Below are 144179 nucleotides of genomic sequence, written 5' to 3'. Positions count from 1 at the left end.
CTCAGTATTTAAGAATCTCTTATGGTTTCAATTGTGAACTTTTTATCCTCCTTGGCACAGAGACTATCCGCTGAGTAGGAGAACAACACATAATTCCCATTCATTGGGCTCTCCAAAACTTTCCCCTTCTCCATAAAATTTTTTCAGTTACATACATGACTCCCTAACTCCTCCTCTCAGCCCATTCCCAGGCTTGGGAATCACTATCTGATATCAGTTCTTATTTTCCCCTTGTAGGTTTCTGTTTTTTATTGTTTCAAAGAGGTAACAATTCATTTCCATTTATCACTTTCTTCGCTAGTGATCCTATTTATGCTTAGAATATGCTCTGCTTTATTCCAAGGAACTCAAGAATTCCCTCTTCCATGTTTCTTTCTTTTCCAACATGCCAACAGACAAAATTCAGACTGTATAATAGTTATTTATTAAGTATATATATACAGATTTATTTAATGAACTTCCATAATTTCTTCTGTATCATATCTTTGAATGTGACCGTCCCTTGATTCACCATCATAAAATGTTAGTGATTTGACAAATTCACAGTCCATAGTTGGTATGGCAGCTCTCTTGAGCAGCTCTCTTACAAATGTTGACTCAGGAAGTTCCACTCTCTCAGATTCTTTGCTTACAGTGATGGGACAATGGAGAGAATGTATGAAAGATAGTAAAGGATCTTTAAGAAGCCAGGTCTGGGAAGTGACACAAATGGCTTCTGTCCATGTTCTATTTATCACCTCATATTGGTGCAATCTAGCAGATCTAACTTCAGGAGACACTATGAAGGGTAGCATTTCCATGTGCCCAAAAGAAGGAAATAAGGTTAATGAGCATCCAGCCAGTCCGCCTTTCTGGCCATTCATTATCCTTTCATTCATCTTCCCATGCATGGAACACATTCACCTCCATCACTAACCCAAAACTTTTTTTTTTTTAATTTTTTTTTCAACGTTTATTTATTTTTGGGACAGAGAGAGACAGAGCATGAACGGGGGAGGGGCAGAGAGAGAGGGAGACACAGAATCGGAAACAGGCTCCAGGCTCCGAGCCATCAGCCCAGAGCCTGACGCGGGGCTCGAACTCACGGACCACGAGATCGTGACCTGGCTGAAGTCGGACGCTTAACCGACTACGCCACCCAGGCGCCCCAACCCAAAACTTTTAATCACTAACTGCATCAACTTGAAATCCAGGCTCTCAGGTTGCCATGTAGTCCTTCCCGTCTGATCAAGATGTGATGTCCCAGGCTCTGGAGACCTATTGAGCTAAAAAGACTAGGAAGTGACCCTCACCTAAACACATATCTAATTACAGTGGTGGAGTAGGGATAAGATAACCACAATCAATACTTCCATTTAGGAGACTAAGAAACACAGCAGTTGCTGGTTTGAACCAATTTTGAAATCCCACTGGGCAGACACTGCCCTGGGGAGAGGGAAAATCTTGATTAGGCTCAATTATGTTTTCTGGGGAGAACTCCACTATCCAATGTTCTCAACCTCTGGAAGCCTCCTCCTTATCCATTACTTTCCTTGACTACATTGGGCTTGGGTATTGAGCAGCAAACCCTGTTTAGGGAATGTACAGATTTAAAAGCCTGCCTACTGCTGCAAATTTGGGGATCTGCAAGTTGTTTTAAATCCTAATATCAGAAATGTTTTTTATTGTACTTTTTTAGTTTCATTGGCAAATAATTTCTTCAAAAATTTAATACTTTTGGGGGCTTCTGGATAGCTCAGTTGGTTAATTAAGCATCTGACTTCAGCTCAGGTCATGATCTCATGGTTGGTGAGTTCAAGCCCCACATCAGGCTCTGTGCTGACAGCACATTCTGTGTCCCCCTCTCTCTCTGCCCCTCCCTGGCTTGAGCTCTGTCTACCTGTCTCAAAAATAAATAAATCTTGAAAAAAATTTTAATACTTTTCAATCTCTTTCCAATCAATTCCATGTGCCGGTAGCCACACCAATAGTTTTTTCTAGACATGATTTTGCAGTCTGACTTGTGTTGTTGCTTCACCCTATGATTTCCTTTTTACTTAATGGCAGGCACCTTGAGTCTATCTTGAGCAAATTAAGGACATACTCATAATCTGATCTTTTCCATGAGTCCCTTTATCCAACCATCAAGTTGTACTTAACTTTTTTCATTCACAACTTTTAGTAAGGCTAGCTCTGATTAGGGTTTAGACATTAGGACTTTCAAGCTTTTAAGGCCCTGAATTTCTATTCTCTCTTTCTCTTTCTTTCTTATCATTTCTACTTATCAGTTAGCCAATTTTCTCCTGGGATCATCTCTTTTTTTAACTATACTTTGCCAAATGAGCCAATAGTCTCCCAAAACACTGCCAACATCTGGTTTTCCAAATTCTTCCTGTAGAGTTTCCAAGCCCAATTGGCACATGGTCTGTCTTGTAAGGAGAAGCAGGTAACAAATGTACTGAAAATTTTGCTACCATATAACGTAGCTACCCAGTAACTATTTCTTCACTATCCAGAGCCAATAGCTGAATCAGTGTCACATATTTTAGGGTTCTGTTATGGCAGTACCTCACTTCTGTTACCAATTACTGTGTTAAAAGGAGTTAACTAGGGGTGTCTCGGTGGCTCAGTTGGCTAAGCATCTGACTTCAGCTCAGGTCATGATCTCACAGTTCACAAGTTCGAGCCCCACATCAGGCTCTGTGCTGACAGTTCAAAGCTTGGAGCCTGCTTCAGATTCTGTGCCTCCCTCGCTCTCTGCCCCTCCCCCATGCGAGTGCGCGCTTTCTCTCTCTCTCTCTCCTTCCCCTGCTCATGCTCTCTCTCTCTCTCCTCTCTCTCTCTCTCGGTTGCTCAAAAATAAATAAATCATTAAGAAAAAAAATTTTTAAAAAAGAGTTAACTTGCCTCTTTGACAATAAACCTTCAAATAAGAGGAGCAGAACACAGCAAAAATTGGTCTCCAGTTCATAATGTGCCCCAGGTAGCTCTTTCAGGTAACTCTACTCCAAATAATGACTTAGTTTTGGATTCCTTTCTTGGTTAGGGTCTTCAATCATACTTTAAGCCACTTGAACAGAAAGAGAATGTGAGGTAATAAAAAATACGTATATTGGACTCCACCCCCAATTCCTGGCAAAGAGCTCCTAAAACCCTTATAATTTCCTAAGTGATAAGAACACTAGGTGCATCTCTTGTTCTAATATTTATCTTTGACCCTATCCCTGACACAAGACTCCTAAAACTCTTGTAAAGTGATAAGAACACTGGGAGCGTTTTTTGTTCCAGTGAGGCAACCCTGGGTGGGCTCGTAGGTGGCTTCTGGATGGTGGTCATGACCAAGCCATGATTAGAAGCTTAGAATTTTCACTGCACACCACCCCCCCCACACACACACCCTCTGCCTTCTTTAGAGAGAGGAGAGGGGCTGGAAATGGAGTTAATAATTGATCATGCTTATGTGAGAAAGCCTCCATAAAATCTTTATAGTGTGGGGTTCAGAAAGTTTCCAGGCTGGCAAAAACCACATGGGGTTAGTGATACACCCCAACTCCATGGGGATAGAAGCTCCTGTGCTCAGATATTCTCACACCTCACTCTGTGCATCTCTTCATCTGACTATTTATACACTTTATCACATCCTTTAATAAACTAGTAAACATAAGGAAGGGTTTCTCTGAGTTTTGTGAATGGTACTAGCAAATTAATCAAACCCAAGGAGAGAGGTATTGGGACCTCTGATCTATGGCTGGTTGGTCAGAATCACAAGCGATAACCCTGGGCTTGCAACCTGTATCTGAAGGTAGAGGGGGGAGCAGTCTTGGGCTGAGGACTTTGCCTGTGAGATCTGATGCTATCTCCACATACATAGAGTCAGAACTGACAAATTGTAAGACACTCATCTGGTGTCACAGAGACTTTGCCTGATATTGGGAAAACCTCCACATACTTAATGACCAGAAGTGTCAGAAGTAAATTGTTCTGTATGAATAATAAAGGAGACTCATAAAAGGGAAGCATATAATAGGGAAGAAATGGGTTTTTCATTACATAGGGGGAAAAAAAAACCTAAGGTTTTCCCTTTAGAGAGTACATACAAGATTCAGGAGACAGTTTCGTGGCCAACACTGGAAGGGGCAAGCATCACCTTCACTCATTGTGCATAAATCGGTCACTTGGCCCCAATTAATGACAAGAGAAGCTGTGAAATGTAAGCTTCCTGTGTGCTTAGTAAAATGAAAAAGTATTGCTTAGCATGTAGCCACACTATGATAAAAAGAAAAAGCCCTGGACTTAGAGCAGTTATATTTGAATCCTGGCTCTTAGTTCTTTCTAAATGTTTGATCTTAGCCAAGTTAATTAATGTCTCTTAATCTTTGTTTCCCAATATGTAAACACTATTCAGGAAACATATCTTTAGGGGTGCCTAGGTGGTTCAGTCAGTTAAATGTCTGACTTCAGCTCAGGTCATGATCTTGAAGTTTGTGGGTTTGAGCCCTGCATTGGGCTCTGTGCTGACTGCTTGGAGCCTGGAGCCTGCTTTGGATTTTCCCTCTCTCTGTCTCTCTCTCTCTCTGTCTCTCTCTCTCTGCCCCTCCCCCATTCACACTCTGTCTCTCTCAGTCTCTCAAAAATAAATAAACGTTAAAAAAATTAAAAAAAGAAAGCCTGTCTTTATAAGGTCATAAGGATATGTAATTTGATTCTATATTTTATTGGTCAGGGTTATTAATACCAGTAACAGAAACTGACTCAAATTTGGCAAAAAGTAATTTATTGAAAGGATTTTATATAGCTAAGAGAATTGCCAGGAAAACTAGAGCACCACAATCTGAAAGGGGGAAAGTACAAAGGATACTAGGCACAAGTAAGACCAGGGACCTATGGGCCATGAGGATCCTATTCCCACCGGGGGTGAACATTGGATGCCACCACCCACACAGCCACCCACCTCTTGGCACTGGATGCCATATGCCACACTGGCTCTACTTCTACCAATGCCATAGAACAGGATGCTGCTGCCAATGTCACAGTAGATTCTTCACCACTCCTGCCCTTTTGTGTCACTAGTTCCTGATGCAAAGTTGAGAGGATACAGCTAATTAGCTGAGCCCACAACATGCTCCTGTGCCATAGCTGAAAAGGAAGGTGGGATATAGAGCACGTGACTTTAGGGCTTCTGTCAAAGATGCATGTGGTGAATAATTCCCCAAGTATAAAAAGGGGATTTGCACTTGGGGCAAAGAGAACAACAAAAGATAAATATTTACTTAAGACACTTATTGAGCTATATCTGACAATTTCTGTGTTCAAGGGATAAAAGCCAATGAAATAGTTCCTGCCTCTAAAAAGCTGTATACGGAAGTATTTTATGAATTTGAAAGCTCTCAGAAACTGAAGATCCTGATGTTATTGTAATAATTTTAATATCAAGATTATACTAATAGATTCTGAAGATATTTTTAAAGATTTATGTTGACGTATCCATCTAATTTCAACATTACTTTATTCAAACATATAAGAGCCTCCAAAATTTGACTTCATATGTACAATACTATTTTTAACTAACAGATTTTTTTTCTTAAATGTGGAACCCTTCACGAATTTGAATGTCATCCTTGCACAGGGGCCATGCTAATCTTCTCTGTATCATTTCAATTATAGTATATGTGCTGCTGAAGCGAACACTAATAGATTTTGATGAAGGTTAACCAATAGCAACTCCAAAGTTACAAAAATACACTATGTGAATGAGTTCTATGACTTATTTCTCTTTAGCCAGTGAAACTGCAATTCCTAATGTTATGCCCAGAATTCGTGATCCCCAAAGACCACCAGGGAGCTGAGTCTGATGCAAAAGCAAAGAGCCTTTATTCGAGCTAGCTCGAGCTCAATCCCCTACCTGCACGACACAGCGGTGAGATGCCGGAGAGAGCCAGCGAGTTTCAAAAGCACAAAGGTTTTATAGGGGTCTAGGGGCAGTTGGTGAGGTAATGGCTGTGGCCTCAGCCGATTGGCTGGGGAAGGATCGTGGCCTCAGCCAATTGGCTGGGGAAGGGTGGTGGCCTCAGCCAATTGGCTGGGGAAGGGTCGTGGCCTCAGCCGATTGGCTGGGGAAGGGTCGTGGCCTCAGCCGATTGGCTGAGGAAGGGTTGGAGTCCCATTACGCAGGTCGCCGGGCATGTTTTGATCGGGAAGTTTGAATGGGTGAGCAGGAGGTTACTCAAGGGGAGGAGGTGTGGTCTGAGGTTTCTGTGATTTTCCTGGAAAGGGACCATGTCAGGGACATAGTCACTCAAGGTGGAGGACACAGAACAAGATGGAGTCAGCCGGCGTAGTTCCGCTCTTTCACTAATGTAGCAAAAGAATTGCCTATATTTATATGGAGTCATATAAGTCATATGACTTACATGAGTCATATAAGTTATAAGTCGAACAACTTAAGGGAGAAAAGGTGAACGAAATAGAAAATAATGTTGCTTGTTTTCTATTGTAAATAGAAACTTTGGAATTTCAGATGTTTCATTAAAGAACATAGTAGTTTTCCTACATTATGATATAAAAGAACTGTGGATCTCTGAAGAGTATTTCTTCCTACAGAGAGCAAAGGAAATGTTCCTCTCCCAGAGCAAAATTAGTAATTAACATTCAGTGAGTAGAAGAAGGAGCTTCTGAAAGTACTACCGGTTATTCTCAGTTACCTTGCCTATTATGGCAACGAACTAGGGAGTTTGTGACTTAGCCTGCCCCAGAAAGATGGATCAAAATGGGAGGTAGAACCAAGTCTCACAAATCCTACTTCTTTGGGAAACAAATCATAAGGAACAGCTAACAACAATCAGCAACCAGAAGGCAAATGCTGAGAAAAATAAGCAGGAGCTTCTAGTTCCAGCATGATCAGATCTGAAAGGGTTAGCTTGTTCATCTGTCTTTGGGTCAAAATAATCATTTTTGCAATCGCAAAATCATTTTGAAATGCAATATGTATAAAAATTCACATGAAATAACCAGAAAAAAATACACATAATTACAACGAAACTAGGAAAGCAGCAGTAGCAGCAGCATTTACAGAGTGACTGCAAATCAATTCACAATACTAATCAGTTTCATTAGGTAATCTTTCTGAATCTATTCCTTCTCAATCCACCTGGTCAAAGAAATAACTAACCTAACCTTGTTCACTAGTTAGAAGGTGAAATAAACAGTTGACAGCTAAATTGTAATGATCATGAAGTGATATAATAAGCTTTTTCTTTCTCAAATGGTAATGTCTATATTTCCTCACCCTCCAAAACAAGCACATTCTTTTCTTTAAACTTTTGAAGCACTTTAATCTGCAGCCGAAGACATTCTGCAGATTCCCTCAGATGCAATTTGGCATTTTTCTCCATGACAAACATTCACTATCCCATCAATTAAGGAGCAATCAGTGATATTAAAACACATTGAATATAGTTATACATTCTACATGGAAGCACAATATCCTCTTGATTTTTACATCCAACAGTTAAGAAAATGTTATTTCAGCTATTTCCTCTAATAGGCTGTGCTGTATATTCAATTGCCTTCTTTCTTTTATGATTGTTCAAAGGAAACAAGACAGTAAGAATACAGAGCACAGGGTAAGCGCAAGACAAATAATTTTGAGAGGCACTGAGCTCCAAAGAGAATCCTCATCCAAGGTCATTAATGATGATTAAAGAAAAATAAAATGATAGCTTCAACTTAAATAATTCTTAATGACAACACATTAAAGTCTGTTAATGCAGTTTAAGCCTCACTTATACCAATTAACAAGATAATTGCAAAGGAAATTCCTATTTTTTCCTATGGAAAAAAAATCACCATATTTGTCATGGTAAAAGGTAAGGACTTTGATGAATATAGAACATCATTTTCTTTTTTCCACATTTATGTTTACTAATATAGACGCATCAGTTAGGGTTTTATAGCTTGTCCCATTATTATCACTTGCCAAACGAAAACCAGAATTAAAATGTAGCTACTGTGATATTTATTACCTTCCTCTAACCCTAGAAAGGATTTAAGAGCAGGGAATCATCAGAAGCTTAAGGATTAAATACGCTCATTTTCAACACTGATTTCCATATTCTCTCTCAAATGACCCTAGTCCTCATACCTCAGGTTCTACTATCAAGTTATTTTAGACTATCAAGTTCACAAAATGGAATTAATCACCCTCTCCATTTCACTGCACATTATCAGTATCTGTGCAATGCCTTTCTCTTCTTACTTGGCTACTTTTATTTTATTATTTTTTCCATTCATCTGTCATCTTCATCTCTCTCCCACCCTTGCATATTTAATATGTGCTTACTAGTCTGTCATTTCTGCTTATTTAGATACACGCATATCCTTAAAAATAAATGTAGTATTGTTTTCTAGGTGTGTGCATTTGATCTCCTTGACAGATATTCTCTTATAAATCTCATAGTTTCCTTTTTCCCACTTGTCATGATATTTAAATATCCACCTAGCTACATATTAATATAGAATACTAATTCTTAGTGCTGCATGTAACTTAATTATATGTCTATCTCTCACTTTACTTCCCATTTACTCCCTGATAGACATTAGGCTCCCTCCATTCTTATTACCACAAACACTGCTATAAAAAGTATTCTTAGTGACAGTTGCAAAAGACCTAGCATATAACTACTACATCATAGAGAGTATGTAAGTATGGTTAATTTACCAAGTACTTCCAGGTTGCTCTCTGGAATGATTGCACCAGATAACTCTCCCTTAAGCTGTGTGGGAGGTTTCTTATTTCCCAACATCCTCACCATGACTTAATATTATTAGACTTTCTAATTACTATTCTAATTTGCATTTTTTGATTAGTAGTATGGGCAAATAACTCTTCAGGTGCTCATTAGCCCTCTGGGTTTCTCTATTTATTGATGTGTTTTCTCTTTTGACAGTAGAATGCAAACTTTATCGGTGCTATTATTGACTTCATCTTCTTTCCTGTTTGGTTTTATTAGAAACTTATCTAATTAATCTTTTCAAAGAAAAACTAGCTCTGGAGTTTTACAGCAATGCCTGGCACATGGATGTTCAATACATATTGAATGAATGATGAATAAGTGAACACATGACAAATGAATGTCTTTTGCTGCAGCAAACAGCTGCAGAACTCAATGGCCCAAGAACAAATGTTTATTCCTCTCATGGGTGTGCAGACTGGTCTGCTGTACATTGTGGCTCTGCTGAGATCTACTGGGCTCGGCTCCAGCCTGCAGTTTGGTTGAGGTCGGTGATGAGGAGAAACTCTCCTTTAGATTTTAAAAATATGTTGCTTAATAGGTTCCACGTTTTAAATTGCCTTTCTTTAAAGTATAAGAAATAGTACAGAACATTTACAACCCAGGAAGCCTAACAAAAAACCTTGCAGGCTTCCTTGTCAAGAAAATATCTTGAATAAGATCATAATTGATTTTTTTTATTATAACTTAATATTCCCTACTTACATATTCTGACTTCCAATGTAAAGAAGACTCTCCAGGGATGCCTGGGTGGTTCAGCCGGTTAAGCATCCAACTTCGGCTCAGGTTGTGATCTCATGGTGTGTGAGTTTGAGCCTCAGTGCTGACAGCTCAGAGCCTGGAGCTTGCTTCAGATTCTGTGTCTCCTCCCTTGCTGCCCCTCCCCCCACTCTCTCTCTCTTTCTCTTTCTCTCCCTCTCCCTCAAAAATAAATAAACATTAAAAAAATTTTTTTAAGTAAAGAAGACTCTCCAATATGCCAAATTGTTTTACTACAGACTGTCTTAATCTCTAGGAATATAACATCTACCCAAGGTTTGTTATAAAAAGAGAAAACAAGTAAAGCATGTTTCAGGCATTTGTATGCAAGTCATCAAATGTGAAGGCATATCCCTATTCTGCCAGTATGCACGACCATACCAGTTGGTAACATTTTGACACAACTCCATTGGTAAATTGGCTCTACCCTGAGTCCCTCCCCACTGCCTCTCCACTGCCCCAGCCTGACCCAAATATACTCATAATCCCCAGGTGAAAAAGCACAGCCCCCTCCCAGGACGTGCTGCAGCACTCGACTGGTGTCTGCACTGATTGGTCAGTGCACTGTGCTATACTGTCTAAATATTATTTTATTTTTCAAATGTTTATTTATTTATTTTGAGAGAGAGAAAGAGAGAGAGTGGGGGGAGGGGCAAATAGAGAGGGAGAGCTGGAGAAGACTAAGCAGCATAGAGCCCAACATTGGGCTTGATCTCAAAACCCTGGGATCATGACCTGAGCCAAAATCAAGAGTCCAATGCTCAGGGTACCTGGGTGGCTCAGTCAGTAAAGCATCCAACTTCAGCTCAGGTCACGATCTCGCAGTTTGTGAGTTGGAGCCCCACATATGCTGTCAGCACAGAGCCTGCTTTGGATCCTCTGTCTCCTCTCTCTGCCCCCCCCCCCTCAAAAATAAACATTAAAAACAAAAAAAAGTCTAACTCTTCACCAACTGAGCCACCCAGGTGCCCCTACTTATTATATATTTTAAATATCACCTCCGATTGGTAGGATATAGTGCATATTCACATGTACAACTTGAATTGTAAATAAATTCATGGTAGGTGTTTTTGGCCTTTGTTCCTCCGATAAATACACACATATACATATGACAAGTATGACACGTATGCTTACTCTCTGGAATCTCTGGGGTAAAGAAAACAGTCCAGTCTTGCTTTTCCCTAAAGTCGTTGGTATTAAAGATGCCTCTGGCAGTTTCTCTTCCAAACACAATGCAAAGCTTTGCTTCTTTCTTCCTTTCCACTCCTAGTTACCATCTGAATTCATTCCTTTTCTTGATCAAACACTTCCTCCTACAGTGTTTTCAAATAGTATCTTTGTGTGTCAGCCTTCTGAGGTCTTGTGTATCTTACAATAACTTATTCAGCCTTACATATAATTAATTGGATAAAAAGTTCTAGCTTCCAAGTTCTCTTATGTCAACACTTTCTCTGTGCTCTTTCTATCTACAAACTGATATTATTCTTTTTTCTTAATGTTTATTCATTATTTATTTATTTATTTTTTTGAGAGACTGAGAGAGCACAAGTGAGGGAGGGGCAGAGAGAGAGAGAGAGAGGGAGACACAGAATCCAAAGCAGGCTCCAGGCTCTGATCTCTCAGCACAAAGCCGGATGAGGGCTCCAACTCAGGAACCATGAGATCATGGCCGGAGTCGGAGTCGGACGCTTAACCTACTCAGCTCAAGTGCCCCTATTATTTTTTAATCTCTCAAAATTCTGTCACTATGTCTTTTTTAAGTATTATTATTTAGTTTATTTATGTATTTTGAGACAGACAGAGACAGTGTAAATGGGGGGAGGGACAGAGAGAGGGTGAGAGAGGCAATCCCAAGCAGGCTTCGTGCTGCCATCACAGAGCCCCATGCAAGGCTCAGACTCACAAACTGTGAGATCATGACCTGAGTTGAAACCAAGGGGGACACTTAACTGACTGAGCCAAACAGGCACCCCTGTCACTGTCTTAACTTCTCTTAGTTTTTCAGTACAATCTTGTAACTTCCTTTGTAATTTCCTTCTGGAAATTTTCATTGACCTGATCTCACTGCTTACTAATTTGTTTCAAGAACATTCAGTCTGATAAACAGTATCCACAAAACAGTAGCAAGGTATATCTGATAGTGCCTTTACTGTATTATTTCATCTAGCAGATTTTTCATATTCAATATCTTCAATTGGTCCTTCATAATTGATTTTCCTGATTCATGTTTCTAATGTTTTCCTTTAGTTCTCTATTATTTATTATGCTTTTTAAAAATTCTTATTTGGTCTGATCCATTCATTTGGTTTCCTCTTTTAAAGATTTATCCATTTGCTTACTTTCTTTTCATAGTACTTTCATTCCTTCTACTTTGTTATTTTTTTCCTGTGTCCCTTAGGATCTGGAGTAATATCTAAATGATTTAATAACCAGATAGCATGGACACTAATCCTAATAGAATATTGAACTTATTGGAAGAGATAGATGCCCACCGTAACTACCTGATATAGTCTCAATGCTGAATGTTAGCCCAATGTGGGACTATCAGCTACCTTTGCTAGTTATACATACCATCATATGCTGATTAATATCTCCAGATTGCAAAGTTCTTGGTTAAGTACCAAAACTCTCTGCCCAATGACCTAATTCTGATGTTGATTTGTCCTAAGTTGGTTGGTAGCATATTTTTGAAATCTTCTCCCTGCAATAATTAAAATTCTATTCACATTTTATTATGAACAAGATTTTTTAAGATCATAAAACACTTAAGATGTTAAAACACTTTCAAGAAAAGCCTGCAGTTATGAATATTCTGTTTATTATCCGGCAAGGGTATTCTTTTTATTTCCAAATTAGATGACCTGACCCAATGTCAAAATTGTAATCATGGATTATTTCACATAGTGTGTTTGTTTGTTTGTTTGTTTGTTTGTTTGTTTGTTTGTTTTGTTGAGAGAGAGAGAAAGGGGGGGAGAGGGGGAGAGGGGGAGAAGGGCAGAGGGAGAGAGAGAATCTTAAACCCCATGCAGAGCTCAACCCCATGACCCTGGGGTCATAACCTGAGCTGAAATCAAGAGTCAGAAGCTCAGTGGACTGAGCCACCCAGGAGTCTCTAGAGTTTTTATTTATGTCAAAATTTAACAAAACAGTGGTGAGCTTTATTTGACACTACAACACTTACCGTTCTCTTTTAAAATATTTGGCTCTAACACTCAAGTGTCAGACTATTGCTTCTTAGGAACTTGCTTTCAATTAGCCTATCTTGCCACTAGATGGAGAGTGATGACCTGTGTACAGTCTTGTGTAAATAGCCAGCCTTAAAGATAGCTATTTAGGGGTAATGCATATGTATGGAGTCTTGTTTCAATCTAGCAAAAAATTAAAATTCTAGTTTCAAGGGTGGATTTAAAACAAGTTCTTTCCCCTCTAAATCACTACATATGAATAAAACAAGGCTTCTTTTTAATTCCTCCTCTAAATCACCCTATATTTATGTGGGAAGAAAAGGGAGAATTGTTAGCCCCAGGCATAGTACGTAATCAATCAATTGATGGATCGATCAATCAATCTCTTAATATTTCAGTCTGGATGCTGTACATGCTGCCTGCTAGGAGAAAAAGATGTGTGAACTGTTGTCCTGACAGGCCAAGGGGTCCCCAGAATTGATCCAGCCACATTAATCAGGAAAGGATAGTGACTCCATCAGCCAATTCTAGCAGATGGAATGACAGCTGTCTGTTTGGACCTTTCAGACCTTCCTGAATCAAAGAGCTCTTCCTTACAGAACTTCTCTCCTTTCAGAACTCTTACTGTTAGTGGCAAGACATTCAGAGCCTGGACTCATGCACAAGTAAACCACAGACATCATCAAATTATACTGATAGATATTCAGACACTTACCATTCAAGTCTAGCATTTCCACCCAAATTGAGGTGACTGCATCATAATCAAGTTACATACTCTTACTTTTAAGTTAAAGCCTATAGGCTCAATGAAGTTTAATTTTAGAGACAGTAAAAGAAGAAACTTTCCTTAATACTTACTTGAAAGACTGACAAAGGATTGTCTACCTACCAATAACAGGGCTAAAGTAAGAGGTCACTAGATCTTAAAGTTACAATAAACATCCAAAATTTGTTTGGATGAGCAAAACAAATGTTACATTTCTCATTACTTCAGATAATGAATAAATGCATTGTTGAGAAATACTAGGGCAACGAGTGACTGTAAATCACTTATGGTGAGAATTAAAATGTTCAAACTCACTAGCAAAGGAAATTCTTAGTTAAGCTTTGTTTTTTGTTTAACTCTATCCCCAATGTGGGACTTGCACATTCGACCCTGAGATTAAGAGTCACATGCTCCATTGAATGAACCAGCCAGGCACTTCTGAAATTCTTAGTTTTTAATTGATGTGTCATTTTTCTTTTTAAAAGTACAAACTCATTAATCATGATTGACAAAGTTGGCTGTAAAGAATATAAACTGATATAAGTTTCCAAGAGGGCAATTTTGCAATAATTATGAAAAACTTCAACAGAATTCATACTGTTTGACGTAGAAATTTCACTTCTAGGAATTTATTTTAATTATCATAAAATGATAAATATGTATCAATATTTAAATTGTATACAAAATTGAAAATATGTATCAATCTAAAACCAAAATTCAAAGAATGGTTGAATAATTTATGATTCAGTGCTCTACTTCATATGAACCTACTTCTAATCTTTCTGTGTCTTTGAGGTTGGAAGGTAAAAACTACACTTCCCAGATGCCTTCACTGTTATGGCTGTGGATGGGTTTGTGTTCCACCAGTCAGGGACACTGGATCCACAGACACAGGACTCACAGCAGGGGCTGTTTTTGATGCTGCAAACACAACAGGAGCCTGCATTATTCTGACTGTCTCTGCCTCTTAGTTTGATGACTTCCCGGTGTCAGTGCTGCCTCGGGAATCAGGAATTAGCGGGCAAGTGGAAGTTCTTATAAGAAGTTCACTTAGTTCCTGCCATTCCAAAGAGTTTAAGCCATCGCACACCCAGTAATAAATTTCTGCTTAACTTAGGTAGAACAGTCTGCAAGTGAACCATATCCAAGAACTCATTATACGGTGCAATTATGACACATCAATTTAAAAATCTCATTGTTGTGAGATTGTTGAGCACGATGGTCAAGAAAGAAATCTTTGGACATTTTGCAGTGCAATTTAGTAAATTTATTTAAGTAGCGCAGGGCAGGACTTGTGGGTAGTGATGAAGTTTTGGGGTGGTGGGGGGTCCGGAGCCAAAGGCCAAGAAAGAATTCTTGAAGACATCTTTGGTGCAAAAAGGCGATTTTATTAAAGCACAGGGACAGGATCCTTGGGCAGAAAAAGGTGCACTGCAAGTGTTGGGGGGTAACCGTTTTAGGGAGTTGGGGAGATAAAGTCTAGAGGGAGTTTCCAAAGAGATTTTCACATGCTAAAGACTTATCAGAGGCCTACCTACTTTCAAGCAAGGGTTGTTTTTCCCTCTAGCAAAGCATTAACATTAAGACAGTAGGGAGTTCCTGGACTTCAGACCACAGATGGGACTGCCTTTTTCTTGTAAACTGGTGGACACTCCTATAGTTTAACCTTTGTTTATTTGTCCTTTCCTTTGGGGTAGCTGGGAGTGTCCAAGGAATATCATACATGTCCCACCTGGGCGGGGGTGCCGTTAGCCCAGACTTTGCCCTCTGCTTGCCTCACACTCCCTCATCAGGTAGAAAGAGCTGCACTTTTGCTGTATGTAGCTAGTGCTTATATGCTTAGTGTTCAAGGGGGAGGGGATATGCAGGGAGTATTAGATCTTAAATGTCTTCTTCAAATTTCTACTCATAAAACTACTTTCGGAAGATTTCTCTGGTGCTTATCATTCAGTTCCATATTAACTATCAATGAGATTACGTAAACAGTCATGAGACCCTTTAAGACTGTAGCAACCAGTACATATTTGATCCTTATCGGATCTATGCAAGCTATAGGTCAGCCTTCTGGGCTAAAGGTGAACATTTTTCTGCTTCTATCCCTCATCAACATTGTCAAAATTAAGATTTAATGAGGTAGGAGTAAATGCCTAGCTTTTTTTTAACGGGCTCAATTTATTTTCCACTGATTTATCTATCATTACTTTCGCCAAAAACTGTTTTCTTAAAGGGCCTCTATGTCTTTAAGAGCAAACATTTAAATTTGTGTATTAAGTTCAACCTGGTTTGAGGGAAAATTACAAATGATTTTCTAACTCAGGGCACTAAAAAGATTTCCCTTCTACTGTTCACCTTAAGCCACTATTGCTATTCTAACCAATTTCCCTCCAAAGCATTTGTTTTTAGGAGTAATGCGGGTAATCATCTGAGGGAGCCTGTCCTTCAATCTTAAAACAGATTTGCTCAAACCCACATAAACAGTGCAAGACCCGCATATCTCCTGCTTCCAATTGTTCAGTGAATTCTTGGGAAGAAATGGAAGGTGGGAGGGTGGCTTTGTTTTGTTTTGTTTGTTTTTTTTTCATTTTTGTTAATCCTGAACAGTGAATCAAGTGGTCTTCTGCTTGTTATTTCCATTCCTTATAGGAGGATAAGGGAACAGTACAGAAATGCCTTTCCCTCTAATATAAATTACACTTGCCTGTATCAAATGAATTAAACAAGAAGGCCATTAGACTGAGGTGGTTCTAAATGCCCTGTGGGCCCAGGTAAGCAAACCTAACCCTAAACTGGTACATGCCTCAAGGTTACTAGGTCAAAAGCTAAGGACAACCAATCACAAACAGCTCATTAGGCTTTAAGCTACAGACAATCAATGATTTCCTTACATTGCTTCCACTTTTTCCCTATAAAATCTCTCCCCAGGTCCTATGGATGGAGCACCCTACCTACTTTTGGCTTGACACTACCCAAATTGAATTGATTTTTGCTCAAATAAACCGAAAATGTTTACTCAAATGTATCCATTCTACAAGATAATTCAGTCATCCTATTTTTGTTTGAAAACTTTGTAAACCTGGGACCACACCAGTATGTTCTGAATATATTTGTAGACACCTTTGGGATAAAGACTATGCAATGTAGGGGCGCCTGTGTGGCTCAGTCAGTTGAGCGTCTGACTTCTGCCCAGGTCATGATCCCGTGCTTCCTGGGTTCGAGCCAAGCATCAGGCTCTGTGCTGACAGCTCGTATCCTAGAACCTGCATCGGATTCTGGGTCTCCCTCTCTCTCTCTGTCCCTCCCCCACTCGCACACTGTCTCTCTCTCTCTCTCAAAAATAAATCAACCTTAAAAAAAAAAGACTATGCGATGTAGATCAAAGCTAAGGTCAGTCATTCAGAGGATGGACTACAAGGACTGCAAGGCAGTTTCTAAAAAATGTCACTTATTTTTTTTCTTCAACCTCTAGAAACGACTAGAGGTAAGAGCTAATCCTGTAAGCCACTTTGTGGCCCTACCGGATCTTTCCAGGCTGCCATGACTAGGAGGCAGTTTGGTATGCAGGCTAACATGAGATTAAGACTGGTTAGTTCTGGATTCAAGTTTGAGTTCTACATACTTTTGTTTGGCCAAATAAGTTAACCTGTTTCAGTTTCTTCATCTTTAAAAATGAGATTATATGAATATCTTCCTCACATGGTTATTACAAGGATTCGGTGAAAAAAATGCATGCAATTACATTTTAGCATTTAAGAGTATAAGGTCCAGGGCACCAGGATGGCTCAGTCTGTTGAGCATCCGACTCTTGGTTTGGGGTCAGGTCATGATCCCAGGGTTGTGGCATTGCGCTCCATGTCAGGGTCCACACTGAGCAAAGAGGCTACTTAAGATTCTCTTTCTCCCTCTGTCCCTCTCCCCTATTCATGCTCTCTCTCCCTCTCTTAAAAAAAGAAAAAAAAAAAAAAGGAATAAGGTCCTAAGTGTATGTAAGTGGTGAAGAATTTGGCCCAAATTGAATTTATATTGCTTACAATCCTGATTCTTCTTTTATAATCATTATCTCTGTTAATGACATCTTTTAGATGCTTGTCAAGAACAGATATTATTTCCTTCTCTGAGCTACATATAATTTTGGTTCTTTTAAAATAAGCAACAAGAGGGATGCCTGGGTGGCTCAGTCCTTAAAGCCTCTAACTTCGGCTCAGATCATGATCTCACAGTTCATGAATTCCAGCCCCGTGTCCAGCTCTGTGCTGACAGCACGGAGCCTGAAACCCACTTCAGGTACTGTGTCTCCCTCTCTGCCCCTCCACTGCTTATGCTCTGTCTCTCTCTCAAAAATAAATAAACATTAAAAAAAAATTAAAATAAACTAAAGCAACAAGAAGAAAATTTCAGAGCAGCAATAATGGTAGGGCATGTTACACAGGGATTTAATAAGTAAATACAAGGGAAGTTTAAAATAAAATGACTAGTATTAACAAAATAAATCTCCACCTTATTTCTAGATAATAGAAGCAGTGTGAACTCTTTTCTCTTTCCACCCAAGTAAATATCTAGTCAGGCCCAAGAAGCCTGACCACTTATTGTGGGCAAAACTTTATGTCCTACTCCTCTTCCCTCTAAAAAAACAAAGCCATGGTAAAACTCCCACCAATAATAACGGCAAGAACAACAACACCAATAATAAGAACAATAATGTCTGGTTTTTGAGCACTTGCTACAGTGTTGCCGGATACCACACATGCTCTACTTGTGACACTTGCACAGTAACTCTCTGAGCTAAGTGTTCTGATTCCCACATACCGTGGAAACAGGTTCATTTGGTCAATAGCTCCTAAATGGCAGAGTCTAGATTACAATAGAGAGCCTGATTCCAGAGTCTTAAAGAGGTCAAAATTTGCAGAGTTGGGTTGCCCACAAACCAAATTACTAGATACACGGAAGCCAATAGACTTATTTTAAAATGTAAATCCGAACAATGCTGTTCTTTTGAATCACTTGAGATGCTAGCTAAAATGGCAGATTATCAGGCCTATGTCAAGCCCCTGAACATGATCTCTAAGATTAAGACTAAGAAGCTGCATTTTCAATAAAGTTTCCTTATGGATCTTATGCACAGTACAAGATTTGACTTTGGAAACTCCACATCAAGAGGATCAAGTTCAAACTTTGTATTTTGGCACAAAAGCCAATGTCTTGAGCAGTGCCTGCCACAAAATGAACGTTCAATAAATACTTGTGAAAAAAATAAAAACAAAACAAGGAGGCAGAGAGAGGAGGAAGTGGAGAAGGTAGGACTGGCTGCTTAAACTTTAGATAAAATTAAGGCTTAAGACAGAAATAAGGAGAATAGACTAGATACCCTATAGAAATTCTGCCTGCCGGTATTAATTCTAACCTTCATTCTGTCTTCCACCTTGTTTTTCTTTCTCCAAAAGGTAACATAGCCCTGGAAATACAAATGCAATGATTAACTAAGTATCGATTTGACTATTTACCTTTTGTTTTATTTCACTTATTTTATTTCTTTTGGGAGAATGCAAGTGGGGGAGGGGCAGAGAGAGGGGGACCGAGGATCCTAAACTGGCAGGCTGACAGCAGCCCAATGTGGGGCTTGAACTCAGGCACCATGAGATCAAGACCTGAGCTGAAACCTGGCGCTCAGCCAACTAGCCACCCAGGCACCCCTAACTACTTAGGTTTTTAATGCTTTTTTTTCTTTCCTTCTCTTTATTATACCTTTCTCTGCTTACATTGGCATAAGAACGCTTGTTCTGGTCAAATCCCTTTATATGGAAGCATTAATTTACAGCTTGTGTTGAGGTCCTTCATAGGCATACGCAGCCACACATGCACAAAAGTAGTGGCTGCACGTTCCAGTTAGCCCGCAAAATTTTTTAAATGTTCCTGAAAATGTGGCCTGAATGCTACTTCAGAAAGCCTGGCACAATTGAAATCCAAACTTACCCAAGTAAGAAGTCTCCTAATGATATTTTTAAGAGCAGTTTTAGATTCACAGTAAAATAGAGAGAAAGGTACAGAGATTTCCCATGTACCCCCTGCCTCCACACATGGGTAGCCTCCCTCATCAACATCCCCCACCAGAGTGGCACATTTGTTACAAGTGATGAATCTACGTTGACACATTGTTATCACTCAGAGTCCATTGTTTACATCAGGGTTCACTTTTCACTACATTCTACAGGTTTGGACAAATGTATTTATCATTATAGTGTCATGTGGAGTAGTTTCACTGCCTTAGAAATCCTCTGTGCTTCACCTATTCATCCTTCTCCCCCCTCTACCCCCCCCCCCCACCGCAACCACTGATTTTTTTACTGTCTTAATAGTTTTGCTTTTTACAGGTGTCATATATTTGGAATCATATAGTTTGTAGCCTCTTCAGATTGGATTCTTTCAGTCAGCAATATGCATTCAAGTTTCCTCCATGTTTTTTCATGGTTTAATAGCTCATGTCTTTGTAGTGTCAACTGATATTCCATTGTTTGGATGTACCACAGTTTATTTATCCATTCAACTACTGAATGACATCTTGATTGCTTCCAAATTTTGGCAATTATGAATAAAGCTGCTATAAACCTCTATGTGCAGGTTTTTGTCTGGACATAAGTTCTCAGCTCCTTTGGGTAAATACCAAGGAGCATGATTGCTGGATCATACAGTAAAAGTATGTTTTTAGTTTTGTAGGAAATCGCCAAACTACCTTTCAAAGTGGCTATACAACCTTGCGTTGTTACCAGTGTTAAAAAGATAAACTGAGGCATATTAAAAAATGTAAGAGTTTTTTGAGCAAAAATGAATTCAAAGAGGGCAGTGCCAAATCAGAAAGTGACTAAGAGACCTCCACTGATAGAAGCTAGGGGAAAGACACGTAGAGAAAGCGTGGAAGCAAAGAAAGGAAGTTGTTTGATTGGCTATAGCTTAAAGACTAGTTGGTTGTTTGTGATTGGTTGTCCTAAGGTTTTGATTTGAAAGGCTTGAAGCGTTTACAGGCTTAGGTTTTGATTTGCTTATGAAAACCTCCATGGTGATCGCGGTGCCTCAGTTTAATAGCCTCCCTGTTTGATTAATTTAACAGAAGACGAGGTTCTCTATCCACGTCCAAGGGTAAAATGCAGCCAGGCCTCAGGAAGAACTCCAATTGAAAACTAGATTACTATAGGTCTAACAAGATGTGTGTTTTCCCATTTCTGCTTTTCTCTTTGCATTTGTTCTTTTTTTGTTGTTGTTCATTTATTTTGAGAGAGAGAGAGAGAGATGTTGACTAATATTCTATAATTGTATAATATAAATGTGTATATATAGAGATGGAGAGTAATATTCCATTATATATCTATATCTATATCTATATCATCTATATCTATATCTACCTATATCTGATATACCACCTCTTTATCCATTGACATTTGGGCTCTTTCTCTAGTTTGGCTATTGTTGATAATGCTGCTATAAAATTCAGGGTGCATGCATCCCTTCAGATCAGTATTTTTGTATCCTGTGGGTAAATGAGGGTAACTACCTAATAGAACAGTTGCTGGGTTGTAGGATAGTTCCACTTTTAACTTTTTGAGGAACCTCCATACTGCTTGCCAGAGCGGCTGCACCAGTTTACATTCCCAGGAATAGAGTAAGAGGGTTCCCCTTTCTCAGCATCCTCACCAACATCTGTTGTTTCCTGTGTTGTCAATGTTAGCCATTCCGACAGGTGTGAGGTGATATCTCATTGTGGTTTTGATTTGCATTTCCCTGATGTTGAGTCATGTCGAGCATCTTTTCACGTGTCTTGGTCATTTGGATTTCTTCTTTGGAAAATGTCTATTCATGTCTTTGCCCATTTTTTAACTGGATTATTTGTTTTTTGGATGTTGAGTTTCCTAAGTTTTTAAGATATATTTTGGATACTAACCCTTTATTAGATATGTCATTTGTAAATATCTTCTCCCATCTGGAAGATTGCCTTTTAGTTTTGCTCATTGTTTCCTTCACTGTGCAGAAGATTTTTATCTTGACGAAGTCCCAATAGTTCATTTTTGCCTTTGTTTCCCTTGCCTCCAGAAATGTATCTAGTAAGAAGTTGCTATAACCAATGTCAATGAGGTTACTGCCTGTGTTCTCCTGTGGGATTTTGATGGTTTCCTGTCTTACATTTAGGTCTTTCACCCATTTTAACTTTATTTTTGTGTATGGTGTAAGAAAGTGGTCCAGTTTCATTCTGTTGCATGTTGCTGTCCAGTTTTCCCAGCACAAGTTGCTGAAGAGATTTTCTTTTTTCCATTGGATATTCTTCTCTGCTTTGTTGAAGATTAGTTGACCATATAACTGTGGGTCCATTTCTGGGTTTTCTCTTCTGTTCTATTGATCGATGTATCTGCTTTTGTGCCAGTACTATACTATCTTGATAACTACAGCTTTGTAGTATAACTCAAAGTCCAGAATTGTGTTGTGTCCAGCTTTGCTTGGCTTTTTCAAAATTGCTTTGGCTATTCAGTGTCTTTTGCGGTTCCATATAAATTTTAATATTGTTTGTTCTAGTTCTGTGAAAAATGCTGGGATTGCATTAAATGTGTAGATTGCTTTGGGTAGTATAGACATTTTAAGAATATCTGATTTTCCAATCCATGAGCATGGGAAGTTTTTCTATTTCTTTGTGTCATCTTTCATAGGTTTCTATAAGTTTCTATGTCTTTCATAAGTTTTCTATAGTTTTCAGAGTACAGACCTTTTACCTCTTTGGTTAGGTTTATTCCTGGGTATCTTACAGTTTCGGTGCAATTGTAAATGGGATCAATTCCTTGATTTCTTTTTCTGCTGCTTCACTATTGGTGTATAGAAATGCACCTGATTTCTGTACATTGATTTTGTATCCTGCAACTTTACTGAATTTGTGTATCAGTTCTAGCAATTTTTTGGTGGAGTCTTTTGGGTTTTCTACATAGAGTATCATGTAATCTGCACATAGTAAAAGTTTGATCTCTTCCTTGCCGATTTAGATACCTTTTATTTCTTTTTGATGTCTGATTGTTGAGGCTAGGACTTCAAGTACTATGTTAAATAACAGCAGTGAAAGTGAACAACTCTGTCTTGTTCCTGACCATAGAGAAGAAACTCAGTTTTCCTCCATTGAGGATGATGTTAGCTGTGGGTCTTTCGTAAATGGCCTTTATGATGTTGAGTTATGTTCCTTCTATCCCTACTTTGTTGAGGGTTTTAATCAAGAATGGATGCTCTTCTTTGTCTTTGCTTTTTCTGCATCTATTGAGAGGATCATACGACTCTTATCCTTTCTTTTATTGATGTAGTGTATCATGTTGATTGACTTGTGAATATAGAAACACCCTTGTAAGTCAGGAATAAATCCCACATGATTGTGGTGACTAATTCTTTTAATGTACTGTTGGATTTGACTTGCTAGTATTTTGTCAAGAATTTTTGCATCCATGTTCATCAGGGATATTGGCCGGTAATTCTCTTTTTTAGTATGGTCCTAGTCTGGTTTTGGAATGAACGTAATGCTGCCCTTGTAGAATAAGTCTGGAAGTTTTCCTTCCGTTTCTATTTTTTGGAACAGTTTGAAGAAGAATAGGTATTAATTCTTATTTAAATGTTTGGTAGAATTCCCTTGGGAAGCCATCTGGCCTGGACTTTTGTTTGTTGGGAGATTTTTGATTACTGATTCAATTTTTTTGCTGGTTATTAGTCTATTCAAGTTTTCTATTTCTTCCTGTTTCAATTTTGTTAGTTGATACATCTCTAGGAATTCATCCATTTCTTCCAGATTGCCCAGTTTGTTGGCATATAATTTTTCATAGTATTCTCTAATAATTGTTTGTATTTCTGTGGTGTTAGTTGTGATCCCTCCTCTTTCATTTGTGATTTTACTTATTCGTGTCCTTTCACTTTTCTTTTGGATAAGTCTAGCTAGGGGTGTATCAGTTTTATTAATTTTTTCAAAGAACCAGATCCTGGTTTCATTGATCTGTTCTACTGGATTTTTGTTTGTTTGCTTCTATATCATTTATTTCATTTGTTTCTGCTCTAATCTTTATTATTTCTCTTCTGCTGGCATTAAGCTTCATTTGTTGCTCTTTTTCTAGCACGTTTAGGTGTAAGGTTAGGTTGCATGTTTGAGATTTTTCTTCCTTCTTGAGGTCGACCTATATTGCTATATACTTCCCTCTTATGATTGCTTTTGCTGTATCACAAAGGTTTTGGGACATAATGTTGTGGTCTTATCTGCTATTCAGTCCACATTATGGTCAAGAAATGTTTTGCTTTAAACATTCATGTTTTAGCTTCAGTCACACAGAGAAAATGATTCCCACTCTTATTCCTGAATTCCAAATCCTGAGAGAAGTGACTTTGGACTTGTTCCTATTCCTACTTCATTTTCCTTAGCTGTGGCCAAGAGGTAACTATAACATACAAAAATGGGTACCGAGAGCTGTTTATCTGAGGGGCAGTTAAGGGCAGTAGGGTGCTGGAGCTGTCTTATAATTGTTAGATTTTTAGAATTCTCAGAAATTCTGCAAGCTTGTTGTTTAGCACAGGGATTATTAAAAGTTAGATTATATAAAGGGATAGTTAAGTATATTATATTAAAAACAAAAGTAACAAATTCCAAAACTCACTATTTCCTAATTTTTCAATTAAAATTTAGTATTACCTATGTTCTTGAGGTTATTTATGTTTACAACCATTGCTTCTGCAGAGTGGAAATAATATATAATGGTATTACTGCATACTTCTCAACTATGTATTCAATGATGTGATGTCTCATTGGTAGCTTGAAATAGGTGATAGTGGAAGTATTTATGCCATAGAAGTTGGCAAACACTAGAAAGAAGGTTTCTGTTCTGGAGAGCCAGTTGTTAAATATTTGCCAGCTCACCCCTGGTTAAAGGAGTCAAGATCCCCCCTTACCTTACTGTCTACTACTTCTACTGTACTAGAAGATAAATTCCTTCAAACTGGTATGACAGAATTGATTCCAGTACAATAGTTTCTTCTATGAATTGTGATATTCATAGCATGATTAGAATTTTATTGTTTATGAAGCTTCAAAGACACCCACATACAAATATATTACTTATGGTAGAATTCGTTCTTCAAATGATTGACTTCCACCATTTTTCTAATCTTATTATCAGTGGCAATAAGGATAGAGGTGAAGTGCACAGATCCTAGAATCAAAAGAGGCAGGTTCAGACTCTAGTTCTGCAATTTATTAGCTATGAACTTGTATCTAGTAATCTGTCAAATGAGGGTTAAATGCAAATGCACATAAAGCATTTTTTATAGTGCTTTTATCATTACTCAGTAAATATTGAATAGCTACCTTGGGACATTATTGTCCAAGTATCAGTTGCCTTCATCTGTAGTTTCCCTAACTCTCTCAACACATATACATATGTATAAAACTCTCACCCATGTACAGCCTATAGCCTTGATATAATGGGCCTGTCCTCAATTTAGATTTTCAAGTTAGAATCTCAAATATATACTGAAAAAAATAAGTATTTTTGATTTCATTTTCATGTTTATATTCAATAAATATTGGTTGAATAGCTCCTTGTTTAATACAATGGGAGGGTAAAGCTATAGATAGTATAAGGACCAGATATTTCTAATTTTTCAAAAGATTTTAAAAATTGTTTATCATTTGTTTTCATAAACACTTTATAAAGAATTGTACCATTTTGTTACTCAAATTGTATGCATTCCAATTGGGTTCAAAAAATAGGATGGCGGTTTTAAAGGTGAGTTACTGTTTACCAAGAGATGGCTATGAGTTTGGACACAAGGAAAACCCAAGTGTCATGGGACAACAGAACAGGCAGTGGTCACATGAGACAAACTGGGTGATATCTCAAAAAAAAAATACATAAATAGTTTTCCTTTCTACAAATACACATACTTATAGAACACTGAGTAAGATTGAAGTCAATAAAAGAAAGGTAGAAAGAAGATGTCATGGTTAGGAGGCATGTTGGAATCCTTACAAGGAGCAATGAGGTGCCCAACACACAGCCTTTTAGGCAAATGCCACAAACACAAAAAATAAACAACTGGAACATAATTTGGATATAAGAAATAGCTCTGATTGCTTCATAAGTGTCACTGACTTAATCAGTAGCAAATCAGTTACTGACTTAATCTCTAGCAAATATCTCTCAGAGGTGGAAATTTCTCATTTCCTTCTCCTAGAATCAATCCATCATTATGGTGAGTTAGTGTTGTTTCATTTTTTTTTTTTTTTAACTTTGACTACTCTTTATGCCACTAACAGCACTTTTGTCTTCCATTCTTGACCCTGGAGATTTTTTTATTCATGGTCTTTGGCTTATCTATCACTTTTTCTGTGCTTCTGCATACTTTACTGTTTGTTGTTGTTGTTTTTTTTTTTTTGAGAGATAATTGATATATAACACATATTCATTTTAGGTGTACAATCTAATGATTTGATATATGTATATACTGTGAAATTATAACCACAATAAATTTAGTTAATGTCTATCACCACACATAGCTACACACTTTTTTTATTGTGATGAGAACTTTTAAGCTTTACTCTCTTGGCAATTTTTAAATATGCAATACAGTATTATTACATATAGTCACCATGATGTACATTACATCCTTAAGACTTTTTTGTCTTCCAACTGGACTGGAAGTTTGTACGTTTTGACCACCTGTCCTTATTTTTCCTACCCTCTCATTCCTTACATCTGGTAACCATGAATCTGTGCTCTGTATTTATAAGTTCAGCTTTTTTTTTAGATTCCACATATAAATGATATCATACAGTATTTGTCTTTCTTTGCCTGACTTATTTTATTTTATTTATTTTTTATTTTTTTCAATGTATATTTATTATTGAGAGACAGAGACAGAGTACGAGTTGGGGAGGGGCAGAGAAAGAGGGAGACACAGAATCTGAAGTAGGTTCCAGGCTCTGAGCTGTCAGCACAGAGCCTGACATGGTGCTCAAACTCACGAACTGTGAGATCATAACCTGAGCCGAAGTTGGACACTTAACTGAGCCACCCAGTGGCCCGTATTTTATTTATTTTAATAGCATAGTGTCTCAAAGGTCCATCCATGTTGTTGTAAATAGTAGGATTTTCTTCTTTTCTTATATAGCTGAATAATATTCTATTGTGTACACACACACACTTATATCCCATATTTTATTTATCCATTCATTAATCCATGGACCCTTTGATTGCTTCTCCATCTTGGGTTTAGTAAATAATGCTGCAGTGAACATGGAGGTGCAGATATCTTTTCAAGATAATGTTTTCATTTCCTTCAGTTAAATACCGAGAGGCAGAATTGCTGGATCGTATGGTAGTATTATTTTTAATTTTTTGAGGAAACTCCATACTGTTTTCCATGGTAGCTGCACCAATTTACATTCCCACCAACAATGCATAAATGTTCCCTTTTCTCTATATCCACCCAACATTTGTTATTTCTTGTCTTTTTGATAATAACTATTCTATTATGAGGTGTGAGGTGAAACCTCATTGTGATTTTGATTGGCATTTCCCTAATGATCAGTGATGTTGAGCACTTTTCCATGTACCTGTTGGCTATTTCTTTTGGAGAAATGCTTTTTTCAGTTCCACTGCCCATTTTCAGTTGGGCTGGTTTTTTTTTCTTTTTTCTTCCTTTCTTCTTCTGCTCCTGCTTCTGCTTCTCCTTCTATTGAATTGTATGCATTTTTTAAAATATATCTTTAATGTTAACTCCTTATGAGATATATGATTTTCCCATTTCATAGGTTACCTTTTCATTTTGTTGATAATTCCCTTTACTGTACAGAAGCTTTTTTAGTTTGGTGTAGTCCCACTCACTTATTTTTGTTTTTGTTGCTAAATCCAAAAAGTTATTGCCAAGACCAATGTCAAGGAGCTTACCCCTATGTTTTCTTCTAGGAGTTTTATGGTTCAGGTCTTACATTCAAGCCTTTAATCCATTCTGAGTTGGTGTTTGTGTATGGTATAAGATAGGTGCCCAATTTCATTCTTTGGCAAGTGGACATCTAGTTTTCCTAGCAGCATATGTTAAAGAGACTACCCATTCCCTGCTTTTTTGTTTATCTGTTTTTTTAAAAGTAACAAATGTTTATTTAGAAATGGATAAGTAATACAAAGTCTCCTTCCTTATTGCTTCTTCCTCTCCTTTTGAGCAAAAGAGACACAGATGGGGAATGTAGGAGAGTGGTAGGTGGAGAGGGACATAAAGATTGGCTCCCCACATTCTCTTCCCTATTTCCCATGATGACATCCTGTTGGGCAGAGGAGAAAAAACAGTCTCCAGCCCCAGGTGTATCTTATGGCTATCCAGAGGACAATGTCCACACGGCCAGGCAGCTGCAGCTGGGCTCAGTGAAACTCTGTAACGACGAAAGAAGCTGGCAAGGGAATAGGATGGAGCAGGGGAGGCTACATATTTACCATACCTCCTTGAAACAGAGTCCAAGCAGTGATCCAGCTGTCCCCATTACCTGAGTGACCAAGCACCACCTGTGGGTGCTGTCTCTGGCTAAGAGGGGGAAAGTGTAGGAGGAATGTCTTTCAGCTAAAGAGACCTAAATTTGTACCCATTCAAAGGGAAGGAAGGGGGGAATAAGCAGCATTTTAAAAAAAGAACTGAAAAGTAGAACACCATCAGGACAGTCCTTGAATTTCCCAGACCTGGGCAACCTCAGAGCTGGAGAACTGAGCTGGGCTCAAACCCTGGGTCTTTTCTGCTTCACAGATTTAATTCTGTGGAACCATGGGTTTCTAGGTTTTTCTTTTTCTCTGGGCTAGTCCAAGTGTGTCATGAGAGGGTCTTAGTACCTTAAGTCCCTTTTACTTTTAGTCTTGTGCCTTTCACAGCACTTGCTACTGGTTTTGTAGAACTCCCGAGTTCCAGCTCCCCAACTCGCTCCAGCTCTGTCAGCCTGGATTCCTATTATAGCCCCCCAAAACAAGCAAAATACTGAGAATGAATGACACTGAAGCAGAGACACTGGTATTCAGGGGCTGTCCCTGGGTTCTATGGGCCCTATGTCCAAGTACACACGTTGGAGCATTTGCGCTTCAACATAGGAGTTTTGGGGAACACAATTCAGTCCATAGCACGACCCTACACTAGAATGAGCAAATTGAGGATGGGGTTACCAGAACTCAGATAGGATAGTATTGACTGCTAGGAATTGGGGCCGTGGATACAGGGACAGAGCTGACCTCTGGTAACCCTACATGAGGGGAGTCATGAAAATCAACAGTTCATTTCTTACTTTCCTCCTATTTTCAGATCTCATGCTTGTGCCTTCCATTGTTTGAAATCAACCAAAACCAAGGAAGGGAACCAACTGGGCAGTCCATATGGATCAGCTTTCGAAGGTACAAAGTAGGGTGGAGAGTGTGAAAAATGGGTTAGGACAGCCAGAGATATACAGCACATCCCTGTACCAAGATGCTATGAAGAAAAGAGAAGGAAAAAAGGGAAAAAAGCAAAAACCCTAAAGACAAAACATTACTTAAAAGAAACTTACCTTCTCAGTAAAATAAAGAAAACAGTAATGCCTCTGGGGTTAGATGAATTGAGGTAAAATATAGCCAGCATTCAGAACTGACCAGCACAGAGTCAGCACTCAATAATGTGAGCTACCAATATTATTGAGAAGTAAGCAGAACAGTTTTGGAAGCCCAGATTTCCTTAAACATCCAAGGAGTAGATAATTATTTTTTTAAAGCTGTGCAAAACTTTGTGTTTTTTTTAATACTTATATTTTGAAAATCTGTTTCCTATTGTGAGAATTAAATCAATATAATTTCTGTTAAAGGAGGCAAGGCTGCCTTCTGTGGGATGCAGAAAAACTAAAAGAAACTTGATGTTGACATATGGATGCAGGAAAAAGTGTTCAGGTACCTGGTTTCAAATCAGAAGATTAATACATTTCAAAATGTAAAATGCCCTCAATATTTAAATAGTATTCTTATTTTTATCGAGTGTTTTCTATTTAAAAATATAATTTTGCTCTTATTAAAAATGTTTATTGAATCTGATTCACAAGCTGGTTGTGAAGTTTAAATGACATAATACATGTGAAAGGTGAGTTCTAAGTAAATGCTAGTCAAGCGTTATTTTAAGACTCTAATATGCTGGATTGTGCCGGCGAGAACTTAGTGCTACACCAAGAACTCTGCTGCATACATTCAATAGCTCAGCAGCATTTACTGTGGTATAGTTAAGGTGATCCTTTTTCATTCTTTGGCAGTTCCAGAAGAGCCTTCAAGCAATTCTTTACCAGAAAAGACCTAGTCTTACTAGGAACCAGATATGAATTCAGTCAAATTCTAGAAGGGGGTGCAGAACACATATTTAAATATATTTAATGATTCCCATCAAGCTATCTTTGAATTTTTATACTACTACTTTGGATGGGTTCAGGACATTCCCTCTCTAAAGCTTTGCTTCTGATTCTCTTTTCTAGCTTTCTGCTCTCCTCCTGAGGATTTTCAAGTCCTTTGTCCTTTCCTTTTTCTGGTCAGGCCAGAGAGACCCATTTTCCCTTGAAAGGCCTTTTTTTTTTTTTTTTTTTTTTTAACTTTGTTTTTCCCCAGCTTTGTTGAAGTATAACTGACAAATAAAACTTGTATATACTTAAGGTGTACAATGGGATATACATATATATTATAAATGGTTATCATAATCAAGCTAATATATACACATCCATCACCTCACACAGTTATGCTGTGTTTGTTTGTTTGGGTGTGGTAAGAAAACTTAAGATCAAGTCTCTTAGCAAATTTCAAGTATACAATAAAGTACTGTTTTTTTTAAATATTTGTTGATTTTGAAAGAGAGTGAGTAAGAGAGTGCATGCTTATGAGTGGGGGGAGAGTGCATGCTTATGAGAGGGAAAGAGAGAATCCCAAGCAGGCACAGAGCCTGACTCGGGGCTCAAACTCACAAACCGTGAGATCACGGCCTAAGCTGAAATCAAGAGAGTTGCTTAACCGACTGAGCCATCCAGGTGCCCCTACAATAAAGTGCTATTAACTATAATCACCATCCTGTATATTAGATTCACTGAACTTATTCATCTTGTTACTGAATGTTTTTAGCTCTCCTGCTAATATTGTGTTCTGTTATGCTAAACTTCTTGATTGTGTTATTTTATAAAAAGACAAACTTACAAGGTGTAAGTGAAGATTATTTTCAATTACTATTTAGCTCTGATAGGATAATTATGGATTAGGGAAAATGGCATTTTGATATAACCTCAATTTTTTTGGCTGTTTCTCTTGCTCTTTCTTTAAAATTATTACAGAAAATCTCAAATATATTTTTTAAAAAGTAGAGAGGAGAGTATGTCTGTCCATCACCCATCTTCAGCCCATGAGCAGACTTGTTTTATATATGACCCCCATCTATAAACCCTGCTCTTATATAGTGTATTTTGTAGCAAATTCTAGATACCATATCATTTCATCTGCAAATATTTTAGTATGTGTCATGAAATTGAAAGAAGTATTTTTTTCAACATAACTTATTATAGCTAAAAAAATTAACAGCAAGTTTTTAAAATTATAATTCAAAGTTTTCAAAGCTTGTTGATAGGTACATGTGAGTATGAGTATATGTATGTGTGTGTACTCATGTATTCAAATTAGTCCCTAAATAATCCAAGGTATTAGTTTCATAGAGCTGCTGTAATAAAGTATGAGAAACTGGGTGGCTTAAGACAATAGAAATTTATTCTCACAGATCTGGAGGCTAGAAGTCTGAATCCAGGAGTGGACAGGGTTATTTATGCTCCTTCTGAAGCCTGTAGGGGAGAATCATTCTTTGGCTCATAGCTTCTGGTTTTTGCCTGTTACCCTTGAAGTTCCTTGGCTGCATCACCCAATCTCTGTCTCTGTTGTCACATGTTTCCTTGTGTGTCTCTATTACAGTGTCTCTTTTCCTTTTATATGAACACCAGTCATATTGGGTTAAGGGCACATTCCACTTTACTATTACCTTATTTTAATGAATTACATATGAAACAACCCTATATCAAAATAAGTTTGCATTCTGAGGTACTTCAGGTTAGATCTTCAAAATATTATTTTGGGGGACACAATTCAACCTATAACATTCATGAATTATAATTGTTTTATATTTTTAACATTTCTTATAATACTCCTGTAGAGTTTCTTTTTAAAAAAAATTTTTTTTTTAATGTTTATTTATTTGTGAGACAGAGAATGAACGGGGGAGGGTCAGAGAGAGGGAGACACAGAATCCGAAACAGGCTCCAGGCTCTGGGCTGTCAGCACAGAGCCCGACACGGGGCTCAAACTCACGGACCGCGAGATCATGACCTGAGCCGAAGTCGGTCGCTCAACCAACTGAGCCACCCAGGCGCCCCACTCCTGTAGAGTTTCTTACTGCTAATGGTATTTGCATGGGATGGCTTAAAATATTCACCTGTGCTTTGCCTATTCTCTGGGGCATGATTTTTCAGCATGAGCACTATTGGCATTTGGGTAAGATAGTTCTTTGCTAGTGGGTAGGGGTGTGTGTGGGAGTTTTATAGGTTTGTGTGCCTTATAGGATGTTTAACAGCATCCTCGGCCTCTACCCATTACACGCTAATAGCGTGTCACACCTCTGTTGTGACAACCATAATTTTTTTTCAAAAATTACCAAATATCCCATGGGGGCAGAATCATCCCTGATTGAAAAATGCTGACAGACATTCTCCTGGGTTTCGTTTTTTGGCAAGATTATTTCATAGACAATGTGTTTCCATCAAGAGGCACATAAAATCTGATTCTTTGTTATGTAAATTAGTAGTCTTTAATAATCATTGCCTTGATCTGTACTTCATTAATGGTTGTAAAATTCTAATGTCCTGGTTCTGTGATTTTTCACTCTGGCCATGTATTAGCTGTAATTCTTCCACAGAGAAACTTTCCTTCATCAATTATTTGATTGGTAACCCCAAGATACAGTTCTAATTGGAAACAAGATCTATGAAGATTTCTCTTTGTTTACCAGTTTTCAAAACAATGAACTTGTTCCCTAGCATTATCTGAAGAGGACTGAGGGGTTTTTTGGAACTATTAGGGAATTTATGGATTGAAACGTATTTCAATGCAGTTTTATCTTCACCTATGCTCAAAATGGCTCATACTTGGCCATTGGCCTATTGGCCAGGGGGAGCCACTTTAGTTAGCAACTCTTCTGAGTCATTTTGACAGGATCCTAGAATTCTCTGATTACTGCTTTCCGGTATAGCAAGATGTCGCAGGTTCATATTGTACATTTGCCGTCCCTAGATCCGTATTCTTTAAGACTTGGGACTGAGTCTCCCTTATTCCTCACTCTATATAACCTTCCCAGAGCAAAAGAATACAACTGCCTCCATCCCCCTCCACCCCGTCCCTGAGTCCACACACTTAATACATAGACACTTCAATCAGTAATATTGGACAGGGGTAAGGCAACTGAGAGTGGTGGTGGAGGTCATGTCTAATTGAAAAGTGTCTGATTGAAAGCATTACACTTCAACAAAACCATACAAACACTGTGTTGGTTCAAGGAAAGTCTTAGATCAGCAAGCACCAATTTGTAATCTGTGTTATAGGACCTAGACTTGGCCTGATTTAATGTTGAATATTGTGAAAAATATGTCTCAAAGACCCTAGATTTTATTGTCTTCCTCTGAAAGTGTTGATCACTTTGAAATTATGTATGCTTGGTTTTACATTTTGCAGGTGTGAATTTTTAGACAGCCCGAGGTGTTTTCATTCTACCCTCTCGTGGGCTCAACCTTGAAATTCTCTCTTCTCAAATCTTGTACTGCTTTTGTTTTAGGCTAGGTCCCTATTAGGCTTTTACTCCTAAGATGTGGGCTGTCCCTCAAACAATATCTCAGTCACTTGTCTTCTCATTATCCATTATCTGGACTCCAGCTCATTGGTGTTTTCTTTGGATCCTTGACCATAACATGGCTTCTTTCTCCCTCAGAGCCTTTGTATGTGCTGTTCTCTGCCTGGAAGACCTCTTATCTCCACCTCTTACTAGGTATCAGTTTCAACTTCAACTCCTCGCCAAGGCCTTTCTAGTTTTTCTCATAGAAAGCTCTCCTCCCCAAGCTGGCCTCACCATAATAGCCTCTTACTTGTTTCTTGCATAGAATTCATCACGTTTTTTAATTTGTTTACTTATGCTTTGTCTCCCTAACTAGAATGTAGAGTCCAACTTCTTGAAGAGAGAAACAAGATTTTATACTAAATATATTTCTTAATACCAGAGTCTGTAACAATATTTGGGACTGAGTAGCATTTTAATGAATACTAGTTGACTGAATTAATAATTGAGTAGGACATTATATAACTTATTTATTTATTTATTTATAAAGAGAGAGCACATGAGAATGGGGGAGGGACAGAGAGAGAGAGAGAGAGAGAGAGAGAGAGAGAGAGAGAGATTGGAGAGAAGAGAGAATCCCAAGCAGGCTCTGCACTGTCAGTGCAGAGCCTGATGCAGGGCTTGAATTCACAAACCACAAGATCATGACCTGAGCTGAAATCAAGAGTCGGATGCTTAACTGACGGAATCACACAGGCACCCCTATAACACTTTTCTTGATTCAGCCTTTTCTTACCTATTTAATATCAACCTGAACCAAACCATTGGTAGCTCTGTTACGTAGGACCTTTTTTCCAGAAAAACATCCTTTTATCACCTTTGCCCTTTCTCTCCTCACCTAGAGTATTAACAGTCTTTTAGTTTTCAAGTAGGCTTAATTCCTTCTCCAGGAAGCTTTCCTTGACTCTATTCTGCACCCCCACCAGTCTGAGTAACATGCCCCTGAAGGTTACAGTAACATTCTGAGTTTACTTGAGGGAGTATTATCAATTGGAGGGCTGGAGGTAAATCTCCTGAACTTGAGCCATATTAATTACTGCTACTGGTGACCTTGGACACTTCAATTTCTTACTTCACTTTCCCTGTATGTAAAATAAGGTAATACAATCTAATTGGGGTTTTGGAAGATGAAATCAGATTGTGTAGGTCAAATTCTCAGAACAATACCTGGCGCACAGTAGGAACACACAATTTTCAGCAATTATCGTTAGAGTGTAATTTCTTGCTAACTTATTTCTTCCATATATTATACTGATTCCTATGCATCTGATGATACATAGCTGAGTTTTATATTTACTGTTTTTCTTTCGTTTTTTTTCTACAAGCCCTCTTTAAATTCTTCCCATTGACTTTTCTCAATTTGTTACAATGGCCATCAAGAGTCAAGACTCTAGATTATTTGTCTTTGAACATGCTATTTGTTTTTATATAACAATGTTACTTTCTTTTCCCTCCAAATTTCCTTCCCGCGTAAACTCAGTTACCGAGGAGTAAAGCAAAATGACATTTTCAGTCCTTTGGTTCATAAACTTTATGCAAGTTTCCTTGCAGATTTTACCACATTATGTAGTTGAGTAATTTTTGGTCACTTCAGTAGTTTCAATTTCTCAATACTCTGTTTAAATCAACTGTGTACCCCAGCGCCTCAATAAATACCTAAATCAAATGTTATTACATGAATTACAAAGCTATACTAAAGTACAATAGAATTAATTTCCCCAATTAACAGCAAAACTAGTAGGCTTTTGTGACAAGTGAGCGGGTTGCATCCTGCGCTGCCTTTGGCTAACCCTAGGGCACCAACTATGAAAGTCTATTTGGCACTAAGAGTACAAAGTGGCGGCGGCAAAGGGACCCGCCCAGATTTATCCTAAATCTCCGATTTCCAGAATTAGGAGATCCGCGTAACAACCAGAAGCATCTTTTGTCCTCGGGAAGGTCCGTCAGTAGGCTTTTCAGGTGAGAAAACAGCGCCACCAGGGTGTACGCATCGCTACGGGGTGCTCAATAAACCGTAATTTCGGCGATCGAATCGCTGAAAAGAAGACTCAATCCGTGGACATCCGGGCTGTGGGAGACGAAGCGACGTGCTGACGTTATCACGTTTCCCTTGCCCACCCCGCGTTTCTCCCGCCCCTCTCCGCACTGTGACGGTCCCAGGAAGGAACGAAGCGTAAACAGCGCAGGGCATTTCGGGAGCGGGATTGTTTCAAGCAGGAAGCAGGCTCCATTTTAGCGCCGCCCGCCGTCGCCATCTGTTTCCCTTCCCTCCCCCTACCCCCTCCCGTACCCAAGCCCCAACGGGAAGGCCGGGCCTAGGGCGCCAGAGGCTGGAGTGAAAGGAGAAAAGGGAGAAAGGGAAGAAGCGAGGAGAAAAAGGGTGAGTTGAGAAAGGTGAGCGGTAGAGGCCAAGGTGGGAAGCGCGCAGCCCAGCGGACGGACTGACGGACGTGCCCGTGCTACGGCTGCCGCGGCTGCGGCGCCCGCGCGGGTCGCGTCGAAGCGGCGGCGGCGGCGGCAGCAGCAGCAGCAGCAGCGGAAACAGGAGGGGAGCAATGGCGGCCGACAGCCGGGAGGAGAAAGGTTAGTGCGGAGAAAGGTGACGGGCGGAGGCGACACTCGGGAATCGGTCGATGGAGCCGTGGTTGTCGTTGCGGGGTGGGGGTTGGGGAGGTTAGCCTGCCCCGCGCGGAGCCGATCCGTCCCAACCGAGACACTTGCACCCGCTGGAAGAGACTAGGCCTGCTCTTGCGTCCTCGATCTCCGAACCACCTAGCACTTCATCTCTCCTGGGTTTTTTTGTTTTGTTTTGTTTTGTGTTTTGATCCTAATTCTCTTCTTTTTCCGTTCTGCAGTCCTGGGCGCGGCCTGTTCTTAGTGGCAGGCCCTTGGGTTTATTTCCTGGTAGGATTATGCGGGTGTAATGCGTATTTTCAGAACGACCCTTTCTTTTAGGCAAAATTTCGAAAATCCTTAATGCCACGGCCAAAGCTGGTAGTCTAGTAAGTGAGCATTTTTAAGAAGTGGTACAGGTGGATTAGTAATCTCGAGAAATATCTACAAGTAATTTGTGGCTCTTGCTGTTAAATAGGCAAAGTGGCAAGAATTGCCCCTCTGGTTCCTCGAACACTTATTTTGGAAAACATGATGTTTGAAGCAATAATTATATGACTTAGACATGGCAAAAAAAAAAAAAAAAAATCCTAGCCACTATTTTGATAGAAACACGTTGTGTTAGCTCCCAGAAGGTACAACCAGGAACAAATGGGTGTAATTTATAGAGAGCTGAAGGAGTAATACAGTTACAGTAAATATAGGAAAAACTGATGTTGGTAGAAAGGGATGTCATGTCTTTTGAAAAACCGACCTCCCAAGTGCTACAGATGTTTGTGTATATCCTGGATCAATACCTGTCTGGAGAGTGGTCTAGTTTAGATGCTGCTTTTAGGGTCTTTTCTAACCTTAAGGTTATCATGATTGTTTTGGGAAGGTTATAGTTAACAAAAATATGGTGCTGCTGCTGCCCTGTATATACCTCACAGATCTCCTCTTCAGTGTGGCTAACCAACTTGGGGTGGGGATTTGTTGAATGGATTCCAGAGTCAAGTTGCACTAGGCCCACGATCTCTTTAGTTTTTCTCCTTAAGAGAAAGATGAGTCTTCATGCTTCATTAAACTGCTCTAGGATAGGGACAAGCTTGGAGCCTGGAGTGTGTGGAAGTATCTTTAAGAAATTGGGGCTATCTTAAACCAATTCAGTGATTAGGTTGTCGTAGTTTGACCTAAGTCTTAAAAAATGCACCCCTTTGAGAAGCACGAAAAGAATGTGAAGGTCGGGTTGCAAGGTGTTAGTGACAAAAAAGGGACTGCTTTTAATTAGTAGTAAATTTAGTTACTACAATAGATCATTTCAATCAATAAGAATTCATTCAGTCGACATTTGATTGCATCAGAATGTAATCTATGAGCTCTGTGTTGGAGTGAGTGCTGGTTGTGATCGGTAAGGTAAACCAAATACAAAATGAGTAAAAGTCCGTACTTCTCAAGGATTCATTGTTAAAATCAACACAGTTGTTAAATTAGTAATAGAGTAGATACAGTAAAGTGCATTTTGGAAGAAGAGTCATTTTTAAGTTTATTTATTTTGAGAGACAGAGAGAGAGAGAGAGAGAGAGAGAGAGAGAGAGAATCCCAAACAGGCTTTGCGCTGTCATTCAACGCAGAGCCCAAAGTGCCCATGTATCTCGCGAACCGTGAGATCATGACCCGATCCAAAATCAAGAGTTGGACACTTAACCAACTGAGCCACCCAGGCGCCCTGAAAGTAGGTGATGTTTTAAAAATTGTTTTAGAGATGGATTTAATGATGAAAGTTCTTAAGAACATGTAATGCCACCTATTAGCAATACTTAGGGTAGTCATCCAACTTTTGAAAGAACTCACATTTTTGTAGTTTTTTAAAAAAAGTTAATTCCCATAGTGGAGTTTATATCTCTTAAATCTTTGATATTAGTGCTTGTCTTTATAGATTAGCTCAAAGATGGTCTCTAGTGGGAAAGCTAGCAAATATAAAACCTATTGGAATTGCTTGTTTAATTTTGTAATGGGAAGATTTCCAGAATAATTCATTTTGCAAATAAAGAAACTGAGTTCCAGGGTGTCTCACCTAACTTTATTTATCATTGTTACACAGCCAGAAAAATAGCCAGAATTAGAATATCTAATTCACTCTTCCTTATACTTCTGCAAGAAAAAGTGGGAAATGAAGTATTTGTCAGTAGTTACCTTATGCAAAACATTATGAAATTATAAACTTAAGCCCTCTAAGAATCTTAGACTTCTCAGAGGCCTTAAATGATTTCATGAATGATGTAAAATCTTGATGAGAAATGAATTTAAATTGCAGACGTTTGCTGTTGGTCACAGAACAGTTAAAAGACTTGGTTATAGAGTCGTTGGATTATTGGGCTTTCTACATTGGCTATGTAATAAATAGACATTAACTTCTATTATACTTCTATAATACCCATATTTAGAACCTGAAGCCTATATAACTGGACAAATTGCCAACTCCCTCTGATTCCTGTGGTGATTATTTGTCCAAAAAATAGATTTGAATGATACTAATACTTTATGAGGAATACAAATCTTTTCTATTTGAAATACCTTGTATGCGTTTTATTTCTTAAGGTCTTATGAAGTTCTCTCCGAAAAACAGTGTAAAAGTTTATCCAAAATGTGGAAAGTGATTTACCACTTTCATAAGTAACATGTTTTTCTACATTACTGAACGGAAAGCTCCATGAGGGCTAAGAGTAGGTCTATCTTACTCACCAGGTTCCTGACATACAGTAATCATGACTCAGTGCCTTGAAGAAATGACTTGCAAGGTTGGACTTGGTTCATAGCTGACCATGAGACATTTGCCTCTGCTATCCAAAGTCAAGGATTTTGTCAGTTTAAATTGTGGCAAGAGCACATAAATATGTACACACAGTTATATATACATACACATATTTTATGAACATACTTCAGCCCTGTTTATACTGAGTCCTTAGAAAAAGATAGACTTTCTTGGTTCAATTTAGTTAGGGCTTTAGAAAGCATAGAGTATGTATTTGATAACCCAATGTATTTGTTTTACCCAAATAGAAATAGGATAAAAAAATTTAAAATACTCTCCTTAAACTTCAGATTGTACGCTTACTATGCTTAGAGCAGAAAATTTGGATGTGATGGGAAATGCAAGTCTCTACACTTCATTTAGAGGAATGACAGTTTTGAATGACAAAGTAACTGAGACTGGTCTAATGTAAAATGTAACAGAAGGGTAGGTTCCAGGAAATTTTGCTTCATTGTCAAAGCCGACTAAAACTATATTAAATGAATTAAAAGATATAATCTACTTCGGTGTTCTGTGACGTAAAACAAAATGTGTAGTATACTTAACTGGCCAGTTTTCTTTAAATACTCTAGGTCTTTGTTCCCGACCCTCAAATAAATAGCACTTTGTATCTCCTGACCCAGAAGTTTCCAGGTCCAAAACAATGGGCTGCTTTCTCAGATAAAGGTTAATTTTCTACACTGATATCCCTGGAGTTAAGGCTGGTGGCCTTCCTGGGCCAGGAATTGCAAGATTAAAGTGTAATTCTGGTATAATGGAAAGAGCACTACATTTGTATGCATAGTTGTGAGATTTTTGTTATGTCACTTCAGTTCTGTGGGCTGCATTCTGGAATTCTTGTTATATACCTAACCTTCTGGTGGTTAAAGTACTTTGAAAGCCAGTTAGATTTCCATTTTCCCATGATTATGTAAAACAAACTGGGGTACCTGGGTGGCCATGTCGGTTGGGTTTCTGGTTCTTGATTTCGGCTTGGGTCACGATCTCTTTCAGTGGGCTCTGTGTGACAGTGTGGAGCTTGCTTGGGATTCTCGGTCTCCCTCTCTCTATCCCTAACCCATGCACGCCTGCATGTACTCATCATGCGCATCCTCACTCATGCACTCTCAAAATAAATAAACTTAAAAAAAAATCCCCCAATAAAACAATAAAAAAGAAGTTTTGTTAGTCCTAACATCTTGAAAATTTTTGAACAAGCTTTAAAACAATGATTGTTTTTATTTTCTTTTGCCTCCTATATCCCTGGAAAACTCAGTTTGGTAATTGTGACGGTAACTAAGATTGTGCTAGTTTGCACCAGTGATGATAATGAGGTTCATATACATCATATATTGTGAATGCAAAACATTCACAGATGATTGCACTTCTACAGAGGAGTCAAGCTAGCAGCAAGCCGCTTTGTGTTGTTTTTGAGACAATGTTTAAGTCCATCATTTAAGTCCACATGAAAATCTGAGTTTGGGAATCCTTGAAAATTTGGAAGATCTGACAACATGGTGCTTGAATTTTGTCAAGGCAGTTAATCAACTAGAGTTGAGTACGATTGTCCTCCTTACTGTTTCTACTCTTTCACAAAATATCATGCATATTAAGCTTATTTGCAGTTATTTAACATTGTTATTCATGAGTTGCAGGCTTTTATGCATACTAGGGTCCAGCAGATAAAGTACTTCTTTAATAGTTAATGGTAGGTATTAGGTTTAACAAAAGGAAAAGAGCAAGCACGGTCTGTGTGCAAGCAGTATTTGTAAATGCACGTATTCATCCGGCATAAACCCAGATTGTCTCTTGCAAAGCCTTGACATGTTACTACCTCTCTGTGTCTTAACAGAAGACTATCAGGACTGCTCCAGCTGGTTGCTTTCAGGTGAGAATCTGGATCCGTAAAGACCAAATAGTCCGTTCAAAAAATGCAAGGTCTGGATTTTTAAATTAAATCCTTAAAGTTTTCAAAACAGTGTCCAAGAGCTAGATTCATGCAAGTTGTTAGGGTATAACTTTGGATGGATTTGAGTTTTAGCTGTAAATAGAAATACTGTTTAATGAGTAATTTTGTTTCGTGTGAGCTAATTCATTGTGACAAAATTCATTATGTTGTGAAACCTTGAACAGTTTTTGAGTTTTTAAAATAGCTTTAAAAAAATACCGTATTCTTTATGTAGATTTTTCAAAAAACATTGTGAAGTGCTTTATCTCATAGAAGTATATACTTCTATGAGTTATTTTTGTAGCATATGAATTGTATGTTCATGGAACTCTTAATGACATTTACTAATCTTTGTTCATTTTAGTATTAATATTCTTAGGTTGGGTGCTGTCAAGCTACTATGAAGGAACTGAATGTATATGAATATTTATACAGTATATTAGTGTATAATTTTAGGGCAAAGAGTGATTTAAAACTCTTTATTAAAGGTTTATTTAAAAAATTAAAATAAAAATTAAATTTGTTAAGGTAGTTTAAAGGTCATGCTAGAGAACTAGTGGGTGTTATTTTATGTTAGAACTATTTTTTTTTTTTCCAAAAAGGATATGGCAGTGATGATTAGTATTCAGCAGTGGTAGTTTCTGAGAATATTTAAATAATCTTCATTTTCTTTATAATTAGTTCATTTTAGGGACTCTTGGTTTTGGCTTAGGTCATGAACTCATGGTTTGAGAGCTCAAGCCCTGTGTTGGGCTCTGTGCTGACAGCATGGGACCTGCTTGGGATTCTCTCTCTCCCTTTTCCTCTGCCCTTCCTCACGTGCATGTGCGCTCACACGTGCTCTCTCTCTTTCTCTCTCTCTCTCTCAAAAAAACATTAAAAAAATGTCATTTATATTAGGGGTTGGCAAACATTTTGTAAAGAGTTATATAATAAATGACATTTTAGGCTTTGTGGGCCACAGAAGGGTTTGTCACATATTTTTTTGTGTGTCTGTCCCCCCCTCCCCCCCCCCCTTTAAAACACAACCTTTAAGATGCAGAAACCATTCTTATTTTTACCTTACTGGTTAAAAAAAGCAAGCCATAGGCTGAATTTGTTCTGCAGGCCTTAGTTTGCCAATACTGTGATAAAACCACAGTTAGATTATTGATGTCACGGAGTATAATACATAAAAATTTGTAGACCATCAAGTGAGAATGTAGTGTTTGATCCTAAGTAAATTTCAAGATGTTACAGTGTCACTCATACAGGGCTTTCTGGTGCATTAATTGAAATTAATCTAGTGCACATTACTTTTTAATAATATTTTGCATTTTTTTTGTGCCCTTATACTTTGTTTAAAGATTTTACTAGTACTTCCCTTCTAATTTAACTATAGATTTTAGAAAACCTAAACTGGAGGCTTGTACCCCCAACTGTTTCTAGACAAGTGAATTTGGTCACCTGGCACTTTTGAGCTTCCTTTTCTTTATCTGAAGTAATGGATGATAAAACATACCTTAGGTGATTCATTTATGTATATAGGATATATGTAAAAGTGGTAAAATGTTAAAAGAAAAAAAAGGAAGCACTGGTTAATATTTGTTGTGTTAAAAATTTGTAGCTACTTAAAAAAAAATTTTTTTTAATGTTTTTATTTATTTTTTGAGACAGAGAGAGACAGCATGAGCAGGGGAGGGGCAGAGAGAGAGGGAGACACAGAATCCGAAGCAGGCTCCAGGCTCTGAGCTGTCAGCACAGAGCCCAATGCAGGGCTCGAAGTCACAGTCTGTGAGTTCGTGATCTGAGCCGAGGCGGGGTGCTCAACTGACTGAGCCACACAGGTGCCCCTGTAGCTGCTTTTTAAAACTGCAACCAGTCTCTACATTTGATTAATACACTTATTTGTTAAGGCTTTTTAAAACAATAATGACCTTTTTTTTAATAGGGAAACCATGATCTAATTTCATGCCTGAAATTTATATTGATTTAAATTAACCTGTACAGTTCATTCTGTGTTAGGTTTAGCACATATAAAGTATATAATTTAAGGTGAATGTTCAGGCTTTTGGGTTGTTCTTTCTACTAATGGAATTAGTGATTTCATGAAAAGATGTGTGTAGCACTATGTTTACTTAATTGCTTATTTCATTGTGATAATTGTTGTTGTTCAGAAATATAGTTAATTCTGTGAACATCTGTTGGATCCAGTGTTTCACTGATCAGAGAGCTAGAAGTAAATAAAAATTCATATGATGTATATATTTTAGAAAAACAGTAAAGTATACTCTTAACCACCCAAAGAAAGGAATTGCTGTGCCATTCCAGGCAGTGTCACTTTTGATGTCTTACACAGAAACTGTGTTTGACTCCAAATACTGAGATGTTACTTTTTCCTGTATCCTATGTAAGTAACCTTGCTTACTTTCCTATCATGCCTACATTGTGTTTTAGTTCTCTTCAGTCACTGATTTCTGTCTCCCTTTGGAGATATTTTAGTCTGATTTAATTGTTTATAGACCTCAGGTCAGGTTAATAACCCTTGCTATATATATAAAAAAGTAACCCTAGCTATACTTTTTTTTTTTTAATTAAAAAAAAATGTTTATTTTAGAGAGAGTGTGTGTGCAGAGAGAGAACGGGACAGAGGATCCAAAGGGGGGGATCTGTGCTGACAGAGAGCCCGATGTGGGGCTCGAGCTGTGAGATTATGACCTGAGAGGAAGTTGGACGCTTAACCAATTGAGCCATCCAGGTGGCTCCATGCTTGCTATACTTTTGAACGGGCTTTGCTTTTTGGCTTGAACCATAAATGTAATTGTCCTAACCCATCAACGTTTATGAGTTCACATTTCTCTTTACCACACCTTGAATTTGGAAAGATATTTTTGACACCAGAATACTTAAGTGTTCAAAGCATTTACCATTAATTTTAGTGTATTATTTAAAAAAAATCAATTTAAGGTGGTAAATATTTGCATGTATTTCTTAGAACTTACTTTGTCCTGTTGTATACGTGGGGATGCAGTGACAAAACTGAGTTGTAGGTTTTCATGATCATTCAGCGCGTTAATTGTAGTCAGTAGTTCTCTTGACTGAACAAGTTACACTTTTCAGAGTTGATACCAGCAGTTTCAAACGTTTTTGATTGTGTAGCACATCAGTACTTTTTTTTTACTTTTAATGTTATTTTGACATATTTTGGACAGAATAGATAAATGAATAGTACAAAAATTTTTTTTATCTTTGAATTATATTCCACAAATGTTAACTTTTTACCATATCGTTTTTCTTGAATTCATTCTCTCTTCTCTCTTTCTGTGTATATATGTGGATATATGCATATGTAGACACACTTTTTTCCTGAACTGTTTGCCAGTTTTAGACACGGTGTTTCTTCGTCCCTAATACTAAGAAATAGGATTTTCTTTAATTTAACTATAGTAGTATCAAAATCAGGAAATTAACAGAGTGGTACCATACTCTACAGACCTTATTTAAATTTCACTAGTTTCCCTGTCGTGTGCGTTGTTCAGTTATTGTGTCTCTTAAGTCTTTTAATCTGGAGTAGTTTCTTAGTGGATTGGTATTAGCGGATTGGTATTATTTCATGACCCTTTGTTTCAGTTTGATGTTTCCTTAAGTATAGGTTCAGAGTTTGCATTTTTTTTGCATTTTTTTAATTTAATTTTTTTTTTTTGAGAGAGAAAGAGCATGAGAGGGGGAGGGGCAGAAAGAGAGGGAGATGCAGGATCTAGGCTCTGAGCTGTCTGCACAGAGCCCAATGCGCAGCTCAAAACCCATGGACCTCAAGATTGTGACCTGAGTCGAAGTCGGATGCTTAACCGACTGAGCCACCTAGGCACCCCCAGAGTTTGCATTTTGGCTGGGAATATCACAGAATTGTTTTATTCTTAGTGCATCATGCCAAGTCTGTAATACTGATTTGACATACTGCTGGTGATGTTAATTTTGATTACTTGGTTAAGTTAGAATCTGCCAGGTTTCTCCACTGTAAAATTATTTTTTTCTTGGTAATCAATAAGTAGGTTGTGAGGAGTACTCACCATCCTTGGTAGGTGTGTGTTTATGTTACACACAAGTATTTCTGTTCTAATTTTTTATGCACATTTTAAAGCAGTTACAAAAATGAGAAATTAGAGGTTGAAGTACAGATATAGAAGTTTTTAACATTTTCTCTTGTACTCCACTATGTCCTTTCATACCCTATGGAGTGGGTGTACACTAACTACTCCTGGCTTTGTAGTCCAGAGTTCTGTATCATGTCCTTTATCTTGTATGGTTTTATAGAATTACTGTCGTGTCTTGATCCTGAAATAAAAGATCTTTGACGGTTATGTTTCCATATTTACATAGACCCAACATAGTCAAAGATAAATGCTTAATGGTAATGATTTTTCCCTATTTTTAATTTCCTGCTTTCAGATGGAGAACTTAATGTTCTAGATGACATTTTGACTGAAGTACCAGAACAGGATGATGAACTGTATAATCCAGAGAGTGAACAAGATAAAAACGAGAAAAAGGGTATGTAATATTTTAAAATTTTTTGTTAAAATAAGGTTTTTTTTTATTGAAATTTTTAAAAAATGTTTTATTTATTTTGAGAGAGAGGGAAGGAGTGAGCCAGGAAAAGGGGCAGAGAGAAAGAGAGAGGAAGAGAGAAGGATCCAAGCAGGTTCAGTGTTGTCTGCTCAGAGCCTGACATGGTCTCAGACTCATGAACTGTGAGATCGTGCCCTGAGCCAAAATCAAGAGTCAGATGCTTACCCAACTGAGCTGCTCCGGTGTCCCTAAAAAGTTTAAATAGAGATTTAATTTATTAAGAAAGTGACTTTGCTTTTGCTCTTGTTCCTGGGGTCAGTTAACACCAAAAGTGTGCAATCATTACAAACTGTGGTACCCAGTTTAATATGAATAAAAGTAATCTATTTCTTTTCAAACGTGTGAAATTTCTCAAATACATGAATTTATTCCAGTATTTGCAAACTATGGTTTATGATTAACTTTGCAGTAAAAATATTTCAGAAGACATTTTAAAGATAAGAGCTCTTTTTTCTCTCTGATACATACTCTCTGTTAATCTTTGGTGAAATAAATAGAAGACATAAAACACTTACATGTGTTCTTTAAATTGTATTTTTAAGGATCAAAAAGAAAAAGTGACCGAATGGAATCTACTGACATCAAGCGGCAAAAGCCTTCTCTTCATTCAAGACAGTTGATTTCTAAGCCACTGAGCTCATCTGTCAGCAATAACAAAAGAATAGTTAGTACCAAGGGAAAGTCAGTTGCAGAGTATAAAAATGAGGAATATCAAAGATCTGAAAGAAGCAAGCGTCTAGAAGCTGATCGGAAGATTCGTTTGTCAAGCAGTGCTTCTAGAGAACCTTATAAGAGTCAGCCTGAAAAAACTTGTCTCCGGAAAAGGGATCCCGAAAGGAGGACCAAATCCCCTACACCAGATGGTTCTGAGGTAGTAAATGTTATTGCAGATATAAAACAGAAAGCAATTCTTTTTGAGGCATTAGAACTATTTATTCAGTCTGACTTTATCTGTTATATGACTGCTGATTCCCTTTTTCTTTAAACATCAGAGAATTGGGCTTGAAGTGGATAGACGTGCAAGCAGATCCAGCCAATCTTCTAAGGAAGAAGTTAACTCTGAAGAATATGGCTCTGACCATGAGACTGGCAGCAGTGGTTCTTCTGATGAGCAAGGCAACAACACTGAGAATGAGGAGGAAGGGGTGGAAGATGTGGAAGAAGATGAAGAGGTAGAAGAAGATGCGGAGGAAGATGAAGAAGTGGACGACGATGGAGAAGAGGAGGAGGAGGAGGAGGAGGAAGAGGAGGAGGAAGAAGAGGAGGAGGAGGAGGAAGAAGAAGAATATGAACAGGATGAGAGAGACCAGAAGGAAGAGGGAAATGATTATGACACTCGAAGTGAAGCTAGCGACTCTGATTCTGAATCCGTTTCCTTCACAGATGGATCTGTCAGATCTGGTTCAGGCACAGATGGATCAGGTACTACTCTTTGTATATATAAGTTTCTCTTAAAAAAAATTGACCTGATTTTATTTTTGAACATACTTAAATTGAATTATAAAATATTTAGAGATGTAGGATGTTAATAAGACTGTCTCATGATTTTTTTACAATTATATGCCTTTGAGTATTAGAAATACATTTGAGTAAGGTTTACATATCTTAGTAAATGTGTTTCCCAACTTCATATTGTATTCTAAATGAATGCAAGTCTGATTGTTTCTCTATGGAAATGTATTTCAGGTTTTAAGGTTATAAATTCTTAGGTTTTCATACCTGTCAGCAGTTTGTTTAAACACTGTTACCTGATCTCCTTGATACTGACATGGAACCTGTCTGGTTGGCATTACAGTATTTCTATATCTGATACCTGTAGATTTCTGTCATTTGGCAATAGAAATCAAAACAACTTTCTTTTTCTCTTGGGAACACACACTGTTTTTCCAATTCTATACCTGTGGATTGACAGACTTGCAGCCCAAAGGCTGGTGTAAAAGTACAAGAGGTGGAAAATAAGAGTGTAAGATTCTTGTGGGGAGATTGGTTAAGAGTTGTCTTGGGTTATTCCTTCAATACTGCATGTCCTACCACTTTATCCCTGTCTGATCAATGAGATGTAAATATAGGAATGGTAGGTAGTTGCAGTCATGAGGCTAAGAGGGGACCATCTTTTGGGGGAAAATTCAGAGTACAACAAGGAGAGATCAGGGTACTTAAAAGAACCCTTGGCATTATATGATGGTTACACATACTGTCATGACTGTCTTATGTTAAAATGCAGCCAGATCTGCTATATATACTAAATGAACTAAACTTTGGAATATAAGAACAATTCTATTCTTTTGTTATTACAGAATAGTTACAATTTCATTATTAATAGAGTTTTATCATTTTGATAGTACATTGTTAGTAAGTCACATTCTTAAAATTGTATAGGTGATAGAGCAAATGGCCAGCTATTTTCTAGTGATTGGCAACTGAAGTGCTTTCAACCTTTTGCTTACTGGAGTTCTAGGTTTCAGAGTTTAGACAGGATTTTAAGAGATTTAAAGAGTTAAACGGAATTGATGGGAAGTTAAGTTTGATATAAAAATTTGCAGAATCTTTTTTTTTTTTTTTTTTAAGGTTTATTTATTTTTTGGAGACTTAGAGTGTGAGTGGGGGAGGAACAGAGAGAGGGAGGCACAGAATCTGAAGCAGGCTCTCCAGGCTCTAAGCTGTCAGCACAGAGCCCAACTCTGGGCTCAAACTCACAAACTGTGAGGTCATGACCTGAGCTGAAGTCAGACACTTAACCCACTGAGCCACCCAGGGGCCCCAAAATTTGTAGAATCTTTAATTCTGTTCTCCCATTATACTTTTTGCAAACTGATGAGATGATGTATTTTTTTGTAATTTATAATAATGAATGGAAAACAAAAAGTGCATTGACAATATGGAACGAATGTTCATTTATTGTGACGACTGTAAGAAACATCTGTGGGGTAGAGGATATTTTATTATAGCCATCTTTGATATCCATGTTATGAACAATATTTCTTGTATGTCTTATTTAAGTCAAACAAAGGTGACTTATTTAAATTGGGTAGGACTTGAAACAATCTGCAGTTTTAATAAGCTCTTAGAGATGCTGCTGATACTGTATCAAGGTGCTTAATAATACATATTTTTGTGGATAAGACATTTCAAATTCAGTGGTAACCAATAGTTTCATGAAGCTTGATATCAAAACTATTTATAGAAGAGATTTATTATTATAAAAGAGATACCTGGAATTCTTACTTTCCTTATTAAAGGGAACTATTGTCTTTGGAAGATCCCTTATGTGAGACATGTTTCAGAGACTGTATTGTGGGCAGGAAGTTACTCTTTATCGTGGAGTAGTTTCTCATCATAATGTGTGAAAGAAAAATGGGGGTGGATTTGGAACTCCCTAATTAGGAGATGTCTATTTTTAAACATGGGGGATCACAGTTTAGTTTCTGTGTCATGAATTTTCTTGATTCTAGTTTATTTTACCTTATTTTTTTTCTCAGAATCTTTGGTAACTTCTTTATAAAAGTGACATTTGGTGGTCATTAAAGGTTTATTTGTTAGGTGACTTTCATTGTTCTTTTGATCTGAAAATAGTAGTTGGAAGAGGCGATCATAAACTCTTAAGAGCAGTGGGAGTTATTTCTAATGGTATTTATTTTAAAAGTTTAGAAGCTTTCTCTTAAAAAAAAGTAACAGTTGGGCAGGGTCTTAACTCTGCTTCTCTTTTTTCTTTTTTCCTGTATCATGTTAGTGAGATTGAACCATAAAGTATTGTTTTTAAGCAGCAGCAAGAGGTGTATTATCATTAGTGATCAGTTCATAATGCTTATTAGACTCCTACATATTCAAAGAGAAAAAAATGATAAAACATGCTAGACTTTTTAAATAAAAATTTAACAAGGTTTTACTTTTAATCTCTGTGAATTTCCTATTCATTGAGTCACCGAATTGGGTTTCTGCTGAGTGCCAGGCACTATGTAGGAATGTGTAGTCAGTGAACAAAACAGACATGTATGAGAGAGATTTAGGATTTGAACCTCCTGACTCTCATCTATTTGGGTGAGATTTTCAGCCATTTTATACTAAAAAGCTTCAGTCTGTTCAGTTGAAGTCTTCTAGTTTGCCCTGAGGGAAAGGATTCTTAAAACTTTTGAAAGTTGGGTATTATTTAAAGCAGGCAAGCCTGGAAACAAATGCTTTTATCTATAGCTGGTTATTTGAGATACCATTATGCCCCCGAGGGATGCTAGCTTTAAATGGGCTTGGCTTTGTAATTGTGCTTATATGTGCTGCTTTGCTCTTCTCTTTCAGCCCTCCAGTAGGAAAACCAGCCTCACTCACAAGCTTATTGTTATGTCTATTTGGAGAGGCCGCAGAACATAAAAAAAGGGAAAGATGCTTAAACTAAAAGAAAAGGAATTTAGAATGTCTTTGGGATTTTCCATCTCCAGACTAGTTAGATCTGGAAGCCCCATTCAGTAGTAAAATACTTTTTCTGTTTGCTCCTAAGAAGAGAGCTCAGGGCTTAAAGCGGACTTGCATTTGAACTAGGTTCTGCACCCAGAAACTGGGACCCTGGCCATGTTGCTTAACCACTCCTCTTTTCTGTTTCCTTTTCAATAAATGCGAATAATGGCTTTAAGTGTTGCATGAGTTTGTTATGAGGATTAAGGAGATAATTTAGCTAAATCTTTTTAAGTAGGTAACTCTTTATAGTCATTCTATAATATAAAATTTTATGCGGGATCATTGATCATTTTTCTGCTGTTTTTATACAAATAAATTCGTGCATTTTCTCTCCATATTTATTCCTTCTTATTTCCTAGCTGAAAAGTAAAAGAGCTTATAATGGTATAATTAAAATACCAATAAACAGAGACAGGAGAGCCTAGTCCATTTTAGGTCTTTGTTTTTAAGCTTAATGAAGTTCCAAATTAAAATGGTTCTTCACTGACCGGTAATGTAAACTTTTTGGATCCACTGAAGATTCCCAGCTTTTTAGTAGAAATACATATGCTATCAGTAAGATTTTAGGAATAAACTTTAAATTGAATTTGAAGAAAAGACCAGTAATCCAAGAAGGAAGTGGACAAGAAGAATGACCTCGAAGACACATGAGCAAGCAGTGGCAACCAGAAAAGCAATCACCAACTTACTCTAGTGTATTATTATTAGTTTTTTTTACATTGAAAACCTTTGGGTTCTAGGGCTCATCAGACACCTAAGAATCAGAGTTGGAATTGTAATGAAGAATGATAGTATACTTTTTAGAGAGAGACTTGGAACAGTGGTACCTGATATGAAATATGATATGAAAGAAACAGTATATTTTACTGAAACAAAAGTTGTATTTGCAGATTTCCCCCCCTCTTGGAAAACTTTATTCAAAGGACTACCTTTATATATAGGATAAGTCATTCTCAGTTATGGCCATGTGTTTTTAATTTAAGTTGGTGGGAGAAACATGTTTCTGTGTTTGAACAATACCTTTGAAATGGAACACCTTCTGAGGAAATTGAGGGATCAAGGGAGAGATTAGCAATGACTATTAGAGATTGTGCAGAAACCAGGCACGTGATACGTTCTTGTTTGAGTACCTGTCTTGTAATGTTTTTAAAAATCTCATTTGAATTCTTTTTAGATGAGAAAAAGAAGGAAAGGAAGAGAGCTAGAGGCATCTCTCCAATTGTTTTTGATAGAAGTGGAAGCTCTGCATCAGAGTCCTATGCAGGTATCCTCATTTTACTTTCATTTGTGGTCATATCTGACTGATTCTAATGTAATTTGCTGTAGAAAGTGTGGAGGCTGTAGTTTAGTGTGAACTTGTTGATGTTCATTAGTATTGATTTTTGGCATGTTCAGTGTAATAATTCTAGAGAAAACTAAGCTTTTTCTTATTATTTTAATCCTGTTCTGTTACTGCTTAAGTGGAATTTCACTTTTTTTTTTTCTTGGAAGATGATGATTCAGTGACTAGTTTTCTGAGTGGGAAACTGTTCAAATATACATTATTTTTTAAAAATCCAAACAACCCAAAAAACAAAACACTCGTACACATTGAGAAGTATTTTTTTGTGTGTGTGGGTGCGCCAGGAAGAATAATTTGTCTTGAATGAGAACTTTATGTGACAAGACTGTAGAAATTTTGTCTTATCTCTATTAAAGCTCAATCTGAACAAATGTACTTTGGCTAAATACAGGTTCAGAAAAGAAGCATGAGAAATTATCATCTTCCGTTCGTGCTGTCCGAAAAGGTATCATTTAAATTTGAAATTGTTTTCATTGCATGCTGCATAAAGTCATTATTTTGCCTTATTAGTTCTCCATTAATAGTTGGTTTTAATGTAGTAATGTTCTGATATATTGCATTAAAGAAAAAATTAATGATGTAGTTTTACATAGAGACAGCTCCACATTTACTTCTTACTGCATACCTTTTAGAACAGTAACAAAAATCTCAGGATATTTTATGGTTTTGGACACCGTGGATAGTATATATGTTTTTAATAGCATAATCGTCTATTTAAATGAATGATTTTGGAAAAGAAATCTATAAAATTTGTAGCCATTTTCATACTTAAATATGAATCTGATATATCGGAACATCACTAGATTAGGTTTAACTTCTTGCAGAATGCTGGTGTCTTTTCTTAGCTTTGCTCTATTATGTGTTGTGGCTTAGCTTTCCAGGTTGAATGGGTGATTATGAATTTTAAAAGTTTAGCTGGGTTGTAGAGGGCTAATTTCAGTTAGTACAGCTTACACGTCTGTGATAATGGCTTCTGGTTAATCAGTTTGGGTTTCTTTTTTTCAGATCAAACCAGTAAACTCAAATATGTCCTACAGGATGCAAGATTTTTTCTCATAAAGAGTAACAACCATGAGAATGTGTCTCTTGCCAAAGCTAAGGTATTAGCATCAGTTCTGTTGAAACTATCCCAGTCTTGAAAATTTTAAGTGTGAAGGTAGATTTGAGTATCTTGAGTGGTATACTGTGATTTTCATTAGAGCTTTAAAGATCCACAGCCCACTTGCCACTTAAGGTCTGCTTTGTGGCCATGTAAGCGACCTAATAGTAATTTGAGTTTTCTTTTCAGTCTTGAAGGTGATTTTAGAAGTCAGAATATTTGATATTGAAGAATTATGTATGTTTTATACTTCGTACTGTAAAAGAGTATTTTTTTGGATTTTTGTGTTTCTGTTTTCAAATGCTAACTTACTGAAGTAACGTTTTAAAAGTTTCTACAACCCTTTTTTGTTTCATATTGATGCTGGTTTTACACCTTGATGTTGTTGAAAAGAAATCATTCTTTTATGGGGAGTTTCTTTTATTTTTAGAAGTGACATCACTTGGACTTACTTATTTATTTTATATCACTTGGATTTAGAAGAAAAGAGAAAGAGTTAGCTAAAAGGCCCACCCAAGCAAGGCTTTACAAAAAGGATATGTCCAGTTGCTGTTAGGATGTTGTAAGATATGAATTTTCTTTTAAAATACCTATATTTGTTACACCGTTACAGAATTTTCCTTTTCTTGATTTAAAATGAATCATTATAGCCTCTACTGAGTTTTAGAAAATTAATAATTTTATAAACCATATTTTGTCAGTATTACTGTCTTATATTTCTCATTATCCATCAAACTAGATGGAATAATATACCAAATAGCTATCCCGTGGAAGTTTATTCTGTTTCTCTGCTAGAGTGAATTTAGGCAGAAGTAATTAAGCACTTGGTGTGAATGAGATCTAGTTTGTAAGACTAGACTGAATTACAGCTTCTGCCTTACCTTACCATGCTATTTCTTTTGATCTTTTTCACGAACAAGTAATAGATTACAATGCTTTAGAAATTAGTAGCTTTGTTCTTGCTCTGTGTACAACGGAGGCTTTTTTTAGTCAAACTATTAATGTCTAAAAATTTGAACTTAAATAGGAAAAATGAGAAATGCTAGAAACCAGACAGAAATTTCCCACTTATAATTTACCAATATAGTATTTTTAATTATTTTGATTAAGCAGTTTAAGGAGAAAAATGTACATGATGTGATTCACCTTCAAACATGTTTTTACCCACAGTAAATCATTGTGATAATTAAAATAATTCTAGGTGATTGTTTCTATTATGTAGAATTCTATCTCATAAGATTTGACATCCTTCCCCCAAAATCTTTAATGATTTTGTTGAGGTTGGGAATTTTCTCCATATTTTTCTTGAGTTTTTAATAAATTAGCACATTATTTTGACAGCTGATAAGTAAGACCTTTCTTAATTATAGCTTACTTAAATTTAAAATACAACAGTATCAGTAGCCTTGGTCTTTTGCAGATACAATTGCAGTGGTGAAAGATTTGCATTAATTTCAGTCTGTGATCTTTATGTTATTTGTGTAGGGTGTTTGGTCCACGCTGCCAGTAAATGAGAAGAAATTAAATGCTGCATTCAGATCTGCAAGGAGTGTTATCTTAATATTTTCTGTCAGAGAGAGTGGAAAATTTCAAGGTAAGGATAAAAATAATTTGGATATGTAAAAACATCATTTATATTAGGCACCTGTTTATTGTGATTTGATCCCCTTAGGATTTGCAAGACTTTCTTCAGAGTCACATCATGGAGGATCTCCTATACATTGGGTGCTTCCAGCAGGAATGAACGCTAAAATGTTGGGAGGAGTTTTTAAAATTGACTGGATTTGCAGGTAAATTATACATTCTAGTGTAGATAATTAAATCTGCACTAAATGGCTGCCAGTTGGGACTAATATTAAAACTCCACAGTTTTTTAGCTTTAATTTATTCTCTCTGATGATTACACTCTTTTTTCGGACTCATTCCTAGGCTGATTTGGATCCAAAAAAATTAACAGTGTTAAAGTAAAGTTAAACATCAATACGTTTTGCTTATCTTGTTCACTGTCTTTATATCTCCTATAGGATGTAAAGGCAAAGGTTTATGTAGTCAGGAGTTTTATGTAGTTTATTTGTACTCTGTATTAGTAATATAGCAGTAAGTTTGTCATGAATTAGACAGTTGCTTGGAATGTTACCTGGATAGATCTATGTGATTTTAGTGATTTAACGTGTCATTTAGTAACTGGTATAGGAAAATAGCCACTGTTTAACTTGGCCCATATTTTGGAGGTAACTAATTTAGTTGTGAACAAGTGCTTTTTCTTAAGGAAATAGCAAAACATATTTAGTTGGTATTATATTTTGAAAATGGTAATTAAGATTTAAATATGTTTATTAGAAATAACTGAGTTATTACAACTATTGTTATGTTCTTACTGAATATGCATTGTTAGAAAGTGATAAAAGAAGTAAATTTAGGTGATACAAACTTTAACACTTCATGAAATGGACACTCTCCTGTGGAGAGCTGCAAAATGGGGCAGAAGGCAGAAAGCTTTTAATATTTTTAATGTTTATTTTTGAGAGAGAGGCAGAGTGCAAGCAGAGGAGGGGCAGAGAGAGGGAGAAATATAGAATCTGAAGCAGGCTCCAGGCTCTGAGCTGTCAGCAGAGAGCCCCATGCAGAGCTCAAACTGAAGAATCTTGAGATCATGCATGACTTGAGCCAAAGTGGGACACTTCACTGAGCCACCCAGGCATCCCAGAAAGCTTTTATAGGATAAAGAACAAGAGAGAGACAAATAGAAAATGTCTTACTAGCTAGGGCTACGTTGTCAACCTCATTTGGGGTGAGAAGCCCAGACTCAAGGTGGCTTGGTGTTTGGGGATTGGCTGATTGGATATACTGCATTTCTGGTCAAGCTGAGCACATACAGGGACACAAAAGTTAGACCTAAGCTTCTGTTTGCTGACATGACACATCCAGCAGGAGCGGCTACATCTTGGGCCTAGAAAGTTATTTTAACATAAAAAACTAAGTATTTGAGTGAACTTTATATGGCATGTACACATCTATTGCCTATAAAATTAATTTCAGTAAAAAAATATTACTTGAAACAGACCATATGTATTTTTTTATAAGTTGAAATTAGCTTAGGTATCGGATTTTGATGAGGATGGAAGAATTGGATAAGAGTGAAAAATGCTATTCATATCTGGTCTGGAAGGCAGATTAGGAAGAGCATGGAAACACAAGCAGAAGCCATGGGGCTTAGGAGATGGTAAAGCGGTGGGTGGGGAGGGGAAGGTATGTGAGTGGGGTAGGGAGTCCTTTTTTTTTTTTTTTTTAATAGATGATAAAAGATAGAGATGAACAGTAATGTGGGCCAGCCAAAGGAGTTAAACTTTTATGTATGGGAAAGTGAAGAACTGTGAACATACATAAGCAATAATACAGTGAAAATAGTATATTAGGTTGATTGTTGATAGAGTAGCAAAACTGCATAAAAATATATCATCATTACTTCTCATCCCATCATTACTTTCTATAGGGAAAAATTGGAAGCAATCTAAATTCTTCCATATAGGAAACTGGTTAAGTGAATTATGGTTTGTCGCTTAAATGTAATACACAGAAGTAATTATCCATGTGACAACATGGAAAAAACAAATGAAAAATTGCATAATTATAATGTTGGAATGCAGTGTTAGGTTGGTGAGGGTGTCGGTGATAATTCCCCTACTCCATTGTACCCAGGATTTTTAAATAAAAATTTATGGCTCTTTAGAAATTAAGGTTATAAATAAGTTATACTTCTATTATAATCAAATTAAGATTATAAAATTTAAAGATCTGGTAGCAGTTTTTTGGGAAAACAAGGTGCTTGCTATTTCTTAGCAGAGATAGACTTATTTATTTGGATGTCTATAAATGTATAAAAACCAAAGAAGTTTGTTAGTCTGTGGTTTTATGACTAGAAACATTATTGGTGGTACTGGAAAGTATTTGGAAATAATGTTGTCTTAGGATTAGTAGACAAAATAATTACCCATTTTAAATTGGTTGCAGCTAATTTTGTTTTGAATGTTACTTGTTCTATTAACCTTCATTTCCCAATTCTTGATAAGGAAATTTGTTTTTTAATTTCAGAAGGTGAGCTTAATTTATTCACATATTGTCTTCCTCACTGACTTATTGGCTATTTTACCAACTTGTTTGATATGTGTTCACTAACAAGAGGTACAAACCCAAAATACTAACGTTTTGTACAGAATTTTGGGTAGTAAAGTTTCTTTATTGTACTTACGTTTATGTTGACCTGGAAAGAATTTTCTTTTTCTTTTTTCTTTTACCTTTTCTTTTCTCTTTTTCTTTTTCTCTTTCTTTCTCTTTTTCTTTTTAAGAGCATGTGTGCAGGAGGGGCAGAGGGAGAGTGAGAGAGAGAATCTTAAGCAGACACCATGCCCAGCACAGAGCCCCATGTGGGGCTTGATCTCATGACAGTGAGATTATGACCTGAGCCAAAATCAAGAGTTGCATACTTAACCGCCTGAGCCACCCAGGTGCCCCAAGAATATTCTTTTCTTTTTTTTTTTTTCATGTTTATTTATTGAGAGAGAGGGGGAAAGCAAGCGAGTGTGCACCAGTGGGAGGAGGGGCAAAGGGAAAGGGAGAGAGAGACTCTTAAGCAGGCTCCATGCCAACGCAGATGCTGATGCAGGGCTCGTTCCCACAAATCATGAGATCATGCATGACCTGAGCTGGATTCAAGAGTCAGACACTTAACTGACTAAACCACCCACGTACCTCAAGAATGTACCTCAAGAATATTCTTTTTTTTTTCTCTTTATTGAGGATTTATTTATTTATTTATTTATTTACTTATTTATTTATTTAAATATATGAAATTTATTGTCAAATTGGTTTCCATACAACACCCAGTGCTCATCCCAAAAGATGCCCTCTTCAATACCCATCATCCACCCCCCATCAGCCCTCAGTTTGTTCTCATTTTTTAAGAGTCTCTTATGCTTTGGCTCTCTCCCACTCTAACCTCTCTCTTTTTTTTTTTTTTTTTCCCTTCCCCTCCCCCATGGGTTCTTGTTAAGTTTCTCAGGATCCACATAAAAGTGAAAACATACGGTATCTGTCTTTCTCTATATTACTTATTTCACTTAGCATAACCCTCTCCAGTTCCAACCACATTGCTACAAAAGGCCATATTTCATTCTTTCTCATTGCCACGTAGTACTCCATTGTGTATATAAACCACAATTTCTTTATCCATTCATCAGTTGATGGACATTTAGGCTCTTTCCATAATTTGGCTATTGTTGAGAGTGCTGCTATAAACATTGGGGTACAAGTGCCCCTATGCATCAGTACTCCTGTATCCTCAAGAATATTCTTAAAGAAAAACTACAACTTTAATTTTTAAAATACTCATCACTTAGTTCAAGAGTAGTTTTATAATGAAGAATTCTGAGGGGCATGTAATATTACGTTGGTATTTCCTTGGGTAAGTCTATTGTATTCTTAAGTTTTGTGTATAAAATGAGAATTACATTTGGTTCAGTTAAGAGGATCAAACTTTAAATATACATGCTGAAGGCTTTCTATCATTAATAGTAATTGTTATCAATATTTTTTCTTTTCAGATATGATAGTTTTGATAGACTTATTTAAGCACCCTTTGGATTTAATAATAACTAGACTTAAGTTTATTTAGGTGTGGTCTCTCGACCACTTGTGTCAGTAGTATCTGATCGTTAAAATGCAGAATCTTAAGACACACCTCGAACCTCTTGAATTTCTGATGGCTCATGTATTTTGTAGGCACACTGAAGTTTAAGATCACATGGTGCGTGTTAGCAGATAGGAGAGGAGCCATAAAAAGTGACTTAAGTTATCACTGGGAATTACCTCTAAATAAGGCTATACTCTATAAAATGTCATTTGTCCAGAATTAAATTAGCATCTACTGATGCTATTTTATACTCACCCCTTCCATGTTCATTCCACTTAGCCCATTTTCTCTTTTCTTTTAGAACTTCTCCATTATTTCTTTTAACTTTAGTAGCCAAACCTCTATATAGTACATAAGAGCCTTCGTACAGTTGTATGTTCTTTTGTTAAATTTGTCCCACTTAACCAAACCCCTTAAATCAGCGAGTTACTTCCATGTTCTTTGGATTACTCACAATAAAGCTGGTCATCTGTAGTTGTCTTCATTACACATGTCAGTTTAAAAGGTAACTTTTAGGATGTTTATTCTATAACTACGATGACTGTGGTCCTGTAGTTTCTCTAAATACATTCTGAGTCCTATTTTGCTTAGGGCCTCATAGTTCTTGGTGATACTCTGGTAGGTATGTATTTGTCAACACACACAAAAAAATATCTGTAGAATCTAGTTAGAACCAATGCCATCGAGAAGCTTAATCCCAAGTGACTCAACCCAACTCAGTGTGTGGTTTTATGTTGGTCCTTCAGTATTTCATTGCTAATATTTAAATAACAGTGATAACTTTCTGCAGGAACAATTTGTAACTTCCTGTATTTTGGTGGCTTGTAGGTTATTTATTCCTCTCCTGTAACTGTTTTTTAACTGGCAATTTAGAGGGAAAATCTAAGAAAGTATTAAAGTACAAAGAATTGTTACTAGAGATTTCCCTCTGGATACCCTAGGCTTTGGTATAGACTTGTTTCTTTTAACTTCTAAGAGCTGAAAAGTTAAAAAAAAAAAAATGTGTGTATATATTTTGTATACAAATAGGTATACATTCTTGAGCCACTTTTGGTGTGTGAAGTAAGATGTATATTATTACACTAAGAATTCAAGCTTTTTAGTAATACCTAGTGGGTATTTCCATCATTCATAGCCCACTTCCCCCATATATTCACATGATCACCACCACAGAGCATGCCACTGTGTTAACTTTAGATACACTTTACTCTTCCCCAAAGTTTAAAGAAGTTATAAAATTTCAGCATCCTATATTCATCTTTAAGAAAATTGTTGTAAGAGTAGAACAAATGGCTATATAGCTTATCCACTAGACCAGGTTGTTTGTGTTTTTTCTTCTCCATTATACCTTTGCTCAAGCTCTCTCATGGCTTCAAACGTAACCCTTCCTTAGCTCTTTACATTTGGCTTTTCCTGGGTCACTTTTCTTTCAGGCATATTCCATATGCTACTTCTTCCAGGAAGCATTTTTTGATTATTTTCTTTCTTTCCAAAATAGATGTGACCAGCAAAACTTTCATGTGCTCGTTTATTCTTCTTTGATAGTTGTGGAAGAAATTTACGAATGCAAGCAGCTCTTTATCTTACTCCTCTTTCTATGTCTTTGGGCTGAGCAGTTTCATGTGTATCGTAGATACAATAAATAATTCTTTAACGCATTTATTTAATTTGGCATTACTTTGCACACACATAGATAATGCCTTGTTAAGTGCTGTTAACTTGATTATTCCTTGATAATTAATAGGAATGAATTGCATTTAGCATTATGCTAGGTTGATAAAGAATATAAAAATACAGGCTGTCTCTTTTAAGTTGGTGAGACCATTTTGCCCTATGGCTCAGAGTTTAGAGCCTGAGTTTCTTTAAGTTACATAAGTACTCACCTAAGTGGAGGGCATAATTCATATGTGCAGACATACGAATTTGTACGTATAAACATTTGTATTGTCAAGAACCATTCCATGGGTGATAGGGAACTATTGTCTTCCTGAAAAAGAGAGGAAATTGGAATCTGGGAGAGCAGTTCTGAACGAAGGGTAGGGGACACTTACTTTCATTTGGTATTAACTATCTGATGAAGGTTCAGCTCTTTGTTGATTAGTTAATAAAAAATGCGGTTTGTTTACACAGAAACGAGCTAACTAAACATGTTATATGTCGTTCCATTTGCACACTATTAAAAACAGGTATGAAGTGTAGGTGGAGATACCATTGTTTATAAGCTGAAGAATTCAGCTCAGGCTCAGAGGAGGAAGAGAGAGAGTGCTTGAGAGCGAGCGAGCACGCGCTGGGGTTTAAACCCAAACTGTCTTGGTTTCCAAGCTCATGTTCTTACACACTGTATTATTTAGCTTATTTTTGAGAACACTGGAGAATGTGGAAAGAACCCTTCTCTTAAAGGTGCTCTCTCTCTGGGGAATGAATGCTTCTAGCCTAAGTAATTCTTTAAATTTTAGTCATGTTTAAATCAGGATTAACTGCTGAAGTAATATAACGTCCCTAAAGGATTCTGCAAAAGAATATAATTGGTATTACTTTGTATTTAGGCGTGAATTACCCTTCACTAAGTCAGCTCATCTCACCAATCCTTGGAATGAACATAAGCCAGTAAAGATTGGACGTGATGGACAGGTTTGTTGTCTTACTTGATTATTTAAAACACATACATTTAATCATTCCTTTTAGAGAATTTTATTGAAGGACATTTTTAAGCCATTTTTGAAAGAATTCGTGTGAAAGATTAAGGGAAAATATTCTTACTTGGAATTCACAATCACTGTGGTTTTGACCAATTAGTAAGACCTCCATAAATGTTGAAAGATAGGTAGGTTTATATGGTACTTAATACAATTGAAAGAAAAGTTTTTGATGAGAAATTCTGGTCCTGATTTTAAATTGTTTTTCATTATGTTATTTACTGCACTTTGTATAATTTTAGAAATGCCATTTAACATCTTTGCTGAAGTTTTCTAATCAGAAGGAAGCTATATGAAAAGTATATGTACCCAGGTTTTCAAGTCTGCAAATGAAATTATAAGTGTAGTGATTTAAACCCGAATCTTCTACATGTAACTTTGAACCAGAAGCGGTGTGCTTTCATTACTCATAAATGAAATTGCTGGTGGTTGAAAATAAATCTTCATTTTAAAAAGCCATACATTAGTCTCCCTTTGTAGTTTTTGTAATGTAGTTTTGTAATGTATTTTGGCACACTAACATGTTTTTCCTCCGCTGAGTTAAGGTAGATAACTTTGTCCTGATATTTTTGTATTTTGCACAAAGAAACATTCCTTTGTTTGCAGAGGATGATTGTCATAGAGTTTTAAGTAACTGCATTTGTGTATTTAACTTTGCAGATTATATACTTTTAGTTTGTACCCGTATATAAATACATAAAACACTTTTGAAAGGTTTTTTAAAACCTTTCAAGGAAGTTTATTGGAATCCTGTATGATCATCAGCTTTGAGAAGGAAGTCTTCAAGTCGGTTTTTGTTCTTGTACTTCAGGAAAATACAAGAAGTCTATTGAAAATTTCTCCTGTTTTCGTCTTGTAAATTACTACTTTCCTGTTCTAGGAAATTGAACTTGAATGTGGAACCCAGCTTTGTCTTCTATTTCCCCCCGATGAAAGTATTGACTTGTATCAGGTCATTCATAAAATGCGTCACAAGAGAAGAATGCATTCTCAGCCCCGATCAAGAGGACGTCCATCCCGTCGAGAACCAGTCCGGGATGTGGGAAGGTTAGAAACGTTCTTTGGACTGATAATAGGCACATGTATCAGAATAACATGATGGAGGAATGTGATTCGTCAAAAGTTTGTCCTGCGGTAAAGAAGAAAGAGAAAATCCTCAAATCAAGCTGCATGGACTAGTTTGTGGCTTCATTGAGGATTTCACATGGTCACCTTGGTCTCAGTCATTTTTCAAGAGGAAAATGGGGATCTTTCCTTATGCAGAAAAAAATTATTTGCTAAAGAGTGATAACCAGTTTAAATTAGATAGTTTTCTGATAATACAATGTATGCAATTGCAATGAGGTAGGCCTTTGTTGCTCAGAACAGGCTAGAAAGGAGGAAGAGAGAAGGAAGTCTTTATTTGCAAAAATTGTTAATATTTTGTAAAAAGCCTTTTCTTTCAGGTGTGTCTCTGGATAAGCCTTATCAGATATGGGACTTTTATAAAGGATCACTAATGTTTTTTCAGAAGATGACGCCTCATTTAGAGGATAAAATATTTTAAGTTATTTTGATATTCAAGAGGAGCATTATTGGGACTGTTTCAAATTTTATCACCGTGATGTGTTAACCCCATTGCCAAATATTCTCTAACATGTACCCAGTGAATTCACACATCTTGCTGAGCTTCTGAAAACAATAGGTTCTTTCCAAAGGGGATCAAGTGGCCCTGGGAGACCCGGCAACAAACCGAAAAGAAGGGCTGTTGCTGTGTCTGTTTACAACTTTTCCAGATGCTGGCAGTACCTGTGGACTTAAAATGTTTTTTAGAGGATCGTCATGGTTATTGATCACTACTTTATGAACTAAGCAGCATTTTCCAGGAAAAGGGGGTTTAACTTGTTACAGAATTGGAGAAGTCTTTGCAAAGGACTGATTTAAGCCCTTCTACCCAACACCTTCCCCTGTGTAGATTTGCATACAGCTAAATCTAAAATATTCTGCTAAAGACTGTTGGATGTATGGTTGATGGGATGAAACCTTTGGTTAAGTTTCCTTTTGGTGGAAACATCCTGTGGTAGGTACAGATAATCCAACAAGAGTCCCCATTTCTTTGAGCTTAAAAAGGACACTGTCAAGTAGGTAGGAGGACACCTGGCAGAGCCCCCTTACTTTTGGCCTTAAAGGACTGAACACCAAGATGTCTTTTGAAGTTTAAGCTAAGAGGTTTCCAGTGCAATACAATATATACAAGTGAAGTTTTTACCTCAGTTTTGCAATGGACTGCAAACTATACTTATTACACCACTACACCTTCTCTCAAGCCTGCCAGGGCCTCCATATATGTATGGCTTACAGCTTAAAGTCAGTAGTTGGACTACTATATGAACTGTTTCTATCATGTTTTATACCGGTCGTAAATGCACTCCCCAAACTACAAGAAAGCGGTATGTTTATTTTTTAAACCAGCTTTTAATTTTCTTAGTCTTATTTATTGTAGATGCAACTGTTTTTATTTTGTTGGGGAGGGCGGGGGCTTGGGGTAATTGCACTTTGCAGTTTGAGTGAACTTGTCTTGGAAAAGTTAATGAAAGCAGTTGATAACTCAAAGAAACAGCTGGAAAACTAGTGATGCCAGGTTATTATATAGACTTTTTATTTGACAGTAAGGGTAAAAAGATACATTTATTGCCAAAAAAACTTGGAATTCTTGTTTTTATTTTGTGTAGCTCTTTATTAAATGCTAAATAAAGTGAAGTGTACTTAATGATGTATTACATTAGCCATTGAGATTTATGGGAGACCATAAAGAGCAGTCCTCTGCAGACAGTAAAATTTCACTTTCTAAAGAATATATACTTTGAACTCGTTTTATGAACTCTGTTAAATTGCTCCATTACTTTCCAGTTTTATTTTAAGGCATTGTCTCTGGAAAAAATTCCCTTAGTTTTTAAATGTTATTAACTATAGAAATTAGTTTTTCCAAGTATTAAGATTATCAAAACTTTCCTGTAAAGTCACTTGGAATAAGTATCAAATTTTCTGTACGATCATGTGAAAAGCATAATTTTGTGCAAAGCAAAAGAAGCAAGAAATAATTCTGTGTAGACGTCTTCTAAGATGGTATTAATAAGTTTGAATATATAGATTTTAGAGTTACCTATTGTGTAATGGTGATAGTTTTTTTTTTTTCTTTGTTTTTTCACGTGAATGGAGACTTTATTTGGGAAAGTGTTAAATTGGATGTTTACGTTAGTTTGAGAGCAGCTCATTTACTTTTGTTTAGAATACTAAAATGTGATTTACATATTTGGAGCAGACCGCTCTTTCCAAGTTTTTCATGATAGCATGAGATTATAGAGCATATCTAGTTCCAGCAATACATTCAAGGATTGATTTATATAGTAATTAAAGGAATTAAAATTTAGAAATTTTAAGATTTGCTCACCAGAAATTAGGATGTTATTTTAAAGGAAATAATGGGCTATTCTTTGTACTTATTTCTGTCAGAAACTCTTGCATTGCTGTTTGTTCTCCCAGCAGTTTTTGGTTTAATTTCTAATGTGTCTAATTTGTGTAGGCGTCGACCAGAAGATTATGATATTCATAACAGCAGAAAGAAACCAAGGATTGACTATGCCCCTGAGTTTCACCAGAGACCAGGTTAATATTTTATAATCCTGCAGATATTTGACTTAAAATTATGAAACAACAACAAAAACAACAACAACGACACAAAAACATTTATTGTAATCCTGTAGTTCTAAAAGTGAGAAAACTTTAGGACATGACTGCTTAAATCATAGGAAATTATCAATAGTTGTCACTTAAATTCTACTTCGTGAACGTTATCTATTTTAGTGTGACTCATCATCATCTGTTAATTACCTGATGTTGCTAATTTACAATTATTTCACAAATGGAAACTGCACATGTGTTTTAAGATTAAAGATGATTAGGGAAAGCAGCCATCTTACACTTTATTATGTTTTTCGTTTTCTATAATACTTAGTATTTCATGTGGTATATAGCTTTATTTGGAAACTGAAGTTATGCTATGTTTTTTTTAAATAAAAATCTTTCACATGTTTTTAGAGAGGAATGAGAATCTAGAAAGCAGCTTTCAGCTAGTCTTATCAGAATTTAAAAAGGCAGAGTTTAAGAGACGGTACTTACAATACACTTAACAAAAATTAGGCAATTTGGAAGTTGGTATTAGTGAACATTACAGCATTTTTTGGCTTGATAAACCTCATTCTTCTCCAAAATGGATATTCCTGAGAGTGAAATTAGTTTTTCCTCAGAAACATGAGCACTCAAATGTTTTTACATTTTAATTTGCTGAGTCCTTCCATCTTTTAAGATGGGGAGAAAGAATATTTCTTTTTTTGTCATGGTTCTTTCACTTAAAATGTATACATCTTCATTTTTGGGACTTGTTTTTCTCCCCCTTAAGTTTGCATTTTTAAAAACTGTCTGTGGTTGACTTAGCAGAGCTTGTGAATACCTAAGGTGGAAAGTAAACGTTTGTTTTTAAGGAAGTCCTATTACAGTGTCCTCAAGATAATTCCTCTGCCCTTACTTTTCTTATGGAGCAGAATGAAGAAATTTTCTATCTAGCGAGAATTGGGGTGTGGATTTAGAAGATTCATATGAAAACCTCTCTAGCAGTTTATAATTCTGTGGTATCAGTAAGTTATTAGTTACTTTCTAGATTATCTTGTAATCTAAGAAGAAAATCTGAAAATGGAATAATACAATAATAGCATCACTTAATAGCATCACTATATTTCATGGAAAGAATTGAAATGAGTGGTAAGGAAGGTTTAATTATAATGCCATAATAAAAAATATAAATTTGATTTACTAAAATGCTTGATGTTTGAACAGGGTATTTAAAGGATCCACGATACCAGGAAGTAGACAGGTAAGTTGGGTTCACTCTTGCTTAGTTTCAAATTACATTCTTAGAACTAGTTTATGAATTACCTGAATTTAGTTTCACAAATCTTATTCCCAACAGACGATTTTCAGGAGTTCGCCGAGATGTGTTTTTAAATGGGGTAAGCATTTCATTTTATATGTTTAATGTTCATAAAACCAGGATCTGATTTATTTTATAGTTCTGGGTTTGATTTTTATTATTATTGACATTGTTATTTTTCATTTTAGTCCTACAATGATTATGTGAGGGAATTTCATAACATGGGACCACCACCTCCTTGGCAAGGAATGGTTTGTATTTTTTTTTTTTTTTTTTTGCAAATTATTTCACTTCATTTGTAGTTTCATATATTTTGAATGCTTATTTGGAAGATGGCTGTTACAGTTACCCATTAAATAAATTGTTGGAATCTATTTTTACAACTAAAAACTAGTGAGTAATTTGATTTGTGTTAGTAGTACAAGTTTAATTAGTAAGTGTTATAGTTTATTTTTGTAGTAGCTAGTACTGCAAACTGCCTGGGTTCAGATACCTTCCCTTCTTAACTCTGTGATCTTGGGCAAGTTTCATAATAGGTTTCTTTCTTAGTTTTCTTTATCGGTAAAACTCAGAGGGTATTTGTCCATTCTTTGGCTCATCAAATTAATGTACTCATTCTGTGCAAGGCACTCTGCGTTAGGCTTGGTTGGTGAATGAAATCGACATTGTGCCTGTCCTTTTGTGGCTTGAAATTTAATGAATATCAGTGTTTACTTTATGGGATTGTCAAAATAATTTATAAAATACATGTGAAGTTTAGTAAAGTGCTTGATCCCAACACTCATTAATTTTTTTTTCTGTAAAATAAGGTTAATTAAATGCTGTTCATAACTATTCTTTTTCCTGTAAGAAAGCTGAATATTCTTCTTAAGAGTATCTTTTAAGGTATTGAGGATAGCTGAAGAATTAATTCCCAAGAAATAAAAAACTTGGAAGTTTAAATAGTGCTTATCTTTTTTTTTTTTTTAATGCTGCCTGTAATGTGGCTTCTTCATCTGACTTGTTGCACTTAAGGTACTGTGTACAAGATAGATGGATTAATAAGATTGCTTTCCTTAGATTCTGTGAAAATTTTTAAATGTCAAAATACTCTCTTGGCACTAACTAGGAAAGTAACCTTTGATTTGCTCTTACACATTTTATAATGGCATTTAAAAGTTCCTTAGATTCTGGAGATTTTGTTTTTGTTTTTTTTTTTTAAGGGTAGATGTTAAGATTGAGATGATTGATTCTAGATCCAGGATGCCTGATTATGGTGTCCAGCTCCACCTTTTTACTAGCAGTGTGATCTTAAGTTACTTAACCAGTTGTTGGTGCCTCCCTCAGTGCTTAGGACAGTGCCTGGCTCATTGTAAGCACTGATTAAGGGTTTACTGTGTTCTATTAGTATTTAAATGACACGACATGAAAGTGTAAACATATTAAATCTTCTTTTTTTAAGTTGGTGTATTTATTTTGAGAGAGAGGGAGAGAAGAGTGCACGGTGGGTGCATGGTGCGTGCACCAGCAGGGGAGGGGGAAAGAGAATCACAAGCAGGCTCCACACTGTGAGCATGGAACCCTGAGGCAGGGCTTGCACTGACGAACCGGGAGATCATGACCTGAGTGGAAATGAAGAGTCAGATGATTAACCGACTGAGCCATCCAGGAGCCCCAAACATGTTAAATCTTCAAGGATGTGTAATTAGTTTGTTATGCATATATTTCCAACAAGCACAACAAGAGGGTATTCTGACAAACCCTAATTCTGTGGAAGTAAATGGGTAGTACAGATTATTAAATTATTTGTTTGGATAGTGGAATTCTAAAAATGGTTTATTTACACGGATATTTGGTAGATGCTTATGGAAGTGGTTTCTTTTCTTAGGCTCCTTATCCTGGAATGGAACAACCTCCACACCATCCTTACTATCAGCACCATGCTCCACCTCCTCAAGCTCATCCCCCTTACTCAGGACATCACCCAGTACCACATGAAGCAAGATACAGAGATAAACGAGTAGTAAGTGCACGAGAAGGCAGAAGTGTGAAGGAACTACCTTGAATTCTGTAGATAATTTAAATGTGGGGATATTCTTACTCCATACTGTTTTGGAGTAATTCACAACTTGTTTTTATTAAGAATGGCTAATTCCTTTGGATTATTTAAATAGACTTATTTCTTTCACTGATCAAACAAACTGCTCAAGTGGAGGCAACTTCTGCATATAACTCTTAGGTAATAGTGTCCTGGGATATGGTGAATTAGATTTTCTTTCTGTACTGGGGTCTTCAGTTATAAATAATTGTGTAATTTTTATTGTAAATAGGTATTTTTAAGCTTTCTGTATATTCTGACTCAATTTTCATAGATTGGATGGTATGTATTAAGTTAGTTAACCGATCGTCTCTGGTCTTATTTAGTTACTTGTTTCTCTGATAAATTTTGTCAATTCACCTCCTCTATCTGACTCTTAAGAGAATGCTAACAAATAACAAACAGATGTTAAGAAAGGCAGATGGATAATTTTCCTTTAGTAATTACTGGTTCTAATAATTTGATATGGTTGATATGAAAAGCATTTTTTGATCTCTTCAAAACAGTGAATGAAAGACAGTTCTAGTTTGAGATTTATGGGATTTTTTTCCCATTATGCTAGTTGGGTTGAGTTTGTTTATTAAATGGTTGATATTCCTTTTTTTTTTTTTTCCCTTTCCCTAATAATACTTTCATTTTTTAAACTGAAATTGTCTCCTAGCACTTGTTAGCATAATTCCTTTGTATATAAGTTTGGTAGTCTTACGTAGTTAGGTTGTTAAAGTAGGATGTACAGTTTGGACACCTTCTTCAACCCTCTGTCATCCCCTCCCCCCCCAACCAGTTTGAGGTGATGAGTCTTTTGGCTGAGCCAAATAAACATTATCTTCCCACTTAGATGAAGAGCATGCATATTTGAGAGGGCCAGTCAGAGCAGTAGTGGCCTAGCCCGTTTTTGAGATAACTTTTTGTCTGTTATTTATTTTCTTATTCTCATAAAGACAGTAACTTTTCAAAATCAAATCCTATTAGGATCTTTAATATTCAGTGAAACAATCTGAGAATCCTGACTAATAGATGTTAATAGTTTTTTTTTTTCAGTAATACAGGAAGAAATATACGGCTTATGTATGATGAAAACTTAGTTGGCTAGATGGGTTGTGGTACTTTTTATAAATGATTACATAATTTTCAAAATAGTTCTTTCTAAGATTCTTTTATGAAAAGGTATTATTGTCCTTTTAAGTTTTATGCATCTGTATGTAATTTTTTGGTTAGTGTATATATTTTATGCTAGTATAATATTCATGTATTCAAGGTATGTGAGGGTGGAATTGTGTTTTTGAACACAATAATCTGAATATTTAAGCTGACTTTTGGAAAAAGACCAAGTTCAGTAAGTAAAGGTGAGTTGAGAACTAAGAATAGAAAGCTAGAGCAGGGATTAAGCCTAGAAGTAGTCACAGTGACACCTTGCACCTCATCTAGACAGTTGCTCATCTTACCCTCTCTTGTTCTCCCCAGCCTTTCATGTATATTTAGATCTATGTGGAGTAGACCTCACAATCTTACTAAAGTACATATTTTCTTAAAATTCTAGTTTTTTTAAATAAAAATTTTTTTGTATTTTTTGAGAGAGAGTGAGCCGGAGAGGGGCAGAGGACTCCATACCCAGCATGGAGCCCGATGTGGCGCTCGATCCCACAACAGTGAGATCATGACCTGAGCTGAAATCAGGAGTCGGATGCTTAACCAACTGAGCCACCCAGATGTCCCTCTTCTCTTAAAAGTCTATCAAATTTCGAAACTTGCTTGTCATTAACAATGGTTTAGTTTGAAAGAAAATCTGGAATATAACAACTCCTAGTTTTACCTTAAGAGGGCAGACTTGGTTCAGGTTGTAGAGTCAAAGGAGGAAAAGAAGTAGGGTTCACCTGTTGGAGAAAAACACGGATGATATTTAGCATAGTTGGCATCAGGCTTGCATCCATGATAGTTGATCGTCATCACTAGGTGATTATTTTGGCTTAAATCTTAGTAAAAAGAATTGGCTAGAAAAGTCATTAGAGTTGTATAAGAAACTTCCTGAAGTGAGTTGTTGCAACAAGGTTTGAATAATCACTGTTGTGGGTGACTAGTTAGGTGTCACAATCTTTTTCTAAGCAGTGTCAAAATTACATTCTGTGAATTAATGCATTAGTACATTTCTGTAGATTGTTTTTCCATACTGTACAGTAATTACAGTATGGGGACTCATAAGTTCCATTTGATTTTTGACATACCTAATCCATTTCTTATTTTCTAGCATGATTATGACATGAGAGTGGATGATTTCCTTCGTCGCACACAAGCTGTTGTCAGTGGTCGGAGAAGTAGACCCCGTGAAAGAGATCGGGAGCGGGAGCGAGACCGCCCTAGAGATAACAGAAGAGACAGAGAACGAGATAGAGGACGTGATAGAGAGAGAGAAAGAGAGCGATTGTGTGACCGGGACAGAGACCGAGGGGAGAGAGGTCGATATAGAAGATAATGCGCTTTTGGAAGCACTGATTGTTTAAAGATAAAGAAAATCTTGTATTTTTTTTTTTTGTGTGTGTTTACAAGTAGTAAATTTATTTTCAGCGGTCTACTTAAAGTTCATTGTGTAGAAGGGTTTATTATATCCCTTTTTGTTCCAAGCATGCAGTATAATACGAACTGGAAAAACTCAAATCCTCCAAAAATGCACAGTTGACAATTTGAGTTGACACTTTTATTAAAGGAGCAGAATGGAACAGTCCAAGAATGTAGATATTGATTCATTCTCCATAAATGTTCATCTACTTATAGTGTGTTCATCCTAGAGTTATTTTTTGTTTGTTTTCTTTTGGATCTTGATTGATGACTGCCATGATACTTTGCTTTGATGTGTTTCTAAATGTAGTTGCACACGGTTCAGTAAAAATAATGCTGCTATCAAGTATGCAAATATTGAAGTATGATGGTTTGACAGTATGGCAGTGTTGTAGCAGCCTCTTTGTTTCTCCCTTTCCCTCTTTTTTTAATCTTAAAAAGTCACTTTTTATTTTTCTTCGGTCTTCAATGATGAGAGCAATATTAAGAAGACATTGCTATCTAATTTTTAATCTTTTTAAATAAAAAATTCCTATGTTCAGTAGCATGGTTGATGCTATCGTTAGCCTTCCCCTCCAACTGTATACATTGGCTTGGAATGTTCACAACTTATGTGTGTGGCAGCGGAAGATACTCCATATTCTACATTGCTACTGTTTTGTATAAAATAAATTGGTAAAGATTGACACTTACCTGTTGTACTTCATTTTTGTCTGGATGCCAGTTTGTGTTCTTATGAATTACTGGACATAAAATGATGCTTTATGTTTGGGTACTTTAAGAACCCTGATTGCCACCCTCCCATTTTTTGCATATTTTAGCAGAAATGATTGATCTGGGCCAACTAATTTTAAAAGCCTACTTCTGTTGCTAATATAAGAACTGATGGTGTGTGATTGAGTTAGTATTTGATTAAGTGTTTATTCATCTGATAACATTTTTGGATCTAGTCTGGTCGTAGGATTGTTTTCTTATTTCAGGTTTTTCTGTTTTCATCTTTGATGAATAAATTATTTTACAGATGTTTTTCTGTTTTACTTTTAAAATACACTTTTGTAATTTAACTTCTTACAGTTACATACTTTAAATTAACCATCAATCCTTCCTAGTGGTAATAAGCTATATAAAACAGAGGGCCACACAAAACAGTGTATAAAAGCCTTTTTTGTATTTCAGCTTCTTGAGTTATACTTGAAATTTTGACTTTTATTAAGTTGAATTTTTCAGGCATTGGGATATTTAAATATTTGGCCACTTTTTTTTTCTTTTTTTACATAGTGTTGCATTTACTGTTGCACTGTGTACCAAATCATGATCACAGTTTTACAGAAGCTTAATCTGTATTGGTCTAAAAAGGGGAATGCAGGAATTTCACTCTTGGAAGATGTTTAAAGCTACCAGGATACTGCTTTTATGGTCACTGTATTATATTCTCCCTGGCATTTGGAATGTTTTTTCCATGCATTCATAATTAGTAGTTTTATTTACCTGTTTCAGAAATAAAGTCTAAGGATTTATTTTAATTATGTGCAGTGTAGTAGAGAAGAAAGAACATTTAGCTGGGGTTTGGGGGGGGAGGTTAGGAAACCTGGGTTCTGGTTGCACCATTGCCTTTAATTGGACTTAAAACAGTTGATAATATAACTGACATTTGTTGGTATTCATCAATAAGGTACAGAAGTTAATAGCTAATGGTTTTCTTCAAGTTTTAAACTGAAAATTTCTGGGGCGCCTGGGTGGCGCAGTCGGTTAAGCGTCCGACTTCAGCCAGGTCACGATCTCGCGGTCCGGGAGTTCGAGCCCTGCGTCAGGCTCTGGGCTGATGGCTCAGAGCCTGGAGCCTGTTTCTGATTCTGTGTCTCCCTCTCTCTCTGCCCCTCCCCCATTCATGCTCTGTCTCTCTCTGTCCCAAAAATGAATAAACGTTGAAAAAAAAAATTTAAACTGAAAATTTCTAAGATTTAGAGGAATCACCAAAAATGTTATTTTAAGAAATAACCAGTTACGCAAAATTAGGTAATACTAAAGTCATTTTCCTGAAATAATAGTAATAAATTGTAAATCATCGAGTGGTTAATATAAAAAGGCACTTTGTGCTTTTGTTACTTATTTCATCCTTCTGTAACATCTCACTTACTGTTTTTATAGATGGGGAGACAGGCCCAGAGAGATTAAACTTGCCCAAGAGTACAAAGGTAACAGTTGATGGAACAAGTGTCCATCCATATTGTATCTAATTTGGTCTTTCCAAAGAAGTCACCTCATCTGTTTTGGAAAGAAAGAGAACATAAATTAATACGTTTAAAACCAGGGTGCTAGGTCCTCCTAAGGATATTAAACATTTTCTTAAAGCTTTCTTACTATGGAGAAGTTATTCCTGGAGTGTGTAGTCACTTAGATGTTAACCTATGCTTTATAAGCTTGCTATCCAGTTAATTTATTCTAAAAAATTAACATTTATTGAGTTCTTACTAGTTATTAGGCATTCTGTATACTTACGTTAGCTCATTTAATCTTCACAAGAATTGATTTCTAATTTTTTTTTTTGTTTGGATGAAAAAACTGACAGGAACATAGTGTGAAAGATTACTTTATAATTTTTCCCCTCTGCAAAGGAGTCATAATAGTAAATAGTTGAAGACATGATCGTTTTTCTTACTGGGAGAGGCATGGTTTCTTCTGTGTACTCTACGATGTTAATTCTAAAAATCTCTAATCAGTAACATATAACATAGGTTCAAGTAAAAGAAATTTCAGTTACTCAAAGTTTAAAAATCCGTCTGGGATTTTATTGGCTACAGCAAAAGTTCAAGAGTGTGAATTCAGGTGTATCACTTCTCTTGGTTTTGCTTTCCCTCTATGCTTTATTCTTAGTCATAGTCTTTTTTTAAAAAGTTTTTTTAGTTTATTTTGGAAGACCGTACAAGTGGAGGAGGGACAGAGAGAGAGAGGGAGAGAGAGAATCCTATGCAGGCTCTGCCCTGTCAGCACAGAGCCTGACACAGGGCTTGAATTCATGAACTGTGAGATCATGACCTGAGCAGAAATCAAGAGTTGGGTGCTTAACTGACTGAGCCACCTAAGTGCCCCAGTCATAGTCTTAAGTGTTCTATAAATGTCCATCACCATCTCCAGGCTTCCATTATCCATATACTTCTCAATGTCAGAAAGAGAGAGATCAGTTTTCCACTATGTTTCTATAGCATTTCCTCAAAAGGACTCTGAATAGCCATGCTAGTTTCATGGGGCCAGCTCTGACCTAATGTGTGTCCAGGGAAGTGGGGTTCTTTGACCAACCAGTGTGGGAGGCAAAAGAGGCAGGAGATGATAATGGTCAGCTCCAGAGGAATTCTGTCAGGAAGGATGGCTTCCAAATGGTGGACAGAGTAACATATCTGATAAAACTTAATGTGTGATCTCATACAGAACTAACATCTGAATGTCTTCACTTTTCACTCACTGAGAGTATTTTGTCATAGGCATAGCTTCCTTTTCCTGGATATCTCTTTTCCTGCTGTAGAATGCATTGGTCACTCTTCTGAAGGACATAGATTCTGCTTTGCCATACTATTGTAAATGATCCCAAGGGATGTCGGATGTATGGAATACAAAGAAGGAAATGAGAATTGTTGCCAGCATTTCACTGACTTTGCTAGAGTTCCCCAACCTCAAGGTAAGGGTGACACGTAAGTCATTTTGTCCTGAATTTTAGAATTGTTTGGTTTGGATAGAAAATGCCTAACGCAATTTGATACACAAATTAAAAATGAGGCATATGATACTATGGGGGCAAAATTTTAATTTTTTGAGGGGAGGGGCAAACTTTCAGACCTCAAGTTCATTGTAGTGGGGATAGGAATCTTACGAATTTAATTTATAGTAATACAGGTCATCTGATATTTTTGCCTCTTTCCGTGACCCTAAATCTTACATTTTGTGTTTCCCTTTCAGTTTTTTCTGTCTCTTGTGTGGCATCTGAAAGACTGTTCAATCCTACTAACGGTACTCAGGGTGCAACAGGTCAGTAAATTATTGTTCTAGATTTGACTTCCACTGATGCCACTGAAGGGAACTTTATTTTTAAATTATATGGCCAGAACACAGGAGGCTACAGTTAGCCTCTCAAAGTTTCCAGGGGACTCTGATTTGAAATGTAAGCTTAGTTTTTGGCTGGAAATAGTGGATCACTTGGCACATAACTGGCTTATAGAATGCAAACATGCCTACTTCCCAGTTCATTTGTGGTGGTATTTCAGAAGTGTATGAGAATCGTGGTACAAATTAAGACTTAAGTGGTTTTTATGGGAACATTCTCTAGATGAAGTATTTTTTGTCTATTTAACTTGAGAGAGTTTTTAACTGAGATCTGTGGAGATAGAATGTTACTGGGATTAATTTTCAGCTCACAATACTTAATGTGTTTTTTTTTTTAATTTTTGTGTTTTCAAACTTTAAATGCATATAAAATATGTACTGTATACAGACTTTCTTTGGGGGATTTTGGGTATGATTAAATCCCATTTTTGTCATATCTTATTTCAAAATCACACCCATGTCCTGTGTAGAAAACCTCATGCAAAAGTGGGCTATTCTCATACTTTGCAAACAGACATTACCTTTAGAAACATACATTACCTTTAGTATAGCAGCTGTCTGTTACCACTGCCATGAGGACACACAGTTGAAGAGTTTGAGAACAGATTCCACTGACTCCTTTTATTAATAAATTTTAAATAACGGTTATGGTGAACGTTACTGGTTTCCTGTATGGCTCCGTTATCCTAACAGTTCTTGAACTATCACTGAAGTATCCGCCCCCCCCCCCCCCCCCCCCATAACCCATGTGTTTCAGAAATAACTGGCTCTGCCTTGTATTCGTTTTTTCCCACAGGAACTCCTAAATCAGTCTGGGCATGGCATTCCTTTTCCCCAAGACTTGGTTTAGAACTGAGCAGTTTACCATACATATGCCAATGAATGCTATGAGAGTTTTTCTGAGGATTTCTGGAAAAGAGATTTACTTGCTCTTAGAAAAGAGACAGTAGAATAGATACTTTTTCACCTTAGGGGACTAAATTATGTGACAAGCCTGAAGTTGTTAGAACTATTTTGTCAGCTTCAGGAAACTGGTTTAAGATAAATCCAACAAACAAGAAGACAAAGCCAGAAATATCTTGCGTTATAGAGTAGAACTTTTTTTTTTAATGTTTGTTTATTTTTGAGAGAGAGTGTTTGCGAGCGGGAGGGGGGCAGTGAGAGAGAGAGGAAGACAGAAGATCTGAAGCAGGCTGTGCGCTGACAGAGATCCTGATGTGGAGGTCGAACTTAGGAATCGTGAGATCATGACCTGAGCTGAAGTCGGACAGTTTACCGACTGTGCCACCCAGGCCCCCCATAGAATAGAACTTTCTTTAATCTTTGAGGAATTTTTTTTTCCCCCCACTGGACCTTGACCTAAAGATCCTTTATTTTTTACTTTTTACTTTTTTATTTTTTAAGTTTATTTTTGACAGAGACAGAGCATGAGCAGGGGAGGGGCAGAGAGAAGGAGACACAGAATCAGAAGCAAGCTCCAGGCTCTGAGCTGTCAGCACAGATACTGATGCGGGGCTTGAACTCACGGACCTCAAGATCATGACCTGAGCCGAAGTCGGATGCTCAACCGACTGAGCCACCCAGGCGCCCCCTAAAGATCCTTTAAACATGATCAGAGACTTACAGAAACAAAAACTATTTGGGAAGAGATCATCTGAATAAAGTAGAGGGTGAGGGTGCAGGATTAATAGGGACAAATAGATTTTGTTAAAGTACATTTCTGCTCGTCTAGAAATCACACAGGGATAGGTTTTACGACTAGATTCATGAGACTCAAGCGTGGGTGGGGGCAGAAAGGTGCTCAGAGCACATTGGAGTTGCATAGTAAAAAATAAGGTAAAGGAGGAAAAGCAAAAGAGAACTTTTTTGATGTCACATTTAATTCTCACATCATCTCTGGTAGGTGCCTCAGACTTTATTGCCAGCATGTAGTAAAGTCAGGCTTTGAGCCTCATTGTTTTAACTCAGTAGCCCACAATCATATTTTTAAAAATTTATTGAGGTAAATTGACATATATTAGTTTCAAGTGTACAACATAGTGATTTGTCATTTGTGTGTATTGCGAAATGGTTACCACCAAAGTCTAGTCACTGGCACTTTACAAAGTTAATACATTGTTAGTAACTATATTCCCCATGCTATACATTGTATCTCCATGACTACTTTTATAACTGGACCTTTGTACTTCTTTTGTTTTTAAGTTTATTTTTATTTATTTTGAGAGAGAGGGGCAGAGAGAGGAGAGAGAGAGAATCTCAAGCAGGCTCTGCACCAAATCTCAAGCCGGCTCCTCAAGGAGCCAGTTTTAGGGCTTGAACCCATGAACCATGAGATCATGACCTGAGCCGAAGTCAAGAGTTGGACATTGTTTTTTGTACTTCTTAATCGCCTTCACCCCTGTCATCTCCCACCTTCACCCCCTTCACCTCTGGCAGCCACCAGTCTGTTTCCTGCATCTGTGAGTCTAGGTTTTGTTTGATTGTTTTTTTAGATTCCACATATAAATGAAATCCTATGGTATTTGTCCTTTTCTGTTAGACTTGTTTCACTTAGCATAATACATTCAAGGTTTCTCCATGTTGTTGCAAATGACAAGATAAATATTCCTTTTATGGCTGAGTAGTAGTCCTTTTTGTGTGTGTATATCATATCTTCATCTGTTTATCTTTGATTGATACTTGGGTTGTTTCCATATCTTGACTATTGTAAATAATGCTTCAGTGAAAATGGGGGTGCATATATATATCTTTGAACTGGTATTTTCGTTTTACTTGGATAGATACCCAGTAGTGGAATTGCTGGGTCACATGGTAGCTATATAATTTTTTGAGGAACCTCTACATTGTTTTCTGCAATGGCTATAACCAATTTACATTCCCACCCACCAACAGTCACAAGGGTTCCTTTTTCTCCATATCCTAACCAACACTTACTCAGGTTATGATCTCATGGTTCGTGGGTTTGAGCCCCGCATGGGGCTCTGTGCTGACAGCTCAGAGCCTGGAACCTGCTTTGGATTTTGTGTCTCCCTGTCTCCTCGCCCCTCTCCCGCTCACTCTCTCTCTTTCTCAAAAACATAAAAAAACATTAAAAAAAAGAAAAAGAAGTATCTTCTGACAATCTGTCTTATTTAACCATTTCAGTTTTGGTTTTTACTGATGGTTATCACATCTCTAGATAATGGTGTGTAGCTCTTTGAAGATTTATAAAGTTTAGGGATGCCTGGGTGGCTAAGTCGGTTAAATGTCTGGTTCTTGGTTTCAGCTCAAGTCATGACCTCTCGGTTCATGGGTTCAGGCCCTAAGTCCAGCTCTGGATGCGCTGACAGTGCGGAGCCTGCTTGGGATTCGCTCTCTCTGCCCCTCCCTTGCTTGCTCACTGGGGCACTCTTTCAAAATAAACAAACTTAAAAAGAAAAACAAAAAGACTTCTAAAGTTTAGATAATGTATGTGTGTTGAATAAATTTACCTAACCCTTGTAAAACTTTTTACTTCCTTTCAAATCCTTCCAGTTTTTAGGTCTCAGTTTCTCCACTGAGAAACTGCAACCACTGTTTTGTTTTTGTTTTTGTTTTTTTTTGTTTTTTTTTTTAAGAGACAGCGTCACTTGTCTCTTCATTTTTAAGATCAGGACATTGGTTCTTTTGTCCTTCCACCTACCTCTCTACCTCCATTAACCTCCTGCCTTTACCTAACTACTCTAAAATACGCTGCTGCTTTTACATTTTCAAGGTTAGTGACATTTGTATTGCTTTGTAAGCATAAAGTTTCTGTCTTTATAGTTTGATTCTTAACAGTCAATAAATACAGTTTTCTTTGCTTTCTTTATTGCAACTATTACTCCAAAGCCAAATAATACCGTTTACTTCTTTACATGTTCCATGTTGTGACACCCATGCTACTGAATGGTTAATATTCCTAGGGTAAATTTTAATTGGATTTCTTTTCTTTCCCCACCCCCATCTTTCTCCCTTCTTCCTTTTTCCTCTTTCTTCACCTCTTTTCTTCCTCCTCCTCCTCAGCACCCCCACCCCATAATTTTCTTCATCATGTCCTCACTTTTTTCCAGTTTCTCAGTCGTCTTTTTCACTCATTTTTAACTAAGTCTTCTGCGAGCCATGTGTCATCCTTTTCCAACTTGATGGTGCCTACACTTGGCACAGCAGTTCCCCTGTGAGTCCACTGTTCGGTGGTTCCAGTTTCTTTTTTGTTCCTTGGTTTAGAGTTTTGTTTTATTGAAGTAAATTCACATAACTGCCTGAGAAAGTATAATAGTCATTAGTGCTGTATAGCATGTATTTTTCTCCCCTGCACATACCACCCAACTTCTAGGCATGCTGTAGGTTTGTATAGTTCTGCTGCCTAAAAGTTAACTTGCTTTCAAGTTTAACTTTTCAGTGAAAAGCCTCTTTTCCTGTCTGAGAGTCACTAGAAGTGTTCCAGATAGTGGCAGTTCTGTCAGTCTGGTTTCTAGAATGAGGGTTATTTGACACAGAACTCTCAATATAACTGCAGTGGACATATAACATGAGAGAGAAATACACCTTTATTGTTTTAAGCCTGGAAGAGTTTTGAGTGATTATTGCAGCATAACCTAGTATATCCTGACGGACGTCGGAAAGATATGAGTGTAACTCCTAAAATATTTCAAATTATATTATTTTCTGAATACTTGATAGTTAATTTGGAGAGATGTAAAATTCTATATTAAAAATCCATTTCCTTCTGGAATATAAAGACATTGTTATGTTGTCCTCTTGCATTTCTTGTTGCTGATGATATGCTGATGGCAGTGCAATTCCTCTTCTTTTGCTGGTCATCAAAATTTTCCTCCTCTCAAATCTTTTAGGATCTTCCATTTATCCTCGTTTAAAATGTCGTAGTAATGAATATTTTATGCATCCAGCTTGGCTCTCCATTGGCTGTTTCTTTTTGAAGATTACATGCATGTCTGTGTTCTGGGAAACTTCATTGCATTGGTTTGCTAATAATTTGCTGCTTTTTATTTTCTCAGTTCTTTTTTTCTTCATTTGATCTTAGTTGGACCTCTACTTTATTAATAACTCACTTTGTCTCATTTCTCACATTTTCTGTCATCTTTGTTTTTTGTTTATATATTCTAAGAGATTTCCTTATATTATGTTCCAACATACCTTTTGTTTTCACCTATTTCAATTTCAGCCACTGTGTTTTTTTCTCTTATAAGAATGTGTCTCTTAGCTTAGTTACCCCAGAAAGCTGCAGTTAAGAAAAGGACTTGCATGTTAGTGTTTTGTTTCTAGAACTGATTCCATGAAATAGGAGTGTAGGACAAGGAAAGTGACATAAAGAAGGAGGGAAAGCCAGTACCAGGGTATGTTACCAGCCTGGTCAGTACTGTGGAGAGTTGGTTTCTATCCTCCTGGGACCATTTCAGGTGGTATGTAGAATGCTTCTTAGATTAATTAGGCCACCTAAAAAATAGTAGAGGAAGGAGAGAATGTATTATTGGCTCTTGTCCCCCATTTGTCAAGGTTGGTGTAAGGTGCCAGTAACTCTCTGCCGTAGTTGGATGCATGTGGTCAACATAGCTGCTCATAGACGTCCCACAGTCGCATCAGAGAAACTCCGGGGCAGAAAGCAAGATTGTTCAGGACCGCTGGCTAGTGTCTGGTTATCTCTTTAAGGAAGTTGGTTTGACTATGGCAGTGGCTGAAGGATGGTTGGGAAGTAGAAAGCAGTGGAGAAGTGAGGTAGGGCAAAATGAGTGATAACTATAGTCCACATTTTGCAATGCTCATATCCCTTGGTGCCCTCTATTGAGTACAGTTAGTTACAGTGTTTTCAATATGGTGGCCAAGTTCATTCCCCTTTACCAAAGGGAATTAGTGGGAACAGGCTTTGGTCCTAGCTACTGCAGCTGGCCCTGAAGGAATAATAAAGTATCTATCATCCTCCTCCCCTTTTACAAATTTCTTGTTTCCTTCTCTCTGGGCCTGCAGTGTGGCTGTTCTGAACTATTAGTCTGATAGGATGACATGAGCCTTCATCCCCAAGTTACCTTAGCATTCTTCGATCATGGTTGCTGCAGGTAAACTCGTAAGAGTTATCATTAGGCAATGATTTCTACCACTCTGAATTTTAGGCACTCCTCTACATCTCCTGGGTCTTGGAAAAATCTGTTTTTCCTACCATGTAACTGTGATCCTGATCAGGGTAATTGTCAAAGTTAGTTGTTCCCACTAATAATAACTATTTTCTTTGCCCATTGTCCCACTGATACGAGGAGTCCAAAATGAGCAAGTCATAGCTTTAGGTGAGTGGAAACCTTACTGTGTCCCCTGATAGAAATTTCTCTACCAACCTACCCCCAGAAGCAGAACCCAGAAGAATCTGGGAGATTCAGGATTTTCAGGCTTTTTCCCCTCACCCCAAGTCTCCCAGGATTTCATTCTTTTTCTATCTAGGCCCTGACTCTCGCACAGGAGGCCTGTTGAAGTTGTGAGTTGAGTCTCTTTTGTAGCTCTGCTACCTTTGCAATTCTAAACCTGCTTTTCTGCTGCTTCAGAAGAAAAGAGTCTAAACACTGCCAATGAGAACTTCTGACTTTGACAGCATGTTTTGATTTGATGTTTATTTAAACTGACGCTGTCATTTTTTTTACAAGGCATAGAAAACTGTAAACAAAAGCCATTTTCACTCTATATAGTATTTAATTACCATTGTGTCCATACTGTCCACAGATCAGTACTTCACCATCTCCCAATTCTTTACTCCCCTGTGTGAATCATAAGTTGTTGATTTCATTGAATTCTAGAAGTTATCACTCATGTTATAGTTATTGCTCATGTCATCAGCAATGAGATTGTTATTGCCAGTTACAAGTTAATTGTCCAATTCCCAAGTCTTATTTTGTGGCTCTGCTCTTATTTCCAGTTCTGTTACAGACTGTCTCAGTCTGTGTTCTCCTCGAAAACAGAGCCTGAAATGAGGATCAGAATGTAGTAGTTTATTTTGAGAAATCCAAGGGTTACAGGAATAGGGAACAGGGAAAGGTAAACCAGGAAAGTCCAGAGAAAGGAGGAAAGTACATTACCAAGCTGATCGTCACTGTGAACAATTGGGACTTAATCCAGCCGGGACCTGACTACCTGAAGTATAGGCGAGCACTCCTACTGAACACACTGCAAATATATACACGTGAGTGCTAGGTGAGGTTCTTCAGCAGTATGCAGTGGTGCCAAAGAAGTCATAGTGCAGAAGCTGAGAGATCTATGCTGTTAGGTTACAACTGTGCAGAAGCTCCTTGCCACAGCAAAAACTGGAGGAGAAAAATGGGCTGAAGAGATATGAGGTGGGGCATAAGAGGTGTGAAATATATGAGTCCTCCCTTTTTTCTGTTCTGTTTTACAGTATATTATTTATATGGATGAAATATTTTGGATATCTATATTTGCTAAAACAGTTAACCTCTCATCCTTTTTCACTGTGTCCTGAGGGAGTGTGTGTGTGTGTGTGTGTGTGTGTGTGTGTGTGTGTGTGTGTATGTGTGTGTGTATGTGTGTGTGTGCACACGCATGCATTTTGACTCACAGGGATCTCTGCACCAGTGAAGGACTTGTTAACTGGCTAGTTTTTTTTTTTTTTAATTTGAGATTTTTATTTTTGACTGATGTTGACTTTTATGCTAAGTATGTGTATATTACTAGACATTACTAAGTACTATAAATGTCAAAATGAAAAAGGCTTTACTTGGATGTGGTACATTGATTCTGGTTACTGATTTCATCTTGGACTATTTCATTTCCTTTAGAGAAGGACTCGTAATTTTTTTGTGGTCAGTGCGGGGGGTGGGGATTAAGGAGGGTAGAAGTGTATGGACCACAAGTGTAAGTGTCTAGAAGCTGATATGTATATATATTTTTTCCTGTACCAGTATCTAGTCCTGGATCATATGTTGCATTTAGTTATCATACCTCCTTAGTCTCTTTTAATCCGAGATAATCCTTTGGGGTGTTTGTTGTTGTTGTTTCGTTTTGTTTTTGTCTTTCTTAATTTTAACACTATTGATGAATTATTGGCCAGTTATTTTATAGAATGACTTTCAGCTTAGGTTTGTTGGATGTTTCTTTATGATTAAATTCCAGTTGTGCATTTTTGGCAAGAATATGACAGAAGTGATGTGCTCTTTTCATTATGATTTTCATGGCTCATATGATGTTAATGTATCTCATTAATGGTAAAATTAACTCTGATCACTTGATTAAGATGATGTTTGCAGGTTTCTGCACTATAAAGTTACAATTTTTCCTTTTGAAGTATTTTGTGAGGAGATACCTTGAAACTGTGTAAATACCCTGTTTGTCATCATACTTTTGCCCTCTATTTTTAGTATCCATTAATTATTAATTGGAATTAGAACATAAGGAAGAGCTTCCCCTTTCCTTTATTTATTTATTTCTGTGTCTGTCAGTATAGATTTATGGATATTTGATTTATCCTATGGAGTTTAATCCAAAGCTATCATTATTAATTTTTTACGCTCAAATTATTCCAGATTTGATTCATTGGAGCCCTCTCCAGTTGCTCACTACCCTTTTGATGTGTTCCCATTTAATGTACTTCAAGATGATTCATGCTCATCTTGTAGTTTTTCTTGCCTTGAACTAAAATCAGTCATTTGTCCAGGAAGCCGTGGTTCCTCTTTTTGAGGAGTAATATACAGAAATTAAGATCTGGGTTGTAGGTGTGCTCCTTGTTGCTGGGATGTTACTGTTTCTAGGCCCTTCTTAGAGTTGAGAAAAATATGTGTACAGTATAACTTTTATTGGCAGTTCAAGAGAATAGAAACATTTTGATCATTCTAATAAAAAGGCGGGGGGGGGGGGGGGGGGGGGGAAAGAGAATGCAGTGAGAAAAAACATGGTAATTAAATGTTAAATTGTTACAGATAAGTGCAAACTAGTATTTTAATGTAGTTGCTTTCATTTTCATTTAATGTATTACTTTTACATTAATTTAAGTATGAATCAAGTAAACTCATCTATTAAGATTGTTTAATCCACCTTTTATTTTTGTTTAAAATGAAAATAACTAATACAGAATGACCTTGAATTGTTTTATATATGTGTCTGTATTTAGCCAGTACTAAGTGAAAATTAATGTAATGCTGTTAATATCAAAGAATAAAAGATGCACAGTATGAAATGTAATAAAGAAAAACATTTCTGTGGATAGAAGTAATTCACTAACAATTAACAAATAAGAAAAATTGTAAGATTTCAGTATACCTCGGAAACCAGTAAATCAAGCAAACAATAAATTAGTACGAAAATTGTTTTTGTAACAAAAGTTGAAAGTTGATTTTTTTTAAAAAAGTTCATTTTTTTATTTTGAGAGAGAGAAGGGGTGGGGCAGGGGCAGGGAGTGAGGGAGAGAAAGAATCCCAAGCAGGCTCCATGTTGTTAGTGCAGAGCCCAACGTGGGGCATGATCTTTCGACTACTAGATCAAGACCTAAGCTGATACATAGAGTCAGATGTTCAACCTACTGAACCACCCAGGCGCTCGGGAAGTTGAGTATTTTGGCAAAACAAGTAACAAGATTCATCAGTTGAATTCGGTAGCTCAAAGGAAGTATGTACATTCTTTTCAAGTGCAGATGAAAAATTTTGTAAAATTGAACTTAGACATGGTCACAGATAAAACCTCAACAAATTCTAACGTATCTATGTAAAACAACTCTTGACTATAGTGCAAGAAAATTTTAAAAAATTATTAATTAAAAGGAATATCCTTCCCCCAAACATGTACATTAAGAGTTCTATTCAGTGTAGTGGACTGAGTTGATTTTAATGGACTCCATGCTTTTACACTTCTTCAATCGCATGCATATACATCCTGAAGAAAAGACAACATAGAACAACATACACAGCCAAGTCTGAAACCACGAAAGGATATCCACCAATTGTTAGGTTTAATAAAAGGAAATTCCATGAATAGATGCTTGTAGGAAGTATAAAAAAGTGGTTTTGGGGGAGAATAAAAAAAACTTTTGGGGCGCCTGGGTGGCTCAGTCGGTTAAGCATCCGGCTTCGGCTCAGGTCAAGATCTCACAGTTCGTGAGTTCGAGCCCCGTGTCAGGCTCTGTGCTAACAGCTCAGAGCCTGGAGTCTGCTTCACATTCTGTGTCTCTCTCTCTGCCCCTTCCCTGCTCATGCTGTGTGTCTCTCTGTCTTAAACATTAAAAAAAAAAATTTAAAAAAAAATTTTAAAAAGGTAAGCGCCTTAACAATAGGCATGAAAATTTACACTATCTGTAGAGTGCAGTGACTTCAGGCTAAAAAAGTTAAATTATAATGAAATTGGTGATCACGTTAAGCTGCAGCAAAGGAGGTCAGAAAAAAACATTCTGAATGGATGCTTTCACAATCCAGGACATGTGCAGTGTTTGCAGAGATCAGTACCTATTGAAGATTAATTCATGAAAACCACATGAGATAACAACTATACAAAATAGGATGATTTGCACCTAAAGATTGTAGACAGAGAAAAAAAGTGTTTAGACATGAAAGGGTAAGTTAATATAAGAATGGAATGAGTTGAGAAAGATATATAAAATAACCATTCCAAAATTCTAGAAATCAGAAATTCATTTATTATATGAAATTTAATATTATATGAAGTGAAACTGAACTGAATGGATGAATAGAAGAGCGAACAAGATCAGCTGTAGATGGAATTGGTGAATTTTCTGTTTTCCTGACTGAACCTTGACTGATAGAGCCCCCTAGACCTAAAGGCTCTAGGAATTTACAGTAAACTGATTAAAATAGAGGTGTTACATGCTGACTGCCTACATTAGAGCTCTGATGGTTACCTGTTGTACTTCGAAGGCTTTTTTGTTTCTAATTGTTCTCCTGGCATTGATCACCTATCCTATATTTTATTGCAGCATCTGGGATTGATTTCAATGTCTTTGCCTCAATTAAAAATTTTTTTTAAATAGTTTTTTTAATGTTTTATTTATTGTTGAGAGACAGAGAGCACAAGTGGGGGAAGGGCAGAGCAAGACAGAGACAGAGGATCTGAAGTGGGCTCTGCACTGACAGCAGCGAGCCTGATGTGGGGCTCGAACTCAGCCATGAGATCATGACCTGAGCCAAAGTCGGACACTCAGTAGACCGAGCCGCCCTCATTTTTTTTTTTTTTTTTTTTAAGAAAGAGAGAGAGAGATTGAGTGCACAAGTGGGGGAGAGAGAGAGAGAAAGAATGAGAATCTTAAGCAGGCTCCACACTCAGTACGTGGAGCTCCCTGATGTGGTGCTTGATCACACAACCCTGGGATTGTGACCTGAGCCAAAACAGAGTCAGACAGTAAATTAACTGAGCAACCCAGGTGTCCCCTTGCCCCAGTTTTTATTTCATTCCACTCTGACTCTCAAAACCTGCATGTCCTCATTATGATTGATCAGTCATAGCTCCAAAGTTCATCTCTGACTTAGTATTTCTAATTAATTGTTGCTAGTTTATATGATCTTATTTTTGATTGTATAATCAATCTTTGTTTTTTTGCCACTCTGGGCCCTGTCATCCATGACCCCAGAATTCTATATCTTTTAGATAATAAGTTTACCCTTTGCAACTTGTCTTCACCAAAGAAGAGTCAGTAGAAAAAACACCACAGTAGACAATGTGTGCAGTACGTGCAAACAACAACAAATCTGAAGAGACAAAAAACATACAAAAAGATGGCCAATTAAACCCAATAAACTGCATTTCCATATGTTTTGCATTGGTAAAATAAATATCCACCATAGGAGAGGCACCAAATAACTGGTGACTCTAGAGCTGGTCTGATGGCTCTTTCGACAGATTGGTGATGGGTGCAGAGATGGTTTACACATGGCCTAACAGAATGACTCCCTCTAACTATGACTGGGCTACTACTACTGATACAAAGAATCTAGCCTGCTCGTATGTCTACTTGGATTATACTTCTGGGGATCATTGGGGCTGAAGATTCGGTGGGCCTCCTTCATGCTTATCTTTGTCAGGGCTTCATATAACCCCCATTTCACAGACTTCACTTTAAAGTTATTCATCTGAGTTGTATCATGGTGCAGTACCCAAAGGTACAGAATCTTTGGGATGCTAAAAAATGAGAAATTTGAAATATCTGCCGTGCCAGTTTTCAGTTTATTGTGTCTCAGCTTCAGATTCAGCTTTGTGATCTTGAATCTGGACCCTGTAAACATTTCTTCTTTGCTAACTGGATAAATGTCAAGCTTCACCAGTAGAGGTCCCTGGAGTGACTTTTATTATTATCTGGTAATTTTTGTGAATATTATTGGATTTTAAGAACATATATTTTTAAAAATGTACTTAAAAATTCTAAAGATACTTTTAAAAATATAAGAAATCTTAATATTTGTATTACTTATTTGTATTACTTATCCTTTAATAGATACTGCATTCTATATGGAAATTAAAACTCCTACACAGTTCCTGATGTAGATGGACCCATCTTCCCTGTGTTATTTTCAAGATTAACTTCATAATCACTTATTTTTGTCATTGACCTCTATGTTGCTTACAAAATTCTGACTGTAAGCTATATATTTGAAATAAACAGTATTAACACAGAGATTATAAAGGTGAAAAAAGTTACATCAATCCTGTCATTCTGTGTAACCGCTTGGAGTTTTTGTGTTTAAATTTTTTTGGACAATTCAGACATTTGAAAGCTGTTAGGATTGATCTTGAAGAAACAACCACATGGATAGTATTGTAGTTTTTGCAATGTATAATGGGATTTTTGTGACTCTGTTCAATGTATCTATGTTTACGTCTTTTCCTAACTCTATGTATATATATTGCTTTATGTGAAACTGCAAAATTAAAGTGAATAAGAGGATTCTTTGATCATGTATAGTTGGACATAGGTTTATGTATCTGATTATATGGTCTAAGAATTGCAAAGATCAATTTTTTTTAGAATAAAACTGTATTACATTTTAATATAGTCAAAACACGTTTAAAAATTACACAATTAAAAACATTTTTAATTTCTGAATGCAGTTATAACAATGACATAAAATTATTTTATTATTAAAGTGACTTTTGGTAATAACATTATACACTGTTTGATGAATATATTGTTAAAACTACCTAACCCATTTTCTGTTATTTTTGGTGTGGTTTACAGGTATTATTTTCAGCGTAGATTTTACTTAAATTCCATGTTTTTAAGCCACTGTAGTCAACTTATAAAAATTACTTATCAAGCTGAAATACAGTGGAATAAAATTACACTTAAAGTAATTTAATTCCCTTAACACAAATTATTAATATGTATGCAAATATAAAGAATAGGTGTTTAACTCAAGGACAATGTAAATAAAAGCAATTTTGCTTGTGCTTTAGGTTTGCTTTATATTCAAGTCCTGTGGGAACACTGCCAGATGCTGTTTCCCACAAGGGTTACAACACTTAGGAGAAAATAATTACAGTTAATTTAGATTTTGACTGTTAGCACTTTTATTTTTATTTGAACAAAACTGTTGGTAAAGCCTTGTATTTAACCATTATTCTAGATTTATAAAACTGGATCTTTTAGAAATTGTTATGTTAAAGGCATCCAAATTGGTCTATAAAATACTAGCTTATCTTCTTACCAGAGAAGGCTCCGAGGAAGCCTGGTATTACTAAATACCTTTCTGGTATTTAATTTCTAAGTGATTAAAGCTTTGAAAATTGTTGTTGCAGAGCAGAAAACATTAAAATATTTTCAGTTTCACTGATGCTTTTATCCACATTTACAACCAGCACTTAGATACATTATGGTACGCACAGTTATCACAGGGACAGTTTGCATTATTTATGTGGCTTTTAGTTTATAATGAGGCTAATTATGCACAAATGCATAATATATACAGGAATGTAGGTGCATTTGCAACAATGCTGACTATACCTCATTTCCACCTGAAAGACAATGACAAGTGTTATGAAGTAAAAAGAAAAATCTAAGAGAAAGTACTTCTATTTGAAACAGAAAACACTTAAGATCCGGTGTTCTATACATAATCTGCATTTTTAATGAGATAGTTCGTATTCATGTAGTTTCTCAACAATCTGTAAGCAAACTCCAACATCCAGTATGTTTTAAAGTACCTGTCATTTCGATATAAGCAAAAAGGCCTGAGAAAAAAATGTTGGGTATTATACCATGAATGAGGCAACACAGAGGGGGCCTTAAAATTACGTCTACTAGAGTGGGGGGAAATCTTTTCACACACTATTTCTCAATTATAGTAGTTACTTTGCAACAAAAAACCGTATTTTTATATTTTTTAATTTTATTTAAAAAAAATTTTTTTTAACGTTTATTTATTTTTGAGACAGAGACAGAGCATGAACGGGGGAGGGTCAGAGAGATAGAGGGAGACACAGAATCCGAAACAGGCTCCAGGCTCTGAGCTGTCAGCACAGAGCCCGAAGCGGGGCTCCAACTCACGGACCGCGAGGTCGTGACCTGAGCCGAAGTCGGACGCTTAACCGACTGAGCCACCCAGGTGCCCCTAATTTTATTTTTTAAAATTTACATCCAAATTAGCATATAGTGCAACAGTGATTTCAGAGTAGATTCCTTAGTACCCCTTACCCATTTAGCCCATCCCCCCTCCCGCAACCCCTCCAGTAACCCTCTGTTTGTTCTCCGTATTTATGAGTCTTTTCTGTTTTGCCCCCCTCCCTGTTTTTATATTATTTTTCCCCTCCCTTATGTTCATCTGTTTTGTTTCTTAAAGTCCTCATATGAGTGAAGTCATATGATTTTTGTCTTTCTCTGACTAATTTCACTTAGCGTAATACCCTCCAGTTCCATCCATGCAGTTGAAAATGGCAAGATTTCATTCATTTTGAGCCGAGTAATCCTCCATTGTATGTGTATATATATGTATATATGTGTGTATATATATGTATGTATGTGTATATATGTATATATGTGTATATATGTATATATGTGTATATATATGTATATATGTGTATATATATGTATATGTATGTGTGTATATATATATATATATATATATATATATATATATATACCAACTCTTCTTTATCCATTCATCCATCGATGGACATTTGGGCTCCTTCCATACTTTACCTATTGTTGATAGTGCTGCTGTGAACATTGGGGTGCATATGCCCCTTCGAAACAGCAACCCTGTATCCCTTGGATAAATAACTAGTAGTGCAATTGCTGGGTCATAGGATAGTTCTATAATTTTTTGAGAAACCTCCATACTGTTTTCCAGAGTGGCTATGCCACTTTGCATTCCCACCAGCCGTGCAAAAGAGATCATCTTTCTCAGCATCCTCACCAACATCTGTTGTTGCTTGAGATGTTAATGTTAGCCATTCTGACAGGTATGAGGTGGTATCTCATCGTGATTTTGATTTGTATTTCACTGATGAGTGATGTTGAGCATTTTGTCATGTGTCAGTTGGCCATCTGGATGTCTTCTTTGGAGAAGTGTTATTCATGTCTTTTGCCCATTTCTTCACTGGATTATTTGTTTTTTGGGTGTTGAGGTTGATAAGTTCTTTATAGATTTTGGATACTAACCCTTTATCTGATATGTCATTTGCAAATATCTTCTCCCATTCTGTCAGTTGCCTTTTAGTTTTGCTGATTGTTTCCTTCGCTGTGCAGAAGCTTTTTATTTTGATGAGGTCCCAGTAGTTCATTTTTGCTTTTGTTTCCCTTGCCTCCGGAGACGTGTTGAGGAAGAAGTTGCTGCGGCCAAGGTCAAAAAGGTTTTTGCCTGCTTTCTTCTGGAGGATTTTGATGGCTTCCTGTCTTACATTGAGGTCTTTCACCCATTTTGAGTTTATTTTTGTGTATGGTGTAAGAAAGTGGTCCAGGTTCATTCTTCTGCATGTTGCTGTCCAGTTTTCCCAGCACCACTTGCTGTAGAGACTGTCTTTATTCCACTGGATATTCTTTCCTGCTTTGTCAAAGATTAGTTGCCCATACCTTTTTGGGTCCATTTGTGGGTTCTCTATTCTGTTTCGTTGGTCTGAGTGTCTGTTTTTGTGCCAGTATCCATACTCTCTTGATTACAGCTTTGTAGTATAGCTTGAAGCCTCCTGCTTTGCCTCCTGCTTTGGTTTTCTTTTTCAAGATTGCTTGGGCTATTCGGGGTCTTTTCTGGTTCCATACAAATTTTAGGATTATTTGTTCTAGCTCTGTGAAGAATTCTGGTGTTACTTTCATAGGGATTGCGTTGAATATGTAGATTGCTTTGGGTAGTATCGACATTTTAACATATTTGTTCTTCCTGTCTAGGAGCATGGAATCTTTTTCCTTTTTTGTGTGTGTTTTTAATTTCTTTCGTAAGCTTTCTATAGTTTTCAGTGTATAGATTTTTCACCCCTTTGGTTAGATTTATTCCTAGGTATTTTATGGGTTTTGGTGCAACTGTAAATGGGATCAATTCCTTGATTTCTCTTTCTGTTGCTTCATTGTTTGTGAATAGGAATGCAACTGATTTCTGTGCATTGATTTTATATCCTGCAAAGTTGCTGAATTCATGAATCAATTCTAGCAGTTTTTTGGTAGAATCTTTTGGGTTTTCCATATAGAGTATCATATCATCTGCAAAGAGTGAAAGGTTGACCTCCTCCTGGCCGATTTGGATGCCTTTTATTTCTTTGTGTTGTTTGATTGCAGAGGCTAAGACTTCCAATACCATGTTGAATAACAAAGGCAAGAGTGGACATCCCTGTCTTGTTCCTAACCTTAGGGGGAAAGCTCTCAGTTTTTCCCCATTGAGGATGATATTAGTGTTGGGTCATTCATATATGGCTTTTATGATCTCAAGGTATGATCCTTCTGTCCCTACTTTATTGAGGGTTTTTATCAAGAAAAGATGCTGTATTTTGTCAAATGCTTTCTCTGCATCTATTGAGAGGGTCATATGGTTCTCGTCCTTTCTTTCATTGATGTGATGAATCACATTAATTGTTTTGTGGATATTGAACCAGCCCTGCATCCCAGGTATAAATCCCACTTGGTCGTGGTGAATAATTTTTTTAATGTATTGTTGGATCCAGTTGGCTAATATCTTGTTGATGATTTTTGCATCCATGTTCATCAGGAAAATTGATCTCTAGTTCTTTTTAGTGGGGGTTTCTGCCTCCTTTTGGAATCAAGGAAATGCTGGTCTTATAGCAAGAGTTTGGAATTTTTCCTTCCATTTTTATTTTTTAGAACAGCTTCAAGAGAATAGGTGTTAACTCTTCCTTAAATGTTTGGTAGAATTCCCCTGGAAAACCATCTGGCCCTGGACTCTTGTTTTTTGGCAGATTTTTGATTACTAATTCAATTTCCTTATTGGTTATGGGTCTGTTCAAATTTTCTATTTGTTCCTGTTTCAGTTTTGGTAGTATATCTGTTTCTAGGAATTTTTCCATTTCTTCCAGATTGCCCATTGTATTGACATAATTGCTCATAATATTCTCTTATTATTGTTTGTATTTCTGCTGTGTTGGTTGTGATCTCTCCTCTTTTATTCTTGATTTTATTTATTTGGGTCCTTTACTTTTTCTTTTTGATCAAACTGGCTAGTGGTTTATCAATTTTGTTAATTCTTTCAAAGAACCAGCTTCTCGTTTCATTGATCGGTTCTGCTATTTTTTTGGTTTTGATAGCATTAATTGCTGCTGTAATATTTATTATTTCATGTGTTCTGCTGGTTTTGGGTTTTATTTGTTGTTCTTTTTGCAGCTCCTTAAGCGTAAGGTTAGGTTGTGTATCTGAGATCTTTCTTCCTTCTTTAGGAAGGCCTGGATTGCTATATACTTTTCTCTTATGACCGCCTGTACTGTGTCCCAGAGGTTTTGGATTGTGGTGTTATCATTTTCATTGGCTTCCATATACTTTTTAATTTCCTCTTTAATTTCTTGGTGGGCCCATTCATTCTTTAGAAGGATGTTCTTTAGTCTCCAAGTGTTTGTTACCTTTCCAAATTTTTTCTTGTTGTTGATTTCAAGTTTCAGGGTGTTGTGGTCTGAAAATATGCATGGTATGATCTCGATCTTTTTGTGCTTGCTGAGGGCTGATTTGTGTCCCAGTACATGGTCTATTCTGGAGAACGTTCCATGTGCACTGGAGAAGAATGTATATTCTGCTTTAGGATGAAATATTCTGAATATATCTGTTAAGTCCATCTGGTCCAGTGTGTCATTCAAAGTCATTGTTTCCTTGTTGACCTTTTGATTAGATGATCTGTCCATTGCTGTGAGTGGGGTGTTGAAGTCTCCTATTATGGTAGTACTACTGATGAGTTTCTTTATGTTTGTGATTAATTGATGTATATCTTTGGGTGCTCTCACATTTGGTGCATAAATGTTTACAGTTGTTAGGTCTTCTTAGTTATAGAGCCCTTGATTATGATATAATGCCCTTCTGCATCTCTTGATACCATCTTTATTTTAAAGTCTAGATTGTCTGATAGAAGTATGGCTAACTTCGGCTTTCTTTTGTTGACCATTAGCATGATAGATGGTTCTCCATCCCCTTATTTTCAATGTGAAGGTGTCTTTAGGTCTAAAGTGGGTCTGTTGTAAACAGCATATAGATGGATCTTGTTTTCTTACTGTTTTATTACCCTATGTCTTTTGATTGAGCATTTAGTCCATTGATGTTTAGAGTGAGTACTGAAAGATATGAATTTATTGCCATTATGATGCTTGTAGAGTTGGAGTTTCTGGTGGTGTTCTCTGGTCCTTTCTAATCTTTGTTGCTTTTGGTATTTATGTATGTATGTATATATGTATGTATTTTCTATATATTTTCTTCTTTTCTCCCTTCAGAGAGTCTCCCTTAAAATTTCTTGCAGGGCTGGTTCAGTGGTCACAAACTCCTTTAATTTTTGTTTGGGAAACTTTTTATCTCTCCTATTTTGAATGACAGCCTTGCTGGATAAAGAATTCTTGAGTACATATTTTTCTGATTCAGCACAATGAATATATCCTGCCACTCCTTTCTGGCCTGCCAAGTTTCTGTGGATTGGTCTGCTGTAAATCTGATTTGTCTTCCCTTGTTGTTAGGGACTTTTTTTTCCCTTGCTGCTTTCATGATTCTCTCCTTGACTATTTTGTTTAATTGACTATAATATGCCTTGTTGATGGTTGGTTTTGGTTGAATCTCATGGGGGCCCTCTGTATTTCCTGGCTTTTGATATCTGTGTCTTTCCCAGGTTAGGAAAGTTTTCCACTATGATTTGCTCACATAACCCTTCTATCCCTATTTCTCCTCTTCCTCCTTTGGGACCCTGATGATTCTGATGTTGTTCCTTTTTAATGAGTCACTGATTTCTCTAATTCTTAAATCGTGCTCTTTTGTCTTAATCGTCCTCTTTTTTTCTGCTTCGTTATTCTCTATAAGTTTGTCCTATATTGCTGATTCTCTGTTCTGCCTCATCCATCCTTTCTGCTGCTGCATCCGTCCATGATTGCAGCTCAGTTACAGCCTTTTTAATTTCATTCTGGCTATCTTTTACTTCTTTTATCTCTGTAGAAAGGGATTCTAATCTATTTTCGGCTCCAGTTAGTATTCTTATTGCGATTCTAAATTCTGGTTCAGACATCTTGCTTGTATCTGTGTTGGTAAATCCCTGGCTGTCGTTTCTTCCTGCTCTTTCTTTTGGGGTGACTTCCTTCGTTTTGTCATTTTGAAGGGAGAAAAGGAATTAATGAGGTAGAAAAATTAAAATGAAAAAAATAAAATTAAAAAATATGAAAGTTAAAAAATAAACACTCACACACACACAGAAAATCTAATAAATGGTGCTAGATCCTAGGTGTGTTTTGGTCTGGGTGTTGATAGTAATTAGACAGAGAAAAAAAAGGGGGGGGGAAGGAAATCATTTGAGATTTTGAAAGAGTGAATACACTGAAGTAGACTAAAATGAGATGATGGGAGTAAAATAGAATTTGAAAAAATTTACACAAAAGTGAAGAATATAGTAGAAAAAATTAAAGAAAAATATTTTTAATAAAAACTAAAAATAAAAATGAATTTTTTCTTTCTGTATTCAAGAAAAAGAAAAGAAATGAAAAAGAAATGATTGTTTGAAAATTTGAAAAAGTGAATACACTGTAGTTGACTAAAATAAAATAATGGAAGTAAAATAGAATTTGAAAAAATTTACATAAAAGCAAAAAATATAGTAAAAAAATTAAAGGAAAATATTTTTAATAGAAATTGAATGTAGAAATGAAGTTTTTCTGCATTCAAGAAAAAGAATAGAAACGAAAAAGAAAATAAAAAGGAAATCGTTTGAAAATTTGAAAAGGTGAATACACTGAAGTAGACTAAAATGATGGAAGTAAGAGAGTTTGAAAAAATTTACACAAAAGTAAAAAATATAGTAAAGAACATAAAAATATTAAAAATTGAAAATAAAAATGAATTTTTCTCTTTCTGCATTCAAGAAAAAGAAAAATAGTGTAAAGAGAAAAAGAAAAAAGAAAATTGAATAGATGGACCTACAGATTGAAATAGGAGTGAAATTACTTTGTTTTCCCATAGAAGTCAGACTATGTAGTGCTTTATAGTCCATAAACTAAGTAGGTGGTGAGACTTGTGTTCTTGAAGAACGAGGTAGGCCCCGTTGGGCGGGGCTCATTGTAACGGCTCCGTTCTCCACTAGATGGCACTGCTAGTCCACGGGGGTGGATTGTTGTGGTGCTCGTAGGTGTGTATGTGCATGCACGGAAGAGGTGAAAATGACGTCACACAGCTACCCAGTCTCTAGTATCGGATCTATGTTCTCCCTGATCAGCAATTGTGCACTTGTCCTCTGTCTTCAGCTTTCATCTGCTCCCTGCTTTTTCACTCTTCGTGACCAGGCCCCACCCAGGCAGTACCTCTCTCCCAAGTTTTGTATCAAATGTGGCTTTTTACCCTGGTCTCTTACTTCTGAAGGACCGTGGCTTTGACCCGTTCTGCCCTTCTGTGGGAGGGTCTCACTGAGCAATGGCCAAAAGCTGGCTGCACCCAGGAACGCTTGTGGGACCCTGCTGCTGCCCGTGCTCCGAGACTGTGGCCAGGTGCCTGCCTGCCCCATAAAAAGTTTGCAAGATAGTGTAGCAGCAGCTTTTCAGGGATTATGGAAAATCACAACACATATCTGGCACCAGGCTTCACCCTTAACGACCTTGTTCCAGCACCAGTGAATGTGGCTGTTTTCTGGGGTCTGCTGCGACTGGTGGCTTCAGTAGTCTCCACCAAATGTCCTTCCAGCAGTGGAACTGATTTTCCCCGTGTGGCCTGAGAACCTCCCGGACCCCACTCTGTTCCTGGCGATTTACCCTTCTCACCAGAACACCGCCAGGTATTGAGCTGTGGAGTTGCAGACTTTGTGCTCCCCTTGTTTACAGTCTTAATGGAATTTAAACCCTCTCCTTTCTCCTTTCTCCTTTTCCCTTTTTAGTTTAGTCCCTGCGGTTGTTTGTAATTTTCCACTTTCTCTCCAGCTGCTTTTGGGGAGGGGTGCTTTTCCCGTATTCCTCCCCCTCCCAAGTCTCCATCCTCTCTCTGCCCGCAAAAGTGGCTCCCTGACCTCCACCGGCTTCTCTGTCCCCCAAGTTCACCTCTTCGTGCCACATACCTGCTGAATTCTGTGGTTCAGGTTGTGCAGATTGTTGTGTTAATCCTCCAATTAGTTTTTTAGGTGTATAGGATGGTTTAGTGTTGGTCTGGCTGTATTTCATGGACGCGAGACACACAAAAAACTTCCATGCTGTTCTGCCATCTTGGCTCCTCCAATATCTCAATAACTTGTATTTGAGTTCACAGATTCTTCTGCTTCATAGAGTATGCTGTTGATGATCTGTATTCATTTTTTTATTTCATTCATTATATTCTTCAGACCCAATATTTCTGTTTGTTTGGTCCTCATATAAGCAAAATATCCTCTTTAATTTTTTTCTAACTTTATCTTTGGCTCATTTTTTTATGATTTCTATCTGTATTGAAACTCCCATTGTGTACATATATTGTTTTTCTGATTTCATTGATTTTTCTGTGTTCTCTTAAGCTTACTCTGCTTCCTTAGAACAATCTAATTTGTAATTTTTGCAGGCAATTCACAGATTTGCATTTCTTTGTGTTCTTTGGTGGTGTCATATTTCCTTGACTTTTCTTGTTCCTTGAAGTCTTGTGTCAGTTTTCACATTAAAGAAGTGATCATTCCCTCCAGGGTTTGCTGACTGGCTCTGGGGGAAAAAAAACACCTTCATCCGTCAGTCCAACTAGCTTTCTCAGTCCTTTTCTATGGATATGTCTGCTCCTTACTTCTTATTCCCTCTTGAGGGGATGTCTTCAGATTGTATGACTTATCCTAACCCACAAAAACAGACCTAGTGTTGAGAGCTTCCCATTCATTTTCCCTAGGGCAGAGCCCTGAAATGTTTAAGTTTGTGTAAACTCTCCCAATCCCACAGATTCAGGCTAGCCTTTTTCACTTGCCCAAAAGCTGTCTACAAAGGCTTAGTCTCACCACAATGGGGTCATGCACCTTGAGCTGTCAAGCTAATAGGAATGAGGTACATGCAGTGTTGGGGACAACTGTGGGCCTAGCTGGGGAAGGGAGGTGTGAAGATGAGATGTCCCCAAAAGCTGGTAGGCAGGCTTCCTGATGGAGTCCATAATTCTTGCTGATACCACTTTAGAAAACAATGGCTAATAATCAAAAAGCTCAAAGATAGCTGATGTGGATGGAGGAATAAAGTAGAATAACATAAGATTAGAATATCAGTCAGGATTCATGGGTCCATTTCAGAGAATACAGATTTTAACATATACGAAAAAGAGAGTTAACATATTTTACCCAAGACTGACATTCTCTGAAATAAACTTTTTGAAAGTCAGGAAAGTTTCTTTGTATAAAGCGGGTTATGAGAGTGTAAAAATGAAAGTAGGGATGTTAGAAAACTATTGCAGTAAATCCAAGTTGGATATGAAAATGGCTAGGTTTAAAGTGATAGTAACAACTGACAGAGAAGAACAGATCAATATATAACTTGGGAGTAGAACTTATAGATACGGTGATCAATGGAATAATTGCTCAATCCTGTTTTTTATTAGATATTCTTATGATATTGGAAATGATAATGTTATTATGATATATTTCTTACTGACTAATTCCTTGTATAAAATCAATTTTTTTAAGAAAAAATTTTTTTATTTTTTTGAGAGGGAGAGAAAGAGAGAGCACAAGTAGGGAAGGGGCAGAGAGAGAGGGAGACACAGAATCGAAAGCAGCCTCAGGCTCTGAGCTGTCAGCACAGGGTCCCATGTGGGGCTCAAATCCATGGGCTGTGAAATCATGACCTGAGCCGAGGTCAGACTCAACCGACTGAGCCACCCAGGCGCCCCTAAAATCAACTTTTTAAGCAAAAGGATTATTGATAAAGTTATTGTCCTAAATATCATTGGACCCATTTCTACATGGGGTGGTGGTTTCCAGGTGTAGGGATCCAAGCAAAAGAAAAAGAAAATAGAATTTTACATTATAAAAAGTTTGTTAGAATAAGAAAGTAAAGAAAATAGAATTGAATGTGCTAGGAGGAAGAATAAGATTATTAAGGTATCTTCTTCATGACTTGCCTTTATTCTGTTTCTTTTCAACATAATATGAATCTGATCTAGAATCAGAACTTTAATTCATATATGAAGTAATAGCAAAAGAAAAAAATATTTTTTTTCTTAAAGATAGATGTGATTTGGCAGAAAGGGCACTGAATTCAGCATGAGAACATTTGGATTTAAATTTTCTCCCTGCCCTAATGCCTCTGGCACATATACTGTGCTTCTGGAAGTAGGTGATAACCTCTTTCCTCTAGAATTCCTAGCAGAGTTGTCCGTAAGAAAAATACTACACAGACCATTCTGTTCTAAGGAACTTAAGATACCAGAGAAAAAGTTACCAAAATACCCAGTCTTAATTGAATATGCTTCACATGGTGATGGATTTTAACATCCTTTAGAATTTATTCTCAATTTGTGTTTAAGCCTTTTTGTTTTCATATCCTCTAAAAGAAGTTTTAAAACTCTCATTCTATTTTCTTCCTAACTCATTTCATTGTTTGTACTGATTAAAAACATTTTTTTAATGTTTGTTTATTTTTGAGGGGGAGGGAGAGAGAGAACACGCGCTCACACGAGTGGAGGAGGGGCAGAGAGAGGGAGACACGGAATCTGAAGTGGGCTCCAGGCTCTGAGGGGTCAGCACAGAGCCTGACGCATAGCTCAAATTCACGAATCACTAGATCATGACCTGAGCCAAAGTTGGATGCCTAACCGACTGAGCCACCCAGGCGCCCCAACTGTATTGATTTTTTTTTTAAAACAAAACAGCTGCATTTGGTAAAACCAACTATGTACTCCAAAGTTCAGCTCAACCTACTATAAATTGATTGAGAAAGTCATGAAAGAGATCTGTGGGATTGTGAACTTCATGAACTTGGTTTAAGCCTCGGTTTAGTTAGAGCAAGAGTTGATCATGAGGACTGTAAAAGGTTTCTGGGTTCTTTTCATGCTGCATCTGTATTTCTTCGACTCTGGAAGGACTGGGAAAATACTTGTGTGGCCCTTGGATTTTAGTCACTGGATTAATTTAAAAGTTATCCTGGATCAACTCCAGCTTCGTGGGCATGAGGTAACTGTCCTGGTACCTTCACCAAGTTATCTGTTTGATCATACCAAGATTCCCTTTAATGTGGAGATCCTTCAACTTCCAGTAACTAAAGAAACTCTCATGGAAGAGCTCAGTGGTATCCTCTATGATGTTTCCTTTGAACTGCCAAAACTTTCATGGTGGAGCATGCAAGGAAAACTGACAGAACTTGTCTACAAGTTTTCTAGGACAGCCAAAAGAATGTGTGAGAGTGCTATCACAAATAAGGAGTTACTCAGCAGGCTACAAGCAACTAAGTTTGATATCTGTTTAGCTGATCCCTTAAGCTTTTGTGGGGAATTGTTGGCTGAGCTCCTCAATATTCCATTTGTATACTCTTTTCGATTTTCTTATGGGAATGTCATTGAGAGACTGTGTGCTCAGCTTCCTATCCCTTCTTCATATGTTCCTGGCATCACATTAGGATTGACAGACCGCATGACTTTTGTACAGAGACTAGAGAATTGGTTACTGTACATAGTGACTGATATTATGTTTTTATATTTTGTATTTCCAGAATGGGATGACTATTACAGCAAGGCTTTAGGTAAGATATATTTGCATGCATTAAAGATTCTTACTTCATAAGAAAAAGGGTGCCTGGGTGGCAGAGTTGGTTAAACATCTGACTCTTGATTGTGACTCAGGTCATGATCTTGTGATCATGAGATCAAGCCCAAGGCCTGCTTGGGATTCTCTCTCTCTCTCCTCACTCTTTGCTTCTCCCCCCACTCATGCACTCACACCTGTGTGCTTTCTCTCTCAAAATAAACACTTAAAAAATAAAATAAAATGTAAATATTTACCTGACGATATAAAATCTTAAAAAAGGTATTTTAAAAATTTTTTTGTATGTGTTTTATTTATTTTTGATAGAGTGCAAGTAGCAGAAGGACAGAGAGAGAGGGTTAGAATCTAAAGACAGGCTCCAGGCTCTGAGCTAGTTGTCAGCACAGAGCTTGATGCAGGGATTGAACCCACAAACTGTGAGATCATGATCTGAGACCAAGTCAGACATTTAACTGATTGAGCCACTCAGGCGTCCCTTAAAAAAAATATTTTTAAGTGAGGACCCAAGCATTTTCAGTAAAAAACAAAAAAAAATTTTTTTTGGTTTTGGATGATTGATTTTTTACAAATTATCACAGGAAGAATATTCTCTATGTATACACATAAATCCTGGTTGCTGCTACTAATGTTTTTGCAATATCTAGAAAACTGTGTGCTGAATTTGACATAATTCTGGACTATTCCTCTCGTTTAGTTTTGCTTTTATACAGTCTGGTTTGTTTTTTTTGTTTTTTGTTTTTTTTTTTTTTTTCCGGATCGACTTGCTTTTTCTCAGGCTTTCTGTTTGCATCCAATTGAGGTTTTATTGCTGGTTGCAGGGTTTAGCATGTGATGAGCACAAAACTAGAAAATAAATAAATATGTATTGGTTTCATATGCAGTTCTCTCCCAATGGCAAAATGTGATTTTTTTTCCCTAAAAGACCATGTTTCCAGATTTTTAAATCTCACTGTTTTGTTTTTTTTGTTCTATTCAAAATTGCATTAGAGGTCAAATTGTGAGCTTTGACCCTGAGCACACTGTTTCTCTCTTATTTCAGCAATTCCTTTTACCTCTTTATATTCTACATTCCCATACTATAGATTAGTTCAATGGGAAGTTCCATTATAATTCTTTTTCCAGGGGCGCCTAGGTGGCTCAGTTGGTTAAGGTGTCCCAACTTCAGCTCAGGTCATGATACCACAACCTGTGGGTTCAAGCCCTTCATTGGGCTTTGTGCTGACAGCTCAGAGGCTGGAGCCTGCTTTGGGTTCTGTCTCTGTCTCTCTCTGTCCCTCCCCCCTCCCTCTCTAATAAATAAACATTAAAAATAATAATTCTTTTTTCCAAAAGGTTAGGAAGTTTTTGCTGTTACGGCTTGTCTTGTTTTACATTACAAAAAGCTATATAAATAGGGGCGCCTGAGTGGCTCAGTCAGTTGAGCGAGCACCGACTTTGGCTCAGGTCATGATCTCGCAGTTTGTGGGTTTGAGCCCCGTGTTGGGCTCTGTCCTGACAGCTAGGAGCCTGGAGCCTGCTTCGGATTCTGTGTGGAGCCTGCTTCGGATTCTGTGTCTCCCTCTGCCTCTGCCCCTTCCCAACTTGTGCGCTCATTCTCTCTCTCTCTCAAAAATAAACATAAAAAAAAAAAAGCTATAAGAATAGAAAGTATCTTCATTATTATTTTATGCTTGCCTAGTCTTCCAATTTACAAGTCTGCATATTTTGGACATCTTACATTCTTGTCTTTCTCTTTAAAGTATATTTTAAAAGCAAAATCACTCTTCTCAACAACTTGGTCCCTGGGCATTACTACTGGCATCTTAACAATAACAAAATAATCACTTACGCTCCCTATGACGTTTTTCTATGTAACCCTAAAGATTTAGAATATTAATACCTTAAGTGTAAATTTTAACATGGCCAAATAGCTTATCAACTATTACCGTTGAATCACACTTCCTTGTGATGGGAGACATTTTCACATTATACATATTAGTTTCACTTTGCTTTTAGGTTTCTCTCTATTCATTCTTCTCAATGCCAGAACAAAATAATGTCAGGAAAAAAACTCCCACATAAGATTCTTCAGTTATATCTCTGGAGCTTAAGAGTATAAATTCCTACTATGTTTGTTTATTATAAAATGTTTGTAGATAGCCTTCTGCATCTTTCCTCTCAAATGAACTTTACAGAAAGTTTATGAAGCATTCTATGTGTTTACTGAGTTAAGTTTACACTGAATTCAGAGATCAATCAGGGGAAAACTGACCTCTTGAACATCTAAGGTTTTTCAAAACAAATTTTTATTCAGATCTTTTTTATAACAATCAGTAATATTTTACCATTCTTTGCTAAAACTCTTATTTCTAGCATTATTTTTATAGTCTAGTTACCATTAATATCTCTTTTTTATAGTTATAAAGATAAAGGAGATCCGTTGGTGCTTTTGTATTTCACTCTTGAATTCAGCAACCTAAATATAATCCCTTAGCAACTCTACTAGTATTTAAGTTAGATTTAGATTAGACTGACAATTCATAAAAAGTCAGTAAGTAATGACAGTCATTTTTTTTCTTTCAGAAGTTGATCTCACTTTTTAGTTTGTTTTGGAGGGTTGTTTTTTGTTTTTGTGTGATTTTGTGAGTGTGTGAGTGTGTGTGTATGTGTGTGTGCTGCGTATTCCATTGACTGACTGCTTCAATAAGATCATGAGTAATAGGTGATAACCAAAACTCTTTTCTTGTTATGAATGTTTGCACTTTTACTGAGATACAGTTTAGGTATAACATTTTATAAGATACTCATCGCAATGATTTGAGAGATGTATTACTGTGAAATGATTACCATAATAAGTTTGCACCCATTACCTCACATACTTATAATTGTTTTCCTTATGGTGAGAACTTTTAAGATCTACTCTCTTAGAAACTTGCAAATAAACAAAATAGTATTCTTAGCTATAATGATTATGTTGTACACTATATTCCCCAGTATTTATTATCTTATAACTGGAAATGGACATCTTTTGACAACCTTCGTCCCATTCGTCCACTCTACACTCTGCCTCTGGCAACCACGAATCGGATCTCTCTTATCATGAGTTTGATTTTTCTAGATTCTGCATATAATCGATATCAAACAGCATTGCCTTTGCTGATGAAGTATGCTGCCCAAGATATGCCAGTGATTAGTTCAGGACAATATAAGATCTAACACATAGCACTGTGACTTTTTCTGGGCCTTCTGTGGATGGAAGCAGGTGCTTATTTCTTCTAGATTTGGCCCTAAAAACATGTGGACAGAATCTGCTATGCCCATCACTTACCCATGGTCAGGGGCCAAACAGCAAAAGGCAAAACTGAGCAAAGGTAACAGCATCTCATCTTGGAGACATTTTCTGAGTCATGAATAAAGCGGTGAGTGATCTGTTGCTGGATCTAAGTTGTCTGTTTATTTCTGGTTCCAGAAACTTAACATGAAGTTTTGGAACCTCTTTTATAGTGAACCATCATTGATGGAACATGACTTTGTCTCTGATTCTTAGCTCTTGGCACCCTAGAATATTCTTTTTGGGAATATATCAATAATCTGAGAAAGAAAAATGTGAAGGCTTGATAGGTAGATGGAAAACATTTCTTTGACTCAGAAGTTTAAAAATTCTATTACTTCAGTAGAATAAAGTTATTTTTTATTTAGGGTTATTCAGAATTTAGGATCTTCATTATGTAATGTATTCCAAGTATTTTTTGAATTATTTTTGAAAAAATACAACCCATAATTCTTATACAATCATTAAATGAATCATAAATATATATGTGTATATGTATGCATATATATACATACACACACACACATATATATATATATATATATACATATATATATATACATATATTCAATCATTGAGGAGGAAACCAGTTAAGAATGCAAGTGTGGTTCAAATATATTTTGAGGAGCTACTTGTAAACAACTGGGGGGAAAAAGTAATGTTAGGGTAATACTACTAAAGTTAGACACAAAACTGCTTAATGTCATATAGAGCAATAAAATCATAATTTGGGGGATGATATTTTCTACCAGACAGAAATATGCAAGCTAACATTTAACCTAACTATATGTGGACTCAAAAGTAAATAGGGAATCAGTAATAAAAAAGTAAAATATAGGCACATTCTTCTAAAGAATTAAATAATTCTTCCATCATTTATTGTTTAACAGTGTCTCAGTATGACATCAAAAAGGCATGCTGTGGTTTCTTTTGACTTCCAAATTTGAGACAATGGCTTCTAAAAATCTCTTTATCCAAATCAATAATTTTTACTTCCCTTGTACTATATTGACTTCATTTCAATAAATTGCATTAAGTGTCCTAAATTAATATCTCAGGAATGGAGATTCAACAGCAAAAAGATATTTTCTTGTTATGAAGAAGTGAATCAACCATTATGACCCAGCAGTTCTACTCTTAGCTGTGTATCCACAATAAATAAAAACATATGCCCACACAAACATATACATGAATGCTCATAGCAGCATTATTCATAGTAGCCCAAAATGAAAACAACCTAAATGATCATCAACTGATAAATGGATAAAGAAAATGAAGCATATCCATATGAAGAAATCTTATTAAGCGATAAAAAGTAATGAAGAACTGATACAGACTACAACATGGGTGAACCTTGAAAACATTATGCTAAGTGAAAAATGGGAGCACAAAAGACCATTTGTAATTTATTTATGTGAAATGAGTGAGATTATTCTGGAACAGACCAATACAGACTGAAAGTAGAGTAGTGGTTGTCAGAGGCTGCGAAGAAGGGGAAACAGAATGACTGCCAATGGATACAGGGTTTTTTAGAGGGGGTAATGAAAATATTCTAAAATTAAATAATGGTGATGGCTGCATAACTTTATGAATATACTAAAGACTACCGAACTGTGTATTTTAGAAGGAAGTATTGTATGGCATATAAATTACAAAACTGTTATAAAAAAGGTGGGGCGAGTGAAGCATTACACAAAGAGAAGAAGATTACATCCGTGGCTGACACCAGGAAGTCACTAAAATGGAGTATGTACTGAGTATGAAGTTGGATTTTCAATACCATTGCCATTACCAGAATCAAACCCATAAATTACTGAGATTTGTTTGTGATTGCTTATACAGATAGATTGTCCTGGTCAATTCAAAATCCCTCATATTTTCTGATCAAAATTTTAGCATATTTAGAATTATCAAGGAGAATATTTAAAAGGCCTTATGGTGGAAAACTATATAGTTACAATTTCTTCGTATCAGCAATACTGAATATATATTTCAAAAGGACACAAAAACCTCTGGGTAAGTTTCCCTATACCATAGTAATTGACTAGAATTCAGAAATAAAGTTCTGGCTCCTAAATAAGGAAAATCATTTAATTCAGCCACTAATTTGAGTTTTTATTCTGTTAATGTTCAATTGGTTGCCACATCAGTTGAAAGGTACTCCTTTGTTGCTGTCAGTCAACTAAATATGTCAGAATAGCTAATATTTTGCCACCAAAGAGGACAAACTCTTGTGAAACAGGAACTTTAATTTTGCATAGCAAAGGAGATAAGACTTTTCAAAAATGTATTAAAAGATTTCTATTCCTGGCTGGGTGTGGTTAGGTGTTTACAGCACACTCGAAAACACGAGAAGACAGATGAATTTCAAAGGTCAGTTTTTAAAGAAATCAAAAGGCTTTTGGAGCAACAAGAATGAGATAAATTGCAATTCCAGAAGAGTCAGAGACCCTACTACAATGAGCCAAGGATCACTGCTTGTTTCTTATCCTTTGCTGAGAGTACTTGCCAATTCTGAGCATGAAGTAGGGCTCAGGCTTAGCTGAAGAGACAGACTCCGTTGGCAGGAGAAAGCAGCAGGCTTTTGGTCTTGTTCTAGACTTAAATCCTTGCTTGGTTATTCAAAATCTCACTATTATGTGCCTTCAGGGGGAAAAGGTGAATTGATTTTGTGTGGTTTGCATGGGCCCAATATTGGTTCTTTAAAGATTTTTCTTAGAAAATTAGATGGTCAAACATTTCCTATTTAATATACCAGTTTGTTTTCCATTATCCTTCGTTTTTATTCAGGAAAACCTGCCACATTATGTGAGATTATGGGGAAAGCTGAAATGTGGTTGATTCGAACTTACTGGGATATTGAATTTCCTTACCCTTATTTACCTAACATTGAATTTGTTGGAGGACTGCACTGCAAGCCTGCAAAGCCCCTGCCGAAGGTAAATAAGTGTGCTTAGTTTTGATTGTTTAACTTTTTATCTCCTGGAATTATTTCTAGTTTATTATTTATAATGTTTAATCCCTAAGCTGAAAACATAGACACAGCAATTAATGGACATTATTTTCTTAGACTATTATACTACCATAGGTATCTTATAACATTATCATGGCAACCACTAGTGATGTTGTTCATCAGCTATGCCACATATTTGCTAAGGATGAGATTCCTAGCCCCTGAGTGTAGTGGAACCATGGAGTACTCTGCACAATGAGACTGAGCTAAAGTGGTATGTATCCCTTCTAGGCCCACTATTTAATTGTCAGATCTGGTTACTACAGAGTTCTCTTTTCCTTTGTTATGTCAAAGGGCTACAGATAGTAGCTACAGGTAGTGTTCTAGATAATATATCAACCTGAGTTCCCGATTAAAGAATGGATAAACCAGCTGCAGCTCAATAGGTAAGGATTCAACATAAGAAAAAAATAAATTGTTGTCTTAGGCCACTGAGATTTAGTAGCTGCATGTATTTAGCATAACCTAGTCTTAGAAATGGATAATAGTGGGGAAATTATAATACTCTGAGAATATTTCAAATAGAGATATAATGGCCCATCCAAAAAACCTGGCAAAAGTTTAACAATGATGAACTGTTTGGTTTTAACAAAGAAGAGAAATTAGACTGAAAAGGTTATCAGGAGATAGTTTATTAAAAAAACAAAAAAAACAAAAAAACAACAAATGGGCAATACTAAGTATTCTTCAAATTTAAGATCAATGAAAGATCAATGTATAATTTTTAAACAGCAAGGTGATACAGCTTACCTTTTCATAAACATTGACTATTGAATTGTTTGGAATGAAGCAAGATTTAACACAGGGAAATGAGCTGAGATACAGTTGCAATAATTCCTGCAAGAGATTATAGAGATCCAAACTATAATATGATAGTAATTTTTGAGTAGAAGTAGAGAGATTTAAGAAGTACTTACAAAAAAAAAATCATTATCATTTGGTGATTGGCTGGAGGTGGGGATTAAGGGAGAGAGTTCGAGAATGAATCCTTGGCTTGTTGTTTCTTTGTATACGTCTTTGTTGGTTTCTTACAGGCAATTTAGCAGAGAATAGTGGCATTTACTAAAGTGAAGAATTAAAGGGGAGCCGCTGTGAGGGAAAATAATGTGTTCATATTTGGGCATGCTAAGTTTGAGGTACCAATGCGATGTTAAGTAAGCAGCTGTTGAATACAGTGTCTTAATCTCAGGGGATAGGCAGTATTTGTGTTTTTCTTCTTTTAATTTTAATACACTGTTTTTAGAGCCATTTACACTCACAGCAAAATTTAGCAGCAAATATAGAGAATCCCCACCCTTTCCTGCCTCTTTCCTACACACAGCTTCTTCCACCATAAATATCCCACACTAGTGGGGCACAGTTGTTACAATCAATATCAACCAATTTCCATAACTTAAAGTTAACCCTTTATGTTATATATATTATAGGTTTTGATACATGTATAATGTCATGTATCGGCCCTTATAGTATCATAGGGAACAGTTTCACTGCCCTAAAAATCTCCTATTCTCCACTTATTCATCTATCCCTATCCCTAAATCCCTGGGATCACCACTTTTTTACTGCCTCCATGGTTTTGCCTTTTAAATAAGCAATGGTCTTAAATTAGGGATGTCAAGGGATAAAAAAACCATGATTTCATATTGGGTGCTTATCGTGAACATTAAGTTACCCAGAGTAAAAACAGAAGTTGGGGTGGAGCATAAGACTATGAACTAGATGCCTCTGTGAACGGGGGCTGTTCCTAAAAGATTGACAGTTGGCATTAGGAATCATGGGTTATTGATATTGATATGTTTTTATGATTAAAAACATAAAGATGAAGATACTTTTTTAAGGCATAGGAAAGGAAACCGTTGGAAATAGAAGAGGAGAAGGAGTCAGGAAGAGGAGTCAGAAGAGAGGAGAACACAGATCAAGTGTCTATCTGGACCCTGACTGATATAAGTATGGTAGAATGAATGGAGTATACTTAAAGGATTATAGGGCAAAATCCAGTTTTCAGTAAGACCAGAAAGTATATGGAATACTCATCGAAGAGACTGAGAATATTTGGGAATTTTTAAACCATGTAACAGGAAGTTTTACTTTATTTTATTATATAAATTAATATTTTGACAACTTAAATAATATTGGAAATCCATTCTATATTATTCTAAACTATTGCTTTTGCTCAGAAAGTAATCACTTAGGGGCATCTGGGTGGCTCAGCCTATTAAGCTCCAACTATTGATTTTATCTCAGGTCATGATCTCACAGTTTATGATATCAAGGTCCATTTTGGGCTCTGTGCTGACCTTATGGAATCTGCTTGGGATTTTCTTTCTTCCTTTCTCTCCGTCCCTCCCCTACTTGCTCTCTCAAAATAAACGAACATTAAAAAATAAGTAATCACTTAAATATTCTGAGCCTTCTTTATGTTATTTCATAGTTTTTGATAAAATATCCATGCACTGTATAGATTCAATTCTAAAGACAAAGAAAAAACTGTCAGGATAGTGTAAGATTTACTTATAGGCGTATTTGCTATATCTTAATAATTCAGTACTATTCAGAACCCTCCTATTGCCTTATTACTGATACCATAACATACCATATGTGTTTACATAATCTATGTTTGTGTGTATTTACATAATTATTTATTTCACCAGTAATATATGTTTCTCCAATGCAATCTTATTTCCCCTATCGCTTCACACCAGAGCATAGTAGGACCCCAGGGACACTACAAAAGTGTACAAACACTAACTCAAAAACAGCACACAAATGTGGTTATTATTTGTGGAAAGAATCAAGTTTTATCAGATTTTGTCATCATGTTTCTTTCCGTTAGACCCTCAAACCTCATGATTACTTCACTTTTCATCCTCATTATGGGTTACTTTGTACATTTACATTGACTCTTCTATTTGTAGGTAACATACATTTAGTGTCCTTAATCTGCTTTTTATAATTAGGGATATTACTGAAAATCCTGCAATATTCTAATACCAAAACTAAACACCTGAATTATTCAGGGAATGAAATTTTGTGAAAATGCCTGCATATTAAAGAATTAACAAATAGGTGGATTCTGAGTAAAACAAATTGCTCTCCATCATGTGGGTGATCCAGTCAGTTAAAGGCTTGAACAGGCTTATTTAGATTTTAAATTATTATTACAATATCATATAAATATATGTAGGAGATAAATATTCACTTCCCTTTTTTGTCTCAATAATTTATATATTATTACACCACTCCTAATAATCTACTCAGTGTGATTTTTTTTCTCACTGATTGTCTCACTAACTTCTGACATCACTCTTATCCCATGGAAGGCTTTCATATACTCAGTTCTTTTTCTGGTCTTACTACTTTTGTTCTACTGTTCACATCATCTAGTGGGAGATCAGAGCAATCATTTTACATATTTCATGTTACATATTACATATTGTTATCTGAGGCACTCCCAAGTATTTCCTTTTATTTTCCAAAGTTCATTAATTATTTATGAAAGATATTCTTCTACATACATTATAGAATATTTGCCGATTTCTCAAGAAGATTTTGTTGTAATTGAAAATTAAAGAGACTGTTGGGTTTACATATTAAGTCAATCCATCTATTATCACAGTGTGATAGTTAATTTCATGTGTCAGCTTGCCTGGGCCAAATACTTAAATATTTTGTCAACTATTATTCTGGGTGTTTCTGCAAGGTAATTTTTGGATAAAATTAACATTTAAATAGGTGGATTTTGAGTAAAGCAAATTGCTCTCCATTATGTTGGTGAACCTCTGAAGGCTTGAATGAAACAAAAGTCTGACCATTCTGAAGCAAAAGAGAATTCTGACAGCAGACAGCCTTCAGACCTGAAAGACAGTATTGGCTTTTCTCTGAGTCTCCAGACTGATAGCCTATCCTGCAGATTTTGGACCTGTCGGCCTCCATAATCATGTGATCCAATTCCTTAAAATGAATCTCTTTCCTGTCTTCCCCTTTCAATCATCATACATTTTTTTTTCTTGTCTTACTTGATTGGCTTAGTTTATTTAGTACTTGAAAATGGGATAAAAAGATTGCTTTTGACTTCAACATGATTAAATATGCTAGGGGCGCCTGGGTGGCGCAGTCAGCTAAGCGTCCGACTTCAGCCAGGTCACGATCTCGCGGTCCGTGGGTTCGAGCCCCGCGTCAGGCTCTGGGCTGATGGCTCAGAGCCTGGAGCCTGTTTCTGATTCTGTGTCTCCCTCTCTCTCTGCCCCTCCCCCGTTCATGCTCTGTCTCTCTCTGTCCCAAAAATAAATAAACGTTGAAAAAAAAAATTTAATAAAAAGAATATGCCATTTTTATCTTTAATGCAAAGCCATATATTTCCGTAATATTATTGTCACTTATAGGTATTATATTATAGGTATTTCTGTGTTACTTATCTGATAAGTTGCATGGCTACCTGATTTCTAAATGTGGTACTGGAAGCTTATATAAAGTACAAATGTAACCAAAAGAAAATTTAAATTTAGAAACAGAAAAAAAGTAAGTATGCCATTAGCATATCATTATTCTGGCTGTGAATGAAAATAAAGGTTCATGTTAATCTTCTTAGCATCCAAGGCTAAATATAAAGTGAAGTACCAGAAGAATTTAACTTAAAGCAGTAATCAAATGCCACATTTGGGGCATTATGGAGAGGATGTTAGAGGCAGTAGAGAGTACTAAGTATGGTCACTGGCTGTACAGTCAACAAGCTTCACTTAGAAATTTGGTTCTGCCGGCTACTGCTGTGTAGCGTTGGACAAATTACTTAACCTCTCTGAAACAGCTCTCCCATGTGGAAATGTATACGTATCTCTTAAGTTCACCATATATCTAAGTTAAATAATGCATCCAAAGACCTCAGCACATGGCAGGAGATAACACATAGTCAATAATTTGTAAACACAGGCACACACAAACATACCTCAAAAGTGTTTAGAACACATTGGAAGGGAACCTCCAAAGTAAATTATTTTTATTTGCCTTATAACCAGTGATCATATTTCATACTCCAAAATGGTTAACATGGAAAGACAGAACTGTTCAGTAATTCAAACAGTGCTAAAGTTATATGGCTTTCTTGTTCTTGTAAGCTCTAAATTTTCATTATTACAAAGACTGTTTTCTTTACAGGAGTTAGAAGAGTTTGTCCAAAGCTCTGGAAAGGATGGAGTTGTGGTATTTACTCTGGGTTCAATGATCAAAAACCTCACAGAAGAAAAGTCTAATCTAATTGCATCAGCCCTTGCCCAGATTCCACAGAAGGTCGGATAATCTTATCTTTTTTTGAGGGGCAGCCATTTTAAAATCCATGAAGTTCTCCTTAAAAATCTACTTAACAAATGTTAAGAAAAGCTATTAATATTGTTAATATCAATTTAACTGAACTTTGAGGAAAAAGCATTAAATGCTAGAGAGGGCCACTAAAAACATTTGATTATTATCTTGCTTTAAACTTGGCATTACTATCAGGAACACATATTGTAGTATTTTTATTTTTACTAATAGGATAAAATAAATCATTCACTAATCTGAAGCAATCTGTTGGCTCTATGTCTAGGATTTAAGGCTTCTATGTAATCTAATCTTATTTTGTTGTTCTTGTTTATTTTTAAGTCTGAGGCACACATGCCAGTTATAATGAATATGATAGTAAAGGAAAAGATATTTTAAAAATATGAACTTAATTCATAATTGGGACATAATTGGGACTATATATAATTGGGACTTTTAATTGATGGTTTTGAACCAGATCCTGGTTTAGCCTGGAACTGACAGCTTAGCTTCCTAGAATACTCCTAAATAAGGATTCTCTTAAACAGTTAAAAATTTTAGTAATACAGTAAAAAATTTGTGCAGTTCACTCTGTGATGTTCCTAGCAAAATCTGATTTTTAAGTTAATAACATTCTAGTTTATAACTTAATAATGTTCTTAAACTACCAGGGATATTTTTTTGTTTTCTAGCTTTAGTCAAAATAGACAATTACATGTATTTTTAAGTTCCAAACAATCATGACAGTGCTTAAATTCATAACTAAATTCCTTTGGAAAATTGTTTGTGGAAGCAGTACCCATTTAAATATTTAATTTTTAAAAATCTTCATAAAAGTATTAAATTTTTAATTGTATTGAAATATGTTTAGAGGTGACATCAAGGTAAAGTAGGAAGCACCAAGGAAGCACCTAAACAGCAATTATACTAGCAAAAACTCTGAAGTAACTGTATTAGAACTCTACAGTCTATCTGAGCACTTGCAATTTGCGGAGAAATATTGGCTGATCAATTGTAATTAATTTTGGTCAATTGTAGTTAATTTTGGCATTGCAGGAGCTTCAGATCCTGTATCACCCAGCCTCATGGCAGCTAACCTGCCTGTATTACTGTGTGATTTGGTGGAGCCAAGATGGACAAAAAGGATCTTATCCTCTAAATATTATGATTCTGCATTCTGATTGCTAACTACTGCCTTCCATCCACTGATATGTAGAAACAAAAGTTGGTCATAATTATTTCAACACCCATTAGTTGAAGCAGCACTGTTGTTTTTTTTTTCTTTTTTTCTTTTTCCCTCTTTTCTCTGCCTGTGAGCCAGACATTAAGGAATGAGGCCATTCAAAACAACCTGACATACAGTGGAATTTAGAAAGCAATATCTATGTCAAGGGAAAGATACAGGTTCAAAAAAAAAGCTTTAGATATAGAAGATCTAAAGCATTCACCTCAGTCTGATTCCTAGCAAAGAGACACTTTTCAATAATGAAAATAAACAAATAAGCCTCAAACCCTAAGGAAAGAGAGAATCCTATTTCCAGGGGCACTGGGTGGTTCAGTTGGTTGAGCGTCCCACTCTTGATTTCAGGTCAGGTCGTGTTCCAAGGTCATGGAATCAAGCCCTGCATTGTGCTCCATGCTGAACATGGGGCCTGTTTAATATTCTCTCTCTCTCTCTCTCTCTCTCTCTCTCTCTCTCTCTCTCTCTCTCTTTTCCTCTCCCTCTCCCTCTCCCTCTCTCCCCCTCTGCCCAATACCCTGCCTGTATGCTCTTGCTCTAAAATTAAAAAAAATGCCTAAAAAAATCTGATTTCCAGAGTTATTATATTGATTACAAAAATCGTTTGTCCAGTTCTCAACAACAAAAAAAGTGACAAGGCATACAAAGGTATGTAAAACTATGGCCTATCAAAAGGACTAAGATATATTGAGAGAAACCGTTCCTTTTTTTTAAGTTTATTTACTTATTTTGAGAGAGAGAGAGAGAGAGAGAGAGAGAGGGAATCCTAAGCAGTCTCCATACCAGCAGTGTGGAGCCCAACACAGAGCTCAAACCTATGAACCGTGAGATCATGACCTGAGCCCAATCAGATGTTTAACCAACTGAGCCACTCAGGCACCCTGAGAGAAACCATTCCTGAAGAAGCCTAGCTGTTGGAAGTACTAGATAAAGAAAACAATTGCCCTAAAGATGCTCAAATAGTTAAAGGAAGACCCTGATAAAGAGAAGAAAATGATGTAGGAACAAAATAAGAATATCAGTAAAGAGAAGGATATCATAAGAATGACCAAAAAGAAATTCTGCAGCTAAAAATTACAATAACTGAAATAAAAAATTCACTTCAGGGATTCAAAATCAGATATGAACCAGCAGAAGGATCAACAAACTTGAAGAAAGAATAATTGAAATTATCAAGACAGAAGGACAAAAAGAAAAACAAAGAAAAGTGAACAAAGCCTAAAGGACTTATGGGATAGTATAAAGTGGAAGAACAAACACACTCTGAGAGTCCCTGAGAGTAATGGGCAAAAATAATTTGAGGAAATAATGGCTTAAAAGGTCCCAAATTCAATGAAAGACACAAATCTAAAAATCCCAGAAGCTTAATGAATTTAAAGTAGAATAAACTCAAAGGGATCCACACTAAGATACATAATCAAGTTGTTGAAAGACAAAGACAATGAGAGAATCTTGGGAAGCAACTCAACACATAAAAGGTGACTAGACGATTTCTCAACAGAAACCTTGAGGCCAAAAGGTAATGGGTTGATATATTCAAAGTGCTGAAAGAAAAAATTGCCAACTGAGAATTTCATTTCAGGCACATTTCTTTCATATATGAGGTCAGAAATTAAAACATTAACAAATAAACAAAAGCAAGGGAGATCATTATCACTAGACCTCCCCTGCAAGAAATGAAAGGTCTTTATGGTGGAAATGAAAGGCTACTAGACAGTAACACAAAATCATGAAAAAATAAAGATGTGCAGCAAAGGTAAAAACTAAGGCAATTACAAAAGCTAGTATTATTGTAGTTGTAATTGTATTCGACTTTTTACTTTTTTTATTTATTTTTTTAAATTTAATTCATTTTTTAAATTTACATCCAAGTTAGTCAGCATATAGTGCAACAATGATTTCAGGAGTAGATTCCTCAAAGTCCCTTACCCATTTAGCCCATCCCCCCTCCCACAATCCCTCCAGTAACCCTTTGTTTGATCTCCATATTTAAGAATCTCTTATGTTTTGTCCCCCTCCCTGTTTTTATATTATTTTTGCTTACCTTCCCTTATGTTCATCTGTTTTGTCTCTTAAAGTCCTCATATGAGTGAAGTCATATGATTTTTGTCTTTCTCTGACCAACTAAATTCGCTTAGCACAATACCCTCTAGTTCCACCCACATAGTTGCAGATGACAATATTTCATTCTTTTTGATTGCCAAATAATACTCCATTGTCTATATATACCACCTCTTCTTTATCCATTCATCCATAAGTGGACATTTGGGCTCTTTGCATACTTTGGCTATTGTTGATAGTGCTGCTGTGAACATTGGGGTGCATATGTCCCTTTGAAACAGCACACCTGTATCCCTTGGATAAATGCCTAGTAGTGCAATTGCTGAGTCATAGGGTAGTTCTATTTTTAGTTTTTTGAGGAACCTCCACACTGTTTTCCAGAGTGGCTGCACCAGTTTGCATTCCTACCAACAATGCAAAAGAGATCCTGTTTCTCTGCATCCTTGCCAACATCTGTTGTTGCCTGAGTTATTAATGTTAGCCATTCTGACTGGTGTGAGGTGGTATCTCATTGTGGTTTTGATTTGTATTTCCCTGATGATGAATGATGTGGAGCATTTGTTCATGTGTCTGTTGGCCATCTGGATGTCTTCTTTGGAGAAGTGTCTATTCATGTCTTTTGCCCATTTCTTCACTGGATTATTTGTTTTTTGGGTGTTGAGGTTGATAAGTTCTTTATAGATTTTGAATACTAACCCTTTATCTGATATGTCGTTTGCAAATATCTTCTCTGATTCTGGTCGGTTGCCTTTTAGTTTTGATGATTGTTTCCTTCCCTGTGCATAAGCTTTTTATTTTGATGAGGTACCAATAGTTCATTTTTGCTTTTGTTTCCCTTGCCTCGGGAGACGATGTGTTGAGTAAGAAGTTGCTGCGGCCAAGGTCAAAGAGGTTTTTGCCTGCTTTCTTCTTGAGGATTTTGATGGCTTCCTGTCACATTTAGGTCTTTCATCCATTTTAAGTTTATATTTCTGTATGGTGTAAGAAAGCAGTCCAAGTTCATTTTTTTGCATATCGCTGTCCAGTTTTCCCAGCACCATTTGCTGAAGAGACTGTCTTTATTCCATTGTATATTCTTTCCTGCTTTGTCAAAGATTAGTTGGCCATACGTTTGTGGGCCCAGTTCTGGGTTCTGTATTCTGTTCCATTGATCTGAGTGTCTGTTTTTGTGCCACTGTATTCCTCTTTTTAAAATCTTCTCAAAAATTTAATTGTATTCTACTTTTTAAAACCTTCTCAAAGATTTTTTAAAAATGCATAAATAGCCATTATTTATCTAATCTATTTTTATAAACATAATGTATAAATGTGTATCTTGTGTCATCAGGAACAGAGAGTGGGGGATGTAGCTATGAAGGAGCAGAGTTAACGTATCCTATTGTACTTTACAACTTATAAGCCAAAAAATAAATCACAAGAGTAATTACAAATATTTTGAAAATGAATGAAGACAATACACCAAAATTTATGAGATGCAATGAAAGCAGTGCTCAGAGGAAAGTTTATAGCTATAAATGTCTACATTGAAAAAGAGGCAAGATCTAAAGTCAACACCTAATTTTACACCTTAAAGAACCACCTAAAAAGAATACCTAAAAAGAAAGCTAACTAAACCCAAAGTTACCAGAAGGAATGAAATAACATTAGAGCAGAAATACGACAGAATAAAAAAATAATAAAGAAAATCAATGAAACCAAAAGTTGGTTCTTTGAAAATATCAACAAATTTCTGAAACTTCTAGCCAGGCTGGCAAAGAGGAATTAAAAAAAAAAAAAGAAGATGCAAATAATTAATATCAGAAATGAACCTGGGCAGATTACTGACTTCACAGAGATAAAAAGGATTATAAGAGCTTATTAGGAACAATTGTATATCAACTAATTAGACAACCTAAAAGAAGTGGATAAATTCCTTGAAAAACACAATTTACTTTAAAAAAGAAACAAATATTTCAACAAACCTATACCAACTCAAAACATTGAATTGGTAATCAAAAACCTCTCAATGACAAAAGGTCCTGGACATATAGCTTTACTGGTAAATACTACCAAACAGTTAAGAAATAATTAAATAAACTAATGCTTTTCAAATTCTTCAAAAAAATTGAAGAGGAGGGATCACTTCCTAAATGATTCTGAGGCCAAATCTGCCCTTATACAAAAGCCAGATAAAGACAGTAAAAGAAAATAAAATTGCTGACCAAGATCCCTTGTTAATATAGATGTAAAAATACTCAATAAAATATTTGCAAATAAAATCCACTAGAAAAAAATTAATTATTTAAAAAAATGATGTCCATATAATATTGAAAGGTGTTTCACCATAAATGGGATTTATCCCAGGAATGCCAGAGTAGTTCAGCCGAAGTAAATTAATCAGTGCAATACATCACATTAATACTTATGAAGGAAAAAAAAAAAAATCACATGATTATTTCAACTTACCCAAAAATGGAATTTGATAAAACCCAACATTCTTTCATGATAAAAAAATCTCAGAAATCTAGGAATAGAGGGTAAATTCCTCAATATATGATAAAGAGTAAAATCGGAAAACCCATAGCTAACATCACACTTAATGGCAGAAACTAAAAGTTTTCTCCCTAAAATCAAGAACAATACAAGGATGCCTAATCGCATTGCTCCTATTTAGCATTGTACCATAAGTTATGGTCTGGGCATATTACACTAGAAAAAGAAATGAAAAAGCATCCAAATTGGAACAAAAGAGTAAAATAATGTTTATTTGCAGATGACATCATCCTATACATAGAAAATCCCCAAAAATGCACAAAGAGCTAATAGAGCTAATAATCAAACTCAACAAAATTGTGGAATCAATACACAAAAATCAGCTGTGTTTATACACACATATTTGAACAATCTGAGTGTAAAATTAAGAAAACAATTCCATTCCCAAGAGCAACCAAACAAATCAAATACTTAGGAATAAATCTAACCAAGGAGGTGAAATATTTGTATGTTGAAAACAATAAAACATCATTTCTTCAAGAAACCAGAGAATATCTAAATAAGTAAAGTCATACCATGTGCATGGATAGAAAAACTTAACATGGTTAAGTTGTCAACATGATCTAAAGCAATGTACAGATTTAATGCAATGCCTATCAAAATTCTAACAGACTTTTTTGTACAAATGAAAATCCAATCCTTAACTTCATATGGAACTGCAAGAGCCATAAATTGACAAAACAATCTATGAAAAAGGATAAAGTTAGAGGACTCCTATTTTTCAACTCTGAAATTGAAATTTACTATAAAACCACAGTAAATTAAACAATGTGGAACTGGCAGAAGAGACATATAAACCAGTGGCATGAAAGACAGAATAAAAGTTAACCCTCACATATATGATCAGTTGATTTTCAACAAAGGTACAAGACCAGTAGGGAAAGGAGAGTCTCTGAAAAAGTGCTGGTAAAATCCTGATATCTACATGCCAAAGAATGAAGTTAAAACCCTATCTTACACCGTATACAAAAACTAACTCAAAATGGATCAGAAACCTAAACTTTAGAAGAAAAACTATAAAACTTATAGAAGACAATATTGGAGGAAAACTTCATCACATTGGATTTGGCTTTGATTTCACAGATATGACACCAGAGGCATAGGCAACAAAAGAAAAAAATGGACTTCATCAAATTAAGAACTTTTGTGCATCAAAAGATACTACCAAGAAAGTAACACAACATACAGATTTGGAGAAGAGCTTTGTAAATCATGTATCTGATAAGGGATTAATGTCCACAATACATAAAGGACACCTAAAACTCAACAACAAAAACCCAATTCAAAAATGGAAAAGGACTTGAATAGATATTTCTCCAAAGAATATATACAATGGCCAATAAGTACATGAAAAGGTGCTCAATATCATTAATCATTAAGGAAATTGCAATCAAAAGCACAAAAGATATAACACTTCAAATCCATTAGTATAGCTATTATTTAAAAATTGGGAAATAACAAGTGTTAGTGAAAATGTGGAGAAATTGGAACTCTTGCACATTGTTGGTAGGAGTGCAAAATAATGTAGTAGCTATGAAAAACAGTTTTGTTTTTCAAAGAATTAAACATAAAACTCTCAAATGACCCAGTGTTTACAATCCTACCTACATATCCAAAAAAACCCCAAACAAATGAAATCAGGGACTCAACGAGATATTTGTACACCAATGGTCATAGCAGCATTATTCACAACCACCAAATAAATGGATAAACAAAATGTGGTATATACACACAATGGAGTATTATTCAGCCTTAAAAAGGAAGGAAATTCTGATATGATATAACATGAATGAACCTTGAGGACATAATGCTAAGTGAAATAAGGCAGTCAGAAAAAGACAAATACTGTATGATTACACTTAGATGAGGTACCTAGAGCAGTCAAATTCATAGAGACAAAGTAGAATAAAGGTAACCAAAGTCTGCCAAGTGGGAGGAATAGGGAGTTAATTGTTTAATGATACAGAGTTCATGTTGGAGATGATGGACAGACACATTTGAGTTAAAAATAGTAGTAATGGTTCTACAATACTGTGAATGTATTTAATGCCACTGTATTGTATACTTATAATACATTAAAATGCTAAATATCATTACATATATTCGACCACAATAAAAAAGACATTGCTTCTTTTTTAAAAAATGTTTTATTTATTTATTTTTGAGAGAGAGAGAGCACAAGCAGAGGAGGGGCAGAGAGAGAGAGGGAAGCACACGATCCGAAGAAGGCCCCAGGCTCCAAGCTGTCAGCACAGAGCCCAACGTGGGGCTCAGTCTCACGAACCATGAGATCATGACCTGAGCTGATGTCAGATGGTTAACCAACTAAGCCACCCAGGCACCCCAACAATACTTGCTTCTATGTCACTGTCAAGTTTATAACAAAAGTTCAAAACACTTACAAATTCCTAAAGGGAATGTAACATCCTTCTCCTTTGCCTCTGGAAACGTTGTTTAAAAAAATTCCCTTAACCACAAAGGCCTAATAACACCAATATGTAGTTATTCCATATACAGATTGTCTGTTTTTGTTTCTTCACTTACTGAGATGGCCCTGATGATGACAGTCTATTAGGATTATTGCAAGCATTTGAAAACATAGTTGCCGTTTCAGTGCTTTAAACATTCTCTACTTAATCATTTAAGGCCTTATTTTGTTCATTTGTTACAGGGAGGCATTGAACTAGGCTAATTCTGAGTAACTGTCTTATTTTGAAAGGATGTGCTTCTGAAAATCTTCTAATAGATTAAAGGTATTTATTTTAACAGGTTCTGTGGAGATACACAGGAAAGAAACCAGATACGTTAGGACCCAATACCCGGCTATATGAATGGATTCCCCAGAATGATCTTCTTGGTAAGCCCAAAGAGAAGCAAAACTCAACAGAGCTGAATGAGGGATCCTCTGAATGATAATTTAGTAACGGATCAATCCAACAAATTTGTGTTAAAAACAAGCAAAAAACTCTTTAATTTCTTCTTCGCATTTCTTCTGGAACTTGTTAAGGAAAAAATTCTTCATGATACTTGTTAAAAACTGTGAGGCACACTTTATTCAAGACCATTATGATGAATATAGATACTAGTTCATGGACTTTTGCAGTGAAGCAGAGAGACTGGACTCAACTCTGAATACAATAAGAAAAAGTGGGGGTCTTATAGCCAAGGAGCAGAGTGGGGGTCACTGGGTAGAAAAATACTAAGAGGAAACATCAGGGCAAGGGAGGGATTCTGGCTACACCAACCTAAGCAGATTCTTGCCGAAAACATACCAGGGTCATCAGACACCACCTGGGGAAAGTGAAGGATGAGGAAACCAGTCAGATATAAATATGGGTGATCAGATACCAAACTGGGGGAGTCTAGCTAAACTGATTTAGTAGGATTCTTGCTAAAATTGGGCAATGCAGAGAGAAATTCAGAAGCTCCAAAATCAGAGCCCAGTTGAGAAGAGAGTTCAAAGAAATTTGACTAGAGTTTGGTCAAGGAGCAAATCTTTCCCGAGCTCTAAATTACAATCAAAATATAATTCTCCCATTTATGACTCCTCAGAATCAGAGTCAACACACTTTTAGATCAGGCTCTCATTAACTCTTGCATAAAATACTGCAGCAGCCTCCTGGTTCTCTATATCCACTTACTCCCACCTGTCTTCTTTCCTCCTCTGTTTGAAAAAAAAAAAAAAAAGAATCCTATTCACCATCTCTAATATTATAAATGTCTCTATACTACTATAAAATCAAATGTAAAATCCCATTTTATTAAACAGAGTGCTTCATGAACTTTCCCTAATTTATCTTCCTAGACTGTTATGCCAACATTCTCCCACTGAAACCCTGTACCTCCCACCACTCCTTCCCTTATCCATACAAGAATTTCATTTTTTAAATCACTCCATCCTTTTTTTTTATTAATTCCTCACCCCAATTTGTCCAACTGGCAACTACTCTCCATCATTTAAAGTCCACACAGACCTTCTTAGAGGTTTGTGAAATGACTTACTTGCTAGAGTAAGTAATTGCTGCTTAGCCTGGAATAACGAATTGCTGCTTTCTTTAGATCTTATAGGAATTTATATATAGTCTCATGGCACAGGATTGTGTAGAAGATGCTGCCTAAATCATAAGAGACTTTTAAAGACATAGAATGGGTGCCTAGGTGGTTCAGTCAGTTAAGCATCCGACTTTGGCTCAGGTCATGTTCTCACGCTTGGTGAGTTCAAGCCCCATGTAGGGGTCTGTGCTGACAGCTTGGAGCCTGGAGCCTTCTTCGGATCCTGTGTTTCCCTCTCTCTCTGTCCCTCCCCAGCTCATGCTCTCTCTTTCTCTCTCTCTCTCTCTCTCAAAAATAAATAACCATAAAAAAATGGAACAAACTGAGGGTTCCTGGAGGGAGGGAGGGAGGGAGGGGGCTAAATGAGTGATGGGCATTGAGGAGGATGCTTGTGGGATGAGCACTGGGTTTTATATGAAAGTGATGAATCACTGGATTCTACTCCTGAAACCAATACTACATGGCATGTTAACTAACTTGAATTTAAGTATATGTTACCTAATTGAATCAATGGTTTATAGGTGTCACGATTTTCTGTTTCTGAAACTCTCACAACTTTGAATAATGATATGTTTTTTCCTCTTAGGTCATCCCAAGACCAGAGCTTTTATCACTCACTGTGGAACCAATGGGATCTATGAAGCTATTTACCATGGGGTCCCTATGGTGGGAATTCCCATATTTGGTGATCAGTATGATAATATTGCTCGTATGAAAGCCAAAGGGGCAGCTCTTAAAGTAGACTTACATACAATGACAAGTTCCGATCTACTTAACGCTTTGAAGGCAGTTATTAACAACCCTTTGTGAGTATAGAATATATTCTTATCTGAGAAGCATCTGGTGTTTTAAAAGGAGTAAATTGTTTCATTCAATTTTTAAACTGACACTTTTTTGAGATGGAGAGAGAGGGTGCAAGTGAGCAGGGGGCAGGGAGAGAGAGAATCTCAGGAAGGAAAGAGGGAGAGAAAGGAGGGGGTGAGAGAGAGACAGAGAGAGAGAGAGAGAAGCAGGGTTCACCTGAAACAGGGCTCGTGTTCACCGAAAGTGGGGCTGGAGCTCACCGGATGTGGGACTCAAACTCACCGTGAGATCATGACCTAAGCCGAAGTCAGATGCTTAATGACTGAGTCACCCAGGTGCCCTAAGCTGACACTTTTAGGTAATCAACAGCAAATAACTAATATCAGATTCAATTGTTTTATACTTCTCAAATTTTATGTAGGCCTTTTGATTCACCTACTGTTAATAGGTAATAGATTACAACCTCAAAGAAATACTGTTTATTTAAAGAAAATAAGTTTGTGTTGAAGAGACGCAGATCTTTATTTTTCCTAACAATTTTATTGTTTATTTCTTAAAAATTGCAAATATTACCAGTATAAAGAATTAGGCAATATAACAAAAAATAGAGAAATAAAAATAAAAAATAACTTTCCTGATGCAGATATAACTAGTTAGCAGTAGAGAAATATTACTTCAGATATTTCCTTTTGCTAATCTATAAATAGGGAAGAGAAAGAAATAATTTTATAAAAATTGGATCATGCTACTTTTTGATTAAAAAAATTCTAGGGGCGCCTGGGTGGCGCAGTCAGTTAAGCCTCCGACTTCAGCCAGGTCACCATCTCGCGGTCCGTGAGTTCAAGCCCTGCGTCAGGCTCTGGGCTGATGGCTCAGAGCCTGGAGCCTGTTTCCGATTCTGTGTCTCCCTCTCTCTCTGCCCCTCCCCCGTTCATGCTCTGTCTCTCTCTGTCCCAAAAATAAATAAACGTTGGAAAAAAAAATTTAAAAAAAAATTCTATATTGGGGTGCCTGGGTAGCTCAGTGAGTTAAGCGTCTTGACTTCAGCGCAGGTCATGATCTCACAGTTTGTGAGTTTGAGCCCTGTGTCCGGCTCTGTGCTGACAGCTCAGAGCCTGGAGCCTGCTTCAGATTCTGTGGCTCCCTCTTTCTCTGCCCTTCCCACATTCGCATTCTGTCTGTCTCTCTAAAAATAAACATTAAAAATTTTTTTTAAATCCTATATTGGTATATACTAACTTAAAACAAGAGAAAGAAGATACAATACAATTGAGAGATCCAAACAGCAAGATAGAAGACCCTAGCCTCTCTGTTGCCTGGCAAAGGTCAACCTTATAGAGCCCTCCAGGAAAGAAAACACCTCCAGAAAAGAACTAGAGTCCACTTAACAAATTTTAGCAACACATCAGAACAACAACAACAACAAACTGAAAATAACATCCCAAGAAGAAAAGGAACACAGATTCATTTTGCTTGCATCATCCCACTAACACTCCAGCTCAAACTCAGGCAGGGGGAGAGGGGGCCCCTTATCATTGGCCTGCCCCTCAATACTGCTTCCTATCACTAGCTCATTCCTAATACCTTGCTTAGCAAATGAGATCAAAAGTCTGTATGCTCAACCTACTAATCTATATTTCTTTTTTTTTTTTTTTAAGTTTCATTTATTTTGAGAGAGTGAGAGATAGCTCGTGAGTGCACATGAATAGGGGAGGGGCAGAGAGAGGTAGGGAGAGAGAATCCAAGCAGGCTCCACACTGTCAGCAAGGAGCCCCATTCAGGGTTGAACTCACAAACCGTGAGATCATGACCTGAGCCAAAACCAGGAGCCAGAGGCTTAACCCACTGAGCCAACCAGGTGTCCCTCTACATTTCTATTTCTAAACTTTTTAATGGTATTTCCAATTAGCAAGTCTTTTCTCCCTTACTTCCAATTATTACTTAAACTACAAACAATTCTGCTGAAAGGGCCAACATATCTAGAAATCTCTCAAGAGGAAATAAATTGTCATAGGCATTCTGTACTCGATATCATTTATGACAATTTCTTATATAATTATGTAATATCCTTTTAATGATAGAAACATAATTTTAGGTATCTCATGTTCTTAATGAATTTTTTCAAATTGCTATCTATGTATCCAATCTTTAGCTATAAAGAGAACGCTATGAGGTTATCAAGAATTCACCATGATCAGCCTACAAAGCCCTTGGATCGAGCAGTCTTCTGGATCGAGTTTGTCATGCGCCACAAAGGAGCCAAACACCTTCGGCCAACCTCCCATGACCTCACCTGGGTCCAGTACCACTCGTTGGATGTGATTGGGTTCCTGCTGGCCTGTGTGGCTACTACTATATTCCTGGTCACAAAATGTTGCCTGTTTTGTTGCTGGAAATGTGGTAAGACAGGGAAGAAGAACAAGAGAGAATAGTTTTCTTTAATAGTTTAGATAGAAAACAGGGCCCATCCGAATTAACCAGCCAGTGATTTGAACAGATTCCTTTCCTAGTTTTCCCAGTTCTTGTCCATTCCTCAGCTTATGAAGTCAAAGATCAAAGAATCACCCAAGGATTTCACCACATGATTTGGAGTTAAGATGTATAATACCTTATTCTTTAAAAAGAGAAGATAAACACAAGGAGGTTCCTACCACTAAAATCACTTGTTTTAGCTCAACAAATTAGGATGGTGTTTGAGAACTCAGGAATGCAATAATAAATTCTATTTTCAGTACCAATCATATTAAACGTTTTCTAAATACTTAACATCATTTTGCATCCAGTATGTTATAATTATTGCGTATTCTCTAAACTAGACAAAGTAGAAAAAAGCATGCTATAGCCAGAGGTTCCCTTCTAATAGAAATATTAGGAGATTCAAAGTTTCTACTGCTGTGAATCATGTTTTAAAACCATTAATTTCATTTCATATGACACATCGGTCTTTGTTCCCCTTGGAGTACAAAACACTATTTTTTGTCTTTGATTTGAAGATTGCCCTTGATTTAAAAATTAATAATAATAGTACCAGATTTGTACCGTAATACTTTGTGACTTTAGAGAACTAGTTGATTTTGATTACTTAGAATAATAGATGGTATGGTGGAACAAAACCAAACAATTATAATTTAATACCTGCCCTTTACTCTTCCCACCAATTTTACTTATAATATCCATGTTTGGAAAGAAGAGACAAAACTATAACTCTTTAACTGCACTGCAGATAATTTGAGTTGGGGGGGGGTATGCATTTCTCAGAATTCTGTCTGCTGTGGGGATGATTTCTCCATCTAACAGAAATGCAGTGGGTTTTCCCATTTCATCCTTTCCCTTGCCCCAGCACTTCTCCTGGTCCTCTCAAAAACTGTACTGTGACCACTATACCAAGCACAAATACTTAGGCTTCTTGATAACTAGCATTCGCCAGAAATCTGCAGTAAGCATGAGGATATACATTGAATTTCAATAGAAGTAAGGATTCTCTCTCCCTTTCTTTTCTAAAAAAAACATCTTCCAGTACATCTGCCAATTCTTTACCCTTGAGGTTGAAGAATTATTTAATCCAACTGGAATTATGTATTAAACAAGCTCAGTAAATGATTTACCACAGTTTGATATTTATAATCCAAGTTTAATAGACCTAAAATTATAGCTGCATCTTAGAACAATATAAATCATTTGGAGGATTATCTGTGTTTTACAGGAATAGTGGCCTAAATAACAGCAAGGCAAACAATTCTTAGGTGTTAAATTAACAATAAAGAAATATAAAGAAACAACATATTTTCTCAATTTGATGAGGTTTGAAAATAATTATGATGCTTTGAAGAATAAAGTTTCAAAATGTAAACCCTAATGCTGCTTGGTTTAAGATCTATCAAAGCAATGTATCATAGTGCTGAATTATTTTATCTGGCAATTAGATAATGTGCTTTCCTATAATAGTCTTTAAAATCATAGTTTAAAGATATTCCTTCTCTTTTTTGTTATAAAATGACATAATATAAAGGAGTTAAAGTAAAGATTTGCATACCTTGTTAGCAATTCCCGAGTTTATTCAAAACAACTACCTTAACAATTAAAGGAATATATTCTACCTCGTGGAGATGAAAGCTTTTCTTAAAAAGAAATATTTGCCTATTTAAATAATCTATAAAGCATAATATTAAATATATAAACTCTGATAATAATTTTAGGTATACAAAGGCTAAATAAAACCATTGAAGCATTATATTTTTTCCAGTTTAAGTTTTAATAAGAACACATTTTTCAGGAGTTGAATGACTTCTGGCTTTTCTAGTCAATTAAAACGTAGATCATAATTTAATTGAAAATGCTAATAGGTAGATGTAATTGTTTTGTACATGAGCACATATGTTAACACAAAGAATGTTCTACATGTTGTGAATAAAATTCATTCATATTGTATGTTTTGATTTTTAAACTTGTTTGGGTTTTTCAATGAGGGATTTGTTTCTGTTATATTCTACATATTTTACCAAAAGTAATGATTCACCTGCAGGCTCAGATCTACCATACTCCCTACATTAAAGGGAATAGTATTTGTGAATTTCTTTTTTGTATTTGTGGTGTTTTATTTTTTAAAGAAATTAATGCTTCTTTTTGAGAGAGAAAGAGTGAGAGAGAGAGAGCACAAGCAGGGGAGGGGCAGAAAGAGAGGCAGACACAAAATTCAAAGCAGACTCCAGGCTCTGAGCTGTCAGTACAGAGCCTGATGCTGGGCTTGAACTCAGGAAGCATAAGATCATGACCTGAGCTGAAGTCAGAGGCTTAACTGACTGAGCCACCCAGGCACCTCTATATTTATGATATTTTAAACTGTTATAGTTGAGACTAAAATGTGTCTGGTGCCTATGGAACAGAAAAATGTAAGTTCCACAATTTACGCTGAATCACTACGTGCCTTCTAATCTCACTTTTATTTTCTCCCCGGGTTCTTTGCTTCTCAATCCCACTTCAGTTCTGCCATTGTTCTGATTCTGGCTCTAAACGCAGCTACAGAGACTGAAATCTTAATCTGTCACTTTAATTCCTGTCAATTATTTTTCCCAGAGACGGTCCTTTCATCCGCTCAGTTGAACTCCCTTCACATATGATACCAGAAATTCGTATGATACCATGAAATGCAGACACTTATTTTTTACTTTTAAAGTGATTGTCAGATTATCAACTCATGATTCTGTGATTAAGGGAAGCTACCCCCTCTGTCCTGGGGATCCTTTATGCTGATTAGCATGCCTCATTTTAGTTCCTGTCTCCTTTCCAAGAACTCCTAGACATAAGAGTTTGTATTAACACTTTATTTCCAAGTATATGCTCCCATTTCTTTTTTGAAAAAATCCTATGTTGACTTTCTTTCATAGATGAGGAAATTCTTTCTTTATAGGAAATGGAAGAATTTGCCCAGAGCTCTGGGGAAGATGGTATTGCAATGCTTTCATTGAGATCAGTAATCAAAAATCTCACAGAAGAAAACACAAACATAATCAGTGGCCCTTGCCCAGATCTTATGGAAAGTTAGGTAAACTTTAAACTCTATCATACTATACATTGCTTTCTACAAAAGGAGGTAATATTTCAAAATGCACGTGTAACCAGATATCTTTTTACTCATTTGCTTAAATTCCGCAAGTCTTGCTTTGGATTGCTTTCAGGAAGTTATATGTTATAAATTAAGGATAAAATTTGGGCAGTATGGCTAGGAGCAAAAGAATTTCTAAATTCATCCATCAGGCAGGCTTTATTCCCATTGGAGGGGGTGGGGTGGTTTCTAGATAAAGTGTGAAACCTGCAAGAAGTTTCAGAGGGAGTCATGTTACTCCCACTACCTGTTAACCAGTGTAGAATTGGCAAAGTGTTGAGTTTACAAGCTCTGACTCTAGATTAAAATGACCTCTAACTCCTGCCTTTGCTCATATTCCCTCTTTTGCCAAACCAAATGCAGTGTAAAATTTGGGAATAGCATACTTATTTTATCTCCTGAGAGATTCATAGGCCATGATGAGTCCACTAAAACTCTGTGGAGTAGAGGAGAAAAACCAAAAGCCAGTTCAAAATCGCTAGTCCTTTTTCTAGTTTCAGGTGGGAAATGGCAACAAAAATGTTGGGACATAGGTTCCTGAATTTAATGTTTCCTCACTTGCCCATCCAGAATGTGATCAAGCCAATCAATCCAATTTCTTCTAAAAAATAAGGTTAACAACTCGAACATTCTCAGCCAGGGTAAGAGTGTACAGATATACACTTGGTTAAAAAATAAGTGGGCAGAATTATGTCTAACCTAGGAAAAAGAAACAAACACTCTTCTCCCTCTGCAATCTTAGTGTTTTTCTAAAATTATAAGATCAGCTTTCTCATTGTTTTTGAACTACATGCCAGGCTCATGCCTGATCTAAACTCCTTCCAAGAAACCTACACTACTTTTATCACAGTGTTATTTTGGAAATGACCTAGCATATAGTACATAACAACTTGTAATTTTAAAAAATGCCCTAGGGGCACCGGAGTAGCTCAGTCGATTAAGCGTCAACTTCAGCTCAGGTCATGATCTCGCCCTTAGTGGGTTCGACCCCCCGCATCGGGCTCTGCTGACAGCTCAGAGCCTGGAGCCTGCTTCAGATTCTGTGTCTCCCTCTGTCTCTGGCCTTCTCTGCTAGCGTTCCATCTCTCTCTCTCTCTCTCTCTCTCTCTCTCTCTCTCTCTCTCTCTCGTGCATATGTGTATAGAACGGTGATATCTTCTTGATGAGCTCACCCGTTTATCATTATATAATGACCTTCTTTGCCTCTTGTTATCAGTTTTGGCTTAAAGTGTATTTTGTCTAATATAAGTGTAGTTGTCCCCCCTCTCTCTTTTTAAATTATTATTATTATTATTATTATTTTGGTTTCTACTTGCATGGAATATCTTTTTCCATCCCTTCACTTTGAACCTATGTGTATCCTTAAAGTGGAAGTAAGAAGCTTTTAGGCACCGTATAGTTAGCTGGGTCTTTTTTTTTTTTTTTTTTTAATCCATCAGGCCACCCTGTGTGTTTTGATTGGAGAACAATCCATTTATATTTATTATAATCATTAATTTGTAATGATTTGGTAATGCCATGTTATTAATTGCTTTCTGGCTGTTCTGTAGTTATATTGTCCTCCTTTACTTTCTTTCTGCCTACCTTTGTGGATAGGTGATTTTCCATGGTTGTGTGCTCTGATTCACTTCTCTTTATCTTTTGTGAATCTGCTATAGGTTTCTGCCTTGTTGTTACTATTAGGCTTACATAAAACATCTTATAAATAAAAACAATTTATTTAAACTGATAACAACTTAAAGTCAATTGCATAAAAAGTTCTTCCCTTTACTCACCCCTTTTATTTTGATGTCACAATTTACCTCTTTTTATATTGTGTATTCATTAACACATTATAGTTGTCATATTTATTTTTAATTCTCTTTTCCTTTAACCTTTATATGTATATTTACTATTTGACTACTGTGTTGTATATTTTCATATGTTTTCATTGAAAACATGTCGGGTAAAGGACTTTTTCATTTAATTTCAGCTAAAGTACTCCTTTTCACTATTTCTTGTAATGTGGATGTGTAGTAATTTTTATTTTAAAGCACTCCTTTCATTTCAGCTAAAGAACTCCTCTCAGCATTTCTTACAATGCAAATATGGAATAATGAACTCCCTCAGCTTTTATTTGTCTGGTAAAGTCTTTATTTCTTCTTCATTTCTGAAGGATAACGTTGCCCGATAGGGGATTCTTGGCTGGCAGTTTTTTCTTCTACCACTTTCAATATATCCTTTCACTTCCTCCTGGCCTGAAAGGGTTTTGCTGAAAAAATTTTGCTGGTAGCCTAATGGAGGTTCCTTTATAGATTACAATCTTCTTTTCCCTTGCTTTCAGGATTCTCTCTTTGTCTTTGATTTTTGACAGCTTCATTATAATATGTCTTTGAGAAGATTATTTTGAATTGTAGTTATGGGTGATCTATTAGTTTTGTTAAGTTGGATATCCAAGTCTCTCTCTGGTTTGAGCAGGTCTCAGCTAGTATTTCTTTAAATGAACTTTCTGCCTCCTTCTCCCACTCTTCTCTTTCTGGAATTCCAATGATTCATTTATATGTAGATAAGTTTTCTTTTTATGATGTTCTATAGACTTTTTCTACTGTATTTTTTTTTTTTAATTCTCCTCTGATTGGCTTATGTCCAAATTCCTATCTTCTAACTCACTAATTCTATCTTCTGTTTGGTCGATTCTGCTGTTGATGGTCTCTATTAAATATATATATATTTTTTATTTCATCCACTGTATTCTCCAGATCTACAGTTTCTATTTGATTCTTTTTTATTTCCACCTTTTGTTAAATGTGTTATTTTCTTCATGTATCATTTTTCTGATTTTATTGAATTATTTATGTGTTTTTTTTGGAGCCAGTAAAGTTTCCTTAAAATGGCTATTTTGAATTCTTGATTGGGTAAGTTGCAGAATTTTGAGTCTTTGTGATAGTTACTGGACAATTTTGTGACCTTTTGGTGATGCCATGTTTCCTTGATTTTTGATGTTCCTTGGAGTTTTGCATTTGAGGTTATCGGTCACCTCCTCCAATTTTTACAACTGCTAACAACTGAGAGATACATTACATTGGTTTTGCTTATATCTGGGGCTTTCTCAGTGTTGTATGGATACACTTGTTTCATGCTTCTTGCCCCCTTTTGTGGCAGAAACCTTAAGCTTCTTATGTCTTTTCCAGATCTTAAAACTCATCAGGCCAGCTGCTTGAAACTTTGCTTTTGTTTTCCTAAAGAGACACTACAGTTCAAGTTTGTGGTTTCTCTCTTGCCCATAGACCTTGGCCAATTTTCTGTGCACAATCCCTTTCTAACAGAGCTACTTTTACTGCCAATCTCAGATGTATGTCCAAGTAGCCATTCACAGAGTTGGGGGAAGTGTGAGTTTGGCCTTTGAGCCCTGAAAAAAAAAATTAAAAATAAATAAAAATCATTTCAAGTGCTAAACGTACTTTGATTATTGAAGTGTAAGTGCTCAAACTAGTTTTAAGAATATTTGTTGGCAAATGCTCACCATATTTTAATTAAATGTGATTTGCTTCCTACAGCTTCATCACTCACTGAAAACAGAAATTCTAGATTTGAATCTTAGAGTCCAGCTTTGATCAGGTTTGGAGAGATCAATAGTGCTACATCCATTTTTAGAATCCCTCCTTATGCAGGCAAATTCCTCCAAAGGGAATGGCCAGAATTTTGTGTTTCAAAAATAAATCACCTCAAAAAGAAATTTACATTAGATTTTAAATTTTATTATGGTATATGGAGCTATTTAGGAAAGTTGTTTCTTTCACAACTTACAGTAATTTTTCCTCGTGGCTTTAAAGATATTTTACTTAGATCTTCTCCCTCTATACATATCCTTCAATAGTGAAAGTTCTCAAATGCAATTCATCTAATGAAGTTAAAGTCTTTGAATAATTATTCTTTCAAAATTGTAGGCTATATTGTGTTATTGAAAGTATTTTTATGAATAAGTTGTATATAAAGCTATTTTCCCCATAAACAAAATTTAGGTTCTCTTTTCTCATTCTTTCTATGTTTTCTCAAAGCTCTTTCTTTCATCTCATCTCTTTAACATATAAACACTGAGTCTTTCAGCAGAGGTGATATTAAAAATAACTCCTTCTCTGTGTTTTAAGTAACATAAATCTCTAATAAATGACAAAATAAAAAATTATAAAGATATTGGGAAAAATTAGAAACTAATTCACAAAGATTTAACAATTCCTCACAAAAAATATTTAATGATGAGTTTTCTATAAGGAGAGACGTGTAAATATCTCAGTTGATCAAGAAGTTCATGATCTAAGATCTATAATAACAAAATAGTCTTAGTCTCACAGCCTAAATTCATTTCAAAATAAAACTCTAATGATATGTTCCTGCCAGGAAAGTTTACAACAGGATTTTTTTAAGTTCATAGAAAAAGTATGAGGTAATTTTAGGGAAAAAATAACATTTTTAAACTGGTACATATAAGTTTGGTATATTTCCTAATTAAAATTATCAGTAAAAATTATCTCACTCCAACTTAAACTATAACAAAACCCTTAGGATTACAGTTACTTAGTATTTTCTTTGCAATTCAGATCATTAAAGATCTTTCCAATGATTGTCCTTAAGAATATCTTCTAATTACAAATTTGTCATTATTTCTTAACCAAACGTCCTTTCCCATTTCTTATCCTTCTTAAAGTAATTAGGCATTCAGTGGAATTCTAATTCCATGCTTTAAAAAATAGTTTTGAATGAGAAATATATGGAAAAGTATTTATCCCGTTTAAGAATATAAACTCCCAACTCAAAGGAACCAGCATATTTAATGAAAAATATACTTACACTTGAAGACATCTAACATGAGTTTCCTTAAACAAGGAGACAACCAAATAAGCATAAAATAGAAAAATGAAACAGTGTAATTAGCTTTTTCAACCACACACGTGCGCACGCGCACACACACACACACACACACACAATGTTCTTTCTTTTCCTCAGATAATCTGGAGAGCTCTAGAGGAAATGACCATGTATCTAATTTACCAGCCCCCAGCTAACATACCATAGCACTTTTTTCTGAAACTGGGGCTAAAAATGTGAAGAAATCATTACTCAAATAATAAAGTGAGGCATTTCAAATCACATATTTTATTTTCTAACTTTATGCTTTGGTTCATTTTTTTAATTCCCTAAATCAGACATTCTTTTGATTATATCTGTTATTCACCACAGAATTGCTAAAAACCACTGATCTACAGCCAGTGAACTTATCTGTTATCTGTATTATTTGTGCAATGTTAATAGGTGCATCCTGGCATGAGTGTAAACTATTTTGTTCTTTATTAGGGGAAAAGGTGCTTACTTTGTTTTCTTAATCTTAGGAAGTCTGGAAAAATAAGAGGGTGTACACTCTCTCAGTTCAGTAAGTCACCAAACATCTATATTAAGAATATTCCTGGGGTGCCTGGGTGGCTCAGTAAGTTGAACATCCGACTTCGGCTCAGGTCATGATTTCATGGTTCGTGAGTTCATGGTTCATGTAGTCAGTTCATGGTTCATGACAGCTCAAAGCCTGGAGTGGGCTTCAGATTCTGTGTCTCCCACTGTCTCTGCCCCTTCCCCATTTGCTCTGTCTCTCTCTCTGCAAAATAAATATACATTAAAAATATTTAAAAAAAAAAAGAATATTCCCTTGCCACAAAGCTTCTTCAGTTTCTGCTTTAATTTGTCTACTCAAGACTATTCCTAGTTGTTTGCACTGCTTAAAAATAGGTTTGGACTTCCATTTCTGGTCCTTATGGTGTTACTGTGGGCAGACTAGACCTCTACTGTAAATAAATAGAAAATGCGAAAATTATATATAACAATTATTTTCAGACATTGAATATTAGGCATCACAGGAAGATGATAACTAAAAGAAGGTAAACTAATGAAGTGAATCTTAAGGTCTCTCCAGTTTTCTGACTATAGCCACTATGTAATTTGCAAATTCAAAATAGCCCACACTATTTTCTACTGAAAATTAAGATACTGAGAAAGGGCTTTGTTTTGACACGCAAAAGTCAGTTTTCACACATGACCTTAAACTATCTTGATTTTAATACCAATTTATATCTTTCAGCCTTATCAACTGTTTTAAATGCTAAAATTCCAGGTTAATGGAATGTGACCTTTCCACAGAGCCCATGCAGATAAGAAAGATAAAGTAATTCTCAGTATACGTGGCTATTGCTGTCAGGGAAAATAGCCAGAGTGGAAAGGATCCAATTTGGGAAACTGGCACCCTCAACTATTCCATATCAGGGATACAGTGTTCGACTCTATAGCTAGCAGATTTGATATTCTTGACACTCAGTTTAAATAGTAGTTAGATCAGCTTTGGTAAATAGAAGTCCATACATGCAGGCCTAAATATGGCCTTACTGTCTGCTACGATGGTCACTTTGTTAATTTGTTATTGGGGCCAGCACTGGAATGATTGTTTATAGAGACTGGCTGAGTGATTTTGCCTACTTTAGTGTTTAGCGCCTATTCCATGATGGATGTTTTCTGGTGGGCATTAACATGGCATCTCATGGTCAAGAGTTCTAACAGGGCCCTGAAACATGCCAGGATTTCTTTTTTTCAAATGCATGTAATTCTTCAGTCCAGATGGCATCGTCTGGCTGTGCTGTTATTCTCCTAGGCTTGCCAGAGATTCCGCACGTATAGAATGTGCAAAGCCTTTTTGGCTGCCTATATATTTTACTCTTAGCTCTGCCTGCTGTATATAACCATATCCATAGCTTTACATGGGTTAGGACTGCCTGGTTGCCACTCTGACCTTACTGCTCATTGTGATCATTGTGACCCCTTGGCTTCTAACAATTGAGTGCTATCAACTTGTTTTTGAGCTGTTTTGTAACTACAAACAGACCTGGCCATCAGAGGACACCACCCTGAGCATTCCTTATAACTTCAGTCAGTATACAATCACTGGCAGATTTTCCAGATTTATGTAGCATCTCTATCTTAATATATGCACTTCTCCAAGCCCTTTGATTCCTTCTTCCACTGTTTCCCATGGCACTTCCAGCATGTCAGTTTCACTTTGTGTGGGCCATTCCTTACCACCACTTCCTGAAGTGTGAACAAAGGTATTGAATTCTATGTCCTGAGAGAGAGTGCTCCAAAATAAAACTATGCTTCCTTCTGCAAGCTTATATTCCACTTTCCTAAATCCAGTCCCTCAGCATATAGTTCTCTATATAATTTCCCAGTTCCTACTAGGAGATATTGCCTATGTCCTCCAGTTCTTTTGAGTTTGAGTGATATCTTCCTCGTTACAACTGGCGGTGAATGATCCAGCTCCAAAATCCAATCTCAGTGTCTACTCTGTTTCCATTCTTGATTCCATTATCAAGCTGAAGATAAGCTTGCAGGGAGATTATTAAGGAGTGATCTTGGAAACAAAGTCTGTGAAAATGAAGGATTTGAAGAAAGATTGAACAGTGGAAAAAACAGAGACAGGGCACCTGGGTGGCTCAGTTGGTTAAGATCTGACTTTGGTTCAGGTCATGATCTCACAGTTTGTGAGTTTGAGCCCTGCAATGGGCTCTGTACTGACAACTCAGAGCCTGGATCCTGCTTTGGATTCTGTCTCTTCCTCTCTCTCTCTGCCCCTCCACTTTTTGTGCTCTCTCTCTCAAAAATAAACACTTAAAAAAAATTTAAAAAAATGGAAAGAAAAAGAAAAAAAAAGAGACTTACAGTATCCCTCCCCTTATCCACAGTTTTGTTTTCTGTGGTTTCAGTTACCCCTGGTCAACTGCAGTTCAGAGGCAGATGATTCTTCTGACATATCATCAGAAAATCAAAGGTAGTCTAGTGCTATTATCGCCATGCTTACATCATTCACTTCACTTCATCTCATCACATAGGCATTTTATCATCTCCTGTTATCACAAGAAGAAGGATGAGCACAGTACAGTAAAATATTTTGAGAAAAAGAACACACTCGCAGAACTTTTATTACAGTATATTGTTTTAATTTTTCTATCTGTTATTTAGTTATTGTTGCCTAATTTATAAATTAAAACTTTAGCTTAGGTATGTATGGATATGGAAACATAGCATATACAGGGTTTGGTACTATCTGTGGTTTTAGGCATCCACTTAGGGTCTTGGAACATATCCTTGCAGATAAGTGGTGGGGAGACTACTGCAAGGAAGCTCCAGCCTAGGTCTCAACCAACCCAATCTGAAAGTAAGATCACCTTTAAGAGTTTCCCCAAATTGAAATGAAGAGGCAGGCATTGGATATGGGCTGCCCCAGGAAAAAGACATCACTTTAGACTACATAGTTCTCTTCAGCAGAAGCAGCTCTTAAAGGAAGCTGATAGACGAGAGCTGTCAATCTTCTCACCAGCGGAGGAATAACTTCTATATTCCCAAAAGGAGAATCTGGGTAACACATCAAACATCCACCAAAGGGCATTGCCATTTTAAAGGATGTTGCAACTCTGTGGACAATGCTTTGCTTAGAATCTTCTGTCCAAATCCTTTTTAAGAGAGAATCTCCTCTCATTTCAAGTCAACAGATTATTGACAGCAAGAAAACAAACCTATTCCATGACATGAGTCTTCCCCTTTCTACTTCTAATTTGAAGAGACTTCCTGATAAGATTTTTAAAATACAATTTACATGGAATACGAAGGTAGACTGCAAAACAAAGTTCAGAAGATACCTAGAGGATAAATACTTTGTCAAAGTGTTGAGGAAGTAAAACTAACATAAGGATTTTGCAAATGTTCAGAAAAGGAAAATATCATAATTGGGAGGTAGCATTTTCAAATGAATGAAAGTAATTTAAGTGGGACACAAAGGGCACCCAAGTATGGATAAAAAGAAAAAAAAGTAGTAGTAGTATCTACAGTCAGAAAAACAAAGGCAAAGAAATGAAATAGAGCTAAATATAACGTGTAAAATATGGAAGAGGAAATTCAGAAAGCTGATTTGAAAATGTTCAAATCAGAATAGATTTGCTCTAACACAATGCTGCTTTCTTATCTGAAGATTCCCTATATGCAAGGTAGTTTCTTTCTAGCCCAGCGATAACAGTATTTCCAGTGATACTGGGATTAATTAGAGGCACATACAAATACAAGATCATCTACCCTTTTCCTTATTTATTGCTTACCGAAACCTCTACTGTTAGTTCGTACCAGTTATATTTTAACTACTTCATTCATTCATTCCTGTGTGTGAATGACAGCCGCATCAGAAGTTAAGAGAGGTTTATAAAAAACGATTCATTTTACCAGAATGTCTAAGAAATAGACTTATCTTTCCGTGCTGTATTTTTATCTCAGCTGTGGGACCTGTGGCAAGGTGCTAATGTGGTGATTGGAATAATCATTAAATCAAGTTAAAGACAATACTATCTGAATTTGCTCAGAGGGGTCATGAGGTGACTGTTTCATCCTTGCAGATTCCACCACACCATCTGTTCTGAAATTTGAAGTGTATCCTACATCATTTATTAAGAATGAATTTGATTTGCTTGTCATGAAAAGTTCAAGATGTGGGTATATGAATTACCAAAGAGTAAAATGTGGACGTATGATTCAAAAATGCAAAAAAATAAATATTCTGATACTTTTCCAAAGCTCTGTGAGGGATGCAGTTTTGAACAAGGAACTTATGAAGAAACTGCAAGAATATAACTTTGATATTATTTTTGGAGATGCCATTTCTCCTTGTGGTGAGTTACTGTCTGAATCATTTAACCTACTTTTGGTCTACCGTCTTTACTTTACCACTAGCAATATGTATGCAAAACTGTGGAAGGCTTACTGATCTTCCTTTGTACCTGCTGTCATCTCAGAACTTAATGACAAAGTGATAATTACGAAGAGGGTGACAAATATGTCGTATTACTCCTATATTTTGACTTTGTATTTGAGACCTTTAATAAGAATTGGGATAAGCTTTACAGTGAAAGATAAGTCAGTAGTTTATTTATTACATTTTATCTAAAGTAGGTGGAAAGAAACCTTATTTTATATATACTGTACATAGATATACTACACATAGATACATAGATATAGATGCTATAGATGTAGAGTTTATATATATATATATATATATAATTTTAAACTAAAGAGAATTTATATTTTCTTAGGTTTAGTGTTGAAATGGATATATAATAGTTTCTCAATCAAAATTTATCAACCATTCAAGAGAACTTGTGTAAAGTAATCTAGAACTCTGTGACACTAGAGATGTCCCTCCACTTGACATTGATCTACTATATTAATATTCTTAAGGCTTTAATTATTTAAAGAGCACTGTGGTTTTCATAAATCCTGCTGTCTCTGTTATTTATTGCTGTGTAACCCACCATCTTAAAACTCAGGGTTTAAACCAAACATTATTTGCTGATCCTACAGACCAGCAATTTAGGCTGGGCTCAAGGAAATGTTTCTCTTTTGGGGTTTTCCTGGGCTCACTCATTAGGCCCCAGCTAAGGAGGAATGGTCCAAAAAAGTGTCACTCACATGGCTAGGGTTTGCTAAATTAGCAGGACACTTTGATTCTCACTTCATATGGCCTATCCAAAGACAAGCATGTGCTTTTTCCAGTGATAGTAGAAGTCCACAAGAGCTCACATGAAAGTTCTAGGCCTAGGCTTAGAAGTCATACTATGTCACTTTTACCACTGCTATTTGTAAAACAGGTCATGAGGCAAATCCAATCCAAAGTTTGGAGAAATAGCCTCCACCTCTTGATAGAAGAACTTGCAAAGAATATGTAGCTATTTTCAATGCACTACAGGAAGAAACTTCATTAAATATACTTATAAAATCAATGAAGGTCAGTTATGAGGAAACATATTTTCCAAGCCTCTTTCTGTTTTAAAATATTCTTCATATATAAGAAATAATGACTATTTTGTGTGAACTTTACATTTGCTTGCCTTTACAATTAAAAATTACTATGCACTTATAGCTAAGGTACCTTTCAGCTTTCAAAATCAAAGTCCTGGGGCGCCTGGGTGGCTCAATCAGTTGAAAGTCCGACTTCGGCTCAGGTCATGATCTCGCGGTTTGTGGGTTTGAGCCCCCAGTCGGGCTCTGTGCTGACAGCTTGGAGCCTGGAGCCTGCTTCTGATTCTGTGTCTCCATCTCTCTCTGCCCCTCCCCTGCTCTTTCTCTGTCTCTCTCTGTCTCTCAAAAATAAATAAATGTAAAAAAAACAAAACAAAACAAAATCAAAGTTCTTATATCTCTCTTCTAGATTCAATTTTTTTTACTATTATATCTGTTCTAATTCTTTCATCTAATCATCTAATATCTCCATTAGAAAGGAAAATTGCTTCATTGTGGATAAGTTGTCTCTGGGCATTATTTATATTACTCCTTTCTTCTCAATGGAATAAAAATCATCTGCTAGGTAAATCTAAAACATTGGGGATTACATTAGAATTATCAATATCTATTTTCTAATGCTAGATTAACTACTTACTCTCAGTTTTTTTCCGCTTGAAAAATAAAGCAAAATGTGAGGGTCCAGTATATTTGTTATATCTGAATGATTTCTAATCATGATCCTGTGAGCACATTCATTCAATAAAGAAGTTTATTGAGCTTCACCTATGTTTCCTGTTTAAAGGGGAAATTGATAAATATTTGTTGAGAACTTACTCTCTCCTGGGAAATCTATGTCCTTCATATTTATTCACTCATGGAGGACACACATAGAAATTCTTTTTATAGGCACTATTATTCTTCTCATTTTACAGATGTGAAAACTGAAGTACAGAAAGTTCAGGTAACTTACTCAAGTTCTCATAGGTAAGAAATGTTGGGATGGAATTGAAACACAGCAGTCTGGCCCCTGGACCTAACAAATTTGCATATTGCAATAACTGAAAGAAAAGAGAGAGACCCTAACTTCAAAACCTATTACTGGGAGAGACACTGTACTAAGTACCAAGTATACTATTATATAGAAGACCAAGAAAGTTAATTTTTCTTAATCTGAGTCGTCTTTTTTTTTCTTTTTTTTTAGATAGAGAGAAAGAGAGAGAGGGAGGGAGGGAGCAGGAGTGGGGGAGGGGCTGAGGGAGAGGGAACAAGAGAATCTTAAGCAACCTCCACACCCAGCATGTGGCCTGATATGGGGCTTGATCTCATGACCATGAGATCATAACCTGAGCCAAAATCAAGAGTCAGATGCTTAACCAACTGAGCCACCCAGGCGTCCCCTGAGTGGTCTTTTTAACAGATGCTTTCCATTGCCAGCATATGTCACCAACTACCCAAACTTAACTTTACCAAAAAAAGTGTTCTCTTATGACAATTTACTCAATAGAAAGAGCATGTTTTTGTTGAGCAGTATTATAAACATTTTGGAAACCTGAGAAAAATATCCCTTTCAAATGGAAGTTAACTACCCTCGCATAAATGTCATAATTATTCTTAGGAGCTAAAAGGTATGTCAGATTAAGGTTACTGAGAAAATAAAGCTCTTAGTTATTAAAACATTAACCTGTGACTATATATTTTGTATGAGGTTACTGGAGGCAGTGGGTTAGAGAATACAAGTAAGACTAAAGCCTCTAAAATAAATCTGCTAAAAATTAAAGAATCACAAGTCATAGAAAAGAAGCTCTTCTTTTAGGTAAACCTAGAACATTGGGGACTTTTTTGACTCTCTGAGATTCCATTGCAAGTTCATGAAAGGTAATGTGAAGGAAAACAGGGCATTGAATGACAGCTAAAGTAGAAAGCTTGGATGGTAAATGAAGTGAGAAGGTGGGCAGATCCATGATCAAAAACCAAACTGAAACACAAAAAACACTAAAGAGATAATAGAAAGACCAAAGTTTCTAAGATAAATCTGCTAAAAATTAACCAAGAATCATAGGTCATAGAGAATAATCTTTTAGATGATACAATATACGGACTTGCACAGTAATATGAAAGAAACGGGGCATCAAGAGGCAAACAACCAAAGTAGAAAACCGGATGGTGAGTGGAATGGGTGGTTGAGTTGATGGGTCTGTGGGAATAAAAAACTAAATAAATAATCCAAAGTCATAAAGAAGCAAAGGAACCCTTATTTTGGGTAAATAAGGGGAAAAAGATGCAAAAGACTGATGCAAATAAACATGTACAACAAGAAGTTTTCCAGCTTAGTTCTCCAGAAGTTGTTTGCCTTTTCTTGAACAGGCACCAATCACAGCACTGCTGATTCATTCTAGGCCTAGAAAGTGACAAAAGAGATCGCTTGGTTAAATTACAAATATATAAAAAGGAAAATTTACACTTTGAAAGTGAATCTCTCTTACCACCCACTCCCACATGCTTAGTAATATTTATCTTCAGTTTTTTCATTTTATTATTTTTCTGGAGACCAGAGACACAAATTTAGATCCAGGAAAACACTTAACGGACTGAATCATGGAACAGTTCTTCGGCTCCCATTCTTTCCAGGCAGTTATCAAGCAGCCTTCCCTTTACATTAAATCATAATAATTAATACATGTCAGAAGGTTTCAAGTTTCCTCGAACAGATAAAAATACATGACATGGATGTGGAGGTGAAAGACATCATTTTATGTAGTGCATCTCATTCATGATGCACTTTACTGATTATAGAAAGTCCAGGAATTTGGTCCTGCAATAACTTTTCTTTTGTAAAATATACAGGAAAGGATGAGTCTGCAAAGCTATGGAAAGGGAGGCATGTTGATTCCTGGTGAGGTCTGCATCATCAGGGAGGACCTTTGAGCCACTGGGGTTTCTCTGCTTGCCTTTCCCTATGCTTCTAAAGGATAATCAGTTTTTGCTGTGGTGGCTGGCTGAGTGCAACTGAAGACCAGATTGAGATAAGTGTGATCAATGCAAATTTTTCATGCTGCAGACCCATATTTAATATGGAAGATCAGGGTGAGATTTAGACAACACACAAAAAAAAACATAAAATACCTAGGAATAAATCTAACCAAAGAGGTAAAAAAATCTATACACTGAAAACTATAGAAAGCTTATGAAAGAAATTGAAGAAGACACAAAGAAATGGAAAAAGATCCCCTGCTCCTGGACAGGAAGAACAAATATTGTTAAAATGTCGATACTACCCAAAGCAATCTACATATTCAGTGCAATCCCTATCAAAATAACACCAGCATTCTTCACAGAGCTAGAACAAATAATCCTAAAATTTGTATGGAACTAGAAAAGACCCCGAATAGCCAAAGTGATCTTAAAAAAGAAAACCAAAGCAGGAGGCATCACAATCCCAGACTTCAAGCTATACTACAAAGCTGTAATCATCAAGACAGTATGGTACTGGCACAAGAACAGACACTCAAATCAATGGAACAGAATAGAGAACCCAGAACTGGACCCACAAATGTATGGCCAACTAATTTTTGACAAAGCAGGAAAGGATATCCAATGGAATAAAGACAGTCTCTTCAGCAAGTGGTGCTGGGGAAACTGGACAGCGACATGCAGAAGAATGAACCTGGACCACTTTCTTACACCATCCACAAAAACAAACTCAAAGTGGATGAAAGACCTCAATGTAAGACAGGAAGCCATCAAAATCCTCCAGGAGAAAGCAGGCAAAAACCTCTTTGATCTTGCCCGCAGCAGTTTCTCACTCAACACGTCTCTGGAGGCAAGGGAAACAAAAGCAAAAATTAACTACTGGGACTTCATCAAAATAAAAACCTTCTGCACAGGGAAGGAAACAATCAGCAAAACTAAAAGGCAACTGACAGAATGGGAGAAGATATTTGCAAATGACATATCAGATAAAGAGTTAGTATCCAAAATCTATAAAGAACTGATCAAACTCAACACCCAGAAAACAATCCAGTGAAGAAATGGGCAAAAGACATGAATAGACACTTCTCCAAAGAAGACATCCAGATGGCCAACTGACACATGAACAAATGCTCCACATCACTCATCATCAGGGAAATACAAATCAAAACTATAATGAGATACCACCTCACACGTGTCAGAATGGCTAACATTAACAACACAGGCAACAACAGATGTTGGCAAGGTTGCAGAGAAAGAGGATCTCTTTTGCATTGTTGGTGGGAATGCAAGCTGGTGCAGCCACTCTGGAAAATAGTATGGCGGTTCTTCAAAAAACTAAAAATAGAACTACCCTATGACCCAGCAATTGTACTACTAGGCATTTATCCACAGGATACAGGTGTGCTGTTTTGAAGGGGCACATGCGCCCCCATGTTTATAGTAGCACTATCAACAATAGCCAAAGTATGGAAGGAGCCCAAATGTCCATCGATGGATGAATGGATAAAGATGTGGTACATATACAATGGAGTATTACTTGGCAATCAAAAAGAATGAAATCTTGCCATGTGCAACTATTTGGGTGGAACTGGAGGGTAGTATGCTAAGTGAAATTAGTCAGAGAAAGACAAAAATCATATGACTTCACTCATATGAGGACTTTAAGAGACAAACAGATGAACATAAAGGAAGGGAAACAAAAATAATATAAAAACAGGGAGGGAGACAAAACAGAAGAGACTCATAAATATGGAGAACAAACTGAGGGTTGCTGGAGGGGTTGTGGGAAGGGGGATGGGCTAAACGGGTAAGGGGCACTAAAGAATCTACTCCTGAAATCATTGTTGCACTATATGCTAACTAATTTGGATGTAAATTTATTTTAAAAAAAAAAATTTTTTTTTTCAACATTTATTTATTTTTGGGACAGAGAGAGACAGAGCATGAACGGGGGAGGGGCAGAGAGAGAGGGAGACACAGAATCGGAAACAGGCTCCAGGCTCTGAGCCATCAGCCCAGAGCCTGACGCGGGGCTCGAACTCCCGGACTGCGAGATCATGACCTGGCTGAAGTCGGAGGCTTAACCGACTGCGCCACCCAGGCGCCCCCTTTTTTTTTTTTTAACTTTTTTTTCCTTTGGATGTAAATTAAAAAAAATAAAAAATAAAAAGAGTTAATAAATGAGACATAAATAAATAAATAAACAAACATTAAAAAAATCAGTAAAAAAAAAAAGAAAAAGAAAACTTCTTATTCAGTCACTGACATCAATCTTGGGGCATTTCTCCATTTTCAGTGAGGAACAAAGTGAGTTCTGAGCTAGGCCCAGGTGCCATGTGAAACTCAGTCACATGTGTCTTCGTCAAATGATGAGGATCATTAACACGGAAAATAAAGCACACTTAAAATGCCATAAGGTTAAGTAAAAATACCACAAATATCATAAAAGAGACACAAGCCTAATGATACGGAGATGGAAAACAAGATAGCCATTTAGAATGTAATATAAATCATATAAATGCTCACAGAGAAATATTTACAAACATATAAGTCATCTTGAATTTGTAATACATGAAAGAAAATGACGTTTTATTGAATATTTGAACCTAGAAGGCTGCAGAAGTGGGAGTATTTTATTAAATACGTAACCTTTTCATGCACAGGCTCTTCTTTTCATTTTTGTTGTTTAAATGTTTGTTTAAACTTTAAAACACGGGCATACTTTGAACATCCTGCCCCACAGAGATCTGAAACTGTATTACTATATCTTCTAAGAAATATAAACAAAAATTCACAAACTAATATATCTTTGTTTCTCTATTTTCTTTTTCAGGAAGATCCACTACA

The 144179-nt window shown here is 36.5% G+C and overlaps 2 protein-coding genes, 1 long non-coding RNA gene and 1 other non-coding gene across 18 annotated transcripts; 2 read left to right on the top strand and 2 right to left on the bottom strand.

Moving 5' to 3' along the window:
* Positions 1 to 5560: 5560 nt before the first annotated feature.
* LOC111560263 lies at positions 5561 to 5667 on the bottom strand. The gene has a single exon (XR_002742021.1). It is a non-coding gene; the product is annotated as a U6 spliceosomal RNA (small nuclear RNA).
* Positions 5668 to 35609: 29942 nt separating this feature from the next.
* YTHDC1 (YTH domain containing 1) lies at positions 35610 to 70918 on the top strand. Of its 7 annotated transcripts, none has more exons than XM_019829412.3 (18): positions 35610 to 36002; positions 40655 to 40690; positions 45179 to 45280; positions 45901 to 46229; positions 46351 to 46780; positions 50979 to 51068; positions 51538 to 51591; positions 52152 to 52246; positions 53731 to 53839; positions 53918 to 54035; positions 60481 to 60565; positions 61511 to 61677; positions 64193 to 64275; positions 65503 to 65539; positions 65612 to 65675; positions 65785 to 65847; positions 67464 to 67598; positions 69919 to 70918. In XM_019829412.3, the coding sequence occupies exons 1-18, from the start codon at positions 35975 to 35977 to the stop codon at positions 70141 to 70143; spliced, it is 2250 nt and encodes a 749-aa protein (XP_019684971.1). In that variant the 5' UTR covers positions 35610 to 35974; the 3' UTR covers positions 70144 to 70918. The 7 variants fall into 7 exon arrangements, with proteins under 7 accessions (XP_019684971.1, XP_019684973.1, XP_019684972.1 ...); XM_019829413.3 differs by having other exon boundaries at positions 35611 to 36002; positions 65636 to 65675; XM_019829414.3 differs by lacking the exon at positions 51538 to 51591.
* Positions 67025 to 74992, bottom strand: LOC123385050. The gene is made up of 4 exons (XR_006597032.1): positions 74862 to 74992; positions 72364 to 72491; positions 69487 to 69547; positions 67025 to 67197 (listed from the first exon to the last, which is right to left on the bottom strand). It is a non-coding gene; the product is annotated as an uncharacterized LOC123385050 (long non-coding RNA).
* LOC101087662 (UDP-glucuronosyltransferase 2A1-like) lies at positions 73246 to 126352 on the top strand. 9 transcript variants are annotated; one of them, XM_045056266.1, is made up of 7 exons: positions 73246 to 73899; positions 74178 to 74246; positions 105720 to 105868; positions 111094 to 111225; positions 119837 to 119924; positions 121707 to 121926; positions 124077 to 126352. In XM_045056266.1, exons 1-7 carry the CDS (start codon positions 73803 to 73805, stop codon positions 124354 to 124356), a joined length of 1035 nt encoding a protein of 344 aa, XP_044912201.1. In that variant the 5' UTR covers positions 73246 to 73802; the 3' UTR covers positions 124357 to 126352. The 9 variants fall into 9 exon arrangements, with proteins under 9 accessions (XP_044912201.1, XP_019684975.1, XP_044912205.1 ...); XM_045056268.1 differs by lacking the exons at positions 73246 to 73899; positions 74178 to 74246 and adding exons at positions 98916 to 99031; positions 99567 to 99596; XM_019829416.3 differs by lacking the exons at positions 73246 to 73899; positions 74178 to 74246 and adding an exon at positions 77903 to 78054.
* Positions 126353 to 144179: the final 17827 nt, after the last annotated feature.

The sequence above is a fragment of the Felis catus genome, chromosome B1 (genome assembly GCF_018350175.1).
Source record: "Felis catus isolate Fca126 chromosome B1, F.catus_Fca126_mat1.0, whole genome shotgun sequence".
NCBI classification, from domain to species: domain Eukaryota; kingdom Metazoa; phylum Chordata; class Mammalia; order Carnivora; family Felidae; genus Felis; species Felis catus.
Note: the sequence above shows the minus strand (reverse complement) of the source record. Positions and strands in the feature narration are given on the sequence as shown.

Bases quoted from the DNA above. Each gene is read 5' to 3' on its own strand.
- YTHDC1 (XM_019829412.3), top strand. From the start codon at position 35,975: ATGGCGGCCGACAGCCGGGAGGAGAAAG. The intron at 36,003-40,654 runs GTTAGTGCGGAG...GTGTCTTAACAG, and splicing joins CGACAGCCGGGAGGAGAAAG to AAGACTATCAGGACTGCTCC. The intron at 61,678-64,192 runs GTTAGAAACGTT...TAATTTGTGTAG, and splicing joins CCAGTCCGGGATGTGGGAAG to GCGTCGACCAGAAGATTATG.
- LOC101087662 (XM_003985311.5), top strand. From the start codon at position 98,876: ATGAGGACTGTAAAAGGTTTCTGGGTTCTTTTCATGCTGCATCTGTAT. The intron at 119,925-121,706 runs GTAAGCCCAAAG...TTTTCCTCTTAG, and splicing joins TCCCCAGAATGATCTTCTTG to GTCATCCCAAGACCAGAGCT. The intron at 121,927-124,076 runs GTGAGTATAGAA...TCCAATCTTTAG, and splicing joins GCAGTTATTAACAACCCTTT to CTATAAAGAGAACGCTATGA.